Raw genomic sequence first — 131,472 nt, 5'->3', positions numbered from 1 at the left:
TCTTCTTCTTCTTCTTCTTCTTCTTCTTCTTCTTCTTCTTCTTCTTCGTCTTCTATGTTTTATAGCAAAACATACCTCATTTTTTTATCACATCCTCTTAAAAGCCCAATTAATGTGTAACAGTATCCATATTAAAAGGGAAATTTTGTCTAATTTCTGTTATAATGGTCTCTCAAATTTTCACAATATAAAAGAATTTAGAAATACAATAATAACACAAGCAACATCATGTGTTTAAAACATGAAACATAATTTCAGATGACATTAATTCAGTTAATTGCATTTCCAAATTATCTCATATAAAAAAACCATTAATCATATTACTTTTGGCATTGTAAATCCACTTTAGAATTATCAGGTATGGAACAATTACATTCAATTAAAGGAATAATAATAATAATAATAATAATAATAATGATATGGCATTTAACATATGCCCATCACTGTTTTAAGCACTTTACAATCATTATATCATTTTGATTCTCACAACAACCCTGGGAGGTAAGTACTTTTATTATTTTTCTCTTTACAGATCAGAAAGCTGGGGAAAACAGAGATAAGACAACTTGCTTGAGATTACACAGCTAATGAATTTCTGCAACCAGAATGTAATTCAAATTTTCCTATGTTTTTTTTCTGGCATTTTTTTTAATACCTGTGTTTGGAAACCTGATCTGAGATGAGAGAGGTTAATAGGATAAGAAGGAGAGAGTCTTGGAATTGGGGGAGGGGGAAGGTCACAGGAATCTTTGTTTTAAACTATCTTTTCTCTTTTCATGGTCAAGGAGGGATTAACAAGAGGTGGCTATAAGGTACAAACTGTGTATCTATTTTTTTCTTCACTCTGGAATCACTCCTAAAGTAGCTGCCTTCCTTCATTGCCCTAAAACAATGAAGCTATCAATCTTCAGAATGTCATTTCACTTTTAACTTTTATAGAATTTAATTCTTATTTTTCTTTAAAACAAATTATACAGAGTGGTACCCCAAAATTTACTAAGATATTTCGTAAGAGAGTGAGTTCCTGGAATTACCCCAAATTCCAGTTCTCCCCTGCAATCTTAAAAATGATAAATCTTCAAACTTCTTGATGATTAATCTCCTTAGCCTTAAAAATCTACCAAGACAGTTTTAGCAGTTCTACAAACTTTGGTTATCTGACTTTATTTCTGTAATGCCAACATGTCCAAAGCTGACATGACAGAAAAATAAAGTGTTTTGCAGGTTTTTTTTTCTTATAACCTATTCTTCCTCAGAAAGCCTGATAGGGTATTCAGTCCTGCTTACTGGAACAATTGCTTCAAGTATGAAAGTTCATTATTCTTTCCCAGTGTTCTAAACATTTTGACTACAGCCCTTAGCAGTTCTTCTGGCTGGTTGTATTTTCTTTCTTTCTTTTTTCTTTCTTTCTTTCCTTCTTTCTTTCTTTCCTTTTTCTTTTTTATTTCTTTTTTTTAATGTTTCAAGGTAACAACAATACAAACAACACAAACACAACACAGACATTTCACACTTTGCAAAGACACAAACACAGACAAAATGATAAGATAGACACATGAACAGGATAATTCTATCTAAGCTTTTCTTAAGGGAATCTAAGTTACAAAAGGCTTCTCACTTGGTGGGTTTGAGTAGCCATTTATTAAAAATATCCCATTCAAGGTAGTTAATTTTCTTGCCAATTTCATCAATACATTTCTTAAGGTAATTTATTTTATTCCAATTAAAAAAAACCCCAAGTTGGCTAACAGTGATGGGGGTTATCTTGGGTCAATTTCTGCCAATTAATTATATACCTGCAGGTTTGGGGCCCAGGATATGGAATTTAAGCTGCTGTTTTCTTAGGTGGATCATCATCCACAGCTTGTTTACAGGCCTGAGAGAAAGAGGCATCCATTATCTTAAGGTGTGTGTTAAAACAAAGTTCCAAGAAGGCACTAAGAACCCAGAACCTCTCCCAAGAGGGAACAAAAAGACCTATCTTTAGTCACAACAACCAAAATTTCAATCTTCCTCAGAGCTTGACAAAAGATGGGAGCTTAGGAATCAGAGAAGGAAAATCACCCACTGCCACTCTCCAAGTGCAAATCAAGTGGAGCACAAAGAGCTTTTGTAGGTACCATACTTTGTGTTGCACTGGGGGCAAGGCAGAAGGTAATTATTCATTTTCGGATCCCACTGCTGCCACTGTACTGTCAACTCTGGTAACAAATGACCAAAGAGTCACATAGGTTTTGCAACCAATGTTAAATCCAAAAAGAACAAAGAGGTCACACATGTTAAAAGTAAAAAGCTTTCTTTCTTCTGTTGGGGGAGAGAAATTAGACATGTGTGTCAGGGCCTCCTCTAGTAGGATACCCGAGGCAGTGAGGCTAAAGCTTGAGTTATATATTTGTGGCTAGATGAAGACTCAAATAGTGTAGCACCAGTGGTGAGGCACAACATCAACAGTGAGGCAAGGTTGTCTAGTGACAAAAAGTCCATTCATATCAGGGCTTTATGTTAGGGCCTCTTGGTGCTTGCCAGAATTCAGGGATCATTAGTTCTGTGATTTAGTTGTAGCAGTGTTCATCCAGAGGGTGAGTACAAAGGATTGTTGTTATGCCAAGCTCAGGGCATAGCTTGCTTGCTGGGCCTTAGCTCTGGAAAATAGGGTGTCTCCTAATAGTAAAAAAAAGAGGAGTAAAAAGAGAGGGGTAGTCTTGAATCCTGACAGCCACAATATATCAAAAAGATTTTTTTTAAATTATAAAGATAAATGAGAAACTGCATTTTTGTTTTTTTTTTTTTGAGGCAATCAGGGTTAAGTGACTTGCCCAGGGTCACACAGCTAATAAGTGGAGAACCTACACTTTTTTATTAAGCTTTTTTTAATCAATTTATTTTGATTTATCAACAATCACTTCCATAATCTTTTGAGTTTTAAATTTTTCTCCCCCTTCCTCCCCACCTCCCTCCCCAAGACGGTGTGTAATCTGATATAGGCTATACATATATATTCCTATTCAACATATTTTCACATTAGTGATGTAGTAAATAAGAATTAGAACCAATAGGAGGAACCACCAGAAAGAGGAAACAAAACACAACAGAAGAAAAAAAATTAGCAAATAGTATACTTCGATCTGCATTCAAACTCCATAGTTCTTTCTTTGGATGTGAATATCATTTTCCATCATGAGGCCTTTGGAGATGTCTTAAATCTTTGTATTGCTGAGAAGGGTTAAGTCTATCAATACTAATCATGGCACAACGTGGCTGTTACTGTGTTCAACGTTCTCCTGAGAACCTACATTTTTAACAATATGGGGGAGCTCCAATAATATCCACGGAGAGTGACTTGACTTTATGGGGAAACTTTACCACCATGGGTTTCATTTGACTAGAAGCTACATTGAACTAGGTCAGAGCAGTACTTTTTATATGAAATTGAGTTCTTCATCTGAGAATTATCTCAGCAATTGGATCTTATGCAACAGGTATCTCTAGTGTTTAGCACTTGGGTATTATACAACACAGGACAAATAAGGAGATTCTGATGTTTAGGATTACACAGAGGTCACTACATGTATAAATCTAAGAGACCTTTTACTTAATCTGTCTCTATGTAAATAAATTCATCAACAAAATTCCCTGTCAGATACAGCAGGGTCACATAGGTTATAAGTACCAGAGTTAGGATTTGAACCCAGATCCATTGGTTCCAATTGATGCACTTGTTCCACTACATCTTTTAATTGATTATGTACAAAATATATACACTTCTTTATAATATAACAATAGGGCAATTAATTTTATACTGAAGAAAGTTTTTCACATTTTAAAACTGAGTTTTATTAACATATGAAGATGTCTATTGTTTTCTACATTTATATAGATTTTAAGACAAATATATTTATTGTGGATCTCTCTCTCTCTCTCTCTCTCTCTCTCTCTCTCTCTCTCTCTGGCTGTCTCTCACCTTGCACTCACATGTGGGATCCCCCAGGTGTTGGTTGACCCAGGTTTAAGGTATTCTGAGAGTTTTTACTCTTAGAATTATTTACCTTTAATAGCACATTTACCTTTAATGGTCATCCAGAGACACTAGTAGCTCAAAGCAAAGGCATCCAATGATAGAACACTAGAAGAGCAATAGCCACAAAACATTCTTCCCATAAAACTGGGACATGCTCTCCTAAAAAATGTACACAGCATGAATGGGAAAAGTGGGCATACATATAGAGTCTATAGGGCCTGACTTGCCTGGGATCTTCTATTCCACTCCAGGTGGGCACCCTTTCTGGCTACTTACTGCTCCATGGGGCTTACTCCCCACCCTGCTTCCAGTCACAAATGACTGCCTGGCATCCTGGGGCAATTCCACTTGAGGTTGAACTCCTGTGGACAATGAGAACAAAGATAACCTGAAGATATTCTTCAATGATTAACGTACTTTTACCCTTTCATGCCCCTCCTATTCCAGTGATTGTGAACCCACAGTTGCTATTGTTCAAATTCCACTCTCCATACTCCCCCCTTTCCTATTCCCATCCCCTCAGTTCTCCCTCCCAACCTCCTACTTGAAGCTACTCAATCCTTCCACTATGCTCTCTGGAATGCAAACAGGATTTCATCTTAAATCTTTTTCTTTCTTCTATCCTCCATTTTGTTGTACTCACTGAGACACAGCTCCCTCCCAGTGATACAAATTTTCTGGCTAATCTTTCTAGCACTGGTTGAACTTTCACTCTCTTCCTTCTACCTTCTCCCCATCCTTCACTCATAAACACTCCTTACTTCTCATTGTCACTTCCAAGGCTATCCATCTAACACCAGCACTCAGTAATCTCTTTCTTTGAAGCTCATTCAATTCATATTTGTCACCCAATCAAGCTTCTGGTAGCTGTTACCTATAGACTCTCTCTTTCTTCCTCAATGAATGTGTGGGCTCATGGTCTTTCTCTCCTCCCCAACTTCTTCCCTGATACTACAGGTCTTCAATATCTATATCAATTCTCCCTCAAATGCTCTTTGAAGAACTTCCAGTTCCTCAGCTTATTCATTACAGTTGCTACTCACAGAGATGGTCATACCCTTGATCTTGCCATCATCCACAAGAGTTCCACTTTCCATTTTATGAACTTTTTAAAACAACATTTCCACATTAGTCATGTTGTGAAAGAAGAATCAGAACAAAAGGGGGAAACCATGAGAAAGAAAAAAAATGAGAGAAAATAGTATGTTTCAATCTTCATTCAGACTCCATAATTCTTTCTCTGGATGTGGATAGCATTTTCCATCTTGAGTCTTTTGGAATTATCTTAGATCATTGTATTGCTGAGAAGAGCTAAGTCTATCAAAGTTGGTCTTCATACAATGTTGCTGTTCTTCTGGTTCTGCTTACTTCATTCAGCATCAGTTCATATAAATCTTTCTAGGTTTTTCTGAAGTCTGCCTGCTCATTATTTCTTATGGAACAATAATAGTATTCCATTACATTCATATACCATGAACTTTTTGATTTTTTTATCTGATCACAATCTAATGTCATTCTACCTGTACCTCTGCACAGCCACCAAACCATTCTTTGTGCTCACTAGGATCTCCAATCCCTTCACCTCTCAGTTCTTTCCCAAGCCATCACCTCTACACTGGCTACACTCTTTTCCCTTCTTCATCCTCACCCACCGGTGAACCAGCTCAACTCTCCCCTGTTCATTTCTCTTGAGTCCCTTGCCCTGTTATCCTATCAGGTAAAATCTTTCCTGCTGATAAGTAATGGAAGTGAGCCAATGAGTAGTTGCAGCCCTCTTCCTAGGTGAGATAGGGAGACTCAGTCTTAAAAAAGAGCATAATGTATATTTAGGACAAATTAGAGTACTTAACTAATTGGTACATTTCACAGAAATATATATTTAAAAATGTAATTTGGATAATTTTGTTTTATCCTAGAACTTTCTGGCAATGAAGAGTGCTCCTAATAATATTATATGCTTTATTTGGAAAAATCTATTCACTTATTTAATTATATGAAGACCTTTATGCTAGTCTGTGTTGATTTGGCAAAGCTTTTGGACCAGACTTAAATGTATTTTCATTATCTATGTTTCCCACTTGTTGTTTGTCCTTCACTCTTGAAGAGGACCATGACATCAGGAAGGTGATGCTATGGCTTGCAAGTGAATTGGATTTAGGTGAGGGAGGGTTGTGCAAAGTCACCAGCCTCACTTTCTCCTCCAGAGTCATCTGGGTCCAGTGGCAAGACATAGATCAGGACTATTAGAGATGGCCCCCATGTTCCCTACTATCAATTGGAGAAAAGAGTCATGCAAACTATCAGAAAATGACAGTATTCAGTTTAAAGTTTGTCACGATATTTGCCATATTGGGAAGAATTATGTTATACTGGAAAAAGTGCCAGATTTGGAGCCTGAGTACCTGAGTTCAAATCTCAGCTATTTGTTACCGGTGTGACCTTGGATAAGTCACTCACCCTCTTTTTACCTCAGTTTCTCCATATGTTAAATGAGTGCGTTGGACCAGAGGTCCTTCTCAGCTCTAATATATTGTCCAATGAGTACAGCAGTTCTTTCAATGGATCTGTGGTCTCATTGATGTGAATATTCTCTTGAACGGTAGAGATCACAACCCACCCATGTCTTCTCCTCCTGTGTGATTCTTAGCCAAATCTTCCCAAGAATCATTCTTTAAGGAGCTATCCAACATGTTGGATATTTTCCTTTATTTCATTTTTTTTCCTTAACATTTTGTGGGTTAATAGAGGAGGACTCAGGTTGTCATCTTGTTGCTTTTCATGCCAACCACATTATTGGCTCACTTTCTTTTCTGATCATATATTTCCTGGATGATATCGCTTGCACAACTCATTATAGGAAATATGCCAGAGATGATTTATGCTCATCCTATGTTTCTTTATTACATTTTAGGTCATCTGAAATTTTGATTTTTTAAAAAAATTATGATTTTCTAGGATTTGTAGACTGATTGCATCACCAAGAATATATTGGCATCAAAAAGATGGCATCTTGTGTCAAGGAGAAGCGTAGGATCATTGACTGAACAGTACAATTTCTCTAATGTGATCTGGTCTACCTTTTTCCTCTTATTCAGTTCTGGGTCCAGTTCACTGTTCATCTCTAGTGCAAATCCAACACATATGTCCTTATGGACTAAATCAGTGGATTGCATTCAACTGCATGCTATTATCTGAACAATAAGTATTTTTAACCATTTGATTTCTCCTGTGATGACTGTTTAGCCAATCCCTTTTCTGTGATTGTGAATCTGATTGAGGAGGCCCTTGTTCTGGGGACTGATCAATAAGCACAATGTCATCTCATTCACAAACATGAACCCCCAGAGGACCTCATTATCTATAGAGAACACCTCTTCCATTTGTATTCTCTGCAGGACATCCTCCTTGACAGTGATAGATACCTTTGGTGAACATATGTCTGTCTGTTTCAGGCCTTTCTTAGTATTGGTGATAAGATATTTGTTGAACAGAAATTGTTCCTATGATTGTTGCTATCATGAAAATGTCATGATTTTAACATATGCCTGGTAGATATCTTGTGGAAGGAGCCCCTTTAAGGCTGCATCTTGCTTTATCAAATAAAATATTATTTGAAAAAATAAACAAACTATTACTGTAAGATTTTACTTCTAGACTTTTTGGTAAATTGTTTAATATTGAAGACGTGGTCACTGAAGATAATTGCAAAATTCTCCTGTTTCACCTCTGAGGTACCTCTTCACACCTCTCATGTTGGATAATATGACAGAAAAGGAAAATAATAAATGTTGGAGGGGATATGAGAAAATTGGGATACTGTTGGTGGAGTTGTGAACTAATCCAACCATTCTGGAAAGTAATTTGGAATTATGCCCAAAGGACTATAAAACTGTGCATGCCCTTTGATCCAGCAATACCACTACTAGGCCTATGTTGCAAAAAGATTTTTAAAAATGGGGAAAGGACCTATTTGAACAACAATATTTATAGCAGCCCTTTTTGTAGTGGCAAAGAATTGGAAATTGAGGAGATGGCCATCAATTGGGGAATGGCTTGACAAGTTGTGGTATATAATTGTAATGAGATTTTAGTGTGCTATAAGAAATGATAAGCAGGTGAATTTCAGAAAAATCTGGAAAGACTTACATGAACTGATGCAAAGTGAAGTGAGTAGAACCAGAACGTTGTATACAGGAACAGCAATACTGTAAAGTGATCAACTGTGAATGACTTACCTATTTTCAGCAATACAGTGATCTAAGACCATTCCAAAGGACTCATGATGAAAAATGCTTTCCACCTCCAGAGAAAGAACTGATGGAGTCCGAATGAAGATCAAAGCAGACAATTTTTCACTTTCTGTATTTTTCTCATGTTTTTCCCCTTTGGGTCTGTGTCTTCTTTCTCAATATGACTAATATGATAATATGTTTTGTATAATTGAACATGTATAACCCATATCAAACTTCTTAGGGAGGGAAGAGGTAAGGGAGGGAGAGAGAAAACGTGAAACTCAAAAATTATAAAAAAAAAGAATGTAATAATTGTCTTTACATGTAACTGGAGAAAAACATTATTTTTAAAAAATCTGTTTTTTCCTCATATTTTCATACACATATATAGATTGTTGTCATAAGGGTTTTGCAGAGATAAACATATGAGCTCACAGTTACTGATTTAACTACTTTCTGGCAATAATACAATCTGTTATCTTTTTCTAGTGGTTTGGCAAATTCTCTTTGCTATATCTTGAAAATCAGCACCTTAGTGCTTTAAAAACTGATCTTTAGTGCAAGTCATGTCAAGTAAAGTCAAGGAGCATTTATTAAGCACCTACTGCATGCCAACCACTGGGCTAAGACCATGAGGATGCAAAGAAAGGTGAAAGACCACAGGATGAGGTAGAGGGAAGGCTACTAACATTAAGAGAGATCAGAAAAGTTTCTTGCAGAAGGTAGGATTTTAGCCAAGAGTTGAAGGAAACCAGGAGTTGGAGATGAGGAGGGAGAAAACTCCAGGCATGAGGAAGATTCATTGAAAATGCAGATTTGGGAGATAGTGTGTCATTTATGAAGCACAGCAGGGAATACAGATTTTTTTTTTGTTTGTGTGTACTTGGTCTATTTTAATTCCTACAAGTAATGCTATATGAAAGTGGAATAAGGAACACATGTCTCCAAAGAAATAAACTTGAATAACACCCTGAGGGCTGCACTCTGGGGACTTTCAGGACTTTCCACCTGCCCTGTGGCTGAACTTTCAATTATGCTGTGTCCTCCAATTAGAGTGTGAACTCTTAGAGAACAGAGGCTGTCCTGCTTTGGTCTTTGGATCCCCAACATTTAACACAGTGATTGGTATGTAGTAAGCACCTAATAAATGCTTTTTCATTCATTCATTCATGATGAGTGTAAACAGGAGGCAACGAGGAACTCTGAAGACAGGAATAAAAGCTGTTATTAAAGAATTGAATAATAAGAAAAAAACGATTGGCTGGTCATGTGGGAAGCTCAAGAAATGACAAGTGAGATCCACCAGTGCCCTCTCAATGTCAGCAGAAAGTAAGAAAGATCTACAACATGTGTGGACCCTCTATGGTGAACTTACAGAGGAACTTACAAGAATGGCACAGGATGGGATGGTGTGGATGGCCCATGAGCTGCATTGGTGGATGAAGGATGAGGGCTAAACCAATATCCTTCTCTTTGAAAATTGATCTGTTAATATTTAGTTACATAAGTTTTTTTTTAGTATGTTTCATGTTTTCATTGTTTGCTTTCTCATTGTCATTTTTAGAAAGGATGCTATAATATAACTCCCTTAGAGTCACCCTGTACAGTTTCTTGGCTAGCGTTCTAAGTGTAGTTCTGTTTTGTTGCTATTTGAGATTGCCATTTGCCTTCAGCAATTTCTTCCTTTAAAATGGATCATTTTATTGCAAAGAAAAGTATTAGAGTATAAAGGCTTCTTTGAATGGGAACTACCATGTACATTAACCTGTCTGCCTTCCTGCATATTCTGATGCAAAATGTCTTTGAAATAGATCCCTGTGATCATACAAATGGGAAAAGGACCCACATGTACAAAAATATTTATAGCAGTTCTTTTTGTGGTGGCAAAGAATTGGAAATTGAGAGGATGCCCATCAATTGGGGAAATGGCTGAACAAGTTGTGGTATAAGAATGTAGTGGAATACTATTGTGCTATAAGAAATGATGAGCAAGCGGACTTCAGAAAAACCTGGAAAGATGGTCTGATGCTGAGTGAAGTGAGCAGAACCAGGAGAATGATGTACAGATTAACAGCCACAGTGTGAGATGACTAAATGATAGACTTAACCCTTCTCAGCAATACCTGGATCTAAGACATCTCCAAAAGCCTCATGATAGAAAATGCTATCCACATCCAAAGAAAGAACTATGGAATTTGAATGCAGATCAAAGCATACTGTTTGCTATTTTTTTTCTTCTGTTCAGTTTTGTTTCCTCTTTCTGGTGGTCCCTCCTATTGGTTCTAATTCTTACTTACAACATCACTAATGTGAAAATATGTTTAATAGGAATGTAAATGTATAGCCTATATCAGATTGTGCACCGTCTTGGAGAAAGTGGGGGGAAGGAGGGGGAGAAAAATTTTAAACTCAAAAGTATATGGAAGTGATTATTGATAAATCAAAATAAATTAATTAAAAAAAAGAAATAGATCTCTGTGTAAATGTGCCCTTCCCAGTATCTACAGTATTGATGAGTGAAAATAATAATAATAAATAACATTTATATAGGCTTACTATATGCCAGGCACTGTGCTAAGTGCTTTACAGTTATCTCATTTCATCATCACAACAAACCTGGGAAATAGGTGCTATTATTATCCCCATTTTACAAATGAGGAAACTGAGGCAAACAGAGGTTAAGTGACTTTCCCGGGGTCACATAGCTAGTTAAGTGTCAGGCTGGATTTGAGTTCAAATCTATGATTAATGATTGTGATGGTGACATTGAAGTGCTGAAAGATTCTCAATCAACTCATCAATCAATAAGCATTTAATAAGCACCTACTATGTGCTAAGTACTGTGCTAGTTCTGGGGACATAATGACAAAGAATAAAGCAGTCTTTACTGTCAAGAAGTTTACATTTGAATGGGACAGAAAATTAGTACATATGAATATTCAGTACAAATATTAGGAGAATACCTATACATACATACAAATTAGCTTGAGAAGGAGAGAACTAGAATTTGAGGGGCTTAGGAAAGGCTTCATGGGAAGGGGATGCTTGAGCTGCAGTTTGAAGGAGAGGGCTTCTCTGAGGTAGAGGTGAGGAGGGAGGGTATTCTAGGTGTCAGGGATGACAAATGCAAGGGCATGGAGGGAGGAGACAGATTGTTGTATGTGAGGAACAGAGAAAAGGTCACGTTCATTTGCTGTATTACAGTCCAGGAAAGACAGTAATGTTCAGCAGTGGCCAGAAAGATAGGTTGGGGCAAGGCGGCAAAGGAATTTAATAAGCTAAGCAGAGGAATTTGTGTCTTATCTTAGAAGCAACTGGAACCACTGGAATTTATTGAGAAAAGCAGTGACATGATGAGACTTGTGCTTCAGGAACATCACTTTAGCAACTGTGTGGAGGATGGACTGGTGTGGAGACCTGACCCACAAGGAGCCAACCAGGAGACTGTCGCAATAACCCTTTGCTGTTCAGTTGTTTCAGTTGTGTCAGACTCTCCCTAACTCCATTTTGGGGTTTTATTGGCGGAAATACTGGAGTAGCTTGCCATTTCCTTCTCTAGCTCATTTTATGATGAAAAAATGGAGGCAAACAGGGTTAAGTGACTTACCCAGGGTCACACAGGTAGTGTCCGAGGCCATATTTGAACTCAGGTCTTACTGACTCCAGACCCAATATTCTACCCACTGCACCACCTAGGTGCCCCTCTGAAATAATTTAAATGGGAGATAAAGAGGATCTGATTATTCAAGAAGAGAGAATGAGTCAGAATGGGAGAGATGTTATAGGGGTAGAAAAAAAATAATATTTGCCAACTGAATGGATATATAGGGTGAGAGTGAGGAACTGAGAGTAACACCAAGGTCATGAACCTGGACAGCTGGAAGAGTGATGGTGCCTTTCACAGACGGAGAGAAGCTTTGGAGAGGGGTGGGTTTAGAATAGGTTCAGTTTGAGATGTCTTCGTGACATCTAGTTTGAAATCAAACTAGTCAACATGTCCTGGTAAGGTGGGACTGAAGTTCAGAGAGGGAGGAACCTGGGGCTGAATGTACAGATCTGTGAGTTATCTGCAGAGAGACCCCCAGGGAATTTGGGGAGGTCACCAAGTGCCTTTTGAATCATTAAAAAAAGATCAACATGTGTTTTGAATGTTTTCAGCATAAGTTGATTTTATTGTTTCTATATTTTGTAAATTTGGCTTTAAGGATATAAATACATATATGTGATTAACCTAAACAACACATTCTCTTAACATGTCACATAACAGGGAATTTACTGCATATGTCTTAGAGTAATTCTGCTATAAGCAAGGTAAGCCGCACAGTGGATAGAGTACCAGGCCCAAAGTCAGGAAGACTCATTTTCCTGAGTACAAATGTGACCTCAGACACATATTAACTGTGTGATCCTGGGAAAGTCACTTCACCCTGTTAGCCTCAGCTTTCTCATCTGTAAAATGAGTTGGAGAAGGAAATGGTGAACGATTCTGGTATCTTTGCCAAGTAAACCCCAAATGGGATCTGAAGAGCTGGACATAACTGAACAAGAAACAATTTTTTTCTCTTAGAACATATGTACAGATAGCATCATGTCAACCTAATAATCTTAATGTGGATTGTAATTTGTCTTGCTGAAAGCTCAGCTGTAAATATCTCATTTTATCAAAATATTGTATTCAGTATACATATGCATAAAGAAAAGAGGCCTTGAGTGTGCAAGGGAAGGATCAGAACAGTATTATTTAGGAGAGAAAAATAAGTTGCTGAATAAGAGTGATTGTTGCACAGGGGTGGAGGTAAAAAGGGATGACTGAATAGTTATTATAGAAACAACCATAAGCTTGTGTCAAATACTAAGTGTATCTAAAATAACTGAATGGATAGACAGCTAGGTGGTACCACTATGCATAGAACATCGGACCTGGAGTCAAGAAGACCTGAGTCTTGGCCTCAGACTTATACTATATGTGACACGAGGCAAGTCACTTAACCTATTTGCTTCAGTTTTCTCATCTGTAAAATGGGGATAATAAAAGCACCTACTTCACAGGGTTGTTTTGAGGATTAAATGAAGTAATATGTGTAAAGTGTTTAGCACAGTGCCTAATAATAATAGTAAGCACCATATTATTATTAGGTTATAATATGTATTAGTACATCAATAGATTAAAATCAGATAGAAACTACATTTTAATTTGGTTTGGCTGCACTCAGGAGTGTGGTGGGAACCACATTTCTGCTCTGGGAGATATAAAGAATAAGACAGAAGCTCATCCTTCTTTCAAGATGCTTGTAATATCAAGTGGATAAGACATAGACATATGATGTAATAGAAAAAGCTGGACTGTGATCTAGACAAGCTAGTTCAATTCTAATTATGATAATTACTAGCTGTGTGATCTTATATCTCTGGGTCTCAATTTCCCTATGTGTAAAATGATAAGCATTCTGAAGGAGACTCAAATATAAATGATACATGGGCCCTGCCCTCTAGGAAGACATTATTATATAATGGGGGTAGAATGACTTGCCCATAGGGTGACCTCTGAGGTCACTGGTAGCTGTAGATCTATTATCCTATGTAAGGTGACTTACTCAAATTTGAATGGAAGGAAAATGAGTCAGCTAAAGAAAATTGTAGAGGTACAAGGAGGAACATCTTCAACCCTATGACTCTGAACTAAGGTGACTCTTTCCAAGAACTGTGGTCAAGATAGAGCTGGGGACCTTAGAAATCATCTAGTATCCCCCCTGCCCTCATTTTATGTTGAGGAAACTGAGCCCCAGAGAGAAGTGACTAAATCAAGATCATGAGGATTGTGTGTAGAAAGCTCTGATCACAAGGAGATTTCCTCTTAGGCTACCACGTGGGGGAGCCAGTTCTAACTAGCCGGCAAGCACCCATTGTTGAATTTTCAACATGAATATTTATTTACACCCCAGAAATCAGCAATCTCTACAAATCAGGGCTTTATTTACTGTTGGTTGATTTTCTAGACGTAAGAAAGTGTTAATAGTTAAGATTAAACTTTCTAAAAGTGTTTGCATACATTTCCCTCCATCCTCCCACCACCCCCAACCTAGTTGTTAAACATTTGCCAACCCACCCCAGCATTGTTGTATAAACTTTGCTTAAGTTCAGCACGTCACCGGAAGGAAAAGAAGTCATCACCTCGTGACTGTAGGATGATAATAATGATAATAATAATAATAACTGGAACATATTTAGTGCTTCGAGGTTTGCAAAGTGCTTTACCTCCATTTTCTCATTTGAACCTCAAAACATCCCTGGTTTCATGTACGTTGTAACCTGGACGAACATGTTTATTTAATAATCTTAATGTGGCTAGTAAATATCTTGCTGATGATCCAAGTGTAAAATTCTCTTTTAATCAAACTTCTATATTCAACCTGCATACACTCAGTGAATGAATTAAGTTGAGTGGATCGTGCAGGAACTGGTCCACAAATAGGTAAGACCCATCGTAAAGCAGAGAAATGTTTGCTTTAGGGTTTAGTAGTTAGATATTTTAAAACAAACACTTTCATCAGCTAGTTCGGAAAAAAGCTATGGCACACTTTCAGTTTTAAGTTTAACGCAAGTGTTTCTCTGGTTGATTTTATTGTTATTAAGGTGCAGCTCTCGCCGGTGTTTATATCAGAGATTAAAGGTCACTTGACGCTCCGCCCCCAGGGCCGTGTCTCTAAGCTCTGCCCTGGGAACTTTCCGACCTGACGGTCAGCTTCGCGGGACCCAGTTTCAGCAGCCAAGGGTGCTGAGGCCCCAGATCTAGCTTCAGAATCAAATACAAAATGTTTCCCAAAATCTTCCCTGCTCTCGCCATCCTAGGGCGTTTCCTCGCCTCTCTAACTAGCCGGATTCCAGGTAGGGGTTCCACCTCTTCCTCCTGCCCTTTGGAGGGTACCCCTTGGCAGCATCCCTCTAACTTCAGAGCGCAGATTCCGCCCTTTTCGTGCTGTGCCAGGCCCAGATTCCAGTGGGCTGAAGATTTAGGAGTCAGTGGGCGGGGCTGGAGGAGAGACTTCGGCGGCTGAACCAGGGTGGGGGTGGGGAGGCTGGGAGGTCGGGCCATGAGAAGGTGAGGGGAAGTAGAGGGTTAGGGTGCCTGCTTATACAGCGAAATATTCTATTTTTTCCCTTCTGGGATAGGCATCCTCAGCTAAGTGCGTTCTTAATGTCATTCTTAACAGCCTACAAGTGGTTTTCTCTGGCTTCCAATGGGGATAAAACTTACTTGATAATCAGATCACACCAGTGTTTTATAATTAAAAAAAAATAAACAGCACCTTGTTTTTTAGGGCTAATGCAAACTTTGATTCCGCTATGTAAATGCCAAGCCCAGAACCTGATTTGTTACTATATCATGTTGCCTTGTTACTGTATCTTGTTTTTGTTACAGCTATTTATTCTGTGTTGCCACTGAGGAAGCTTGACAAATATTTATTAATCACCGGTTATGCGTTATTACTAATCAATCAATAAACATTTATTAAGCGCTCACTATGTGCCAGGCATTGTACTAAACTCTGGGGATACAAAAAGAGGCCTTAAGTAGTTGCTGCTTGTTTATTAGGCACCTGCCAGATAACATTAAGCACAGTGCCAAAGGTGAAATAAAACTGCCACCACGGAGCTTGTAATTAAATGGGGGTGGAGTGCAGGTGGAAAATGAGTTGGGAGGTGAGAGTGGAGAATAAGAACCTTACTACACAGGATAAGTGTAAGGTTGCATTCAAAGGTAAAGGAGAAGTCCAGAGTGAAATTGCTGGAGAGATCACAGCAGGGGGGTTTGAGGAAGGATGACTGGAAGATGGAGCCCCTGAACTGGGCCTTGAGAGAAAGAGAGAAATAAGGAAGAGAAGAGTGTGAGCAGAGTCCAGGGGACTAGAAGAGACATGGACTGGGTACTTAAGAGCAGTGTGAGCTTAGGAGAGAAACAGAGATTGGGAGGGGGATCTTGAATGCCAAGATTAAGAAATGTTTATTTTATTCTGGATGCACTGGGAAACCACTGAAGGTTTTTTAGTAGAGGAGTTATAAGATTGGAAATGTGCATGGGGAAGCTAACTTTGACAGCCCTTAAAAGGAGCTATTATTGAGGTAATGTGATCACTTGAAACTTTGATGCTAGTCCAGAGGAGAGGGGATGAAGGCTTGAGCAAAGGTGGTGGCTATATAAATTGGGGAGGGGGGTAGGTGGGTCCTAAACACATTTCAGAGGTAGAATTGATAGGATTTGGCAACTTATTGGGAGGGAGCTAGGTAAAGGAAAAGGAATAATAAAAGATGACTGATTTTGAGCCTGGATGGACCTGGCAGATGGTGAATCAATTGACAGAAATAGCTACATTGAGGAAGGGAGCAGGATTGAAGGGAAATGGTGAGATCAACTTTTCTACAAATTGAGTAGGAGGTGTCAGTGGGATAGTCAAGTGGAAATGGCAGCAGGCAGTTAATTAGAGCTGACAGGTATAGGAACCCTAGGGAGATATGGGGGTAGGTAGAGAACACGTGAAGATTATAAGGAATTGTATAGGCTGAATTGAAGCCATGAAAGTAGATGTGACTGGAGAGAATATAGAGAGAAAAGAAAAGAGAAGAGGGTCAAGGAAAGAGCCTTAGAGACTACACACAAGGGGAAGGAGGATCCCTTCCTCTTAATATATACATAAATTATATATATATACATATATATATAAATATTAATATTGTACTAATACATTATGTATATAATATATTATGATAAATAAATAAACATATATTAAGTGCCTATTGTGTTCCAGCATGGGATCAGCTAAAATATTTTCAGGACTGTGAAAATGTACTGTTGCAGAAGCCAAGGGCAGACCTAGAACATTTAGAAATTATACAGATAAATGCTGCACAATGTTTTCAAAAACAATACAATTAATATTTTTGAGAGGTTGTTGTGTGCAGGGCATTGTACTAGGCACTGTGGGGCTACAAAGTTGGGGAGGACATGCTCCCTACTCTTGTGGGATCAGAGAGTGCTCCAAAGAAGAGATGATATTTGATCTGGGTTTTTAAGGACAAATAGGGTTTCTAGACAGGGAGATTGGGGGAGGATATTCTGGGAAGAGGGAATGTCATGAGTAAAGGCATTTTCCTGAAATGATAAATGTGCCAGTTTGACTGGATTATAATTTATGTATCAGGGAATTGTGGGGAAAAAAGACCAGGAGCTTCATGGAAGCTGCTGAGACCACTGAGATGGGGTGTGGAGAGAGAAGAGGAGAGGGCCAGGACATAGTATTGGGGTACACCAATGCATAGGAGGGTAGGTAGGTTGCAGGTTCCCTCATTAGTCTAGCATTTAGCTTTGTCAAAGACAATGTGGAGCCTCTGAAGGTTTTTTAGCAGGGTTACTCAGTCTCAGAATTGAAAGGAACCTCAGGAACCCTCTAGACCAATCTTTACCTAGACAGGAATCTCTTCTTCTACTGGCCAGCTGGTCAGCAAGCCTTTGTTGGAATACTTCTAGTGAGATGTCACCTCCCAACTTCCAAGGCAGCCTGTTTCCCTTTTGAACAGCTGTAACTATTGGGCAGTTTCTTCCTTACTTTAACCCTAAATTCTCCATAATTTCTGTCCACTGCTCCTAGTTCTGCCTTTTGGGGCCAGTCCGAACATATTGAATCCCTCTTCCACAGAATACTGGAAGGTAGCCATCTTGTCTCCTCCACGTTTTTCCTTTTCCTTACTAAATATTACCACTTCCTTCAAGTGAGCCCGGAAAGACATGACTTCAGGATCTTTCACCATCATGGTCATTCTTACTCTTCACCTTATCCAGCTCTTTCTTAAAACATAGTACCAAGAACTTACTTACTATAATGGCCCTAGACTATCACACAGATACTCTTTTAAAGAAGAACTGAGACTACACTAACTTTTTAAAATTGTATTATTTTTCCAATTATATGTAAAGACAATTTTTAGCCTTCATTTTTATAAGATTTTGAATTCCAAATTTTCCCCCTCCCCCTTTCCGAAAACAGTAAGCAATCTGACGTAGTTATGAATGTACAATCATATAAAACTTTTCCATATTAGTCACAGAGATTACACTAACTTTTTGGGAGCACTATATCACACTGTTGGTTCTGGTTGAGATTGTACACCACTAAAACTCTCCAGTCCATACTCTTCACAATTTCCAAACAAAACAAAACAAAACAAAAAAAACAAAACCCTCAAAGCATCCTCATGAAACATAGGTACAAATACGTCACTTCCTTGCTCAAGAATCTTTAGTGTTCCTATTACCTTTGGCATAACATACAATGTCTGTAGCCTGGCATTTAAAAGGATTTTATCTGTCTTCAGCCCACCCTTCCAGATATTTGACCTTACTCTCTGTCACAGTCATTTATTAAGCACCTATCAGTGCAAGGCACTGGGTTTAACAATATAAAAGTGAGATACTCCTTGGCCTTGAGCAATTTGCCTTCTCCTAATAATACACATATTTTATTCAGTATAGCATATATATAAAACAAATACAAATGGATGTGGGTGGGCGTTCCCAGTTAGAGAGGAATCAGGAAAGGCTACCTGAAGGAGGTGGCACTCCCTGATAGTAGGGATTTCAAGAGGCAGAGGTGAAGAGGGAGAGTATTCTAGGTATGAGTAACAGTCTATGCATAGGAATAGAGGAGGGAAATGTATTTTTGTATATACAAAAAGCAAGTAGTCCAGGTGACCTGGAGCAAAGAATGTGAAGGGAAGGAATAAGTAAGAAGCCTGCAAACACTGTTAGATTGTGAAGGGCATTAAATGCCAAACAGACATTTATGTTTGATTTGAGAGGCACTAGGCAATTGTATCATCCTGAGCAGGGGAGTGCCATAGTCTGACTTATGCTTTAGAAATAGCTCTTTGACAGGTTTGAAGGATAGTTTGGATGAGGGAGAGAGAGGCTAAAGGGAGACTAATTAGGAGGCTATTGCAATAGTCATGTGAAAGGTGATGAAGGCCTGAAGTAGGAAGATTGTGGTATGAGCAGAGAGAAGTGATGCATGTGAGAAATATTGAGAGGTAGAAGCAGTAAGACTGGACAGCTGATTAGATATGGGGGTGGGGTAGGGTGAAGTGAGTGAAAAATTAAGGATAACTCCTAGTTCGTAAATCTTAGTGATTGGAAAATGGTGGTACCTTTGATAAAAATAGGGGACTAAAAAAGAGGGGTGGGTTTGAAGAGCAAGAGAGTGAGTTCTGCTTTGGAAATGTTGAATATTTATGGGAAGATTTATGGGAAGATTATGACAAGATTTGAACGTGTATGTGGGAAGCAGGGAAGGAACTATTGGATAATGACAGGTTTAAAATTGGGAAAGAAAAGGAATGATCAAAGGGGTGAGTTCCCATAGGAGATAGAAGGGGATGGGATTAAAAGTCCATGTAGAGAAGATGGTGTTGGCAAGAAGGCCCCCTAATTCTTTAAGAGTGGAGCAAAGGAAAAGAGAAAGGGGGATACCTTGAGTTGATTTTTTCAATGTGGAATTTGGGAGGAGAACTCCTGACAAATTTTTTCAGTGAGGTATGAGGCAGGGAGACCAATTAGGCTATTGCAATACTCCTAGTAAGAGCTCTGAACTAGGATGGTGACTGTGTGGGTAAAGAGAAGGGAATGGAGGCAAGAGATGTGAAAAGAGGACAAAATTTGGCAACTGATGGAAGAATTGAGAACAACACTCATGAACCTGGGAAACAAGAATGATGGTGTTCTTGACAGCAAGAGGGCTGGCTATGTAGATTTGGAAGCCCTCTGCATGGAGATAATATGATAGGCTAGATAATAAGATGAGAAGCTAGGTGGTGAAGTGGATAGAACACTGGGCTTGGAATCAGGAAGATTCATCTTCCTGAGTTCAAATCTGGCCTCAGACATTTAGTAGCTGTGTGTTACAAGGCAAGTCACTTCGCCCTGTTTGCCTCAGTTTCCTCATCTGTAAAATGAGCTGGAGGAAGAAATGGCAAACTACTCCAGTATCTTTGCTAAGAAAACCCCAAATGGGGTCACCAAAAATTGTACGGAAAAACGACTAAAGAACAACAGAAGATAATAGGATTGCTAATAGAATAATCGTTGGAGCTGATGAGACTACCAAGAGAGGATGTAAAAGTAAAAGAACTTTTTACTTCCTCCATCACAGAAAATGTGTGCTTGCAGGAGTAGTAAGTGGGTTTCTTCCAGAAAGATAATAAGTTCTGTTTTGGACACGTTGAATTTGACATACCTATGGGACTTAATAAATGCTTGTTGAATTAAATTGAATGTGGGGAGAAGAGATAGAAGACCATTGTAATAATCTAGGAAGTCCTATTATATGGAGGATAATGAGGATGGGAAAGAAGGAACAAATGCACCAGCTATTAAGTTGGGATTACATGAGACTAAGGCCTTTTGGATGCCACACATATAACCATCTTAGTCTAATTGAGGATAACATCTTCTCAGATAAGCTCATATAGATGAATTCATATGCCATTAAAATACAGGGTTTCCAAAAGTCTTAGTACAACTTTAAGCTGTTAAAGCTTAAATCTATTAATGTTTTTTAAAAATGAAAATTATTAAAACTTAAAACTGCACTAAGATTTTTGAGATACCGTATATAACTTTATAAACATAGTATTTTTATATATCATAACTTGGAGGAGGTTTCAGTTGAGAGGAGTCCATTTGTACTGTGAGCTGAGCCACAGATAGATTTGTGGATTATTAAATATTGAATGAGTATGATTATTCTTATTAGGGCAAAATTCAAGTCAGTCAGTCAATCAATATTTATTAAGTGCCTGCTGTGTGCTGGGAACTAGGCTAAGCATTGAGGATACAAAAAGAGGCAAAAGACAATCCCTGCTCTCAAGGAGCTCACAATCTAATGGGGGAGACTAGTTATTTATTATTAAGTACATATTATTGATTATCTTTATGATATTGTTATAAACACAGATGATACTTCATAGCATGTAAATTATCTATTTAGATCAAGGGTCTTTAGCCTTTTTTGTGTTACAGAGTCTGGTGAAGCCTGTGGACCTTTGCACATAATCACGCTTGAAAATGCATAAAATGAAATTCATGAGATGGCAAAGAACACCAATTATGTTGAAATTGAATTGTGTGTGTGTGTGTGTGTTCACAGACTCCAGATTAAGAAGCTCTGATTCAGATAGACATAACTATTGCTTATCCAATGGCAAAATTAGTCATCCTTGGTAAAGCCTTGAATTGATTACTAGGCAATTAGTTCTCCAAAGTCAAAAGCTGGATTAGAACCTTGCCATTAAGGAGAAAAGGAAAAAGAATTGTGTGGTCATTTGAAGCCTTTCAAAATCTGGTTCTAGCCTGCCTTAATATACCATATATACCTCCTCTTCAGTCACTCCCTGTTCTAACCAAACAGGCCTTTTTGCTACTGTTCTCCAAATTTGACTTTCCATTTCCTGTACAGCAGCATAACTCTCACCCTCCCCAAATGCCTTTGTATGATCTGTTCCCCAAGACTGGAACACTCCCTTCTCCCCTCTGCCCCTTAGAACTCCCAGCTTCCCAAGGGGTTTCCATCTGACGGGAGCCACACCTCTTGTGGGAAGCCTTTTCTGTTACCCTTAGTTGCTAGTATTCTCTCTGTTCTTAATTTGTATTTACTCATTTTTGTACTGTTACTCTCACCTAACCCAAGGAGAATGTAAGTGCCATGTGGGTGGAGAATGTGGGCGGAGAATGTCTAGATTTAAGAAAGTGTTGGAGAAAATGAGAATAGGGTAAATTCAACTTAAAAGTGTGCCCTTTTTACCCTTCTTCACCCCAAGGGCTGGTTGTTAAACATTTACCAGCACACCCCTGCCTGGAGCGATGCTCTTAGACAATTCAGTCTTTGTGTGCTCAGGAACTGATCCAATGCTGGGTACATAGTAAAGATTTGATAAATGCTTATTGTATTGAATTGTTCATGATATTAGAGTGGACAGGAGGGGAGAGAGAAACAGAATTTAAAGGGAATATTTGGCTGGGTTGAAGTTTGGACATTTTTATTTTTCTTGTGCTACAGCTAGGTCTGTTTTCCATGGAGAGGCTAATCTATAGCTGGTTCATGAAGACTTTCTGTGCTTTTATTTTTTCCCCACAGTTCTGAAGAACTATCTGCCAGATATTCAACAGAAGCATGTAACCTTCAGTGACCGAAAGGGTTTGCAATGTATCGCTTCATTAATAGCCACTGTAGAGGAGACCCCTCAACCCATCCTTGCCAGGACTCAAGGCCATTTTCCCAAGTGGCTCAATGGTTGTCTGATTCGGATAGGACCTGGGAAATTTGAATTTGGAAAGGAAAAGTATGCCCTGATTGAAAAATGGAAAACCTTTTGTATTGTTATTACAATAGGCCCTTTCCTATTTTAAATCTCCAACCCTTATTTTTCCAGTTTGAAACTCTATACAACCCCTCCCCCCACTTTCCCCTGTCCTTTTAGGCTACAGCCAGTTCACTGATGTTATTGCTAACTGTGATCTCTTCTTGGTTGAAGGTACAACCATTGGTTCGATGGCATGGCTCTGCTCCATCAGTTCAGGATGGAGAAGGGCACGGTTACATACAAGAGCAAGTTTCTGCAGAGTGACACCTATAAGACCAACAGCATTAACAACCGGATTATGGTCTCAGAATTTGGGACCCTGGCCCTGCCTGATCCATGCAAGAGTGTTTTGGGGCGCTTCATGTCAAAGTTTGAGTCCTCTAGTAAGGAAAATTCTACATTTAGAATTTTCAGGTGTTTGGTGTTAGTATTTTAATCTTTATTCTTTATAATGATCAGTGCAGTTATAAATTCCAAAGATGATTTTTATAGGTCCCTGAAACTGTGTTGGTGGTTTTTTTAAACCCTGTAACTCTATATTTAGGACCCACTGCAAAGAGACAGGGCAGTTATCTGTATTAAGTGGATCTTGGGTTTATTTTCAGCCATGACAGACAACACCAATGTCAACTGTGTGAGGTACAAGGGTGATTACTACATCAGCACTGAGACCAACTACATGAATAAAGTGGACCCTGAGACCCTGGAAAAAACAGAAAAGGTGAGGTGTCAGTTGTGAGTGAGAAAAGAGAGGCTGGTGTCTCCTTCCTTCCAAAAGAACTTTGGAGGTAGCTCTCAACTGAATGAGAGGTTGGAACCTTAAACTTGGCTGAGCTTTGGTCCACCATGCCAGGCCTTCTTGAGCTGGTGAGTGTGATTATGCTCTGGAATGATAAGCACTTTATTAAGTCTGGAGGATACAAGAGTAACCTACTTCTCAGTGATGGGGGAGGAGTGGAAGAAAAAAGGTTATTCTGCTGCTCCCCCAAGCCCTGCTGCCTCCCTCCCCCAACCAGATTCTCCTTTGGTCTTTGGGGCTGTGATTCCAGGGAGGCCTAGAAGCAAGGAGGTGTGAATGGGAGTGGGGTGGGTTTGCTGGAGCCAGCGTGTACAGGCTCACGATTGTGAAATTTTCAGTGTGCACACTTACACTTCAGAACTCTGCAAATGCTACACATGAGGGCTTGATTTATTGTTATGTTGATTGTCTAGATTTAAGAAAGTGATGGAGAAAGTGAGAATAGTGTAAATTCAACTTAAAAGTGTGCCCTTTTTATCCTTCTCCCCAAGGGCTGGTTGTTAAACATTCACCAGCACACCCCTGCCTGGAGTGATGCTCTTAGACAATCCAGTCTATATCACATTCAGAGGCAGTGCAGGACCTTTACATATGACTCCACATAAATGGTATCTTGGTTCAATAGAAGTTTAGGTCAATCCAAACTATGTTGGTCAGTGCTTAAGCTCTAATTATGGCTTTGAACTTTGAATTCTGCATTGTTGGAGAAGTCTTAAGCAAATACAGTTTTTTTTTTGGTACTTAGGTTTCACCTTTTCAGTGGCAAAAATAATTTTGACCTGTCTCTTAGAAAGTGGGATATAAGTTTGTGTGTGAGAGTGAGAGATTTAAATTTATATATCCATTTGCCTAGTTGGTCTGGGTCTGTGATTTTACTGGTGTGAAGAACGTGACACTCTCTCTTTAGCAGTACAGAAAGCCAAGACTCTTTCAGCTTGTAATCTTGAGGAATTGAGTGAGACATTGAGAGGTTAAAGGATTTACTCAGGATCACACAGCCAAGGATGTATGTGTCAGAGGCAAGGCATAAACTGAAGTCTTCCTAGTGCTAAATCCGTCTTTCTATTCACTTCCTCTTCCTGATGTGTGGGCGTGTGCACGTGTGTGTCCCAATAGCTTGAAACTGTACTAAGACTTTTGGGATACCCTATTTGTGGGAGCCCTTGAGAGCACATACACACGCACCCACATACACCCACACCCATCTACCCCCCCACATTCCCCCTACCCCCATCTACCCACCCACATACTCCCACACACCCCTGCTGTTTTTGAGATTCTACATAAAGACTTTTCTAAAGACCTTTTTGCCAGTTTTTAGCAAATGTTTTGCCAAAACATTAAAAACAAATCTCTGATAGACTTTAATTTGCAGGTGGATTGGAGCAAATTTATTGCAGTGAATGGAGCAACTGCACATCCTCATTATGACCCTGATGGGACTACTTACAACATGGGGAACTCTTATGGACCACATGGTAAGTAGGGATAGGAGTCTTTTCGGAAATTACTTGGGCTAACTGGCTCCCCAGGCTTCCTTCCCTCTTCTGGTTTGCATGTGTTAATGAATCACTGCATGTTTGGGAAAGGAGACTATGGAAGAGATTCTGAAAGGACTCTCCAAAGTCCCAGCCCTTTACTTAAAGGATGTCACTTCTCAGTAGAGTGGTATTCCTCTGAAACCCATCTGTTGTCCCTTTGCACCTTCCTTACCATCAACATATACATTCTCTTCCTCCCTTTCCTCCTCACCCCCTCCCTCCTTGAGAAGTGTCATCTGCTTGTAGCTTAGTTTTTTGGCCATTTTCCTTCACCCCTGATGACTACATGCATGGAGAAGAGCTTTTCAGGACTTGTGTCCTAGGCATGGATGTTTGGGTGGAAATAAAATTTGAGATGGCTTGTAACTATAAATTATAAAGAAAGCTATGATAAAAGTGACATCCTGTGGTTATTTGGCTGACCGCTTTCTTACTCATGTATACATTTTTCTCTTACAAGCACATATTTACCCACTACCTCAGGAAATTACTCAATATTTACTAAGCAACAGCTATTTGCTGAACCTTCTATTGGGATCTTTACTGTCTGCCTTCTGCCAATTATCTATCTACTTGCTCATTCTCTTTTTCACCCAATGAGCTAAGTACTCTAAGGCATTCAGGACTTGGTTCCAGAAGAATGTGGTTTGAATTTTGTCTCAGACTGAACATTTACCAGCCTTGTGTCCCTGGTCTTGTTATCTAATTTTACTGAGCCTTAGCTTTTTCACCTGTAAAATGGAAAAATAATAACATCTACTTCACAGGGTTGTTGTGAGGATCAAATGAGATAGTATGATGTGTGCCAAAAGGCTTAGTGTAGTTTTAAGCTATTAAAATTTCAAGCTGCACTAAAACTTTGGGCATACTGTATACATTTGTGACTGTGTCCTTCACTGGTGGCAGCTAGGTAATGCAGTGGATGGGGTACTGGGCCTGCAGTCAGGAAGACTCATCTTTGTGATTTGAAATCTGGCCTCAGACACTTAGTAGCTGTGTGACCCTGGGCAAGTCACTTCACCTCATTTGTCTCAGTTCCTCATCTATCAAATGAACTGGAGAAGGAATGGTAAACCGCTCCAGTATCTTTGCCAAAAAGACCCCTAATAAGGTCATGAAGAGTCAGACATGACTGAAAGATGACTGAACAACAACCCTCACCAATGGATGCATTTATATCTTTCTGTGCATCGATACTCAGTTCAATAATCATTTATTAAGTTCTTACAATTAAGTTCTTAAGTGCTAGGGATACAAAAATAAAATTAGAATCCTATTACTCAGAGAGAGAGATATATAGCTTTGAGGTCTATATTTTGTGTTTCTGTAAGTCAGGAGTATGTGTGTGTGTGTGTGTGTGTGTGTGTGTGTGTGTGTAATATGGAGTGTTGTATATGTATCATGTATCTATGATGGATGTTTTCTGCCTGCTAGTCAGTGCAAATCTGCATGTTGGTTTAAGCTAGTGGTGTGGGCTGTGAGTGTGGGTGTGTGGGTGTATACATATACTTATTAGAGGAGAGTAAAAGGGAGGCTCAATGTTTGCAGTATTATTTTGTGTAGTATCCCTTAGTGGGTTTCAAAATGAGATCTGAGTGGCATCTTAAACCCTCTTCCTGTCTCTAAACCCCAGCTGTATTTAAATTCTCTGGTATTATCCTCATATAAGCCCCAAAATGAGAGGATCTTTTTTGTCATTTATAGTTTCTGGAAGTGGTGTTTTACTTAGATATTACCCCATATTTTCCTTTGGGTAAGTAATGTAGCCTCTCAGTTTCCTTATCTGTAAAATGGGGATAACAAATCCTATACTTCATAGGTTTGTTGTGGGCATCAAATGAAATAATGTATGTAATGATTTTCTAACCTTAAGGTGCTGTGTAAGTGTTAGCTATCATCATTATTCTCAGCTTTGAGCCATGTTCAAATTTAATAAGTATTCCATTTATGCCTGGCACATAATAAATAAATGCTTGTCGATGGACTATACTTTCATTTAAATCACTAATAAAAATATTAAAAGAATAGGACCAGAGGTATAGTTCATCTATTAGCAATGGCCTGCTAAGCTGTTTATGTTTACTTTAACCAAATTCTTTGTCTCCTGTAATTTAATCCATTCCAAATACATCTAACTGCATTGTTATTCAGCCCATATCTATAACTTGTGCCAGAGGATATTGTGAGAGACTGTCAAATGCCCTCCTGAAACCCAGAGCATTTTTCAGATCTACTAGTTTGTAACCCTGTCAAAAAAGGAAATCAGGTTAGTTTGGCATAGCTAGCCCTTAATAAAGCTATGCTGGCTTTTGGTGACTCTATCTTCCTTTCTAAGAGCTTAGGAAGCATTTCTTTAATAATCATTTCTAGAATTTTACCAGGCTCATTGACTTACAGTTTAAAAATACCCATCTAATTTTCTTTTCAGAAAATCCGTTATTTTGCCCATTTCTAGGTTGAAATTGACCATTTACCATGATTCTTCAAAGATGACCAACTCAGTAATGCCATTTGTAAATTCTTTCAGTAGCCTGAGATGTAGCTTGTCTGGGCTCTGTGACAGCAGAAATGCCTTTTGTCTCATCTCCTTATTTTAGATTTTGATTTCCTATTTACCATTTTGTTCTTTTCTTTCCTTACCAGTTTGAAAATCATCCTTCTTAGTACAGAAAATAGAAATTGAATTTTCCTTTTTCAAGTCAACAAATTATTTTTATAGTGCTTACTATGTGTTATTAAACATCTACATGGTGCCAGGAACCATGCTAAATACTGAGGACATAAATAGTGGCAAAAAACAGTCCCTGTCCTCAAGGAGCCCCAATCTAATCTGATGGAGGAGACAACTATTGTCTGCTTTCATCTTTCTATTAGTGACAGGCACTGGCAATCTTTGTGTCCACAGTGCCTAGTACAATGGCTTACAAACAGTAGGCATTTAATAAGAGTTTGTGCTTTGCTTATTGATTTGAACTGAATGGAGCTGACATCCCAAGCTAAATTTCCACCTCCACCCCTCACCTTGAGTCTTGTTACATACATTCAAACTTACTAATAGTGCTTGCATTAAGACTGGCCTACTTATATGGCTTTTGTTACTATATGTTTTGACATTGAAGAAGCAGTGTGCCTCCACTTTGGTCACCCTCCTTTGACTTTGTTCTTGGCACGTAGGTGGTACAGTGGACAGAGTCCTAGACTTAGACCTGAGTTTGAATTCTAACTCAGATACTAGTTGTATGACTCTGGGCAAGTCACTTAACCTCTGTCTGCCTCAGTTTCCTCATCTGTAAAATAAGATTAATGATAATACCTACTTCCCACGGTAGTTGTGAGGATCAAATGAGGTAACATGAAGAAAGTCTTTGCAAGCCTTAAAATTCTGTATAAATGCTAGCAATTATTCTCTGCTGTGAACTCTACAAAGGGCTTACTGAATCCCTGGCCAGGTGGAAGGATGCTGCTATGCCTGGTTTTTCTGTCAGCTTTCAGCTATTCTGTCCTACTGTTTGCTGGCCAAGCTCTGCCAAGCTTGGTAACTACCATAGGCTTGCATCAGGGTCCTTTGAATCCATGCCTGCCCCCTTCCCATCATGTATTTCATGTTGCTCTGAATATGGCTGACCTGCCTCTTCCTAATATCTCCTCTCTCACATCTGGTTATGTAAATCTCATACATACTTATGAATATTTTTTCTTTTTAAAGAGATTATTTTAGGGGTGTGACCAGTGTTCAGATCAAGAGGCAGGAAGAGTGACAGAAGGCTGGACTCTGAGTTAGGAAGACCTGGGTTTGAATCCCACTTCTGTCATTTGCTAGCTGAGCTATCATGGACAAGTCGCTTTATCTCCCTGAGCTTCAGTTTCCTCATTAGTTGAGGTTAATGCCTCTAATGCCTACCTCAAGTAAATGTTCTGAGGTTCAAATGACATAACATATTTATAGCACTTTGCAAACCCTAAAATGTTTTGTTTTTGTTTATTTGTCTTTCTTTGCATCCTCAGCACTTAGCACAAGTCCCTGGCATACACTAAGCACTTAATAAATGCTGGTTGACTGACTGACTAAAGTTCCATGTAAATATCAATTATTATTCAAAGGCCTTTCACTCTTCATTCCTTTTAATCTCTCCCCAACATTTGATACTGTTGATCACCTTCTTCTTTTGGATACTGGCTCCTCTGGGTTTTGTGACACTGTTCTCACTTGGTTCTCCCTTTGCTTATTTGAATTCTCCTCAATGAATATTTAATAATCAACTCTCAAATGTTTAATGATCAACTCTCTGTAGATGAGGACTCCCAGATCTATGTATCCATCCTGATTCTCTCTCCCCAAACTCCAATCCTGTTTCACCAACTGGCCATGAACATTTTGAATTGGATAGGTATCTCAAACTCAGTGTACCCCAAATGGAGCTCATAGTCTTTCCTCTCAGACCAACCCTTCTTTCTCACTTCCCTCTGTCTGACAAGGGCACTTTCATTCTTCCAGTCCCATGGTTCACAACCCAGGAGTCATGTTTGACTCCTTTTTTTTTTGGTTGTTTTTCTTTTGGGGGGGGGGTGGTGGTGAATCAATTGGGGTTAAGTGACTTGCCCAGAGTCACACAGCTAGTAAGTGTTATGTGTCTGAGGCTGGATTTGAACTCAGATACTCCTGACTCCAGGACTGATGCCCTATCCACTGCACCATCTTGCTGCCTCCATCTTCGACTGAACTTTCATCCCCTTCCCTCCATACCCAACCAATTGTCAAACTTTTTCCTTACTTCCACATCTCCTGCATCCATCCTTTTCTCTCCACCCGACCACCACTCTGTCTCAGGCACTCATTGCTTCTTTTGTGGACTATTGCAATAGAATCCTAATTGATTTCCCAGCCTCTAGACTCTCCTTTCTCTAATTCATCCTGTACACAGTCCTCAAAGTGATATTCCCAAAGTGCGAGTCTTACGATGTCAATCTTCTGCTTAAGTAGTTTTTGTGGCTCCCTGTTGCTTCCAGGATAAATTACAAATTTCTCTCTCTGGCGCTTAAAGCCTTTTTACAATCTGGTTTCGATCCATCTTTCTCAGGCACATTTATATTCTCCTTCTTGAATTCTTCATTTCAGCCATACTGGCCCATTTATTGTTTGCTACACATGCTATTCCATATCCTCCTCCAGGGATTGTTTCATTTTTGTCCTTGTACCCTCACTGCTTAGCATACACGGTGCGCGTCACTTGTGTTCTTCTTAAACTTCGCCTATTGGACATGTCAGACTGAAGTCTCATAAACATCTTAAGCTCAAGCTTGTCCCAAACTGAACTACTGAACTCGTTATCTTTCCTTCCAAATCCTCCCTTCTTCCTAACTTATCTATGACTGTTGAGGGTGCTACAACCCTCCCAGTCACCTAGGTTTGCAACCTCGGTATAAAATTTGACTTCTCAGTCTCTCTCTTAACCTCCTTCTTCCTTCATATCTAGCTTGTTACTAAGTCTTGTGAATTTTAGCTTTGTAACATCTGCTGGATATACCCTTCTCTCCTCTGATGCTGCCACGGCCCTGCTAAAGAACATCATCATCTCACTCCTGAACTATTCAAATAGCCTGCTATATTGTCTCCCTATTTCAAGGCTTTTCTCATTTCCATCTATCCTCCACTCAGCTGTCAATTTGTGATTTTCCTAAAGGGCAGGTCTGATCATGTCACTCCCTTATTCAATAAACCTCTAAGATCAAAGATAAAATCCTGTCATTCCAAACCCTTCAAACATGGCTCCCTCCTGCCTTTCTAGTTGGTATTCTTATGCTCTGTTCCCTTCCCTTGCCTTTCTTTCTCTGCCCCCCTCCCAGATCTGAGATTCAGTGACACTGGCCTCCTTACTGTTTCTCAAATAAGCCACTCTATTAGAACAATTTACACAATAACAGCAATATTGTAAAACTAATATATACATATATATACATTAGATAAAGTTATATAATAATACTTAGTAACTCTGATCAACACGATGAGCAACTATAATTCCAAAGGACTCATGATGAAAACTACTATCCACTTTCTAATAGAAAATCGATGGATTCAGAGAGTAGACTGAAGGACGTTTTTTCTCTTTATTTCTTTTATTTGCTTTTTTCCCTCCAGAACATGGCTAATGTGGAAATTTGATTTGTATGACTTCATATTTGTAATAGGTTTTGTATTTCTTGTTTTCTCAATGGGTGGGAGAGGGATAGGGGAAGGGAGATAATTTGGAACTCAAAATAAGATAAAATTGAATAAAAAAAAAATAAGGTACTCCATGAAGTGATTCCATGCATTTTCACTGGCTTGTCTCTCATGTTTGGTATTCTGTCACTTCTCATCTCTGTCTCTCAGCCTCCCTGGCTTCCTTCAAGTCTCAGTTAAAATTCCATATTCTATAAGAAGGCTTTCCTGATCTTTTTTTTTTTTGCTTAATTTAAAAATTTTTTCATATATATATATATGTATGCATATATACATGCATACATATATATACACTTATATCAAAATTTCCCCCCAATTACATGTTAAAACATCCTGATCCTTAATGCTAGTGTTTTCCCTCTATTGATTACTTCCAATTTATCCTGTGTACAGCTTGTTTGTACGTAGTCATTTGCATACTGTCTCTCCCATCAGACTGTGAGTTCCTTGAGAGCAGGGACTGTTTTTATTTTGGCCTTTCTTTGTAAGCCCAGCATTTAGCACAGTGTCTGGCACCTATGAAGCGCTTAAGAAAAGCATGTTGACTGACTGAATGACATAGTGTGTGCTCAGTAAATGCCTGTTGAATTGGAATGTATTGAATTGAATATCCAACTCTTATTTTCATGTTCAGACAGCTGCTGCTATCAAAGAAGAGAGATGAAAAATGTTCAACAGGTTAACACAGTTCTTTCTCAACCTGCTTTCTCTGCTCTAATGCCAAGGAAACAATTTTAGAATATAAATTTATTGCTTGTATTTATTATAGAGCATTATAAAAGAATTCTGAGTTACAGTTATCAGGCTGGTTGGTTTTCTTGTGAGTATGTGTTATTTTCCATTTCCAAACCTACTATACGTAATTTTCTCTTCATGAAACATAAATGTTTCAATTATTGCGTGTAACTACTTGCCCAGGATCCAAGGGAGTGCTGAAGCTTTTAGTCTGGTGTGAGCATTGCTCTTTAGATGACCCTTCTCATTTTCTAGGTTCCTGCTATAATGTTATCCAGGTTCCTCCTCAGAAAGTGGACCTCGAGGAGACAATCCATGGAGCTCGAGTGATATGTTCCATTCCTTTTGACCAAAAGATGAAACCTTCTTATTACCACAGCTTTGGTGAGTCCAAGGAAAAATAAATCAATAACAAGCAAATAGACCTTACTCGTCCTCATTGGTCATTGTAGTATCGGTCGCTTGGTTAGCATAGTTGATTGGAGCAGAGGGTTAACAAGGTAAAGTTCCTAAGTTCTCCTCCACCATTAGTATTTCAGACAGTCCTCACTGTGGCCCATTACCCTCTATGTTCTATTCATAAAGAAGATTGGATGGATGTGTGAGACTCAGTTCAAGTTATCACTATTGTGGGGAAAAAACCCACACCTTCAAAACATAACTGCTTAGTAATGGACTAGTCAGTCAACAAGCATTTCATAGGCACTTAATATGTGTCAGGAACAGTGCTAAGTGATGAGAATACAAATACAAGCATCAAGATATCCTTGTTCTCAAGAAGATTATATTCTAATGGGAGAAGATAGCAGACAAGAAAGTAGAAAAAAAGAGGGAAAGAAGAAGACAGAATGGGGTGAGGGGAGGAAGGGGGAGCATGATAAAGAAAATCTAAAATGCAGCCTGGAGAGGAAGAAGGAAGAAGCATGGCTGGCCTGGGTGCCCTCCTTAACCAGACGATCTGGAAGGATCCATTCACTTGGAAGGAGAAAGGCTACAGCGACTGAAGATACTTCCAGTGTATGAATTCCAGGGCTAGAATAAGTGTCCAGTATGAAAATGTTTCTGGGACATGTGAGAGAGAGTCTAGAGGGCAGCCTGGAGAGGACTGTGACATTATCTTAGCATATGATTAAGGTGCCCTTAATTCTACCTTACTAATTTGAAAGCATGATAGGAAGGAGTTATTTAAATCTTTAGGAAACACCCTCTGTAGATTTCTTCAGGATTGCTACAAAAATATGTCTTCTTTCGCATCTTAAACCATGTTGTCCAAAATGCTCCTGCATGTGAATTCCTGTGTGTAGAATACCACAAGTGAAGCTAGTTCTTTTGTTCTGGCTAAGCATAAGATTTCCAAACCACGTGTGACACCTTATGTGGCACCTGCTTTTTTACATATAGTGTATCTGGATCAAGAGATGAGCCAGCAGAAGATTCATGTCAGTATTTCCTGGCATTTCCCTTCATTTTGTAGGGATGGGAAATGCTATGCACAGCAAAGCTGACAGAGAGCAAGTGAAGAATTACTGCTAAGTAATCTTTGTTGAGGCCAATGATCTGCTCAGACATGGTTTTGTATCACCCAAACTGTCTCCATAACTCAGAGTTTATTTTCCTCTGCTTTGCCAAATTCTAAGGTCCTCCAACAGAATGTAAGCTCCCTGAGGCAAGGGACTGTTTTATTTTGCCTTTGAATCTCCTGGTGCCTAGTACAGTACCTGGCATGCAGTGGGTATTTATTAAAGGTTCATTGAATGAAAAACCAATAAGCAAAGATTGTTCTTCTGGATCTTTCAGGAATGACAAAAAACTATGTCATCTTCATTGAGCAGCCCCTAAAGATGAATCTGTGGAAAATCATCACTTCCAAAATTCGGGGGAAGGCCTTTTTGGATGGGATCAGCTGGGAACCCCAGTATAATACACGGTTTCATGTGGTGGATAAGCATACAGGACAAGTAGGTATTTTGACTATATATGTCAGCAGTGGTTTCACACTATAGGAGCTTAATAAATATTTGTTGCATTAAAAAAGTTGCTCAGAGATACATTTCCACAAAGTCCAGTTTCCATATTGTTAGTTTTTCACCATTGATGAAGATTCCTCCATTGGTATCAAGAAAACTCAAGGTTTGCTCCCATCACATTGGTTGGAACTCTTGGGGTGGATTTATGGGAGGACATAGGATCATAGGTGTACAGTTGGAAAGCACCATAGAGGTCATAGAGTCCAACCTCCTCATTTAAAAGATGAGGAAACTGAAGCCCAAAGAGGTTAGATGACCCAAGGTCACATAGATCATAAATGTTTGAGGCAGCATTTGAGCCCAGGTCTTCCTGGGTTCTCTAGAGTCACACAGGATACAATGAATAAGTTGTAATGTTTTGGGAAGGAATTCCCACACTGATATTATGTGGTATTGGAGAAAGCTAAGTGGCACAGTCGATAGAGTTCTGAACCGAGTCAAGAAGACCTGAGTTCAAACCCAGTCCCAACCCCTTCCTGGCTATGTGACTCTAGACAAGTCACTTAACCGCCAGCTGCCTCAGTTTCATCAAATGTAAAATGGGAATAATGGCATTTACCTGGTAGGGAGGTTATGAGGATCAAATGACATAATATTTGCAAAGCACTTAGCACAGTGCCTGGCACATAGTAGGTCCTTAATAAATGCTTATTAGAGGGGCAGCTAGATGGTGCAGTAGATAGAGCTCTGGTCTTGGAGTCAGAAGGACCTGAGTTCAAATGCGACCTCAGATACTACAAACTTATTGGCTGTGTGACCCCTGGCAAGTCACTTAACCCCAATTGCCTCACCAAGAAAAAAAAAATTGAGTTCCAGATAAATGCTTATTAGACATCCATTGGACCACTAGGACCATTTCTTACTCTCTCCTAGGAATTGCTAATCTTATCTCCTTTGAAACCATGGATTTTATCTATCTCCATGGCCTGGATTAAGTATTTGCACTTAATACAGTAGGTTGTGCATATTAGAATCACTTTAGGAAATGATTATATTAATCAGCTGAATCAATTAAAAGGACATCTGTGAACATTATCCTAGCAGTGCCTCTTCCCCATGGCAATTATTGCTGATGTAGGTATTGCATGTGTAGCAGTCTCATAACTTCCTCAGTTATCCACTGTTTAATTATAAGCTCTCCTAACTCCCTGGTATGATTACAACAATGCTTACAAAGTCTGGAGTTTCATCCTCCTGTTTCACAGTACTGGCTGATGATCAGGTCCACATTCTAGGTTTCTGTCCCAGAGGGCCATTAAAAATGTTAGGTTTCTTGGAACCCCTCGAATAATAGGAATTGTTTTTTTTTTTTAACATTTTTTTTTTTTTTGGCTAGGCAATGGGGTTAAGTGACTTGCCCAGGGTCACACAGCTAGTAAGTGTTACGTGTCTGAGGCCAGATTTAAACTCAGGTCCTCCTGAATCCAGGGCCGGTGCTCTATCCACTGCACCACCTAGCTGCCCCTGTTTTTTTTTTTTGTTTTGTTTTGTTTTTTGTAAGCATAGACCTACATTGTATATAGACCCAGAGATTTCTAGAGCAGAGAACCTGTGTGAGAGGGTGGTGGTTATGAGGATAGAGGTAATTTGGGCTCAAATACCTCTAGGAGACTGACAAATCAGAAAGTTACAGTAGCTGTTGTAGCTTCTGTGGGATGGTTCCGCTTGTACTTATTCTAGCATCAAAAAGGCAACCTATAACTGTTCTACTGTCTTTTAATGTGTAATCTTCTACCTGTCCAATGGACAGGTCTCATTCTAATTTTGTCCGTAGAACTTCACACTTCGAAAAGGCATAAATGGATGCTAATACATCTTTGTGCCTATAAATACTTTATTACCTATTATTTGTTCCTTGCTTTCTCCAGTTTTATCAACTAGGGGGTGGTGGAATGATGAAGAACAAAATCTACTGGTTCCTTTTATTTCATGTCTTCCTGACGGCACTGTTGACATTTCTGCAGCTTACCAAGGATGCCTGTTTGTCTGACCCTGCCTCTCGTGGGTTTATAACTTGTCCTAATTTGCTATTTTCTACATATATGTTAAAGATGTTCTCTATCAGATCATCTGGGTCATTGATGAGAATGTTGAACACACAGTCCTGAGCTATTTCTTGCAGGACCTGGCTATGTTTCTGTGGGCTACACTGACCCGACAATGTCACTTTTCTAAATAGAAACTTCAAACTCTTTGTGGTGGTTTTCTAACCCTATTTCTTCCATGTGAGGATGTGATACACAGCAGAGATATGGTACAGTCCAAGGATCCAGGACCAATGTCAGGATATGCTACCCCTAAGTTTGCCAGATCCGCCACACAATCACATCAACAGAACCCTAATTTTGATTTTCCTGTGTTTAAGCTATATGAAGCCTAGTGTCACAGAGAAGAAAAGCCCCTCACTTTTTGTTTTCTTTCTTTGCAGCTCCTTCCAGGAGTATTTTACAGTAAACCTTTTCTTAGTTTTCATCAAATCAATGCCTTTGAGGACCAGGACTGTGTTGTAGTGGATCTGTGTTGCCATGATGATGGTAGAATCCTGAATGCTTACCAGTTACAGAATCTATGGAAAGCAGGAGAAGCACTGGACCAGGTAAACTTTTGTTGTCATACGTGTAAGGAAAGAGAAAGCCCCACATGTAAGGAAGGAGAACAAGTGTGGTGGGGACAATAGCCTTGTGTGTAGCTTGAAGGGAGACAGAATAGACATCTAGACTCTTCCTCCTCCACCTTTCTCCAAGGAAGACTTTCATTCCCACCAGGAGGGAAGGCAGGAGGTTGGGACTGGAGGCTACCACTCCGCTCTCCTCAGAGAGCGGGTTTACCAGGCTAGAAGTACATATCTGCTCCCTTAAAGGTTGTTCATCTAGGAGATGTGATCAGTTAATTTTTGATCACTTTGTCCTTTTTTGGAGAGGAATGCTTTGCCTTTCATGAGGGGAGGAGCATTCATCTCTGCCAATAAGGAGAGTGTCCTTTACCAATGGGCTTTGGGAAAGATGTTACATTTCAGTGGCATTAAACCTGCCAGTACCAGGCTTAAGGTATAAAACTGCTTATTTCTTTCTTGGGAATTGCAGACCTACAAGGATTTGAAGTAATTTTGTAGCACTAAAGTCAGAACTACTTTTGTTTATTTAAGAGTTATATTCCAACTGCTCCCCCAAATGAATTTGAGGGACCTTATAAAATCAAGAAATAATATGGAATGGTGGATAGAATGCTGGCCTTGGGGTCAGGAAGGCCTGCATTCACATTCCACTTCTGACAGTTACTCTATGACTCTGGGCAGGTCACTTAACATGTCTAAGTTTTAAGCTCCTCCATAGGACTTACCTAATAATTTGCAGGTAGATTTTGCTCTGCAGTAGTGGAGGGACTTCCCCTACTGGATTGAAATTACAGATCCTTCTTATGTCTGTCCATCGATAAAATCAATCACAACACAAAATAGGATGACTAAAAATAAAAACAGAGCAAAATTAATTAAAAGGATCAGAGAATTAAATATTACTAGACACATGAGATGAATTGATTACTACAGCTGAGCACTGAATATAGCCATGCATTTCCCGGCAGCCAAAGGATAAAAGAAGAAACAGATTAGGTTGGGTAATTCTCATTGTACAACAAATGAAAACATACATGTTTATGCTTCGTGACTTCAAGGACTTGTTGGTAATTCATCCACTAATGCAGATCATAATCCCCTCTTGATTTTGTAAGTAGGGTTTATTTTTGGTTCAGGGATTTTACTGTGACTTCCAAAATTCATGATCTAGTGATTAACCTTCTGGAGATGAGCCTCTCTAAACTTAACTAGACTAGTCCTTGTATGACAGATAAGTAGAACATTGACCACCCCGCTCTTAAATTCTTTCCAGCTTGGTAGGGTATGTAGACCATATAGTCTGGTGGTACATAACCTTTGGCAACTCAGGGTCATCTCGATGTTACAGGCATCAGTGTTTGCCTTTTTCCTGGTACTTAAAGAGCAATTTGTACTCCTTAATTCAGCAGTCTCAAAAGAGCTTTCAAAAGTTATAGAACTGCAGAAAATTAGTGTTGTTAGGGACCTCCAGGTAAAGAGCAATAAACTGAGACCCAAAGATAAGTGACTTGCCTAAGGTTGCACAGGAAATTCAAGGGAGAACTGGAACTAGCACCTGGATCTCCTGGCTCCAAGTCCAGGCCTCCCTACTGTAGCACAGTGACTTTTCACTGTACACCCTGACCCTCCAGTGTACTTTGCTGCCTAAATTGTTGGTTTATGCTTGTAAGATATATGTGTGTGAGTTGTCTAAATTTATAGATGTAGCTCATGTGTGGCATGGACAGATATGATCTGAGGTTGGCCAACCTTTGCACTCAGGAGAAAGGCCACACCTGCATCCCCAGCTTATTAGCTGGGCAGTATCTCCTCTAGTCTGTAAGAGGGATGTTAGACTAGAAACATATCTATGTGCCACTCCTCAAATGTCTCTGTTCTAGGGGTACAGTAGGTTCAGAGGGAAAGCAGCTTCCTTGACTGCTCTTATGAGGGAGTATAGCCCTTAGCCTAACCTTACCAGCTCCACACCAAATGCTATTTACACAATACACACAAAATCACAAATGATGAATAGCAATTAAGTCCATCTATTCAAACAAAATAGCAAATTGAAATCTGAGTTCTACAGTTTTGAATATACCAGAGAATATTCAAGAGTAAGTGAGTCCTTCACCTGGGATTAAAATAAGAGTTCAGCTTAAACCAGGAGAGAAAATATTATCTCACCCAGGGGAAGTTCTTTCTCAGCAGTGTCTAGAATTGCAAGTCCCAGATGTTAAGGAACATGATGGGACCAGCTCCCATACATGTCTGCAGTTTGGGGCAAGGTTGCAGGGTTGCAAGGAGAAGGTGGGATTCCAGTCTATCATTCAAATTATGTTTCTTAACTACCATCCAGGAGGTCTCCTGACCTTGTGTGTTTTTGAAATGTCTGAAACCAACCAAAGTAAGTCCCTTATGGCAGGCACAGAAGTAAGTGCTCTAAATTGTCCCAGCCAATCAGGAGTCATACCTCCCACTGCTTACTATGATGGTATTTTCTCTCAAAACTGCTCCAGGCTTGATTGGAAGCCTGATTACACAATAAATCCAAGGTGGATTTTTCTGATAAGTTTTGACATGTTAATGTTGTGAGTGATACATATGCTTTAAAACAGGGATTCTTAACTTTTTTGTTGTTGTTATTGGTCCATGGACCCTTTTGGCAGTCTGATGTTGCCTATGGACCCCTTCTCAGAATGTTTGTTGCCTACATTCAGAGTTGAAAGAAATGCTAAATTTCAGTGAGAATTTAGTGAAAATAAAGATGTAATATTTTCCCCGTTTCATGGGCCTCCTGAAATCTACCCGTGGATCCCTTGAGGATCTGCAGATCCCAGGTTAAGAACCTACTGCTTTAGAAAGAAGCACAGAGAATGCAAAGGTGACATTCCATGGCAAAATTTGTGGAGCCTTGTATTCTTAACCGGACAGTGTGCTAACCCACTTCTCTATGGAGGGGATCTCGGAAGGTAAGGCCTATATTTTCCTTAAAAGGGGAACTCTGTCCCAGTACTCAGACAAATTCTTGGTTGAACGCCTATAGTTCTGCACCATGTAACATGAAGTACATTTTGAAGGACAGGTGTGAGTTGTCTGAACTATAGAAAGACCTTCTACGGACCCGAATAGGCTATCTTAGTAGAACTGTATCCTGACTGGTCTGCCAGGTTGAGTTAGCTGTCAATGCCTTCTCATGTAGTTGAATGAACTGACTTGTCAGATGGGATTATCAAGTATTGTCCTTTTAAATGTTGGAGGATGTCTGTCAAATAGAATGATTTTCATTTTGTTATAGTTGATGTGAAGATACTCCTTCTAACAACAATTAGCCAACAGGCTCAGCTGCTTCTTAAAAGTCTGCTCCTAATTAGAGATAATAAAGCTATGTAATCAGCATAGAGGCAGATGCTTGTTTTCCCATTTGCTGTGGCTAAAGGACATGTATCCAATTTATCAAATGACTGTCCCAGTTATTTAAATATAGATTGTAATAAGGTGTGGACTGGGTCAGAACCTTGTTATATGACATTTTGGATTAGCAGTTCATTTATCTTTAAATTGTTCCACCCTATCCTGATTTTATCAGTAGTATTATGATGTAAATTTTAAAGAAACATTACTAGACTAGGATTAATAATAATAGCTGGCAATTATATAGCTCTTTGAAGTTTACAAAATGATTTTCAGATATTATCTCATTTTATCCTCATAATAACCCAGGAAGCTAACAACACAGCTATTATTATCATTGTTTTACAGATAAGGAAACTGTAGCTGAGAGATGTTAAATGACTTGCCCAGGGTCCCACATCCATTATGTTTCTGGAGTCAGACTTGAACTCAGGCTTTCCTGATTTCAAAATGTGTGCTCTATCCTGTGTACCACCTAGCTGCCTCATTTTATTTATATCAAGATTAAATCATTTGCTTCATAGACAGTATTGCTGTCTGTCATGTGTAGGGCTGTTGTTGAACCTGATTGCCACAGGGAAAGCACCACTAGTTTAGGTGGGGAAAATGTTATGGACATGCAGAACTCATTGTAGTTAGTGTGGTGTAGTTGAAAGAGTACTGAATTTGGGGTCAGAGGATGTAGATTCAAGCCCAGGCTCTGCTACTTAGTACCTATATGACCTTGGATAAATCACTTAGCTTCTTTTGGTTTCAATTTGTTTATCTGTAAAAACAAAGGGATCAGACTAGATTATTTCTAAAAATCCTTCTCACTCTGAATCTATGATCCCTTCCAGTTCTAAATCCTTTGATTATCTCTATTTGTCCGGCTCAGAGACAATGAAATTCAGGGTCAGAAAAAGCTTCAGGGGAAAATGATCCCTTTAAACCAAGATTAGAGAATTATAGAATTTCAGGGTTAGATGGGCCCTTATAGAGGCTGTCAGCATAGGGGAGGGACAGAAGAAATGCAGTGAGGTAGAGATGGGAGGAGGGTATAGGGAGGACCACATGATGCACAGGCTAGAGTCTACCCCCAAGAGACTTCTGTGCTACTGAATGAGAACCCCTGGGATGAGACTGGATGAGTGCACTCTCACATTTACCCAGAGCTACTGCAGCCAGAGCATTTAAGGGAAGTAGTTAGAATAAACAGTGCTCATGTATGTCTGATAAATCTTGTGGGTGTGGCAAGTCAACATGGTTTTGGTGACTGAGAGGCTGTGGGTATGGTGTGTGTGTGTGTGTGTGTGTGTGTGTGTGTGTGTCTGTATGCTAGGCTGAGTGCCCTCCCTTTGGGAATAGCAGCCAAGGTAGCTGTACTTGTATCCCTATAGTATTGTGTATATGCATTGTGCCCAGAGATTTGTGTGTGTATGGATGTATGTATATATGTGTGTACATATACATATATATAAATAGAGGAAGAAAGAGAAAAGGAGAAAAAGAGAGAGAGAGAGAGGAAAGAGAGAGAGAGAGAGAGAGAGAGAGAGAGAGAGAGAGAGAAAGAATGATTTACCTAGAGTCAGTGGACATTATGTCCCTGAGAACACGCTCTCTTAACCATTACCTTGCCCTAAGGGAGAATTTGTGCCAGTAGTTGGGGAACCCAACAGACATAACCATCTCAAGCAATTAAATTATCAATAATATTGTCTCCTTGGTTACAGCTGTAAGTGAAATTTCCCCTAGAATTACTCTATGGATTAGTACACAGTATTATGAGATTATGAGGATAACTGGATTTGATGAGGCATTTTCCTCTTTGGTTCAGGCATGAGAAATACCCCATAGGGAAACAGTCTTCCCAATCCTGACTTTCTGTGGATAAAGCTTTGGCAGAACTAATTCCATTGTTGGTGTTCAACTTTGCTAAAATCATTGTCTGCTTTATTTGGAAAAAAAATGCTCTCTGCTGTGTTCCAGAAACCTGAAGCCTCCATCTACACATGATCAGGAGGGCTGTAGAGGCTCAGGCCTTTTAGGGTGGTCTTGTCAGGAAGCTGGATTGGGGTTGGAAGGAATCCATTCTTGCTATTTATATGAGGTAGTTTACAAGCTAAGCCATTAACGAGAACTGAATTCAGTATGGCTAGTCTGCCCTTGCTTTACCAAATTTAAGAAAAAAAAAATTGTTTATAAGAGAATTTCTGTAAAAATAATTCTAGATTATTAATATCCAAGTCTCTTGATTAGATGCTATTAAAGCATGAGAGGACAGTTAGAAAATCAGGATCTTTGCTTTTGCCTTCTCCATCTTGCCATATTCTAGGTTAAGATTTTAGTTATTGAAAAGTGTTAAAAATCAACGTCAGGGTAAAAAAAAAAGATTTCTCACTCTCTTTTGGGGATGGGATCTATGTGCTTCCACAAGACTGAAGTATTGACACCCCCTGGGGGTAGAAAGACTTCATTCATCTGGGAAGTGGAAACAGTTTAGCGTTTGGGCACCATAACAACCCTGTTCTCTCTACTGGTAGCATGTTCAAGTCTAGTCCAAGTGAGGATGAAGAGTTGGTAAGGAGTTAATCAGATGTACAACATTACGATAGCCTGTGCCTGAGGAGAGTGGGATCAGGGAAGGGTGAGGAGTTACCCCAAGAGGCTGAAAAATCAACTGAGAATAAATTTGGAAGAAAATTATAGGGAGAGAGGGACAGGTTGATTAAAACTGCCATAAACTAGATTCCACTTGGGATCAGGATTTTGATCAGTTATAGTACTCAAGAAAGAATGAGGCTGAAGATCTGAATTATGGACCCTCTAAGTAGGAAGGGACTTCAGAGGCCATCACGTACTTTCCATACTTGAACAAGGATCTCCTTGGTAATCTGCCTGACAAGTTGTCATCCAGCAGTTGCTTGAAGATCTGTCTTGAAAGGGAATTTTTTACCTCCTGGGGCAGCCCATTACATATTGAAGAGTTCTAAATGTTAGAAAGTTTTTTTTCCCTTAAATGGAGCCTAAATCTACCTCTTGCCAGCTTCCACTTATTGCTTCTAGTTCTGCTGCCTGGGGCTGGACAGTTTGAGAACTGGACAGGAATTAAAAATTGAGAAATTGGACAGAAATGGAGGCACCCAACAGGGGTATTGTTACCTACATCCTGAAACTCTTTATTTAGAAGAATTCCTACTTTAGGAGTTGAAAAGAATAAGAGAATTCTTTTGTCATATTGAGAGGTAGATCAATTTACTTTTATTTATTCTAATAAGCATTCTAATGCCTTAGTTAAGGATCCTCTATTCTGCCCACCTCCAAAAACCCTTAAAGAAAGATTCAGAACCACCTGAATTATTTTCTAAAATTAAACATGTAGAGAGATTGCCTTGGGGGACTTTGCCTGGATATCATTTCCCACCCAGATCCTTCTTAGTCCATGCTATGGGTTGATTAGGAGTCCTGGTTGTTGTCAGAAAGTTAGGTAGGTTGGAGAACATGGTTTCAGTTTGTGAATGTTTCACTATAGAGACTGATTGGGGATATAAGTAAACATCTCTGTTCTAATCTCTGCTCTAGTAGCTCTCCTGAGATATTCATGAAGCTGGGCTTATTGTTTTCTTTGGGCATGGGTTGGGATGGGGAAAGTGTAGCCTGTAATTTTTCAGAGTTCCCAAGAGCTTTGTGATGTTAGGTGTGGGAATGGATACTTCCTTCACAGGGCAGCCTAGTAGTCTGGGATGGGAGGTGGGGTGGGCAGCATTTAGGAGTGAGAGTGGAGAAGGAGATTTGTTCCTGGCTGCTAAATGAACCATTCATGAACAAAATCACTGCATCTGGAATCAGAGAACCCAGATCTGAATCCCGACTCTACTACTTACCATATGTTGGATTTTGGGTAACCTCTTTAGGCAACAATTTACTCATCAGCACAGTAAGAGTGAACTGGATGATCTCTAAAGGACCCTTCCAGTTCTAAATCCTTTGATTTACTTTGTTACTTCAAGTTGCCTGTATAAAACTTAAAAAATAACTTTAAAATGCAAAGAAATAAAATGAAATAAGATACAATGAAAACATAACAACGATAACAAAGTACAAATTCTAAAAAGATTAACAGGACCACTAATGGCCCAGCAAGATCCTCTGTCTAAAGTGGCTAAAGTCAGTGTCCTAAGATAGTGGTTCTCAAAGTGTGATTCAGGAGCCCTGGAGTGTGTGTGTGTGTGCCTATTATTTTCAAAACAATACTTACATGTTTTAATTTCCAATATGGTAAATACTGATAGATATACTTCACATAAATATTTTTTGGAGAGTTAATTTTTAAGAGTGCAAAAGGGTCCTGGAATTAAGACAGTTGAGGAGATGAAGTTCGATTTCTTTACAGAGAGAAACTTTGAAAGTCTCTAGGGATCAAACACCAAGCACCTTGGATATACAACGGTGGTGAAATGCCTTGTCTCTCCCTTTTTGACATTACATGCCCTAGAAGGGCGAGATAATTATCAGTTAAGGCAAAGTTCAGTTGTTCCACGAGTCATCCCCATGCAGTTCCAGAGCAAATAGTAAACAATACTAGCTCCAGTACTTGGTGTCACAACAACCCCTAAAGTTAAAGAATGTATCCATTATTTACTTGCCTGTTTTTTATCCAGTCTAGTTGTTTAAAACATGGTGATTCAATTTTAAATTATTGGCAACTTGAATACAATTAGAACTTTCTAGTATTTAAAACGTGGGTGGAGGAAGGAGAAGAGTTCTTGTCAGGCTGTAGGCCACCTTTTCGCAGGTGAGTGTCCAGGAAGTCAAAAGAGAGGGTATGTCTAGCACTGTGCTATGCGCATAGTAGGCATGCATTTAGTAACTGATGAATGGATAGGCATTAGACCATAACATATTTCCATGAGGTAGCAAAGTGCTATTCCGTTTCATTAACGATAACTCCCCTTTTTCTTAACAGGTCTACAACTCAGTGACAAAAGCTTTCCCCCGAAGATTTGTTTTGCCTTTGGGTATCAGCACAAAGGCCTCAGTGGGACAGAACCTCAGTCCATTGACCTATTCATCAGCTACTGCTGTGAAACAGGCAGATGGGAAGGTATTTTGTGAAGGCATATTGATTAAAATTTTGGTCTTTGGGAGCAATACATACATACATACATACATATGAGGGCATTATATATTATATATTTATTAGTATTTAGTGTAGATAAATCTTATATATATCTATACTGTACACTAATATATACATATATGTATATAGGTGTGTATATGTACATATATACATATATACATACTAACATTACACACACATATACACACGATAATTGCTGGATGGCTTGGTGCCTAGTAGGTTTCATAAAATGAAACCTGGAAGAGTAGGGTCATTCTCTTAATAAGAATGTTACTCCCATTCTCTTGTGGCTGGGCTGGGGTGAACACTAGATACTTGTTGATCCACGTAATGTTACAGTGTCATGCTGTGTTGCTTATCTTCAGATCACCACATATAATTGATGTCAGGGGTGGGGTAGAAACAATGCAGAAATCACATAAAAGTCTTATGCCTGTGGTGTGTCTAAGACCTGAGGCTGACACTGATTAGCACCACTATGGTAGGACTGCTCCAATTTCTTTAAATTTATATGTCCAGAGCCTTTGTTCTGATGAGAATCACCATCACCACCACAACCAGTTAACAGATTGACTGATGAAAGGTATATAATTTTCAGTTCTCTAACATTTTTCGTGGCTTTTATATAAATTCCAGAAGTAAGAATAGTTTAGAAAGTGTTGATGTGGTATAGGGGAAAGAGTATTCAATTTGGAGTCAGAAGACCAATCAGTCAACCAAACAAGCAATAAACATTTATTAAGCCCCTACTATGTGCCAGGCACTGTGCTCAGCTCAGGGAATGAAAAAAGAGGCAAAAGACAGTCCCTGCCCTCAAGGAGCTTACAACGGAATGGACTAGGGTTCAATACCCACCTGTGTCAACTACATGCATGACTTTTTGATTAAGGGTTTTTCATAGAATCATTTTGGACCTCTGTTTCCCCATCTGTAAAATGAAAGTGTTGGCCTAGATCATTGGGTTTTAATTAAAATAGAGAGAGATCTCTGCCAACCACTGATTGACTTAGAAAACCACATGAACATTATCTATGTTGTAATGTATTTTTAATTTGTTTTGTTAAACATTTCCCAACTACATTTTAATCTGGTTTACCATCCTGGAGAGTTTTGCTGCTTTGACACCTCTAGCCTAGATGACTTCTAAGATTCCTTTCAGGTCTAAAACTATGACCTTCTGATAAAATATGACCAGAAAGTTCAGTTTCCAATTCATTTTCTAAACCCTGGAGTATTTCAGTCAACTCTCTAAAAATCTCTGTGCCAGAAGACAGAAACCTGATTCATACAATCATTTTTAAAAACAGATTTTTATTGATATCTTCTTTACATCATGCATTCCCTCACCCCTTCTTCCTAGTCATCCCTTAAAACAAAGAATTTTTTTAAAAGAGGAAGAAGAGAAAAATAATTCAGCAAACCTGATCAACATATTAAAAGATCTGCTGTTACATGCAGTATTCCACATTCATGGGCCCCCACATCCTCCACCTCTGCAAAGGAGTGGGAAAGAAAAAGAAATGTTTTCATATTTCTTCTTTGGAACCAAGCTTGTTCTTTGTAATTCTGCAACATTAAGTTTCAATTATTGTGTAGTTGCTCTTTTCATTTACATTGTTATAGTCACTTTGTATATTGCTTTCCTTATTCTGCTTACTTCTCTTTTCCAACAGTTTATGTAAACCTTCCACAATTGTCTATTCATCATGTTTGTTGTTTATTACAGCATAGGAATATTCCATTGAATTCATGTACAACAATGTGTTTAGCCATTCCTCAATCAGTGGGCATCTACATTGTTTCAGTTCTTTGTTAATGACCTCCTTGTGATAGATACTTAGTGGAATCTCTGGGTGGAAGGTTGTAGGCATCTTAGTTATTTTATTTGCATAATTCCAGATTGTTTTCCAGGATGGTTGTACCAATTCATAGCTCCACCAGTAATACATTAATGTGCCAGTCTTCTTACAATCTTTACAACACAGACTATTTTGACTTTTTGTCAGTCTTTGCCAATTTGGTAGAAATGAGGTAAAGCCTCAGGGTTGTTTTGATTTGTATTTCTCTTATTGGTGATTTGAAGTATTCTTTCATATGGTAGTTAACAGTTTGCAATTTTTCTTTGGAGAACTATTTGTTCATAATAACATAACAATTCATGTTACCCAACCTCACCTGGGCCCTCATTGCAGCATGGTAGACCTTTTATTCTCCCATAATTGATTCTTTATCTCACTCCTCATAGTAGCTATTCCAAACCTTCTCTTTCCTCCTTAGGCCTTCTGAAAGTCCAAAAGTTCTGAAAGAGGTGTAAAGGTTAAGTGGCTTGCCGAACTTCACATAGCTAGTAAGCACAGACTAAAAGCAGGATTCAAACTCAGGTCTTCCAGACTCCAAGTCCAGCAGTCTATCAACTATGCCACTTAGCTGGATTTCAAACTCTCAGTTTATCTACTGTTTTCTTCCTCCTGCTTTCAAACATGCCCAAGTCTTTCTAGTCCTTAAAAAAAAAAATATTTGCTAAACGATTACGCTATCACATATTATCCAATATCTCTTTTCCCTTCCTCTCCTCTCCCTTTCTTCTAGAAAAAGCTGCATATACTCATTGTCTCTACTTCCTTTTCTCTCATTCACATTTCAACTCTTTATAAATCTGTCTTCCCACCTCATCACTCAACTGAAACTCCTAAGTTATCATCAGTGATTTCTCAACTGCCCAGTCTGGTGGTCTTTTCTTAGTCTACATCCTTCTTGACTCATCTGCTGCACTTTACACATTCTCCTTCTGGACAGTCTTTCCTCTCTGGGTTTTAGTGATGCCACTCTCTCCTGGTTCTCTTCCTACCTGTGTCACCATTCCTTTTTAGGCTCTTGCCAGCTCATCACGTAAGCCCTTTTTTCTTTTCCTTATACACTCTATCATTAGATACTGGAGATTTAATGATCATCTCTAAGTAGATGACTCCCACATCTATTTGTCTAGCTCTGGTCTCTCCCCTGAGTTTTAATCCATCTTTACCAATTGGCTATTGGATATTTCATATTGGATGTCCCAGGGGCCTCTTAAATTCAACATGTCCAAAATTGAACTCATTAGCTCCACCCTCCCCTCTTAAAAACTTCCCTATTTCTAGCAAAGGCACTATCATTCCAGTCTCCTAGGTTTGTAACCTGGGCTTTATTCTGGCTTCCTCACTCTCTCTCACCTCACATACCTAATCAGTTGCCAAATGTTGCCATTTCTATCTTCTCATCTCTTGTATCTGACCCCTTCTTTCCATTCACACTAGTTCAGGCCCTCATCATCTCTAGCCATCACCTCTATTGCAACAGCATCCTAATTGGTTTTCCTACTTCAGGTCATTCCTGTCCATCTTACACATTGCTGCTAAAGTAATTTCCTCCTTCCTTCTTTCCTTTCCTCTTTCATTCCCTTCCCATCCTTTTCTTCTCTTCCTATATCGCCTAGGCTGAAAGTACAGTGGTCACTCATGGGCCAAATCCAATGCTGATAAGCACAGAAATTTAAACTTCCTTTCATTATTTTTTACCTGAGCAGGTTTACTCCCACCCCCACATTAGGCCACCTGTCTTGTCTCCCAGAGACTTACAATGTTGATGCCAGACTTACCACAGGTATGTGATAAGGCTGCAGCCCTACTGCAGTTCAGAACTCCTGAACTCAAGGAATCTACCAGCCTCAGCCTCCTTTAATAGCAAGGATTTTAAGTGTAAGATATCACACAAAATCAAAGCAATTTTTCTTAAGCTTAGATCTGACCATGTGACTCCTCTTTTCCCAGTCAACCAAATCCAGTTGTTTCTTGGATAAACTATGAACTTCTCTGTTTAACTTTTAAAGCCCTAATAAGTTGACCCCAATCTATCTTTCCAGCCTCATTAGACATTGCCCCCAAATGGCCTACTCTCCCTTCTTCACACATGACACTCCCATCTCCATGACTTTGCAGCAGCTATCCTTTATTCTTGGAATGTACCCCCTCCTTACCTACACCTCATGGAGGCCTCTTTTCCTTTAAGATACAAGACAAGCATGACCTTCTACACAAAGGCTTTCCTGATTTCTACTAACTGCTAGTGTTTCCCCTCCCAAAGTACCTTGTATTTAACCACTTTGCATAATTTTATTCATTATTTTTATTCATTAGATACTTAAACTACCTATATACATACACACACTTGTCTCCCCCATTAAATATAAGTTTCTTGTGAATAGGGATTATTTTTTTTTGTACTTAGGTCCCCAATGCTTGGCACATAGTAGATGCTTTATAAATACTTATTAGAGTAATTGATATTCTTTGAACACTTTTCTTTTGAGGAACAGTTTTTTGATCTCATTTATTTCTGTTACTTATCTCTATCTCTTAGATATCAAATCCTTATAAAAGACTTTTTTTGATATAAAGATTTTTCCCCAAGTTAATTACTTCTTTTCTTATCCTAGATACTTTACTTTTATTTGTGCCAACTTTATGTAATCAACATTATCTACTTTATCTTTTGTAATGGCCTTTGTCCCTTGTCTGGTTAAGAATTCATCCCTATTTGTAACTATGAAAAGTATGAGATCTGCTTCTCTTGCAGTTTTTTTCATGGTATGATCTTTAACATTCAATCATCTTATCTTATTTTCCTATCTTATTCTACTCATTTTGAATTTATTGTGGAATATGGTGTAAGATGTTGGTCTAAGTTTAATTTCTTCCAGACTGTTTTTCAGTTTTCTCAGATGTTCTGATCAAATGGAGAATTCTTTCCTAGGTAATTTATATCTTTGGACTTGGCAAACATTGGATTAATATAAATTAAGTTATTTTTTATTCTTCCTTATTTTGTCTGTCCCATTGATCTACTTTTCTATTTTTAACCAGTACCAGGTTGTTTTGGTTATTATTGCTTGATATAGTTTGAGGTCTGGAAGTGCTATTCCCTCTTCATTTTCTTTTAAGTACTTCGCTTGATTTTCTAGATGTTCCTCAGTGAATTTTGTTATTCTTTATCTAGCTCTGTAAAGTATCCCTTTGGTAGTTTGGCTTGGCATTAAATCTGTAAGCAAACTTTGGTAGTATTGTTAGACTAGTCCTATATGTGTCCTTTGGGGTCTCTTCTAGATCTGGTGCTCTCATGAAAATCTCTATCACGAGGATCTGGAAGAGGAAGGGGGCATAGAATTTCCCCAGATCAACTATGGCCAACGCAACGGCATGAAGTACCGATTCTTTTACGGCTGTGGCTTTCGGCACCTAGTAGGAGATTCCCTGATCAAGGTTGATGTTGTGACCAAAAAACTGAAGGTGAAAACATGTGGAAATCTCCTTCATTTCCTTAAAGCCCTCAAGACCTATTCTGTTATTTAGCGTTAAAAAAATAAGATAGCTGCTAAGATGTTTTAATTTTTAAACAGTCCTATCACCTACTATATTTGAGAGACATGAAATCCCCACTGGAATAAAGATTAAGAATTTATTTTTTTTCAAAGAATGTAAACAGAACACCAGAGTACCAAAAAGTTATTTCATGGTTGGTATTTGGAGACAATAGTAGGATTAAACTATTAGGACAATTCCATTTCAGGTTGGCAAGACAAAAATTATGTTGACTGATGATATTTGGGTCTAGGAAAGCATATTTCTTCTCCCCCACCCTACTTTTTTTCCCTTCTCCTCACTTCCCCACCAATGCTAGGATCTAATTTAGTAAATCTAATTTTTTGTGTGTATTAGAATGCCATTGTGGGAACCAGTTAGGCTGGGAGTGAGAACAGCCACATATAAGTTCCAACTGGCCACTAACTTCTTTATCATATATCCCAGGTGTGGAGAAAGGATGGATTTTATCCCTCAGAACCTGTTTTTGTTCCAATACCAGGATCCAGTGAAGAAGATGGCGGGGTTATTCTTTCTGTAGTGATCACTCCCAACCAGGTAACTATGTTTCCTTATTGTTGGTCAAGATAAAAAAAAGTTTAAACAGTTCAAAGCTTGGAATTAGTGATTTCACTCACCTTCAGTAGAGGGTAGGGACTAATTTCATTTTTAAAATTTGTATCCCCTATGCCCAGTGCAGTGCCTTGCAAGTATAGGTGCTTAATAGTTGTTTACTAAATTGAGTTGAGTTAATGTTTAGTTGATATAACTCCCCCAGACCTTCCTGCCTTTCATCTTCTCTTTCTTTCAGTCCCAACCCAGTAGCCACACTGCCCTTTTCTTATCTTTTTTTCATGGAATTGACATAGCTATGTTACGTACAGTTCTGCCAATTTATATAAATCAATCAAGATTCATTAATTAAGCACTTATCATATATGAGACACTGCTAGGTAGTTTCATCAAAACAGCAAAGAATCTTACACCCTAAAACATGGCATGGCAGCTCTAAAATGCTTGATATTGATTATAGTCTGCTCAGTGCCTTTCAAGTGCCTTGAATGCCCTCTTTCCTCTTTTTTTTTTCTCATTGAATTTCTACCTGTCTTTAAGGCTTAATTCAAATACTAACTTCTTCATGAAACCTTCCTGGAATGCAATGTTGGTAACAACCTTTCACCTTAGACCACAGGTAGCACTGTTTTGAATCTCTCTAATGCGCTTATCATGCAATTTTGTGTACTCTTGACCTATAAGATTATACGTTTTATGAGGACAGAAGCTGGTTTATCTAAACTTTATACCTTCTGCCAGTGCTGTGCGTGGTATCCACTGCCCAGTCCAAACATTTGGGGATTTCTTATCTCTTGACATGAGCTGACTATACATTCCTTTTTCTTAGTTCCTCTTACTTTTAAGGAGAGCAAGAGTACTATTTTCTTTTCCAGAATGAAAGTACCTTTCTGCTGGTACTGGATGCCAAGACCTTTGAAGAGCTGGGCCGAGCAGAAGTGTCTGTGGCAATACCCTATGGCTTTCATGGAACCTTTTTTCCCAAGCAGTAGGAACACTGTCACAAGGCCATGATGACCAAGAGGGAAATGGAAACACCCTGATACATCGGCACCCAGAGACACATCCTATTTCTTCCTCATTCAGTCAGTCATCAATCAATCAATGTATACATACAGTTCCTGCCCTCAAGGAGCTTATAATCCATTCCAAGCACCATGTACCACAGCTATGAAAGTAGTCTGTTGTCTTGGCCTTCTAAACAATGGACACTGGAGAGTAACTTTGAAATTAAAAGTACCACTCATAGTGGTATAATTTCGCATGCTCAGAGTGCTTTTACTTTAACACTAGGTGGCTTGAAAATATTAAGCTGAATATCAATATCTCACATTTATATAGCATTTTAGTCTTTAAAATTAATTTTCATTTTTTCTGAACTTAACAAACACTAAATAGAATGAATATTTCATATAGAAAAAGAGGATTGTATATAAAACTGCAGGTTTCATAAACAATATGTTTATATATTATACAATATATGTATATACATACACAACATATGTATACACACACACATAAAGCTCTCTCTCTTTTGTATAACTTGCTTTTCTTTTTAAGTATTTAATAAGACCAACCTACAGCTTTCAAAGGGCAACAAGGTGGTACAGTGGACAGAATGCTGAGCCTGGAGTCAGGAAGACCTGAGTTCAAATCTGACCTCACATATTTCTGGGCAAGTATCTTAATTCTCTTTGCCTCAGTTTCCTCATCTGTAAACTGAGCTGGAGAAGGAAATGGCAAAACACTTTAGTATCTTTGACAAGAAAACTCCAAAAAGGGTCATGAAGAGTTGGACCCTACTGAAAATGACTAACAGCTTTCAAAGCTGTTCTACTTATTTGCTTTTTCTCTATTTATTGGAATTTTTAAAAAGGGCTCCTCAATGATCCTATTTTCTTTTATTTCTTTTTTCCTCCTACCTTATCCTTATCTCTCCTTTTTCACCTCTCCTCCCCATATTGGGGGGGGGGAATAGAAATAAAGTCCTTGTAACAAACACATAGTTAAGAAAAACAAATTCCCACATAGACTATGTCTGAAAATAGGCCATTTTACTGTTTATGTAGTACTTTAACATGCTGTAATAAAAATAATAATAATAATTCAAATTTATAGAGAGCTTTAAAGTTTGTAAATTGTTTTTCTCACAAAGGCCCTATGAGGTAGGTAGTATAAGTATTATAAGTATTATTATCTCCATTTTACAAAAGAAGAAATGAATTCTGAGATGTTAAATGCTTCATCAGTCATTAATCACAAAATTAAGTTTGCTAGTCAGGATGTGAACTCATATGTTTCTGACTTTACATTCACTCTACCCACCATAGCATAGCACACTGTCTCATTTTATCTTCTCTAGTTATATACATTCTCATATACATATCTTCACAACAGTCATATAAGGTAGATAGGGATAATTTGCTATCTTTATTTTACAGTTCTTAGAATTGGAACTAGAAGGGATCTTGGAAATTATTTAGTTCAAGTCCCTCAGTTTATAGGTAAGGAAACTGAGGACCAGAGAAGAAAAGCGATTTGCCCAAGCTCATAGATAATAAGTAGCAGAACCTGGATCTAAGTCTGGATCCTCCTGTGCTCACTCAATTTCATGTCTTTTCCAGAAGCCTCCAATATATTGGATAGAACACTTGTGGTGAACTTCTGGAAGGACATAGGATTATAAAAGCATTTTAGTGCCAGAAAAGACTTTATAGGCCTTGGAGTTCAACCCCCTCATGTTAGAGATGAGGAAAAAGAGGCACAGAAAGAGTGATTTGTCCAGGATCACAGAGCTAATTATTATTTAAAGGAGGATTTGAACTTAGGTCTTCCTAACCCCAAGCCCAGTGCTCTATACCGTGTTGGCTCAAAGAGTTCCACAGGACAGGGAGGCATGGATAGGTTCCAATTTGTGTTGTTTGGGGGAGGGGAGGGAGATAGGATGGGCTCCTAAACTGATGAGATTATAGTTTCTTTTGAAAGCTACAAATTATCAGCTAGCAAGTTGTAAACCTAGGATTCAAAGTATATGTCTTCTAATAAGACCAGAAGCCTACTTTTTCTGTTTCCAAATGCTTCTATTTGTCTTTCTATCATACCAGGCTACCACTCACCTCACCTTTTCATTGGTTATGTACAGCACCCCTAGGCAATACAAATAATGCAAGCAAAATTAAACCATATTGTTATCATCATGGATAAAGAAAGGATGATGTCTCTGGGGGTTGGAATTGGGAAGGAAGAGAAAAAATACAAATTATTACTATTTTGACTATTACGCATCTGAAAATTAATTTCTACTTTCCCATCTTTGCCTTCTCCTCTCCTTAACAACTGCCTGAATTCATACCATCTACTATGTGTCTGTAAAATCATTCAGAGAACATCGTTATTGTCCCCTAAGACCCTGTGTTCTATAGGGACCAAAAGCAGATAAAGATAAAACAGTAGAGGGGATTCCAAAAGAGACCTTAATTTATAAGGGATGTAAGGACAAGGCAAACAAATCCAAAACAGGTGAGCTGTCTGTGAATCTTGTCAATTCTACCTCTTCCCATCAAACACATCTCCTGCACACTCCCCAAACTCACTTTTGGCATGGTGTAATGCGGTACTGCAGAACTGAGGTAAGCCACAAGCACCTTTAAAATTAACCCACTTCTGAGACTCACTTTTAATCTCTAAAGAGACTGGAAACTACCCTTCAGTAATAGCTTTCTCAATTATAATTCTGTCTTGACAGAGTTGGGCAGCAGGGGGCACCACAGGCCACATAATTCCTGAATTTCCATTTACACTATTAACTTGGCTACTGTATTTCTCCTTGGCTAAAGAGCAGTCAAAACACTTGGCTGATGACGCCAACTGCCTCCAGGAACCCCTCCCCTGCTCATTTGCAAAATATTTCATATGTAAATGGAATGTATAAAAAAACCCTTTCAATTAGCTGCTTTGCTGAACATGTGTACAAACTCAAAGAAACTTGGATCCATAAGATTTAGAACTGGAAGGAAATTTGGAAATCATTTGATCCTAGCGATCATCTAGTCTAACTCTCTTATATTACAAATGAGGAAACGGAGACCCAAGAAAGTTAAGTGATTTGTCCAAGGTCACGCAGGAAATTAGAAGCAGAGCCAAGATTCAAAGGAGCTAGGTCTTTTAGCTCCAGATTCAGATATCTTTCCATTGCATTACATCACCATCTCTGGGGTATAACTAACTCCTGTTTGGGATTAAAAGAAAGTAGAGACGCAACTATAAGACAGTGGGACGGAGTGGGGAAGGAAATAATTTTAATTGTTGTTGTTCAGTTGTGTCTGATTCTTTATGACCCCTTTAGGGTTTTCTTGGTAAAGATCCTGGAGTGGTTTGCCATTTCCTTCTCCAGCTCATTTTACAGATGAGGAAACTGAGGCAAACAGAGTGAAGTGACTTGCCCAGGGTCATACAGCTAGTAAGTGTCTGAAGCCAGATTTGAACTCAGGAAGAGGAGTCTTCCTGACTCCAGGCCTGGCACTCTATCCACTGTGCCACCTGGCTGCCTTAATTTTAATACATCTATTAATATTATACATCATTAATATAATGGGGCAGCTAGGTGGCACAGTGGATAGAGTGCCAAGTCGAGTCAGGAATCCAAAATTAAAATTCTTCCTCAGATACTTACTAGCTATGTGAGCTTGGGCAAATTACTTAGCCCCTGTTTACCTCAGTTTTCTCATTTGTAAAATGCAGATAATAATAACACCTGCATACCAGGTTTGTTGTGAGTATTGAATGAGATCACTGTAAAGCATTTAGCACAATGCCTGGCACATAAAATGGGCTATATAAATGCTAGCTATATTGTTAATGTTGTTATTATTATTATATCTGGTGGTCTCAGATATTATTGTGTCTGAGACATCAGTCTCAGAAAAATAGAGTAGCCTTGTTGCACCTTGTTGATATTCAGAATAGTAGCCACCCTTTCCTACCAAGCCAGTTTTCAGCCTTTTCTCTTCCCCACCCAAAGTTTCTCCTCCCTAGCCCTATAATAACCAACAAAATTATGGGGCTAGGGCGTTTCCTAAGAAATAGCAGCCTTGGGGCAGCTCGGTGGCGCAGTGGATAGAGTACTGGCCCTGGATTCAGGAGGACCCGAGTTGAAATGTGGCCTCAGACACATAACACTTACTAGCTGTGTGACCCTGGGCAAGTTACTTAACCCCATTGCCTAGTGAAAAAAAAATAAATAAAAGAAATAAAAAAAGAAATAGCAGCCTGGTCAAATTGTACTGTTGGCTCCCCATTACCCTGATACATTTTTACAGAAGGGAAATAAGATTTAAGTGAACATCGAGGACTGACTTGAAGGGGAAATGAAGTCACAAAAAGGTAGCTTGACAAGTGCATTGGCAAAGAAGGGCTGAATTAGCTTCTTATTTCTTTTTCATTTCCAAACCCACAGGAAAAATGTCCCTGTTCTTTTATTAATCAGTGATATGTCTTCTATTTCATTTTTCAATTATATCTAGTTTAATCATTTTCTGACACTGGAGGTATGAACTTATTAGGTTTAGAAGAATGATACTGAAAGAGATAACAATGGAGCTGAGGTCAGTTCCAGATGCCACTGTGAGAGTCTTATTAGTCTTTAAAAGCTGGTATTACCGTATGCAAGGTTAATTTAAAATGTGTTAAGGGTAATGGAGGCCTGGTCAATAGGAGCCTCATCTCCAGTCCTCTTAAATAATGATGAATTCAAAGAGAGTACCATATCATGATATTTCCACATGTCCTACAAGAAAAATTTCCTTAATAATAGGTTGTTGTAAGGTTATATGTAAAACTTTGCCTAGATATTTAATATTAGGACAAAAATGAATTTTTAAAGAAAATTTTCTACCTCATACTTTTTGGGCTGATGAGGAGAGTTGTATGATCTGAGAGCTGCGTATGGGGCACCATTTCTTAAGTTCCCAAGTCACCTTCATTGATTTAAGTGTGGCTCAATGATACCTGTCTGACTATTGGTTTGGAGGCTGAAGGTAAACAACTTGCTCCTCTGGCTCCCACTTTTGGAATGAAAACATACATGTTCCCAGTCAAAACTGGCAGTGTCCTTTCTCCTCTGACCAGGTAGTTCCTACTTTATTATACAGTGAGTTCCTTGAGAAGAGGGACTGACTTTTGCCTTTCTTTGTATCTCCAGCACTTACCACAATGTCTAGTAGACAGTAGATCCTTAATAAATGCTAGTTGACTGACTAGTCACCACCCTTGACTCCACCCTTGAAAAATGCCACTGTACCTCAGATGCTCAGCTCCCTAGTCTGTAGGATCCTGCTCTACCTGCCAGTTTATTGCTTTGCTCCCTTGAATTATGCTGCTGTTGCAACCACCATCATTCTTATAGTCAACCACTCCTGCTCTGATAATGCCAAAATAAACTGTTCCTGTCCACTGCCACAGTGCTCTCAGTTAAAAACTCCCTGCATGCCGGTGCAACCCTACATCGCATCTCTGCAGCTCTCATAACCTCACCCAACTCAGTTCTAGACAGCCTCAGTCTTTCCAAAGACAAGAAGAAAAATATTCATCACCATTTTCTAGAAACCTCCATAGCTAGACTCCAAACACTTTTCCTTACTCACAGAAAAAGTTACATAAGCCAACAGTGAACATCAGAGTCTCAAAGCTTGGGTTCTGAAATCCCTATGAGGTAGATGGAGTTCCAAATTTCTATGTATCCCAAAGGAATTTCTATTTTGTGTAATAACTATCATCCTAGCTAGGTGGCTACACTCAAACACATCTTTGGAGGGACACTAAATTATTTGTTGATAGCATAATGATTTAGGGTTATTACTTATAGCTCTGGATAGACTTAGCAGCAAGCTATCTCGCGAACCATTTTACCCAAAATGTCAGTCCTTTTTCAGAGGAGAAAGTAAATTGTATCCCTAGGCCCCTCACAGTGTGGACAACCTAGAGAGAGCAGAAGTTTGTTAGACACTCCAAGGGTCCTAGAGTATGACCTTGCCTGGGGCAGCACTGGAAGGGAAGGCCCAAGTTCAGAAGCTGCTTTGGACCTTAAGTCTACCCTAGACCATATCTGGTGTTGCTGCCTCTGGGTTGCCTAGTTCAATGTTTTCCAAAGTGGTGGCTGGGTCCTGATCCCCAAGGGGTATGTGATTAATCAAATGGGCAATAGAAAGATGGATTACATTCCATCCTTGTCATAATCAGTCTTGGGACTTGTTTCTAACATAATCAGACATATCCTTATGCCCCAACACTTCCCCATTCTCCCTGCCTCGGTTTCCCAGTTCTTACCTACCTCCACCCCCTCAAGTGGGCTTTGGCTCCTTGGTAATTACTAACTGCTACCCACTTATCTCACCCATAACAGCTGAACAGATACCATGAGGAAAATTCCACTCCGGCCCAATAGACCTACCCCCCTCCCCTGTCTTTTGAACCTGAAGGCTGTGGCAGATGCCCCTCAGAGGGCACTGACCTGAGAACATGAGCCCCACTTCCTCTCTTTTCCTTTTGGGTGCAACCGAATTTTACTGGAAGTAGGAGTGGCCTGTGACAGATTGCAGCTCTCTGTTATTTCTCTCCCCAATGCCACTCCTCTTCCAGACTTCCTCATTACTGATGACAGCACCACCACCCTTGCAGTCACTCCATTTTCTAACTTTTGTCATCCTTGAATCTTCACTCTCTTTCATCCCAGATTTCCAAAGGAATTGCCAAATATCACCATAACTTATTATCTTTCCCAGCAGTCCCCTTCTCTCTAATTACATAGCCACCACACTAGTTCAGGGTCTCCTCACTTCTTCACCTAGACCACTGCATTACCCTAATTGGCCTGCCTGCCTCAAATCTCTCCTCCTTCCACACATCCTCCACATTAACTGCCAAAGTGACCAAACTTGCTTTTGATCATTTTTCCCAAAATTGTTTTTATTTTTCCTAAATCTCAGGTCCGACCTTGTCACTTCCCTACTCAAGAAATTCCAGTGGCTCCGTACTGATTCTCGGACCAAATATTATTTCATCTTTTTAATTTCCATTTTTGCTTTGTGTTATAATGTACATAGCATGTAATACCACGGCAAAGATGCTTACAATTGATCAATAAGGAAACATACAACTATTTAAGGCACATGTTCTTTTAAAAAATTATTATTACTTTCACTGATAGGGAAGGGCAATCAAAAAAGTTTGGAGGGCCTCGTTAACGTTCGGTCATTAATCGAAGAGGGGGATGGTCTTAGGTTCTTCTTGGCTACAGAAAACAAAATTAGGAGCTCGGGTGGAAGTGGCACACAGGCGGCTTCAATAGGGGTGCAAGAAAAACCGCCCTAAATTAGAATTACCCCAGAGGGGAGCGGGCTGCCTCGGGAGGCAGGAGCTTCCCAACCCTGGAGGTCTTTCCTCCAAGGCCTGGCGACCCCTCCTCGGGTACACCACAGTAGAATGTATTTTATTCCAGCCGGAAGCGGCCTGGGTGACCTTTGGCTTCCTGGGATTGCTAGGATGGGTTTAGAGGAGCGCCCAGGGCGCCTGGAGGGAGCTCCGCCGGGCCGGCAGAGGGCAACCTTTCCCGCAGCCGCAATTCGCGGGCGGGGCCTTCCGGAAAGAGAGACCCCGGACTGAAGCTGGACAGGCGCCGCTGCGCCGTCTTTCCTCTGCCCACCTCCGGGAGAAGGTAACGGGAAAGGCCTGCGGCGCGAGGGCTCGCGACATGATGAACGCGTCAGGCTCGCGCCCGGGACGTCGCTATGCGCGGGTCTCGCGGTGCGTCACCTTCAGCGCGAGCCATCGGCTCCACAGGTGGGGGGGGGCGCGAGGGGGGCGGGGCCGGGGGGGGGGGGGGTTGCGTGGGGTTCAGGGGAAAGTGGAGGGGCTAGGATGCTAGTTGTGGAGGGCGGGGCCACGGGTCTTGCACTCGCCCTCTAGGAACCGGCAATTGGTCGCTCGGCCGAATGGGTGGGCATAGGCAAAATAGGGGCGGGGCCATCGGCCACAGGGACTAAGGGCGGGGCATAGGCATGGGCTGGGGTGGAGGCCCGTGGGCTAGAGTGACCGACCACCTAGGACTAGGGAGGAATTGAAGGACAGACACGTCTGCACCGACGATTACAAAGGAAAAAGCCTATTAAATTGAAATAGTTATAAAAATATTTTTGAAAGGTCACTGGCTCCAGGTTAAGAACCCAGTTACTAGTATTATTGTTAATAATACAATAAAACATCTATTAAGTACCTATTATGTGCCTGGCACTGTGCCAAGTGCTGGGGATACTGAAAAGCAAAAGACACTTCTTGCCCTCAAGGAGCTTACAATCTAGTGGGGGGAGGGGACAACCACAAGTAAACATACACAAAGCAAGCTTTTTACAGAATAGGAGGTAATAGCGGAATGCACTGGGATTTAGAGGGGTTGGGGAAGGCTTCCCATAGAAGGTGAGATTTTTGTTGGGACATAAAGGAAACTCGGAGGTGAAGCTGAGGAGGGACAGTGTTTCAGGCTTAGGGGACAGTCAGAGAAAATGCCCCTAGCTGAGAAATGGAGTGTCTAGTTTGTGGAACAGCCAGGAGGCCAGGGTCACTGGCTCAAAGAGTACCTGGTGGGGAGTAAGGTATAAGAAGACCGGAAAGGTAGGAGGGGGCTAGGTTATGAAGGGCTTTAAATGCCAACCAGAGCATTTTGTATTTGCTCCTGGAGGCAATAGAAAGCCACTGGAGTTTATTGAGTAAGGAGGTGACATCATCATCATCATCATCACCCTGGAGTAAGGAAAAAGAGGCAGGTCATTTGGATACTTCTTAGCAGGACGGGGTGGGACCTTTGGAGGTGGGGCCCACAGGTGAGGCAGGGGCTAGATTCACCAACAAAAGAAGAAAAGATGGGTATATAAGGTAAGGGTGTAGGTGTGTAATAACTAGTATTTGTGAGCTATCACAGGTTAAATTGGGGGGGAAATGGGAATAGGGATAAGAGGTGAAGCTACGGAAAGAAGTGATGCTAATGTACTGGAGACATTTATTGAATACCTTCTGTTTGAGGTGGAGAAGGCATAATAATAAGAAGTTTAGAAGTCCAATCAATAAACAGTCAATAAACATTTATGAAGTGCCAATTATGTGCCAGGCACTGTGTTATGGACTGGGAATACTAAAAGTTCATTGAGTTCAGTGGTCTCATGGGAATGTCACAGCATCTCAGCCTTTCCTTCTTTATTTATTCTATCTTTTTTCCCCCAAAAAACTGGGACAATTAACTCTTTTTTTTCATGTAGTTTTCATTTATGATTTCTTGAAATATAGCGCTGAAAAAATAGACTTTGAAAAAGCCCATTGTGATATAAGTAGTGCTACTTGACTATGTCCTTAAATCCAAATCCTCTGGCTTTCTCTGATTGGCCTTTGATAGATCCTCATCCCAAGTCTTGCTCATTTCATTGTTTGGCTTTTGATGGCTCACAGTGAGTGTAAATAACAATTGTTTCTTTTCTGGCCAGAAACTTTGAGTGTCTTCCCCTCCTAGATTGATCCTTTTTGTGAAGACAAACTAGGCTATCTTTTGTCTCAGTTCTTACCTAGCTTTTAATCACTGAATGGGCATTGCCTCAGACAAACTGAGATTGGTAAAGACCTTAGCTTTAAAAGGTCAAGATCTCCTACTGTACCTTGGATCACTGCCAGTCATCTTGACTTATGTCTTGCCATTGGACTCCAAAGACTCTGGAGGAGAGAGTAAGGCTGATGACTTCGTTTGCACAGCCCTGCCTCACTTAAATCCAATTCACTTGCAAGTCAAGACATCACCCTCCTGATGTCACAGGTCCTTCTTTGAGAATGAAGGATGAAGGACAGCAGTTTGTAACTAATTTGAAAGTCTCTAAATGATTGCTTCCAGAATCAGGTATCAAATATAAAATCCACTGTTTGGCTTTTAAAGCCCTCCATAACTGGTCACCTTCCTACTTTTCCCATTTTCTTGATCCAGTGATACTGACCTCCTTGCTGTTTCTCACACTAGAAAACCCATATCCAGAGGTTGAGTGTTTTCATTGGCTCAAACCCTCCCCACCTCCCCATTCCTCTCACCCTTCCTGCCCACTTCCTGGCTTCCTTGGCCTCCTTCAAAGCTGGCCTCCTCCAGCTAAAATCCCACCTTGTATAGGAAGTCCTTCCCCAATCCCTCTTAATACTAGTAGTGCCTTCCCTCTGTTGATTATCTTCAGTGTGTCCTGTCTATATCTTGTATGTACATAGCTGCCTGTTGTCTCCCCCACTAGGCTGTGAACTTCCTTGAGAATAGAGATTGTTTTACCTTGCTTTGTATGCCCATGGTCTTAGTGTAGTAGCCCCCAAATAGTACATGCTTAATAAATGTTTGTTGACTGTCTGACTTGTTGAGGGAGGAAATTATTATATTTAGATAGAACGGGGATATAGTAAAAAGAGAAACTTTGAAGGATACATGGCTAGGTTGTGTGATTGTCTGTCAAAGAGAATGCTGAAGTTCACAGCTTTGGAATGAATCACAGGCCAGTCACTTTTAGGGGCCTATCTGATCTTAATGTGGGTAAATTTAAGGACCTGTGAATCACTAGCCTCAATGGTACATTGTTCTGATCTGGGATGATAGTAAACACTGGAAGTCTTGTAATTAAAAAAAAAAAGAAAGAAAGAAATCCAACATACGAGAGCCCATGTTGGGGTATATGAGCAAATACTGACTGATTTTCAAAGGATGTATATATTTAAAGCATGTAAGGAGTTTGCGGGTATTATTTGTATACTATTGTTTATTTTTTTTTCCCTTTGGCAGCAAATCTCTCAGTGATGAAAAGAATCTGAAGCTGTTTGGGAAATGTAATAATCCCAATGGTCATGGACATAACTATAAAGGTAAGAAACGGAGCATAAGAATTTTAGCTCTTTCACAGGGATGAGGGGTAGAGCACATGATCTTTCAGAAGGAACAGTGGTTTGGGAGTCAGGAGATTTCTGTCTTAGTCTAGACCCAGCTCTGACAATTGCCTTGGGCAGGTTACTCTCTCTCAGTTTCTATTTCCATATTTGTAAAATAGACGAGTTGCACTGCATTGATCTTTAAGATCTCTTCCAGGACTAACATTCCTTGAGTCTGAGTGTTAAGTGTATGTCTGTCCTTGTGGACTTAATAAATGGAAAACATTGCAAACTTAAATTCTCATGATTTTAGGCAGAAAAGGAGAAGTAAATAATTTCAAATGTAAAATCTCTCCCTTAGTTAAATAAATTTTAGTAGTTTTGAAGTATTCATATGAGCAGGAGAAGAGAAATACTCTCAATTATCTGCTCTAATGGAGTGGAGCAATGTTACAGCTAGTCCAAAATAATTGGTAGTTTAAAATCATTTTTATTTGGCTTAGGAATCCATAATAAGATATTTTGTGGTGGTATATATCCATCTAACCAGGTCTGGCCAAGGCTAACGTTAAAATGAATTTGTATTCCCTTAAGTACATACTCACTGAGGGAAGGAGGTAGTTAAGGAGCATCCTGCCTAGTGGGGATACTACTGGGTTTAAACATTGCCTGTGGTAATCCATAAAGAGTAATTTATGCCTGGATAATTGAAAGTTTCTTCTTGGAAGAGTCAGCCAGGCATGGTCTGTAGTGGATAAAATGCAGGCATTAGAGTTAAAAAAAAAAACCCGTTTTCAAACCCCGCCTCTGGAGTACTTATTAGCTTTGTGACCATGGGCATGTCACTTGATGTCCAAGTTCTGGCCAACTTCCTAGCACTTATTTATAAAGTCGTTGTCCAGGTGGTTGATCCCTGCACCGTGGGTGGAGGGAGTTTTCTACTCTGATAGAATCAAATCACAGATTCTTTTGAGTTCTGTACTTGAGAGTTTATTCTATTAAGACATAACAGATGCTTCCAAGTGCTGATCTATAAACAATTCGCCTACCTTCAGATAAACACCCATTTGTGAAGCAGTTTTCTCCTAAATTACCCCTTACTTTATAAAAGCACCTGTTTTTCCTCAAATTATTGCTGTCAGCTTATGTGTGTATTCATATGAATGAGGTAGAGAGATTCATATTTCTCTTTTGCCTCTACTAAGAATTTAAGTCATTGAATGTGCTTAATTTGCTGTGTGACCTTACTCAGACAGGTGTTACTCAGAATTGGACACCAGTTCTGGTAGTTTTCCTGCCAAACTACAACACACTTTCCCTGGCCTTGGCTTTACTGTCTCAGTTTAGTTGGGATTTGATGATAAAGGAACTGGCTTCAAAATCGGGTAGTTGTTTTGTTTGAAAATATTAGCAGGTTCTCTGTCTACGGCAGCTTGTGTTGCCAATCTGTGCTCATACGTTAGCTTGTTGAAAGTCATGTCTGTTTTTGTTATTTTGTTTTTCCTCCCCTGCCCCCATAGTTGTGGTGACAGTACATGGAGAGGTATGTACAGAAAATATTTCTGTGTCTCTGTGGTTTGTTCAGCTTACTTAGGCCTTTTCCAGCTTATGTGGTGGACTCTTGGTATTATGCATCCTATGCTTAAAATGTTTCCTTTGCTGTTGTTTACTTCATAGTCTTTTTGTATCTGGTGAATTGCTGCTTTTCCTGTTTACTCCACTTCCAAAGAACTCTTCTTCGGACTGAGGACTTGACGCAAATGTTGTGGCACTTGTAGTACTGTGTGAGGGTGGGTCTCAGAATTAGATGATTGTCTTGGATATGAGTCTATGGGGAAGCAGATGTGGAAATATTTTGGCCTGCTCTCTGTGCCCCATGCTGGCTTTCTTCATTTCCTAAGGGTTAATTATAATGAGGTGTCCAAATCTAATTTTAACTTTGTTTATCCCTTAGATTGATGCTGTTACAGGAATGGTTGTGAATCTGACAGACCTGAAAGACTATATGGAGGTAATACTATTACTCAGTACTGTACAGCTCAGTGGTGTACCTTTAAAATTCAGGTCCTCAAATACAAATTTTCAAAGGCCTCCTCCTCTAAACTCCTGCCTTTAGAATTGTTTTTGCTGTGAGCCCTGGGGAGCTCCCTTTTTACTGATGGCGTCACTGCTGCCTGTTTTATGGCTGCTTGAATGATTCATGGAATGGAAACCAATCAGAAATATTGTATAGTGATCAAGAGAGCTATTTGTGTCGTTTACCTTACTTGAACGACACCTTATTTCTCTGCTTTACCTGTTTAAATTCTTCTCATTCTAAAAAAACCATTTGCATTCATGAAAGGTCCTATTCTACTCCTGCCCTCATAGATCTTTCCATTCTCTGGGCTCCTTTAGTCTACAATCACTACCACAAAATTTAGCACTGAATTACCTCATATTGTCCCCTGGGTGGGGACTACTTATAGTTTGTATTTTCTTCAATTACTAGTATATCCCTAAGTATTTTAGGTGTATCCAATGATTACTTACTCAGTACTTTTTCTGAAACTTAAATTCTAATAGCATCACATTACATTTAATTCTCTGTATGTTACCTTTTTTCCCCCATGACATAAATAACAGATACTTATTGAGCACTTTTAAGTGTACATTTGTGCTGTGGGGAATAAGAGAAGTGTATCTCAGAGCCCCTGCCTTCAGACTGCTTACTGACCTGGGAAATAAGACGTGTAAAAAACCAAACAATACAAAAGATAGAAATCATCGTGTTAAAAGTGTTAACTTAAGGTCTAGCTGCTGCAGATTCATAGAAGGAAGAGATCACCATGGGGTGCAGTACTTAAGAGAAGGCTTCATGGAGGAGGTAGACATTGTCCTGGCCTGAAAGTCATGGAATCTCTGAATCACAGGAACCCTTCTAGGCCAGATGTTACTGGAACAAAACCCCCGCTACAACATTCCTGAAAAGTGCTCATCCAGCTTTGCTTAAAGATGTCTAGCAAAGGGAGCTCACTACCTTTTGAGGTGGCCCATTCAACTTTTGAACAGCTCTCTTTGGTACAGAGGGATTTGTTTTCCCCTTAAGTTCAAATTTGTCTCTTTTCAACTTCCTTCCATTGCCCCTGCAGAAGTGGTATGATCCCTCCTGCCCAGGACAGCCCTGTCTTTTCTTCTCTAGATTTAATATCCATAGTTCTTTCAGCTCATCTGCATATGACCAAATCTTGAGGCCTGTCACCATCCTCTTGTGAGCAGTGCACTTTATAAATGAAGCACTCAGAGCTGAACGTGATATTCCACATATTGTGTGACTAGGGCAGAATGCACCCCCACTATCACTTGCTTACTTCTATACACTAGAGCTCCCTTCATGTAGCCCAAGGGCAGACTGACTTTTTTGGCTGCTGTATCACTCTTTTGACTTGTATTGAACTTTCCGTCCATTAAAACTTTCACTTTTTTTTTTTAGGTGAGCTATTATCTAGCCATGCCTCTTCCATTTTGCACTTATGAAGCTGATTTTTTTTTGAAATCAAACTGAAAAATTTACATTTATTCTTATTAAGTTTTATCTTATTAGCTGTAACACAGAATTCTAACTTAAGAATTTTCTGGATGCTTACTGTCATCCAACATGTGTACTAGCTTTCCTAGCTAAGTGTCATCTACAAATTTGATACTAATGTCACTTATGCTTTTATTGAAGTCATTGATAAAAATAGGAAATAGCACAATACCAAGTACTGATCCCTGGGCTGTATTGACATTGAACCATTAATGATTACCTTTTGCGTCCATTCTATAAGCTTGAAATCCACCTAATTGTGCTATTAACTAGCAAACACTCCTCCTTGTCCACAAGAATAGTGTGAGAAATTTTGTCAAATGCTTTGCTAAAAGCTAGGCTCACTGTCTGTATAGCATTCCCTTGATCTGTCAGGATAGTAACTTTGTTAAAAAATGAGATGAGGTTAGTTTAGTGGGGCCTTTCTTCTTTTTTTTTAATGAATTTTTATTTTGTTTTTACATCACCTATATTTCCTATTATGTCTTCCCTGCTGCCAGCCAGCCCTTAATATAAAGAGTACAAAAAAAACCAAACCAACCCTAGCTTAGTCAAACTAATCAGCTCATTGAAAAGATCTGATCTATGCAATATTTCACCTCCATAATGCCCAACTCAGCAAAAAAGTAGGAGATGCTTCCTCTGATAGCTCTTCTTTTGTAGCAAGCTTGGTCATTGTAATTTCATGGCATTGCTTCAATTTTTTGTTGTTGTTGTTTCTGTTACACAGTTGTAGTTATTGTGTATATTGCTTTCCTACTTGTGCTTATTTAACTTTTCACCGGTTTATGTTAGCCTTCCCGTACTTCTTTTCAGCCATCATATTCATTGTTTCCTTTAGCATAGTAGTCATCTATTACATTTCTGTGTTAGAACTTGTTGATCCATTCTCCAGCTGATAGGCATCTGCTTTGTTCCATATTCTTCCCTACTATACAAAGTACTGCTGTGTATATGGGGCCTTTCTTTTTTAATCATTGACCTCCGTGGGGTATATGCCTAACAGTGTGGGACCTCCAGGCCAAAGGTTAGCATGACTTTCTTTGCTTAATTACAAATTGCTTTCCAAAAGAGTTGGAGTAATCCACAGCTGCACCAACATTACATTAGTTTGCTCATCTTTTCATAATCTCCCTTCAACATGATCTATTTCTATCTTTTGTCATCTTTTCCAAGCTGAGCCTGAGGCAAAACCTGAGTTGATTTGATTTGCATATTTCTCTTGTTTGTAGTGATTGGGAGCAATATTTCAAATAGTTATTAGTAGTTTGTAATTCTTTTGGTTACTGTTTGTTCATATCCTTTGACCATGTATTTGGGAATGGCTTTTGGTGGCATATCTTGTTCTTGATGAAGCCATGTTATCTTTTCGTGATCACTGCTTTATATTCTAAGTGTTTGCATACCAATCCCTTAAATGATGCATTCTCGACTGTTACCAGAAATTAGAAGTCAAGCTCACTGGTCTTTAGTTTGCAGATTCTTTCTTCCATTTTGGGGAAATTGAGACAATATTTGGCCTTCCCCAGTTCTATATCATCTGTCCTGTCCTATGCCATTCTGACAGTGATTCTGCATTCACATCTGTCTTTCCTTTTAGCACCCAGAGATGTAGTTATCAGAATCTGGAAACTTGAACTTATCAGGGATATCGAGGTACGGTCTTATTTTTAGTGTTAGCTGTCTGTTAGCCATTATCTGTGTTTTTTTCCTCTTGTAGTACCCATATCATTCTTCTTGGCAAAGAAAACAGAAGCAAATCTCACATACTTATTTTCTTACTACCCATATAGGACAATCCTTTCAATTTATTGAAACCATAATTCATATTAATAGTAGCTGGCTTCTATATAGTGCTTTAAGGTTTACAAGGTACTTTGCAAACATTGCCTCATTTAACTCCACCACAATGTGGTGAGCTCAGTATGACAAATATTATTATCCCCTTATAGCGGATGAGGAAACAGGCCTAGTGGTGTTAGCAGACTTGCCCATAATTACCCAGCTTGTAAGTGTCAGAGGCAGATCGGAACCTTCATCTGCCCAACTCTAAGGTCAATGTTCTTTTCACTGCATGCACCATGGTGCCTCTTGAGATTCTAAAAATGATTGCTTCCTTGATGCCAAGGTTTTTTAGGGTAGCTGAAAGTGGGTACTAATGTCAGAAAAAAAGGGCAATTAACAGCTTTTGATAATGAAAAAGGAAGCAAAATGATATGAATGTGTTTGAACACTTGGAAATAATCTACTTTGCATTTATAAAATATTTTTCCTTCTAGGAGCTCAAGATAATTAAGTTGATTCTTAACAAATTTTGAACTAACTTTGTAATTAAGCAGCTCTTAAAAAATAACTCTTAAAAAACTTCAGTTCTCACTTACATGTCCTTTTGCTAGCCTCAGATGCCTTGTTGTGGCACTGATAGATGAGAGTCATGATGAGGTGTTGTTTGAAATAGAAACTCTCTTGGAGATCATGGAAGAATTGTTATCTGATGTTCTCAATTGCCTTGGGTCAGGTTACCGGAAAGTTCTAATATATGTATTTCCACTCTGATATGAAAACTGGTATATGTTCATTATTGGACAGTAATTGTGGGTTTCTCATTGTGGTTTTGCCAGCTGGTCTTTACACATGGACAACTCATCAGTTTGGAGAAGGAGATCCTATTTTCCACTAACAGCATTAAGCTGCCTGGAGTTTTGGTTGGATAGAGTCGTAGCACACAGGAGCCTAAGCTCCAAGTAACAGGGCCAAAGTCTAAGAATCACAAGCAGTGCCCATCCAAATCTGAATCACAAATACAGCCAATCTTTTTTTTTTTCTATTCTATTTTGGCTCCAGGAGGCAATTATGAAACCCCTTGATCATAAGAACCTGGACCAGGATGTACCTTACTTTGCAGATGTCGTGAGGTAGGTGCTGACTCCCACTTTTGTCTCATAACAGATAATAAAATTAGAATGAATTTTTGTATTTGTTCAAATAGATTGCAGTCTTCCTCCCACTTCTACCCCTCCTAATGTGGCATGTATAAGACCTGAGTGTAGCTTATAATAGTAGTGTTAGCATCATAGTTATAGCCTAAAATTTGTTTCTCTAACACTGGAGGCAGAAATAGTAGCCATAGCTTTCTCTGGCCCTCTACTCACTCAAGTGGGAAGAGATTGGGTTGGTGGTTGGCTCTGCTGCTGTTGTTGCTATAAGAGAAAATCCAGAAAGATCCTTAGAAAAGGATTTAATGTTCAAGCATTCATTTAATGACCCTACCTTGTGTCTTTAATTCTAGAAAAAAAATCAGGGGTGAGTAGTAGGAAGGGATTTTTGGCTGTAGTCTACCTCTTCCCAGAGCTTATGCTTTGGTTTTTATGTTCAGATAAATGAACCCTACTGCTCATGGCTTTGTAGATGGTAAAAAACCTCTCCAAGTTATGGAGTCTGGTCGTCTCCAGCTCTAAAATGGCCAGTTGGTGGGATGCTCTTAATTGGTCCATATATAGTAGAAAAGTGGCGCCCTTAGCCAAGAGTCCCCAGAGAGGTTAGATCTGAGCTGAAGCTGAGGGCAAGAGAGGGAAGATGAAAGGAGAGAAGTGTACATGTTCGAAGTGCTGAAACTTCTTGTTAAGGCTCTGTTGGAGGTGTTAAATGAAAGTGGTAAAGAAGGGTGGGAGGATGCTGGGAGACAGGGGAAGGGAAGGGAGGAGAAGTTACATTTGTCTCAATGTTGCCATGCTCAGAGACCATCAGTGGCAGATGAGACCTCTAATGGAATTTATTTCCCAAAGCATATTGCCTTAATTCTGTGTCCCTGTCGCTTGATGTGGCAACATTACATCCAAAAAATATGACCTGCAGGAAAGTGGCTAATAAGGGTCTCTATAAAAATGGCATCAGACCAAACTTAGTTCTCCAGAGTTTCTGGGTTTGTAAGAGTTGGCTTAATTTCATGGATTATATTTATTTGTCTTTCTCAGTTTTTCTTTTACTGTTGCTTGAATGCCACACTAATATATATACAAATATACATACTACTGTACAAAATACATTAAAAGGATTTTGAGAAACTGAAAACATTGCCATTTGTTTGCTAGTGTAGGCCAAGGTCCCAGTCTGTAGTACAGAGGCTGGCAGCTGTTGCATAGTCCACGAAGCTATATCAGATATGTTTGTGGAATTTTAAAATTCTTTACTTTACAATAGTATGTTATTTTTGATATGATAGTATGATTTGATATGATAGATATAAGAATGTGATACATGATAGTATACATCTTAGTACATGACTGAATATTTTGAATTAAAAAATATCTTTTGGTATTTTTAAGCCCAATGTTTGGTATTTTAAGGGTTCTCTTTTACCTTGTTGTCCCAAAAGCCTTAATTAAAAGCTTTTAAGGGGCAGCTAGGTGGCACAGTGGATAAAGCACTGGCCCTGAAGTCAGGAGGACCTGAGTTCAAATCTGGCCTCAGACCAAACACTTGACACTTATTAGCTGTGTGACCCTGGGCGAGTCACTTAACCCCAATTGCCTGAAAAAAAAAAAAAGGAAAAAAAAGCTTTCAAACTTAAAGCTGAACTAAGGCTTTTGGGACAACATCTATCTATCTATCTATCTATCTATCCATCTATCTGTATGTATGTATATATAATATTCAGTAAGGAAGAAGCTTGATTTATTTACTTTGAAAAATGATTTCTCCTAAATAGGTCATTTTTGTAGGATAATTTCACATAATTAAATACACATACACATATATTTCCTTTCCAAAAGATTTTATTTTAGAGAGGCATCCTCTGTTTGGGGTAGCCTGCTCAATAAATAATTCACTCTATCTGGTTGTTAATGTAAATGCTAAAGTTTGCCTGAGAATATAACATTTAAACAACAAGAAGGTTTAGTCCTGAGAATGATGGGTATGAAACTTTGCTAATCATTTTCATATTGAACTTGTAAAATCTTTATCTCTATCCACAGCACAACAGAAAATGTAGCTGTATACATCTGGGAAAATCTTCAGAAAGTTCTTCCTGTGGGAGTCCTTTATAAAGTCAAAGTGCACGAAACTGACAAAAACATTGTTGTCTACAAGGGAGAGTTATCAGCCCTTGGGGATTAGTATTACTATCTTAACATTAAATTCATGGCTAATCTTTTTGAAAAGGAACTTTATCTATTGAAGTATTAATAAGTTGCCACATAAATGCTATAGTTGTATCCTGGAATATGAGTATAAAAACATTTCAAATGAGCAGAATTTTTTATTTAAATCTGGAGAGTTGTATTTTACAAATTAAAAAAAAAGTTGTCAAAGTGCTTGGTATATCATTTAAAAAAAATCTTCATATTATTTTGTCATGATCATCTAATTTTCCTAATTGGGATAGTCTCTAGGCATGAGTAATAAATGAATGAATTAAAAGGCATCCCATAAGTGCCTACTATGTGTCCGTCACTATGCTAAGCATTGAAGATACAATAAAAAGTAAAGTTAGTCCTTCCTATCAGTGTGCTTATATTCTATTAGTGGGATACAACACACAAATCAGAGTGGTGGCCAGTGAAGACTGTTTGGTTTAGAAAGTTACAGATATGCTAAATGGAGTCATAGAGGAATGTAGATTGACACACCCTTTCCAGGAACAATGGCAGAATTGATTTCATTATGGTTCCAGAACTGGAAAGGGAGGGGAGGGATTGGGGTGGTTGGTGTGGAGAAGTCCCGGGTGTAAAGTGAAGCATAGCTAGAGGCAGAGCCTAGATTTAGTGGGCCATTGAGGCAACCAGAATCAGCCCCTTAGAGCCCAAGGGTAGGAGTTCTGGGCATGAACATACTAAGTCCTCCAGGGCATAACTCTGGAGGTAAAGGGTGTTTTTGTAGAGCATTTGAAATATTAAAATGTGTGCAGAACTTTATAGTAAGTCAAGCTTGGGTGACAATATAGCTGATTTTGAAGACCACAAATAATTATTACTTGTTACACACTCTGTTAAAATAATACAACAGAAAAAGGAGTCCCTACTCTGGTGTGACCACCCTCCCCCTGGAATCACTTTCTCATTGGTCCCGACCATTTTTCCCACTATGTTAATTTGTATTAAATTAAATGTATGTAAATCAGCAAGACTATGTCATGTGCACAGAGCTATTTCTTTCTTGGCTTCTCATTTAAATTGTGGGGGTGGGGGGTGCGGCAGGGGGAGTATGGTAGGGAGGAGCTTCTCCTTTTTCCCATAGCACCCCATACAAAACTGTATCCAATGGAGAGTCAAATGGCCCCATAGATAAAAGGCCAAAATATGTCTTAAAGTTACATTAAATTTAATGCAGTTTCATGTGCAGTAATCTTTTTAATTGTACTGTGTTATGGAAATGCTTGTTTTGTTCTGTGAATTGAAAATAAAATAAATTTTAAAAAATTGAAGACTGACTTGGGGTCAGAAAATCTAGATAGGCCTATTGCTTTATTAGCCATGGGACCTCGGGCAAATTACTAGCCTTTTTCCATTTCAATTTTTTGTCTTTAAAAGAGAGGCAATGATTCTTTCTTGATTCATCCCACAGGGATGTCATGAAGATCAAATAGATTCTGTAAATCATATAGAGAGGCAGTGTGGTATAGCAGAGAATGGGCTGGCATTGGAGCCAGGAAGACCTGAGTCCAAATCCCACCTCAGATACATAGGACTGTGACCTTGGGTGTTCTAGGCAACTCTTAAGTTGTAACTGACAGTTCCTTATACCGATGAAAGCACCAGTCTGTGTAGTTTGTACAGTGCTTGGAAAATGGAAAACACGGTTATAAATATCAGTTATTCTTTAAATTTTGAAATTTGTAATGGTGTTGAATTAGATACTTTAAATTTGAGGATAAATCCTTATGTATCACATATAGTTTTTGGCTGAGTCATTTATTTGATAAATGATGCCATAATCAATGGTGGCTGAAAAGAGCTGTATGCTAGCTCCTGATGGAAGACTAATGCATAGATTCCAAATCATTACTTCTAGCAAGAATTAGCATTAGTAAAACTCTAGTTGCTTTGAGTTGCTTGAAGAGAACAGTATCTTTTATTTTTGCCTCTTGGTGTCCTTAAGTGAAACGTGTGTGTGTGTGTGTGTGTGAGAGAGAGAGAGAGAGAGAGAGCAGACCAGACAGACAGAGAAACAGAGACAGAGGAAGGGAGGAAGACAGACACAGAGACAGACAGACAGGTGGGGGAGGGAGCCAGACAGAGATGGAGGGAGACAGACACAGAGAGAGAGAGAGCAAGAGAGATATATAGTTAAGGGACAGAGAAAGAGAAAAGATAGAAGGACTTAGTGGAAAGGTTATAACTTTCACATCTCATAGAATTGAGAAATTTTCGGAATTCTGGTGTGCGATGGAGCTGTTAGGAGGCTTTTAGGATGTTACAAGTGACCGCAACATTTCTTCAATTTGAGAGTTTCTCCCCATCTTGATTGGTTTCTCCTTAAAACCAAACCAAACCAATGTTTTGCTAGGGACCTATAATAAGAAAGATCATTCCATCCCAAACTAATTTTATCTGACCAGTGGGGTTGAGGTAGGAGAGAGAAGTGATGTGGTCTAGTTGACAAGAGTACTGGCCAAGGAGTTAGAAGAACTGGGTTTTAGTTTGAGCCTTGTCACTTACTAGTTATGCAACCTTGCCCAAATAATTTAATATTTCTGGACTTCAGTTACCTTATCTATATATTATCAGGAGGTTAGACTACATCTCAAATCATTTTTGGCTTTAAAATGGTATAATTTCATGATTTTGCATCCATAAGTCTATCATAGAAAGACTAGGTTTTTTGTTTGTTTTTGTTTTTTGAGGGAGAGATTGCTTAAGTCTAAAGAAAACACACAGAAATAACAGCTTTGGAGGTGGATTATAGAGCAATTTAATTCAGCTTGAATAAATATGGAAGGACTCGATTATTTGTGTAGGTTGGAGTTAGCAGTTTTGAATCAAATCTCATGAAAAAAGTTACTTTTGTGAATATTAAATCAACTTTTTTGATTAGTGAACTTTCTATAGTGTTAACATGAGGCAGTATGGCATAGTGTAAAGAGCACTGTCTTTGGTACTCTAAGTCTTGAGTTATATCTCTTCTTTGCTGCTTATTATCTGATATGTGCCTTTGGATAAGTTATGTACTTATTCTGAAACTGAGTTTCCTCATCTGTAAGAAAAAAGATTATTGGATTAGATGATTTTTAAGGTTCCTTCCAGCTCTAAATCCCACGATTTTATGTAAGGATCATTTTAGAGACTACCAGCATGTTAGAAGCTGGTAAGCATATTAGAAATAACTGGATTTTACTATATCAAATGTGCTGTTAGGTGGCAAAGAGGATAGAGTGCAGGGCTTGGAGTCAGGAAGACCCGAGTTCAAATTAAGAGTCAAACACTTACTAGCTGTGTGACCCTGCACAAATCACTTAACCCTGTTTGCCTCAGTTTCCTTCCTTGTAAAGGGAGCCGGAGAAGGAGATGGTAAACCACTCCAGTATCTTTGCTAAGAAAGCCCCAAATGGGGTCACAATGAGTTGTACACAACTGGAACGACTCAACAACAACAAAAATAGAAATGATAGGTTACCCTATGAGAATGGATGAACTGGAAAGTGAGCTTTTATTTTGGAAGAAGGTGAGAGAATCAAAGTTTTGGTCATCATTGTCACCAGTCAATTAAGAAAGCCTGAAAAGGTGAATTTTTTTTTTTTACTCTTTTTCAAGGGACTAGAAAATCTCTGTGTTTTCTTTAAATGGCTGAAAACAGAATAAAAATCTTATGTTGGGGGTTTGTAGACTGGTAGCATGGCAGCTTTGCATACATTTTCAAATTTTATGCTACTTTTGGTCCCAATAGGACCCAACCACATCTAATTGTGCTGGCGGAATACAAATATCAGAGTAGTAATGACTATGGCTAGCTCCTATGAAAATATATGCAAATCATTAAATCCCAATTTTAATAATTAAAGCCTCATTCTTAGGTAATGAGGGGAGAAGGTGACTATAACCATGTCTTTAAAACTTGTACACCTTAGGGGTACAGCATAGTTCATTTGGTCATTTTGGTTCTTACTGACTTTTCATTGTAGATCACCATATGCCATATAGAAAGATGGCTGAAGTAACCTGCTCATATTCCACAGTGTCATGAGCATTTCAATGATTTTAAAGGTGGGACAGAGACAAGTTGTTCATCTCTTTGCTATGCTGTCTAGAATATTTCTATCCTCCTTTGCATGTAGCAAAGTCATTAGTTTCACATAATTTAATTTTATAGAAAGATCTTGTTGGAAAGCACTTTTGGAAGATATCCCAGATAAACACTATTAAAGTCTCTATGGAGAAGCAGAGAGATCAGATGCCATCACATGTAGATATGAAAGGAGTGTACTTTTCCAGGGAAGGTTAACCTTTGGAAAGTATTGGAGAACTGGATGGTATGATCTGAAGGTTTGCAATTTCTTTTTAGAGAGATAAACTCTATGAAAAGAACAAATACGGCACCTTCCCTTGTTCTGCCACTTTGACCACTGGCAAAAGTAGTGGAACACTCCTAAATACTCTATCTAAGTAGCCAGAGGTGAGCTTAGATCTTGTTTGCAAGATCTAGAGACTGCCAAATGTGTGGTGTGGCCGAAGCCCGGATAGATGAGACCTATTCTCAATCTAGGGTAGCTAAGTGCACAGTGGATAGAATGTCAAGCCTGAACTCAGAATGACTCATTTTCCTAAGTTCAACTCTAGCCTCAGATGCTTACTAGATGTGTGACCTTAGGCAAGTCGCTTAAACCTGTTTGCCTTAATTTCCTTATCTGTAAAATGAGCTGGAAAAGGAAATGGCAAACCACTCCAATATTTTTGCCAAGAAAACCCCAAATGAGGTCATGAAGAGCTAGATACAACTGAAAATGACTGAAAAGAAACAAGTTCTCAATCTATCAGCCTAGTAACCATATCAAAGAAGAAAATGAAGTTAGTCTGGCATGACTTCTTAGGGAATCTCTTCTGGTTCCTAGTGATCACCACTTTCTTTTCTAAAGTTCTTATAAACCATTTACTTAATAATCCGTTTGAAAAATCAGGTACATCCACTTCTTTTGAGAACTGAGACAACATTTTGCTCATCTCTAGACTTTTTTTCCACAGAGATCACCAACAGTGAGCAGCAGTCTTGCAATAATAATACATTTACAAAATGATCAACATATATTTTTTCATTAGGATCTTATACAACCCTGTGAGGCATACATTATAAATATTATTATGCCCATTTTTGGTGGGTATAGCTCTCTTTAGGAATGCTGAGGATCATCAGCACCTTTACAGAGTCCTGAAGCTGCCTTACTTCTAACCTGTCCTTGGTTCCTGAGGAAGATGCTGCTATTACCCCATTCTCTTCTGGGGACAATGTAACTAACATTGATGGTAAGTCTAAATCTTTAGGTCTTTCAAAATTCACGAGGTTACCCTCTACTCAGGGTGGGTGGGAGACAGAGACTCTCCCCTCATATCTCTACCTCACCCCCCAGGAGTCCCTTTCTGGCGTTTGGCTGGAGCTGCTCTACTACTGTTGTGGTCTGCTACTTGAATACTGGATTTAAAAGGGCTTACTGGAGTAGCTAGGTGATAGATAGAGTGCTGGCCCTGGAGTTAGGAGGACCTGAGTTCAAATCTAGCTTCAGATATCTGTTAGCTGTATGGCCATGGAAAAATCATTCAACATTGTTTGCCTCCAAAAAAAAAATGGCTTACTGTTTTATCCAAGCCTCTCAGGGCACAATACCAGATTCTCATCTACCAAACACAAGGTAGTTTCTATGTAGGCTCATCTGATTTCATTCACTCTGTACCTGGTTTATACATTTGATTGATTGATTCAGTAGAGGTGTCTAGGAATTGTTCACACCTAAGTTGTACCTTTGATGATTACATAACTCAATTAAAAACATGTTCTCACTTGATAAAGGTATGTAGAGCATCTTGTTAGTGCCATTAATTGGGGATGAGAAAACTCCTCTTACCAATGCAAATACCTTCTCTGCAATTTATTGTCTTAAATAATTGGCTAGAGCATTGAATGGTTAATTGAATTGCCCAGAGTCACATACATAGCCAGTATGTGTAAGAGGTGTGGCTTGAACCTGTGCCTTCCTGGCTTTGAGGCTAATTCTCTATTCACTATGCCGTGTGTGTGTGTGTGTGTGTGTGTGTGTGTGTGTGTGTGTGTGTATAAACCCATATAATATAAACCCATACGTATACACACATATATGTACATGTATATACACTTACACATATATACATATTTATCAGTTATTATTTGCTATTATTTTCCTGGGGTATAGTTCATCTGGTATCAGAAATGTGAGCTCAAGAGAAACTAACCATTGTTTCTTGTTTCTATCTCTTCTATCTTGGCCTTTGTTTCTCACTTGATAGGCCTGCCACTCAAGGGTAGGTTTCTTCTCCTACTTTTTCCAGTCTGGAGTGTATTCTTATATAGAGGGTAGATGTAGTAAAGAACGAATTAAATTCTTTCTCTCCTATCTGTTGAATCAAGCTGAATTATAGTATCTGCCCTAAGCACTGGGGTTATCCCTTTCTTGTGTTTCTTTCCTGGAATATAATATAAAAAGACACAGTTTTTGTGGGTCCCTGTCACCTTTTCATATTTGCCTTTGTTTATATGACCCTATTTCCATTATTCCGTATTTTTTGTTTAAATCTGAGTTCATGGAGCACTCCTTTTGAAATCACATTGGTCCCTTTAAGTGCCCCCCCCAATTTCTTTCTTATTCCATCAATCAATTAACAAGCATCTCTTGTGTACCTGCTTCTGTGCTCAGCATTGGGGATACAAAGTCAGAATTCATTAATATATAAGCAGAAATGTTTTTCTTGAGCTGTGATCATAACTTGTATTTTCTTTGAGTTAAGTTATCTCATCTCTGAAATATCAGCTGAAGTTTTAGCCTCATCCCACCATTTCTTTACATTAGGCCTGCAACAACTTACCGCCATCCAAAGGATTTCCGGAGGCCTGAGAAAAATGTCGAGGATATAAAAGGAAGTAAAGATGTAAGGAGTCCTTTGTCTGTGTCCCACTTAACCTGCCTTCCACTAGTCACTATTGTGCCCGTCATGTAACATGGTGGGTGGGTTGCTACCGTGTGCTCTCTTCTTTTTGTCATGTAGTCTGTGGCAGCCAACCATTTTCAATCTGTCTCTTTACTTGGAAAATGAGGCACTAAAAACCTATCTGTGGCCTGAAGGAGTTCCGCCTATTTTAATTTTGACCCCTGCCTACTGCCAAGTTGTGCAGGTCTGCTTTACATAGAATCTCTAGAATCTTACCTTGAACTCCATCGGTAGTCTGTGAGTTGTTTTCTTGTACTTTTCACTTTTACCTCTGTCTGGGGGCCTACTTATTGGTGGAGAACAAGTTGACAGAGGACTGACTTAGTGTTAGGGCTTGGTTAGTGTCACCACCGAAGGAACCGTTGACTGAGATCCGTGGGCTACTGAACCTAGTTTGAACCTAGCTTGAACCTAGCTCTGTAAATTTGATTAGATTCAAAATGAAAAGCTTCCATTCAAATGTTGATCGGTTGTTCTTTGGTGTCACAACAATTCCTTCAAAAGAATGAACTCTTAATTCTTTTAATGTAATGGACCCATTCTGCAGTCTGGTGAAGCTATGGACCCTTTTCCAGAATAATTTTTTTTTTTTTTTTGCTTTTTTAGTGAGGCAGCTGGGGTTAAGGGACTTGCCTCAGGTCACACAGCTAGTTAAGTATCAAGTGTCTGAGGTCAGATTTGAACTTAAGTCCTCCTGACTCCAAGACTGGAGCTCTATCCACTGCGCCACCCAGCTGCCCCCAATAATTTTTTTTTAAATGTGCAAAATAAAATGTATAAGATCACACAGGAAACCAATCATGTTGAAATATTAGAAAATACAAAAATGTTTTATTATTGTATTATTTGTTTATGTATTTTTTAAAGTCCACAGATACCAGGTTAAGAATCCTTACTTTTCTGGGCCTTTTATCACCTATGTTGGTGAATAATTCTTCTGTCTTATAGAGTTGCCTGGGGGAGTTGAGAGTTTAAATGATTTGCCCAGGATGTGTCAGAGAAAGGACTTGAATCCATGTCTCCTCTGACTAGAAAACTGGATCTCTGTCTGTTAGATGCTGCCTCTCCATGTTATTTAGCAAAATGAAACTGCTAAACCCTCACATTATTCAAAAGCAGCACACCATATTACTTTCCACCAACGCTAACATGAAAGGACAGATTGGTAGGTAGATTGATAGATAGATAAATGGGTCCTTTATTTAGCATGTATTACCTGTCAGGCCCTATGCTAAGTACTGGGAACTAAATAAAAGTATGCTGTAGTCCAGGGTTGGGGAACCTATGGCCTGGAGGCCACATGTGGCCTTCTAGGTCCTCGAGTGCCACCCTTTGATGGAATTTGTTTGGATTCAGTCAAAGCGCCACACTTGAGGACCTAAAGGGCCACATATGGCCTCCAGGCTGCAGGTTTCTCACCCTGCTATAGTCCCTGCGCTCAAAGATCTAATATTCCAAAGGGAGAAGACAATAGATAAAAGGTAGTTGGAGACAAGGGGTAATGACTAGAGATGATCCAAGAAGTTCAGTGGAGCCCTGAAATGGTACAAGATTAGGCCCAAGGTGAACTATCAAAGCCCAGGGTGGCTCTATAGGGGTGGAGTTCCATTCTTAGGTTGTCCTTGTCCTTTGTCCTTTGTTTTTGAAGAGGACCATGACATCATGGAGGTGATGCCATGACATGCAAGTAAATTGGGTTTAAGTGAGGGAGGGCTGTGCAAAGTCACCAGCCTTACTTTCTCCTCCAGTGGCCAGATCCACATCAGGACAGTTGGAGATGGCCCCAGACACAGTGGGAGACCTTGGCCTTTTAAAGCTAAGGTTAAGGTCTTTAATAGGTCTCCATTCTTAGGTGGAGAGATTAAAGATGATGGCCTAGAGAGAGCCTCAAAGTGAGTATTTGTAACATAATCTAGCTGGAAAGAACTGTTGACCTGGGAGTCAGAAGACCCGGGTTCTAATCCTGGTTTTGTGAATTTGTGCAAATCACTTAACCATTCTGGGCCTCAGTTTCCTTATCTGTAAAATGAGAAGGCTTTTGTTGTTTAGTCGTTTTCAGTCATGTCCAACTTTTTCCTGACTCCATTTAGGGTTTTCTTGGCAAAGATACTGGAGTGGTTTGTCATTTTTTTCTCCAGCTCATTTTACAGATGAGGAAACTGAGACAAACAGGGTTAAGTGACTTGCCCAGGATCACACTGCCAGTAAGTGTCTGAGGCCAGATTCAAACTCACGTCTTCCAGACTCTCGGCCTGGCGCTTTATCCACTGTGCCACCTTGCTGCCCCCTAAAATGAGGCTACCCTTAAGATGACTTCTGTAGGAGTTCTTAACTTTTTTGTGTGTGTTGTGAACCCTTTCCAAAAGTGTTTGTAAATGCATAAAAATATATAGGATTACAAAGGAATTGTTTTAAAAACCAAGTTCATAGAGTCTAGTTTAAGAACCTCTTAGAATCTAAGCCTCTTCCAGTTCTGAGAGCTTGTTTTCCATTTCCATAGCTAAATGAGTTTGCTTTCTGTATAGTCCCTGAGGGCTAATCTAATTAAGGATTAGAAGCCAGAACTCGTTTCCCTTATCTTCTGAGTAGACAAATGCCCATTATAAAAGTACCAGGTGGCTGCTTCTTATTTGCTTGACCTGCCTAACAAATAGCCTGTTTTCAGACTGTCTTACTGACCAGGTATCCATCCGCAACCATAAACACTGCTCTGCTTTTGAAATTCACCTCCCTCTTCCATCTACTGACTTGCTGTAGAGGGGCTTGCCCAGGTAGAGCTTCAGTGGGAGTTACAGAGAATGTGTTTTTTTTTTTAAACCCACTCCCATTTGTTTGGCTCCCCTGAATAGTATCCCTTGTGGACAGTATAACAGAGTTGATCACACCAACTCTGAATCAATACATGTTATTCAGCAAACATGAATTTGGACTGATTTGTTGCCAAAATAATACTTAGTAGTATTTGAGATGAGTGGGAGATGGTGGGAAGACTCCTTTTCCTGAAGGAGAAAATAGCCCCAAGAAAGGGGAAATGGAGGGTCGGAGGGGGAGAGAGAAAGAGAGAGAGACAGAGAGACAGAGAGACAGAGACAGAGACAGAGACAGACAGAGATACAGATAGAAAGAGAGAGAGAGAGACAGAGACAAAGAGAGACAGAGACACACAGAGACAAAGAAACAAAGAAAGAGAGAGAGGGAGATACACGCGGGGGGGAAGAGAGATGGAGAGAGATGAAGGAGAAGGAATGAAGTAAGGGAGAGAAGGAAGGAAGAAAAAAGGGAAAGAAGGAAGGAGCTTTTGTTCTCTTTTCTTTCTTGGCACTGTTTTCTCCAGGAAAAGGAGTCTTCCCCTCATCTCAGAAATGAGAAAGGAAGGACTTAGACAATTGAAAACCAAAGAATAAGATCTGTTGTAAGTGGAAAAAAAAGGTACCCCCAACACAGTATGTAATTTCACATTATTGGTTGTTGTGGAAAGAAAGGGGGTTGGACTTGATGGGCTTTAAAGTGTTAATCTATCATCCTATGAAAACAAAATTTGGGGGCAGAAGACCTGAGTCTGAGTGTTGGCTCTGTCCCCTTCCAGCTATTATTAACCTTTCTGTACCTCTGTGTTCACATGGGTAAAATGAGGGCTAACGGTATTTGAACAATTTCCTTGGAAGTTGGTGTAAGAATCAAGCTGGCTAATCTATGTAAAGTTGCCTTGTAAATTATAAAAAATGTTCTAGAAGGGAGAGAGCTGGCCTTGGAGCTAGGAAGGTCAGAGTTCAAGTCCACTCTCTGATAGACTTGTGAAACGTCTCATCATTCCAGGCAGCTGTGATAATTGTCGTTTTTGAAATATATTGTTTGATGTTGTAATTACAAGTGATAAGACTCCAATATGAAGTCATTTAGGCTAAGTGATGCTAATGCCCATAAATATATAAGCAATGGCAAACAGCCTGTACTTTTCCACTGTCCTGACTCCTTCTGACCCTAAGTCAAATGTACAAACAATTGTGGCTCCTGATTGGAAGAGGCTCACTGATGTCTGCAACAGCGGGTGCGCTGACTGACACTCAGTTCTGCTCTCTCCAATTACAGATTTAGACCCTCACCCAATTTTTGGTCCTGAATAGGAACTTCCCTTACCTGAGTATGGTGTTGATAAGTGACCTGGGGAATTTCCCCATCACACCTAGGTTTGATTAGGAATCCTCCCCTTCATATCTATCATCCACAACCTGTTCTCAACTGAGTTCATCTTTAAGGTATAAAACTTCCTGGCTCAGAAATCCAGCCTCAGATACTTAATTAACTGCATGACCCTAGGCAAGTCATTTAACCTCTGTCTACCTCAGTTCCCTCATCTTTAAAATGAAGGTAATAATAGCACCTACCTCCCAGGATTATTGTGAGGAGCAAATGAGATAATTATAAAGTCCTCAGCACAGTGCCTGGCAGGTAGTAAGCACTTTATAAATGTTAGCTAGTATTATTATGAGTGATCGTGGCTCTGTGTGACTGAATCTCTGTCTGTGTTGCCACGTAGCATTTGTGTGTTCTTTTGTTTTTGCCTGCTTGCTGCATCTGTGCTCTCTTCCCGAGTTCTAGTTTTCTGTAAATTCTCAAACCCAGTTCTTTGTTCTAACCTGAGTTGTGAGGCCAAATACAACAGTAACTCTTTAAGACTGTAAGTTGCAGAGAGATGCTGCCCTACTTTGGTAGAGGGAGTTTCCTTATCTGGTAGTTTTTTTTTTAATTTAATTTTTAATTTATGGAATAAAACAAACATTTCTATAGCAGTATAATAAAAAAATGATTGCACATGAAATTGCAAATCTATTATATACAACTTGCTATTCCTTTTAAATATATAACAAATTATCATGTAAATTTCTTTTTTTTTCTTATTTTCTTCTCCCCCATGGCTATTAGACACAAATATATATATACATATATATGTATATATATACACACACACATATATGTAAAATTATTCAATACATCTATTTATCAATTCTTTCTCTGGATGCAGATAGCATCTTTCTTCATATGTTCTTTATTGTTAATTTGGATTTTTATAATAGTCAAAATGACTTATTCTCTCAAAGTTGTTTTTTAAAACTGTTGCTCTTACTGGATATAGCATTCTCTTGGTTCTGCTCATTTTGCTCTTCATTATTTCATGCAAGTCTTTCCATGTTTTTCTAAGGTCATTGAGCTCCTCATTTCTTATAGCACAGTAGTATTCCATCACAATCATACACCACAACTTGTTCAGCCATTGCTCAGGTGATAGGTATCCCTAGAGGTCTTTATTTCAATGAAATCACCAGTCCTAGTCCTTATCTCTACATATAAATGTTACATTCCTACCTCTCCTACTATATGAGAAGGAATAGAGGTCAAATGACTTCCAACAAATCCTCAGGGACTGTCCAAGTTCTTTGGTTATATTGAACTTTTGGATATGTTGCATATTGTTCTGAAACAGCTAAGTCATTGATTAGAATTTTAAAATCTTTGTATTACATAGAGATCTTTTTGGTAAAAAGATTTAACCCCTTAAAAGTCAGTTTCCTTTTCCACTTTCCAGGTGTAAATATCCCTCACCTTCAGTGAAGAAACAAAAAGTTGTTTTCAGTGTGCCATACACTGGATGAATATATTAGTTGAAAGTTGCAAATGAAGCATTGGAAAAGAAAGACTGGGTATGTGGGAAATGGAAACTTCTCTTCTATTGTTTATCAGGTGCAGACCAGTTTATGAAAAGGCTTCTATTTATTTATTTTAAGGCAATCAGAGTCAAATGACTTACCCAGGGTCATACAGCTAATAAGTATCTGAGGCTGGATTTGAACTTAGGTCCTCTGACTTCAGAGCTGGTGCTCTATCCACTTTGACACCTAGCTGCTCTGAAAAGGCTTCTATTTAATAATATTTGACATTTATCTCAGAGCCTCACAAGCTTGTAAGGAAGGGACTGCAAACATTATCCTCATTTTACAGCTGAAGAGACTAAGGCACATATTGGTAAGGTAATTTGCCCATAGCTAGTAAATATCAGTCAGAATTTGAACTCAGGTCTCCCTGACTTTAAGTCCAACTCTGTATTTGTTTTACCATTTTACCTCTCAGAGTGTTTCTTTTGAGCATTTTGGATTCATAGAACTAGTTGTAAGGGACTGGGGCGTCATCTCATCCAACTTCTTCATTTTATAGATGAAGAAACTGAGACTCATGGGATTAAATTACACAATTACACAGATCCCCTTCAAGTTCAGCTTTCTTCACTGCATCATGTTGTCTGTCCACCCTTCTCATTTTGCATCAGAAAAACTGTAGAAAGGTAAAACTGTAAGAAAAAACCTAGAAAAGTAAAAGTAACTTGTTCAAGGCCACAGAGCTGGCTAGTGATGCTGTTGGGTTTAGCACCCATTTTTCCAAATTCCTAGTCCAGTTATTTTTATACTGAACATTCTGCCTCTTTACTTTTAGTCCAAATCGAGCCACCCAGTTCCCTTAATCCTCCTAAAAATGTCTAACTTTAAAAAGGAGCAAGTAACACCTCAAAGGACCTTGCTTTGTGGCCAATTCCTCCCAAGGTGATGGTTGGGTGATTTCTTTGAAAAGGATGATTCTGGGTCTGGCAGGACCGAATTAGTTGTGATCTATTGCAGGATGACATCAGAAAGGAGCCTCACTGTCCTCCCCAATTGTTTGTTGTGTAAGCCCAGGACAACCAGACTCTGTCCTTGTAACATGACCCATATGAGTGATCAGTTCACATGGGTGTCCCTGGGAAATGAAGGTACTACATAGTTAGCACGTATGTAGCATAAGAGATGGGCATGGGTTATTAAGAAGAAGAAGTGCCATGGCAGTGTCCAATCACTGACACCTTGTTAATAGATCATAGACTCAGAAGGGAGGCCTAGGGAGTTTAAGGGACTTGTGGTTGGTCACACAACAGAGGCAAGATTTGAATCCAAGGTCTCTGACTCCAGAACCAGGGCTCTTTCCACTCTACCATGCTGCCTATGTTTTCGTTTGTTTGTTAGATTGAATTTCTATCAGGTATGATATCTCTCCCACCCAGGAAGCTCTTTCTCCTTCCCTTAATACTTTGTTGAGTGAGTGTAAATATCAATTGTTTCTGTTTTGGCCAGAAACCCTGAGGGTCTTCTCCTCCCATATTGATTTTTTTCTTTGACTAGGTCAAAGAGGCCATTCTTTGCCTCATTTCTTATCTAGCCTTAATCGTTGAATGGGCATTACCCCACTCAAACTGAGACCTGGTAAAGAGCATTGGATTTAGAATGAGATGCCCTAAGTGTGACTCCTAACTCCACCACTTTATTGCCTCTACGGCCCTAGGCAAATCATTTCATCTTTCTTGGACTCAGTTTCCTTATGTGTACAATAAGGGAGTTGGATAAAATTATTTCTAAGGTTGCTTCTAGCTCTAAATCTTATGAAACATGAAAGGATGTGACCTCCTTCCAAGAAAAAGATTCACTTAAATTATCATCACCATTATTAATTGTGGCAGTCTCTCTGCTGGTCTATGCTGTGCCCTGCGGCTATGCTTCAGCTCCTGTATGGTGAAGTCCTCTCAGATTCTGTTTAGATGCTTCAATGTTTGTTTCCCTGAGGCAAAAGACAATAAACTTGGATTTCACAGAGACCATCATGGGGCCAAAGCAATTTGTAGCTCTATGGGGTATCAATTATATTTGAAGTTATCAACCTCCATGCTGCTCTAAGTGGTGTGTTATTTCAGGTCAGCTAGCATTTTAAAAGTTTTCATGTTGAATCCGATGATAAGAACTCAAGCCTTTAGCCATCTAAGCTCTTTAAGTAGACATGCATGATCCATTTATGTATTTATTAAATTTTTATTATTGCCTTTTGCTTTTATATCACTGTTAATTCTTCTTCCCCTGCTCCAGTCCTCCCTCCTCACATTGAACTGTCTCATGGAATTAAGAAACACATTTAGAAACATAAAACTGACAGATCCTATCGTGCGGACCACATCCATCATGCTCCACTACTGCTGAGAGGAGAGGGCATGGGTTTCATTCTCTATTCACCAGGCTTGAAATAAGTCATTAGCCATTATAACTATCAACCAAGCAATTAACCATCAGCAAGCATTTATTAAACTCCTACTAGGTTCCAGGTTCTAGGTAGGGCCTCAGGATATTAGTAAAAAGAATAAAATGATCTCTCTTATCAGGGAGCTTACATTCTAACATAGAGCGGTGGGAGGTGGAGATAAAAAGTACATATGTAAATGTATGCAATATAAATATAAAAGGAATAAATACAAATACATACACAGTAGTGAAATATAAGATAGTTTGGGAGGAAGGGTACAAACAGTTGCGGGGAATCAGGAAAGGATCCATGTAGTATATGGTGCTTGAAATGTGTGTTAAAAGGAGAGTTGAGGAAGGGATCCATTCCATGCATAGGGAACAGTCAGGGCAAAGACATGGGTAAGGACATGTCATATATGAGGAACAGAGAGAAGGCCAATTTAGCTGAATTTCAGAATTCTAGAGAGGAAATGATGTCTCATGAAGCTGGAAAGAGAGGTTGGGGCAAGGTTGTGAAGGGGTTTAAAGGAGGGGGTTCATGTGTGCCTAGAGACAATAGGAGGCCATTGAAGTTGACTGAGTAGGGCAAGTGACATGGTCAGACTGTTTAAAGAACTTCATTTGGGCAACTGTTTGTAGGATGGACTGGAGTGGAGAGAAATTTGCGTCTAGGAGGTCAATTAAAAGGCTGTTGCCATAGTCTAGTTGAGGTTATGAGAGCCTAAACTATCATCTGGGGGCTGTGGGAGTAGAGAAAAGTTAGACCCAAGAGAGCTTGTAGAGGTAAAAATGGATTTGGTGACTGATTAGATGTGTGGAGTGGGGTGGGGATGAAAAGTTGGGGATAACGATGAAGTTAACCAAAGTGTGACTGTCTTTTGGTATTGTTTTCATTTATAATATTTTAGTTGTGTATACAGCTGGTTCTGGTTCTGCTTACTATATTCTGTGTCAATCAGTCAGTCAATCCACAAGCATTTATTAAATGTTTGCTATGTACTAGACACTGTGCTAAGCTCATCAGTTCCTTCAGGTCTTCCCAGACATCTCTGAATTCCTCCTTTAATTGTTTTTTGTAGTACAATAATATTCTGTTATAGTCATGCCATGATTTTCAGTCATTCCCCAATTGGTAAACTCAAAATTATTTATTTTTTTGTTACCACCAAAAAATTCTGCTATGAATAATTTTGATATACATGTTGCCTTTCTTTCTGTCTTTTTCCTGGTCATATATGCCCAGTAGTGAGATTTCTTTAGTGATTATTCTTGTATAATTTCAAATTGTTTTGTAGAATGTTTAGACCAATGCACAGTTCTTCCATCAGTATATTGGTATGTCTTCCACTGCCCCTCTGACATTATTGCCATATTTCATTTTCTTTGCCGTTTTGAGGGGCATGACTTATTTAACAGGCTCACATGAGCCACAATCACATATTGCACTTGTAGAGAAGGACTTTAATACCCTCTCCTATCCTGGTTACCATGATGTGGACCTTAACGTTTTTCCTTATTTTTTCTACCCAGGCTATTCCATCTTTATACCTGGATTGTTACTCCTTTAAGTTCATATAATCTGTGGCATTTAAAAAGTTTGAGACACAATTTCTGGGTAATTAGTCATTTTATTAATAACACTAGCATTTTAATAAAAGAGGTCAGTGGCACTCTTGAATGCCAAAGACATTCTTGGCGGTTGTGGGGGCTTACTGCTCATATGACCTTGGAAAGCAAATGTTCCAGAGGATGGCAATCAACCCTGATTGGTTAATAAGTAATGAAAGAGAATGAATATTATAATGAGGGGCTGGACCTATTCTAATGAACTTTGATTATGTCATTTATTTGTAAATTATCCCCAGCCTTGGGCAATCTAATCAAAGAATTTATCTCCCCCTAAATTTGAGTAGAACACAATGGGCAAGAAAACACCTTAGATTAGACTCCTAGTAAGGTTGGGTGGGGTCTGATTGAGGAGAAAATTAATTCAACCTTCAGAGACTGAGCTTTTAAAATGAGGATTTTAGGGGCAGCTAGGTGGCGCAGTGGATAGAGCACCAGCCCTGAAGTCAGGAGGACCTGAGTTTAAATGCGACCTTAGACCAAACACTTGCTGCATACTAGCTGTGTGACCTTGGGCAAGTCACTTAACCCCAATTGCCTCACTTAAAAAAAAATGAGGACTTTAGAAAAAGGGGGAGCTCTCCAAATCATTTCTCTCAAATTACAGGATTTCAAAGTTGGAGAGGACCTCAGAAACCAACTAATTCCATTTATGCCTAAACCATCTTTGCCTCTCTGCAATGGCCCCAAGAGTGATCTAGTAGTTTCTTGAACACTTCTAAGGATGCAGAACATGCTACTATCTCCTGAGGCCATCCATTGCATGTTTTTTTGTGCAAGTAAAAAACAAAGAAGCCACAAACAAATTTGTGTCCACCAACTGGAGAATGACTGAAAAATTGTGGCATGACTATAAAAGAACATTATTGAGCTTAACATAGTGCCTGTATATAATAAGCACTTAATAAATGCTTATTGACTGACTTACTGGTGCTGACACAACATCAGACCTACGCATAATTCTTTGTGACTTCTACATGTTGCTTCTATTTCTCTCCTTTGGGGCCTAACAAAACAAAATCCCCCTTCCACATGTCAGCCCTTTAAACGTTTGAGTAACAATAAAGTAAGAGATAGCATTTCTATAGTGCTTTAAGATTACCAAAGCATTTTACATATGTCATCTCATTTGATCCTCGTGACAAACTGGAGATGCCTTACCCGTGGTCAGATAGGTAGTAAATGTATATGGAAGGATTTAAACTCTATTTGAAGATACTCTTGGCTAAACATCTTTAACTGATCCTCATATGGCATGGCCTCTAGGCCTTTTATCTCCTGGTTATGTTCTGGACCTGCCACAGTTTGTCAATGACTTCCCTAAAATATACCCAGAATTGAACATAGTATTTCAGTTTTGGTCTGACCAGGGCAGAGTACAAGGTGGCCATTGCCTTTCTTATTCTGAATACCTCATGATAATTTCCCACCAATTGCTGTTGATAAACAAGGATTGACTCAGTCGATGCCCAGCCAAAAATGAATGGGCTATAAGGAGGAACCAATGCACACCGAATGATTGCTTTTAAAAATTTTCAAATGATATGCTATAATGAAATGCTGTGTGGTATATGTGTGTATGTCTCTCTCTCTCTCTGTGAATTTTTTTTTCTTTTTTTACATGAGGCAATTGGGGTTAAGTGACTTGCCCAGGGTCACATGGCTAGTAAGTATCAAGTGTCTAGTCTAAGATCAGATTTGAACTCAGGTCCTCCTGACTCCAGGGCCAGTGCTCTATCCACTGCGTCACCTAGCTGCCCTGTGAATTTTCTTATAAGACCTTATAGGTCCTTCATAGAATTTGTATCTGGAAAGGAGCTTAGATGGCATTTAATTCAATGCCCTAATTTTATAGATATGGAAACTGATGCCCCAGAGTTTAAGTAACTTGTTCAATCAAGGTCACACAAGAAGAAAATTGTGTTAAGTGAATGTTGGAAATTGGGGGTGGTTAGAAAGTAACAGATTTGGGGAAAGATAAGCTGCTTAGCCAAGTAGAAAATACTATTCAATGCCTCTCCCCTTTACCCATATAAAACATTTCAATCATTTCCTTCATTTAGCAAAAACTTACATATACTCCCAAATACCTAAAATAATCCCATATCCCACATTCCAAATCCCATAAAATAAAATACAAAAAGATGTAAAAGTTAGGACAAAGAAAAAGAAGGCTAAAATATATATATATGTATACATACACATACATACATCTGTATACATATATATATGTATGTATGTATGTATTCTACGAAATCCAGAAATGAAATAGCTCAACATGGCTCATCCTTTCTCTATTTCTAAATTTCTAAGTCTCTAAATTCTCTGAACCATATAGGAGAATCACAAAACCTTGGAGTTGGAAAGGCAGTCAGAGGTCATTATAAGCTCTCCATGTGTGAGCATTCCCTCTGCCTTATCACTGTTTGGAAGATAATAAGTTTGGCTAAGATATAATAGATGCCCTGATGGGGCTTACGGTCTAGGGGGTGGGGGGAGGTGACACATGCATAGAGAGCTATGGTTTACAATATTACATGATAAATATGTTAAGGGATGCAAAACAAAGTGGTATGCGACATCCTTTTGGGAAGCTCTAAAGAACTGGGGACAGGAGTGGATCAGGGAAAGCTTCGTGAAGACATATCATTTTGGTTGGCCTTTAAAAGGCAGCTAGATGGCACAGTCATTAGGGTACTAGAACTAGAAGCAGTCAGATCCGAGTTGAAATCTACTTACTACCTGTATTTCTCTGGGAAAGTCAACTTACCCTCTGTCTGCCTCAGTTTCCTCATCTGTAAAATGGGGATCATATAGCACCTACCCATCAGAGTTGGTGTGAGGATCAAGTGGGATAATACTTGTAAAGCACTTAACACAATGCCTGGTATATAGTAAGTGCTTAATAAATACTTATATTTTTCCCCCTCCCCCAATTAGCTAATCATGTAAAGGACAGGAAAAAAGAGAGGGAAAGCATTCCAAGTCTGGAGAACAGCATGCACTAAAAAAAGCACAAAAGTGTGGGTCATGTTCAGTGGCTAAAGAATAGTCTGCTTTGGTCAGAGTGTAATAAGAAATAGGACTTGAGATATAGGATGATACTTTGAGGGCTTTGCATGTCCTTAATGTGAATGAGCTTTAACCTTCTTAGGCTGGCAATTTTTTGTTGTTCAATTGTTTCATCCATATTAGACTCCCTGTGACCCCATGTTGGGGTTTTCTTGGGAAGGATACTAGAGTGGTTTGCCATTTCCTTCTCCAGCTAATTTTACAGATGAGGAACTAGGGCAAATAGGGTTAAGTGACTTGCCCAGGGTCACACAGATAGTATCTGAGGCTAGATCTGAACTCATGAAGATGAGTCTTTCTGACTCCAGGCCCATGCTTTATCCACTGCACCACCTAGCTGCACCTAAGTTGGCAATAGGAAGCCACTGAAGAATTTTGAACCAAACAATGACATCGTCAAATCCTTGGATAAAGACACCTAATCTGGCATTGGTATGAAAGGTGAATTAAAAGAAGGGAGAAAATAGAGGAAAGAAGATTTGTCTGGAGATCATTGCAGTTGTCCCAGAGGGTAGTAACCGGGGCCTTACTAGGGTAGTGGTAGTGATATTAGAGAAGAAGATGTGTTTGTGAGAGATGCTATGGGGGTAGACTCGGTACCTGGTGGAGTGTGAGAGGTAAGAGGGTGGAAGCGTCAAAGCAACACCAAGGTTTTGAACATATGAAATACCTTAGTTTGAGACATGTTGATTTCCTGGAGATAGAGATGTGAGTCTGGAACTCAGGGTGGATGTGAGGGCTGGAGGCAGAGATTCTAAGCCATAGCAGTAATGATATCACCAATGGGAAAGAGTGTAGAGAGAGAAGAGGGGCTGAGAATAGAATCTCAGTGCGGGAATAGCCACAGTAAGTGATTGGGGAAAGGATATGGATACTGCGAGAAGGCAGGACTACAGAGGTAGGTACCAGAAGAACGTGTCTTAGGATCATAGACTTATTTATGGAAGCAATCTTAGAAGTCATCTAATCCAACTTCTCATTTTATAGATGAGGAAACTGAGGCCCAGAGGGGTTAAGAGAAAGAATTAGTCACACAGGTAGTAAATTGCAGAGCCAGGTTTGAACCTCTATCCAAACATGTTATATGTTTTTGGAACACAACACATTCTAAATCTAATACCATTTCCACTGTCGCGTGGCTGAAGCCAAGGGAGGAAAGAGAAGCTAGAAGAAGGAGGTTTTAGAAGTGTCAAATGCTTTAGAGAAATAACAGAGAGGGAGGTAGTGTGGTACAGTGGAAAGGGAATTGTTTTGGAGTCAGAGGAGCTGGGTTAAAAGATCCATGAGACTAGATGACCTTTAAAACCATTTTCAACTTTGTGTGTGTGTGTGTGTGTGTGTGTGTGTGTGTGTGAGAGAGAAAGAGAGAGAGAGAGAGATGGGGCAGGGTGTTCACATTACATGTGAAAAAAGGTTTAGGGCATGAGGTCAGGATACCACACATTTCACAATTTTTCAGATTATTGGTGCTGGTTGACAAGGGTCAGAACTTTTTGTAAAATGGACAGAGCTGCTATAATGGGATTTCAGGCTTGTAACAAAGGAAGAGAATATTTGTGGGGTGGGGCATGGGACCTGCTGGGATCTGTGAAAAGATACCCAGTTGGGAATATCAGTCCTGGACAAAGAATCAGCAGATTTACTAGTTTATTTCTTCGTTTTGAAGGCAAAGCTTTCTAGATTATTAAGAATCACTGCTAGGCTCCCTCAGTTTCCATGGTAGCCAGTTAGTCCAATCTCACATGAATAAGGATATCACCTATTTGCACAAGGAAAACCTTAACATGGAGAGATGAGGAGTAACATTAGGGTGTACAGCAGAGAAAAGAGGTGTATAGAAAATGAGAAAAATAGGAAAACTGGGGAAACTGCGTAGTTCTTAGGAGACACAAAATATCTTTTTAATTTATGTTTTAGAGGTAGAATTATCTACTCCCCCACCCCCCACAAAGGCTCTGAGGCAGCTGGAAAAGAATGTTGGCTTATTGGCTTATAAAAGAAATTTGACTATTTGTAGCATGTGTTAAATGAGAACAAAAGCCTTTATTTAATACATGGCACAGAAGTTTTTCGTTTGTGACAAATTTGATTCTAGGAATCTCATATCTTCTCTCTTTATATAAATTATATCAATTTACCTAAAAATAAATTATTTAGGAGGGGAAATGGCCAGTCTGGTCTATAGGAAAATGGATGTTGAGATATTATCATCCACTGTGTCTGGTGAACTTAAAAATAATCCCCAAAACAAACACCCAAACCAAAAACACATAATGCCACTTTCCTAATGTCCTGATTTATAAATAAGAAGTGGGTGTCATAGTCTCTGTTTTAAGTGAAAATGAATAGGGATTATACTAGGATTTTTATTGTGTCAATTTATCTAGCTTATCCTTAGAATTCATTGGGTGCAATATTGAAAAAAATTCATTGGAAATGAAAGGAAATAAGTTTTTTAAAATCATCACTTGCAGCCTCTCTTCCCTATCCCCCAAACTCGTTCACCAAACATTGTCTTTTCTTATGTTGTCCTTCACAAACCTACCAGTTTGAATGGAATGGGAGTTTCCCAGTAGCAGAAGTACTGATTTCAGCTCATTTCCTTTCTTCCTCAGTAAGTTAAAAATGCTATCAAATGTACGCATTTTAAAAAATCTGGATATATTTGCACCAGAAATCTGATCCCTCCTGGCCATTCCTTCCATGACTTTCAGGGGTGCAGGGAAATCATTTGGCACCAAGTGAGGTTTGGATGAGTGTGGGATTGGCCATCAAAGTGATAACTGAAGATCAACTCCAATTTACATTCTGGCCAAATGGTTACTGTTATCATCCATTTTTATTTTTACCTAGCTTGGCTGGATAGGAGAAGAAAAAGCCTAATTTCCAGTTCCAGAAATCTATTTGGCTGTCTTACCTAGCTTAATTTCACCAGCTAGTTGATTGTCAAACCTCTAGCACTGCATGCAGAGTGAATCCTCTGTCTCTGCTACAGTCAGTCTTACACTGTTGTAACAGTCATACATTGTGGGAATATGGAACCTTCATTCACACAGTCTTCACGCCTTGGCTCAAGAAGGAAAGAAGGACAGTGGTACCAGAACACATGCTTCCTTAGGAGATCAATTTGCTGGTGAAATAGACGAATAGGAGCTGAATGATGTCAATGATTGTACTGGTGTAGGCTTTTTGGGCAGAACTTTTGGGGGTGGTTAGCAATGGGGTTGATGCTGGAAAAGAAAGACCAAACATTAGAATAACTCTTGGCAGGTGGATGGAAGCTCTGTGGAAATCTACTTACATGTGAGTCCTATCACACTGGCTTGTTGTGAGAACATTCTGTGTACCATAAAGCACTATAGTATTATAAACTAATGTAATATTATAATGACATATATAACTATATATAAAACTATATTTCGTGTTATTATAATGTAACACTATCATAATGTAAACTATCTTATAATAATTAACTATTTTAATATTAACAATAATAATAACTAAGCAGGATTGCCAGCATTTTAGAGGGGAGAAATTATTATTTTTTCTTATTTTTTTCCCAATTACATGTAAAAACAATTTTAACTTTTTTAAAAAATGTTTTTTTCCAAATTCTCTCCTCCCCTCCTCTCCCCCACATTGAGAAGGCAAGCAATTTGACATAGGTTATGCATGTGTAGTCATGCAAAATACATTTCCATGTAAGTCGTTCTCTGAAAGAAAACATAGACAAAAAAACCCCTAAGAAACATAAAGAAAGTAAAGAAAGAGTATCTTTGATCTGCATTCAGGCTTGCCCAGTTCTTTCTCTGGAGATGGACAGCACTTTTCATCACAAGACCTACAGAACTGTCTTGTATCATTGTATTGTTGAGAATAGCTAAGTTATTCATAGTAGATCATCAATATTGCTGTTACTGTATACAGTGTTCTCCTGGTTCTGCTCATTTCACTTTACATCAATTCTTGTAAGTCTTTTCATGTTTTTCTAAGAGCACCTGATCATCATTTCTTAAAGTACAATAGTATTCCATCACAATCATATACAACAACTTGTTTAGCCATTCCCCAATTGATGGACATCAAGGGGAAAAATTACTGTAGTGAACTCTGGCTTCAAAATGTTCATTCTGTTGTTAATTCTGCTTGGTTGTTATTATTAATGTTAATAATGATAGTTGACATTTCCATGGTGCTTTATGATACACAGAGTGCTATTACAAAAAGCTTGTGAAGTAGGTAGTGCATTGATATCCCCACTCTGCAGATGAGGAAACAGTCACAGAGAAAGTAGATGACTTGTTCATCATTACACAGCTGTCTCTGACTGCAAGGCCAAGGCTATTTCTACTATATACTTCATGTATCTTTTTTATTATTGGAGGTGACTTGATGGCACCATGTATCTGTACCTGGACCTGGAGTCAAGAAGCCCCGAGTTCAAGTCAGGCCTTAGACATTTGTTAGCTTATGTGACCCTGGACAAGTTATTTAACCTCTGTCTGCCTTAGTTTCTTCATCTATAAAATGGGGATGTAGTAGAATGTACCTCCCAGAATTGTGAGGATAAAATGAGATAATAGTTAGAAGTGTTTTGCAAACTTTAAATGCTAGCTGTTGATTATTATTTTAATATTATAAATCTTTCAAAGGACATAACATTATTTTTAATCACAGCATCAATATTATTTGTAATGGTATTTTCCTCCCTTCCAACTTGTTTCAAAGGACTCAAGAGCAATGAATGTAGGCTTAGGCTAAAGGTTGATCATACATATGATCAAGAGGGTGAGACTCTCTGGTAATGTTAAAGATACCACACTTCTAGATTTCCTTAGGATCGAGGATCCATACACAAGGATTAGGCACTCCCAAGGATAGTGAACTGAATTATAATTTGATTCTCTATGCCTGGAACTTTGGCGCAATCAAGTCACATATGGCTAAGCCTATGGGATAGCTTGACCTTTTGGTTATATTCAGAATCTTTATTTAAGAGGAACAAGGCAATGACTGCTCCACAATGTGTGTGTATATAAGAGAGTCTGAGGGCAGCTAGCTGGCACAGTGGATATAGTGCTGGGCCTGGAGTCAGGAAGACTCAACTTCCTGAGTTCAAATCTGGCCTCAGACACTTACTAGCTATGTGACCCTGGGCAAGTCACTTAACCTTGTTTACCTCAGTTTCCTCATCTATAAAATGAGCTGAAGAAGGAAATGTCAAGCCACTGCAGTATCTTTGCCAAGAAAATTTTACAAAGAGTCTTTCATGACTGAACAACAACAAAGGAAGTTTGAGTTTACAGAATAAGGGCAAGGGGGACTTCTAGTGGTTCACTTAGGAATATACCTTCTTTTGAGAAGAAGCATGGTATACTGGATAGAGAGCTGGCCTTGGACTCAGAAAGGCTAGAGTTCAAGTCCTGGTTTTGACATATACTGACTGTGTGACCCTGAGTCACTTAACATCTCAGTGCTTTAGGCCAGAGTGGCCTATCGAAAGTGACCTATAGACTCTGAGTGCAGCCTGAAGCAGATTAAAACTTAATTGGGAAATATTTAATAAAATGCATAAAAATACAACAAAACATAGGTAATGTTAACATGTAGTTTTCTAAGACAGTATGTACCAACAAGGATCCTCGTGACAGTTCAGTGGCTTCTCCCACACTACCCCTCCCCCTTCCACTTAAGCGTTTGATAGCACTGCTCTAGGGAGCTGTCCAAGACTCTTAAGTTCTGACCTGCATTGTAGGGGACTTCACCTGGGAATGGAATCACAGGCCAGTCCCTATTCCTTAGCCTTCTTTTGCTCTAGACATACTTTGCAGGGCTGTCACATTCTGGCATTTTGTGGCTTTCCCTCTTGTCATGCTACATACAATACCTTATTCAGCATTTCCTTATGACAAATGTTTTCTGACTATCTCCCCGAGCAGGTGGGTTTGAGCATAGCACCAGAGATTCCAATCCTCTTTTTGCTGAAGGATTTTGTTGACTTGGAAGCTGAGAGGTAGTGATTAGGAACAAAACTATTTTCTTTCTTAGCCCTTTATGCCCATGGAATTTATAGGAAAATAAGCTACAGTTAAGAGGAAAGAGAACAGCAAATGCCAAACCTTGCCAACTGGAGAAAACACTAAGGGAAGGAGCTTATGAAATGTAATTGCATGCGGTTAAAGCCCCCCGGGAGTGTTCCGGGTTGCATGATCTCTAACCACTTCTGAATTTGTTGTTGAAAATGGATTTTTCCTTTAACGTGTTTTATGACAAGCGGTTGGCAGGACGACCAAGTATCCACTGCATTTTTCATTGCTAACTTTCAATCCTGTGCTGCTGGTTACCGGTGAGGAGGGCATGTTATTGGCTCAGATCCAATCAGTTTCCCGTTTCTAGGTGAACCTTTTAATTAAAAATTTAATTGAAAAAAAATGACCCGGGTGTTGAATTTGTGATACCCATATAAGCAGATGCTCTGGAAGAGGAAGGGCCAGCTTCCTGAGACACAAGAAGCCAGGAAGGCTGCTTCAGAATCCAGCTGTTTAGATGTGACTTAGAAGGAAAAACTCATTTCCCAAGCTAGAAGGGGGGCAGGGTTGCAAAGTAGGAATAATTGATACTTCTTCCTGGGGCCCTACAGGGATTCCAATTAGCCATCCCTGCTAGAGATGAGCAGATGAGGTGCGGTATAATGGAAAGAGCTGAGAGCTGGGAGTCCTGGGTTCTATCTTGGCTCTGCCACTGCTTCTCTGCATAACCTGGTGGGTAGTTTGCTTATCTTCTGGGAGCCTTAATTTTCTCATCTGTAAAATGAGGGTGCTGAACTAGATGATTTTTAAAGGTTCCTTCCAGCTCTTGCATTCTGAAAAACAAAACAAAACAAAAATGCCCCTTCCCCCACTCCAAGCCTTCCAAACCCTAAACTAACCTCTGAAAGCAAAGGTAGGTTGTGATTTCGTTGGCATAGGGAGCTTCTCCCACCGTAGGTTATCGCCTTCATTGCAATTTATCTTCTAAGGGATTTAGCTAGAACTCTGACAGATTAAGTTATTTGCCATTGGGGCCATTTCAACCAGTGTGTGTCAGAAGTGGCACTGGAAGCTGGGTCTTCCTGGCTTTGAGGCCTTTTCTCAATCCATCACACCAAGACGCTCCAAAACAACTTACCTTTCCTGTCCAGTTTGAATGAAGAGAAGGTGGCCCCATAGTTGAAATAGAAGGTAAAGGCCCTTTGGGAAGGTAAACAACAGGAGACAGGGGTGAGAGACTAAATCTATGGAAGAAAGAGTTCAGCTAAGACCTATGTACATCAGGTAGAAGAGTCCATGAAGAGCTGGGTTAACTAGAGAGCTCTCACTTTGATCAGACCCACAGAAAATGTGAATCTGGGACTGCCTTCCACTGCTACGTTAGCTGTGAAACAATTCCCAGAATGGCCTCTTCAGGGAAGCCTTCCCTGCTGGCCCAGACCCACTGTGAAATCTTCCTTCTTTAACTATTTTTGCCTTCCCTCTTTCTTTAGTGGAGCACATTTGGCTCCTTACTACATACCACATTGCTTTCTATTCTATTTTTTTTGTTTGTGAGATACAGTGAAGAAGGCAGGTAGGGTGGGGAACCTTTGGCCTCCAGGCCACATGTGGCCCTCTAGCTCCTCAAGTGTGGCCCTTTCTTTGACTGAATCCAAATCTTCACGGTACAAATCCCCTTAATAAAAGGATTTGTTTTGTAATACGTGGTCTCAGTCAAAAGGCCTCACTTGAGGACCTAGAAGGCCACATGTAGCCTCGAGGCCACAGGTTCTCCACCCCTACATAGCCCTTTATTATGGCAGTATAAAATAATTAGTGATATATCACAAATGGTTTCCTAGTTATGTTTTATCTCTTCCAACTAGACCATAAAATCCTTGTGGTGAGGTAACTATGTCTTAAAATTCTTTTGTGGCCCATAGTGCCTAGGAAAGTGCTAAAAAATATGCCAGGTTCTCAATAACCACTTATTCGTTCTCTGTGACTGGTCAGTTCCATGCTGCCTCCCCCTCATCTCCCACTACCCTGGCACTATTGACCTTCAATTAGTGTGAAAAATCAAACAAGCCTCCTAAAATATTTGAATTTACATTTCAGCACAAAAATATTTGTCTTCTACTAGTCTCAGTCCATAGGAAACATTCAATAACCTTTGTTTATAACCACTTGTGAAATAAGGATGTTGTATTAGATGGCGAGGTGTAGCTAGAGAGTAGTTAATCTGAAAAGAAAAAGTAGGAGTCTTAGTAGATTACACTTAATGAATGAACAGTATGATTGTTGTTGTTCAGTTGTGTCCAACTGTTGTGACCCCATCTGGGGTTTTCTTGGCAGAGATTATGGAGTGGTTTGCCATTTCCTTCTTCAGCTCATTTTACAGATAAGGAAACTGAGGCAAACAGGGTTAAGTGACTTACCTAAGGTCACACAGCTAGTACGTGTCTGAGGCCAGATTTGAACTCAGGAAGATGAGTCTTTCTCACTCTAGGCCCTGCACTCTATCCACTGTGCCACATAGATGCCCAAACAGTAGGATATGGCAACCTAAAATAGTTAATGGAATTGGAGGAATAGTGTCTAGGTCTAGGATGTGAGAGCTCTGGAGTATTCTGCCCTGGTCAGACTGTATAGTGGGAATATTTGTTCAGTTCTGGGTAGCACATTTTGGGAAGGAGACTGAGAAGGTTGAAGATATCCAGAGGGGGACAACCATGATGACGAACAGCCTCAAGTTCATGCTGTATGAGAAAGCTGACCAAAAAACTGGGGATACTTAACAAGGAGAAAAGACTTGTGGGTAGTGGTAGGGGAACAGGACAGACTTTAAATATTTAAAAGGCTGCTGTGTGGGAGAAGGATTAGACTTCTTCTTAGCCTCAGGAGGCAGAAGAATCAAGGAAAGGATAGAAATTTCAAAGAAGCAGGTTTATGTTTGATGTAAGGAAAAAACTTCCTAACACTTTGAGTGTTCTAGAAGCATAATGGGCAGGATGGGGGATGGGGGATGGGAGGAGGTAGAAGGTTCTCTGACTAGAGGTTTTAAAGCAAAGTCGACTACTTGGAGGTTAAAAAAATAAAGATATTTTATAGAAGAGATTCTTGTTCAGGTGTGGATTGGACTAGATGTCCTTTGAGCTCCCTGCTAGCTTGGAGCTACTATAATCTTTAAAATGGCAGCTGGGCAGTTAGGTGGCACAGTGGATAGAGTGATGGGCCTAAAGTCAGGAAGATTCATCTTCCTGCATTCAAATTTGGCCTCAGACACTTACTAGCTGTGTGACTCTGGGCAAGCACTTAACCCTGTTTGCCTCAGTTTCCTTAACTGTAAAATGAGCCAGAGAAGAAAATTGCAAACCATTCTAGTATCTCTGCTAAGAAAACCCCAAATGGGGTCGTGAGGAGTCAGACACAACTGAAAAACAACTGAACAACTACAATCTCTACACTCTAAATCCAAACCAAACCGAAGAATAATTCTAAACATTCAATATTCTACAGCGCCAGGGAAGGAACAGTGTCTGTGGAAGGATATTTGAGTTACCAAGAATTTCTGAGAATTTGAGCTGCTTATTTGGAAGAAAAGGGCCTATGGGAAGTGACTGCCTTGCTTCCAGTCAGTTTACAGCCTGAGCTTTTTTCCATTTCTGTCTGGGGGAATGGAGGTTTTAATGATCTGAAATGAAAGGGGATATGTTATCTTACTCTATCTTGTCTGGCTACTGAACCGCCACTGCCATCCTCAGACTGGCAGGTCAGTTTCACTTGAGATTCTGCTCCCCTGAATCACTGTGTAGACAACTCACTACCCTCTGGAAATATCCAGCCCTCCCTCAAACTATCTAATTCAACTGAGTAGCAGAGATAGTGCTTGGGTGTCTTCATTGTCCCGTTGACACCAGCACATGTTTATCAGGTGTCCATAGTGTCCCTGTAGTCAAATACTCACTTTCATGGGGAAAAGATAGACTCAAAGTATGTGTGGGAAAGCTCCCCTGCCAAGGAGTGGTTCTCAGTAAGAAACTCAATAGCCTCCAGGAGGCAGCTGGGAAGGAGACAGAGTTAAGGTGCAATGGGAGGTCCCTGTTAGCCTCCAGGCAGGGCTTGGCTCAAGCATTTTTGGAAGAGGACAAAATATTAGCTTTATCATGATGACATTACTTATCCACTTCCCAAGCAGGTAAGAAATGAATCAGTTTCTTCCATCCTTTGTTGTACCTATTGATCTTTTAATGAGATATTATACTGCAAAAGAAGACACCATGGTACAGAGGAGAGAGCACTGGCTTTGGAGTCAAAGACCCTTGGTTCAAATCCTGCACCTTATTAACTGTGTGACTTTTGGGCATGTCACTTCAGGTCTCCAGGCCTCAGTTTCCCTATCTGTAAGATGAAGGGGATAGACTAGATAGGGCCTCTTCTGGTTTTAGATCTATTGTATATAATAGATTATATATGTATATATAAAACATATATGTGAAAAATACATAAAATATATATGAAAAAATATATTTACTACATAGAAAGATTGAGTGCACAGTATCTCTAAACCTTACTGTATATTGCTCAGATTGCAGTTTGATTCCTGGAGTGTAAACTGATAAATTCACATTTCAGATCTATTCTGAGGGGCAGCTAGGTGGTGCAGCGGATAGAGCACTGGCCCTGGAGTCAGGAAGATCTGAGTTCAAATCCTTAGATACTTACTAGCTGTGTGACCCTAGGCAAGTCACTTAACCCTGATTGCCTCACCAAAAAAAAAAAATAGAAAGATAAAGAAAGATCTATTATGAATTGCCATTGGCTCTTATTGAAGAAATAACCACTTATTAGTTCTCTGTGACTGATCAGTTCCATGCTGCCTTCTACTCACCTCCCACGACCACGGTACTATTGACCTTCAGTTAGTGTGAAAAATCAAACAAGCCTCCTAAAATATTTGAATTTACATTTCAGCACAAAAATATTTGTCTTCTACTAATCTCAGTTCATAGGAAACATTCGATAACCCTTGTTTATAACTACTTGTGAAATAAGGATGTTGTATTAGATGGGGAGGTATAGCTGGAGAATAGTCTGGAAAAAAAGTAGGAGTCTTAGTGGATTCTGCTTAATGAGACTTAATGAAACTCTTCCCCCTCTACTATACTTGGCCGCCCCAAAAAACTAAATTAAACTAAAAATCTTTAAGCAAATAAGAACTTCTTACCGTATCTCAACTTCCATGATGTCTGAGCAATTAGGGGATGTCCAGTTTGCCTGGAAGATGGTGCCATTGAAATTTTTCACTTGGTACAGCACAGAGTCATTGCACAGGTGATCAGGATTTTGCCAATGGCCGATGGACTTGTTGTCCTTGTCCACGGCTTGCAGGATCACAGAGTAGAGGTCCTCATTCCCAGAAAAAGTCACTAGGAGGAAATGATTGAAAAAAAAAATGTAAGCTGTCTGTCTCCGAAGAAAGTCACAGGAATGAACATGACTGTGTCCTGCATTTGGAAAGGCCAACTGTGACCATCCCAGGCTTTGTGATTAGCAGCCGGCTGTGCATGTGGAAGGTCGGAGAGCAGTCTTTGAGCAGCCACCACACCCAGTGACCCTCAGACTCCGCTGGTGCCATGCCCTTCCACCTCCGCACAGGTTCAGAATCATTCTGCTCATAAACCAGGGTGGGGTCTTGTCCAGTTCCGCAGGTCCTGATGTACACAAGGCAGGCCCTTGGGAAATACTTGTGGATTTGATTTGGGGTGGAGGAAAGAGAGGAAACTTTGCAATCTTATCCTGAGTGTTTGGGGGTGGAGGTGGTGTGGAAGGTGTACTTGATTTGGAGTCGAACACCTTGAGGCTCAGATATACTTAATAAAGCACAATAATAATAAACTGACATTTTCTATAATGCATTGAAGTCTGCAAGGTTCTTTACACCCTGGAGCTGAGTTAAGCCTTCAAACAACCCAGTATGGTAGAAACTACAGTTATTTTGATCCCCATTTTTACGCATAAGCAAACTAGGGCTCAGGCGGGAGGGGATTTCCCCTTGGTTACACAGGTAGCAAGTGTCAGAAGATAGATTTGAACCCAGGTCTTTCTGACTCCAGCTTTAATACTCTATCCACTGTAGATAAGAGGCTGCTTAGTTGTTCAGTAAATTGATAAGAGTACCAGACTTGGGGTTAAAAAGACGGGTTTAAATCCTCAGGCATCCTAGCCATGTGACCTTGGTTAGGGTATTTAACTACTCTCAGACTCAGTTTCTTTATGGGAACAACAATAGCACTTACTTTATAGGGTTGTTGTGAGGATCATCTACATAAATAATATATATATGTCATTTATATAGATGTGATATATATTTATGTAGAAGTGATATATAAATGTTAGCTTTTATTAGTGATTATGTTTGTTGTCCAGTCAGGTCCAACTCTCCCTGACACCATTTGGGGTTTTCTTGGCAAAGATACTGGAGTGGTTTGCCATTTCTTTCTCCAGCTCATTTTACAGATGAGGAAACTGAGACAAACAAGGTTAAGTGACATACCCAGGGTCACACAGCTAGTAAGTGTCATGTGTCTGAGGTCATATTTGAACTCACATCCTCCTGACTCCAAGACCAGAGCGCTATCCACTGCACCACCCAGCTGCCCCCCTACTGTCTACTTCTTTGAGAAGAACTATTCAGCTGGTGCTTAATAAATGTTTGTCCCATAGATAAAAGCACAAAGAGAGTCCCTTAGTACTTCAGGATGAACTGCATAGCCTTGAACTCTCATTGCTCAGGGACTGCTCAGCCTTCTGAGGAACGCCTCACATTTCCTCCACATAAAGAAGAGGAAACATTTATGTTTAAATCCTGCTGGGCACAAACCTTTTCTCCAGTATTTTCTTACAGATAAAGTGATAGCTCCTCTAGTCAAGTCTGGTTCTGATGCCTCCTCCCAGCATCACAGCGGTGACCCTGGGTTTCCAAGGACTGTGAGAACTTTACAAACTGGGGCTGTTGCTGCAGGCTGGAAAGTCTTCCATTACAGGCTTGGTGAGAACACAATCTTGATAAGGTGGAGAGTTTCCTCATCAGAAGAGAATTATTATTATTATTATCATCATCATCATCAACATTATTAAACTAAGTGAGGTGGTACAGTGAATAGGGCATTGGCTGTGGAGTCAGGAGGGCCTGATACTTGCTAGCCTTGTGACCCTGGGCAAATCACTTAACCCTGTTTGCCTCAGTTTCCTTATCTGTACAATGAGCTGGAGAAGGAGATGGCAACTGCCAAGAAAACCCCAAATGGGGTCATGAAGAGTTGGACATTACTGAAACGATTCAACAATAACAACCTTCTAAAACTATTGGGACAATAGTATTTTATGCTGGAGAGAATACTCTCACAGGTGAAGTTACATCTTTGGAAGTAAAAAGTAAGAGGTATGTATCCTTACACAGAAGGGCCCGAGCTGACTCATTGAGGAAAGCCCCCTGATCTGTCCTCTATCTGTACATCACAGCTGCTCTGGTGTTGTGATGAGTGCTGGAGTCATCTCTGACTCACCCCCCTTGCTTAATCAGTCGCCTGGGCCTGCTAATTCTTCTTTTTGAATGCCTTTAGTCATGACTCTCTCCTCACACCTGTGATTCCTGACACACCTTCTCACTCATTCCCATTCTCGGTTTCTTTGCTCATGTGGTCTCCTCCTTGCTTATCCAAATCTGGCCCATCCTTGAAGGCTTGGGTCAGTCTCTTCCACGAAGCCTTCCTTAATGATTTCAGCCCTCACTCATCTACCCTTTCTCTGAATTCTCACAGTATTTTATAGTCTATACAAAAACAACAACAACAATAGCTCACATTAATGTAGTTCTTTAAGGTTTACATGCGTTATCTCATTTGATTCTTCTAACAACCCTATGAGGTAGATACTATTATTACTCTCATTTTATAGTTGAGGAAACAAAGAGGCTCAAAGATTTGCCCAAAGACATCCAGCTGGTGTCTGAGGCAGGATTTGATCCCAGTTCTTCCTGAGTCTGGCATTCTATTCATTCTATTTTGATGCTTTGTGCATTGTGATTTGGTTTTGAATTACACACAGTCTTGTAACATTCATCCTTGTTTCAGTCATATTCATTTTGCAACCTCCCTGAAGGTCAGGACCATGCCTTTTACTTCTAAAGTTTTCAGTATAGAGTACTAATTGGTTGATGATGGGACAATATTCCCTGTCTATCCAATGTTGTGTAGAAGCTTAGGAGTCCATAGGGAATCTAGACAAGTCACATTCCCCCTGCCTGTACATTAGAGAAACCGAAGCCGACATCCAGATAAATGTAACTCTACCAACACTGGTCTGGCAACTTGTTCCAAGAGCATCCACACTGGTGGTGGGATTCCTCCTTGTATCTGTTACAGCACAGGTATCATGACTATGTGCAGACACAACCACAGTAAAAACTGAAAAACAAAAGATTTCACCACACTGTCATCCCCAAACTTTATCTTTGTCTTTCTTTTGTTCTAGTTATTCTAGTTATTCCCAAATTTCTTGCTGCCTGCTTGTCTCTTAGTCCAGTCAATAAGCATTTATTAAATGCCCACCATGTGCCAGCTCTGGGGCCAGAGTTCCTCTGGCTCAGCCATTCACTGACTGTAGCAAAGATTCAACTACAAGGGAAAAAAAGTAGACTTCTGTGTAAGCCCAGAACTATTATATAGTGCTGGGCCAATCTCCCTAGGAGAGAGATGAAATGTATACCATGTGTTCTCTACTTACAGAGGGGCAGCAGTAGCCTTTGTCTAGCCTTGGAGTCAGGAGAGACCTGAGTTCAAAGCCCCAGACCTAGCACTTAGTAGCTTTGTGACCCCTGGGCAGGTCATCTCTCTCCTCTGAGACTCAGGTCCCTTATGTATAAAATGGAAACAATAATACTTGTACTGTCTACCTCACAGGTTTGTCGTGAGTAAAGCATTGTGCCAACTGTAAAATGACATAAATGTGAGTTGCTCTTATTGTAGAAATATAGCTGTATATAGTGCTGTGATTTAAAATGATGTTTACTCTATTTTCCTTTTCCTCTAGAGGGAGAAAGTGGATATAGAATACTGAACCTTGAGTTGGGAGTTCAGACTCCACCTCAAACACTGATGAGTGGTATGACCTTGGGCAAACCACTTAACTTCTGTCTGCCTTAGTTTCCTCACCTGTAAAATGGGGATAATAATAGCATTTACTTCCCAGGGTGTTGTGAAAAAGAAACTAGATCTTTGTAAAGTGCTTTGCAAACCCTAAAGCTCTATATCTGAGGTGGGGAACCTGCAGTCTAAAGGCCACATATGGACCTCAAGTGCATCCCTTTGACTGAATCCAAACTGGTCTGTGAAGTTTAGATTCAGTCAAAGGGCTGTACTTGAGGACCTAGAGGGCCACATGTGGCCTTGAGGCTGCAGGTTCCCCACCCCTGCTCTATATAAATGCTAGCTATATACAGGTTGTTCTTAGGGCAGATTTAAGCTATTAAAATTTAAAATTGTGTGTGTGTGTGTGTGTGTGTATGTGTGTGTGTGTATTCAGACATGAGTGTGTAGCTACCTGTAAATCCTTCAGAAATCTCTATAGCTGCTGTCACATTCTCACATGAGGAATCTTGGAGTTTTCTCTTACTCTCCTTTCCCATTCCCTCACTTCCCCCAAATTTCATTTCTTCCCCCTTCTCACTCCCTCCACAAGTTATGTTCCTTCTCAGTTCCTGCAGACAAAACTCTCTTCCATCGACCGGCCATCTAATACTTGGAATGTCCTTGCTGGCTTCTTTGATTATGGCTTCTTTCCTATTTGATGAGTTCACGATGCTGCTTCTAAAGTCAACTTCTTGATTCTTAGCTCAAACTGTATTAGTCTTCTAGGTCCCTACTGGGCTAATAGTGTGTGTGGGAGTGTGGTGGGGGAGCCAGTGGTGTGTTCAGCATGGTCTAAGATGGAAGTCCCGGTGGAGCAATTTCTCTGAAACCCCAAGGAAAATGCACATAAGGCCCATGACAATACTGCTTGCATTTTCACCAATTAAAAGGTGATTCTTGAAGGTTGAATGGTTCATAGGATTACAGATTTAGAGGTCTTTTAGTATAGTCTCTTCATCTTACACATGAGGAAGCTGAGGCTCAGCAAAATAAAGTGATTTGCCCAATGTCACAAAGGCAGTAGGTGGTACAGCTAGGATTTGAACCCAGGTCCTCTGACTCCAAAGAATGTTTTATCCACTGCACCCTGTGGATCAGTAATGCATAAGCCTTGATTCCCCTCAATCTGGTATAGTGGGAAGAGGACCAGACTCAGAAGATTTGTGTTTGAGGCCTGGGGTATATAATGCTGGTACCACCTCCTGACAGGGCTATCATGAGAAAATACTTGGTAAACTGTCAAGTTACCATATTGATGTGAGTTATTGTTGTTATTTCCTAGAACACAGGCATAGTTACCCCCTGGACACAACCTACAAGGTGGTATAGTGGATCGAGTCTGGAAGATCTGAGTTCAAATCCTTCCTCAGACACTTACTAGCTATATGACTCTGGGCAAGTCACTTAACCCCTATTTGTCTCAGTTCCTCATCTGTAAAATGCGGACACACTGGAGAAGGAAATGGCAAACCCTTACAGTATCTTTGCCAAGAAAATCACACGGACAAAGTCCACCTGGTCACGTAGGATTGGACACAACTGAACAACCCTCACCACCCAGACAGATACTATCTGTGGGGCTTAGAAGCTGAAGCCCCCCAAGAGAATAACCAGAAAGTGCCCATCCCTACTTGTTGTCTCTACTAGTTTAAGAAGTGACTTGTAGACTACAACAAGAGAACCCCTAAAACTTCATCTGTACTGACGATAGCAAGGCTGTGTCTGTTACGCATTTTCTTGAGGTTTATTAACTGTCTGTGGTTGTGGTCTGCCTGGGGAAAGTATGGAAGGCAATGGGCAAAAAGTTATACTGTTATTATTGCATTTTAGAGATAAAAGATATCTCAGAGATCACCCTCTTCATTTTAGAGATGAGAAAACCTAGTCCCAGAGAAATAGAGTGACCTGTGCTAAGTCCCACTGCTACTGTGTCAGAGGCAGGATTAGAACTCACAGCTGCCGACATCCTATCCTGGGCTTTTATACCATGGCTGCCTTGCAGAGCAAGGGAGACAGTCCCTGTCATTTCCCCCTTCTCTCCCTTAAACATAATTTCAGCTACTGTCCTGGTTGCTCCCCCACGGCCGGGGTGAGATGTAGAGCTCTGCACATTTTGTCCCCACAAAAGCTACCTCTGTAACAGAGTCCAGGACTGAAGAGCCAGCTGATCTCACTTACCTGTGTAAGTTTTGTTGGTCTTGTAAATGTTCGAATCTGCCTTGATGGAGAAGTTGCTGCTGGTGTTGGTTGTTTCAGGGAAGGTGCAGTCTTCAGGGGAGCTTACAGCCGAGCCTGAAAAAAGCAGCACCTGGAGGCCCAGCAGCTGCAGAAGCAGCAGCAGCAGCTTCAGGGCAGAGCTGAGGGCTGCCATTGTCTCTGCTTGGTCTGAGAAACACCTGCACCTGCAAGGAGAGACTGTCCTGTCTGCAGCTCCTCCTGCTTATATACTCCCGGACAGGATGACGTCAGGCAATCACAATTTTTTCTTCCCACCCCTTTCCAAAAGGAGATTGTTTCATGGAACAAGATTTCACCAGAAGTAGTTGCCTTGTAAATACTAGTGTCTTTTTTTTTTAAATGAATGCCAACTCAGATCAAGAAGAAGACACTACAGAGTGGAATTCCTTTGATATTTCATTTCTAAGCCCCATTTCAGTGGATATTATTTGAGATAAAGTCAGAGCAAGTTCCCACCCTTCAGCTCTAGTTGACTCCTTAGCCCATTCTCCATAGCAGCTCTTCAAACCATTTTCAATCCTCTTCAGCCCCAATCCCATACACCACTGCCCATCTCCCTCTCGACAGATAACTTCTTTAGTGAGAAGTAGGAGGCTCTCATGCATACATGCTTTCAATTCTTCTCCTGTCCTCTTTAGTATTTCTCTATATTTTCAGTCATTCTTTCCCCTTTTTCCAAAAGGCAAAGTAAAGTTTAGAGTTGAGAAGATCCAGAAAACCGTATCAATGTGGCAGGATTGCAGAGACTGCTTGGTGCAGTGGGAAGCACACTGAACTTGGAGCCAGGAGTTCTGAGTTCAAGTTAGTTATATTACTTTGAACAAGTGATGTAATCTCTTTGAGTCTCAGTTCCTTCACCTATAAGGTTGGGATAATGTTTGGTCTGCCTATATACATATATGTATAACGTGTGTATATATATGTACAATATATGAGCTGTTGTGAGAGTTAAATGGAATATATGTGAAAGGACTTTGTAAACATAACTGTAAGGTAATGATTCCCATTCTGGAAATATCAGGGAAGCCCAACTGAATTATTTTCTATTAACAGGTATTTGTTTTATTTACCAGGCCTTTATTTCAACTTTTTACTTTGTTTATGGTGGGAAGAGAGGGAGGGGGGAGAAAGAGAGAGACAGAAAGAGACAGAGAGAAACAAAGAGACAGAGAGACAAAGAGAGAGGGAGGAAGGAAAAGAGAGACAGAGACAGAGAGAGGCAGAGAGAGAGAGGGAGGGAGGAAGAGAGAGAGAGAAAGAGAGACAGAGAGACAGAGACAGACAGAGAGGGAGGCAGAGAGAGAGGGAGGGAGGAAAAGAGAGAGAGACAGAGACAGAGAGACAGAGACAGAGAGACAGAAACAGAGAGGCAGAGAGAGGGAGAGAGAAAAATTTCATTTGTCCACTTGGTTTATGATGTTTTCCATGGTAGCTTCATGGCATAAGGATGGTACTAAAAATCAGAAGAGGGTGTTTACATTTTCACTCTAACTCTTATGATATATTCTTAGCAGGATAGTTGGGAGAAGGAAGTAAATTTTCACCAAAATAGTAAGGTGGTATTCTACTTAGGGGCAGTTCAGGATAGTGGAATGGGTTCTAGATTTGTAGTCAGAAAACTTGGGTTCAAATCCTGGTGCTGATGTGGATTAGTATATGACCGTTAGTGAATCACATTACCTCTCAATTCACTCATCAGTAATATAAGAATGATAATGCTTGTACTCCCTATCTACCTCATAGGGTTGAAGTAAAGAAAGTGCTTTGTAAACCTTTAAACTGTGATATAATGGTAAGTTATTATTTGTGAATAGTTTGTAGAATCAGTTTCTTCCTCGTTTTGAAATTCAGGACATTTGTTCATTTCCTTCCTTCTTTACCCTCCCCCCCTTCCTTCTTTCCTGACTTCTTCTTTCTTCTCATTCTTCCTCCCTCCTTTCTGTCTCTCTTTCTCCTTTCATTCCTTTCTTTGTTTCTTCCTTTCTCTCTCTTTCTCCCTTCTTTATTTGTTCCTTTTTTCTCTCTCTCCCTTCCTTCCTTTGATCCTTCCTTCCTTCCTTTGTTTCTTTTTTTCTCTTCTTTCTTTCATATCCATTATGTATACACACTATGCTAGGTGCTGGGCACAACATATGAAGACTTAAATAAGACTTAGTTACATTTTTCTTTATAGAGTTTGCCATCTAGGAGTGGGATATATTCTGTACATAACCAAATAGCTATGGTGCAAAATAAAATAATAAATCAATAGGAAAGGTATAAGCAAAATGCTTTGTGAGGTGTGTGTGGGGGAAGATCTTTACTTATTATGGAGTGACAAGGAAGACTTCTTGGAGAAGGCAGTATCTGAGCTGATTTTTAAAGTATATTTCAACAAATAAGACATGGAAATGGGGTAGGGTGGAGCATTCTAGGCAGAAGAAGCAGTGTGAGCAAAGATATAGAGGAGGGACAATGTGGAGGTATGTATGAAGAGCAATGTATAGTTTGGTGTTCTGGAGTTTAGAATGTGCAGAAGGGAAGAGTAAATAAAGTCACAAAGGGAATGCTGCAGGCTGTGAAGGGTCTTGAATGCTTGGGTAAGGATTTTGAACTTTTTATGGTAGATAAACAGGAGTCATTGAATGAATGGTTTTGAGCAGGTAAGTTACATGATCAGATCTATGCATAAAGAAGATTAGTTGGTTTCAGTGTGAAGGATGTAATTGGAGATGGGGAGAGATTAGGAGGTAGAATGGTCTATGATGAGGATATTGCAATGGTCCCTGTATGTCACAATCAGACCCTGAGCTAGGATGGTGACAGAGGTCACCAAGAAGAATGCCTAGAGAAGATAACTGGTTCTGTTGGTTGGTTGTTGTCTTTTGATCTCAAAGAGTACCAAAATGACATCACTCTGTTAGAGTCAAGTTACGATGCATCTGACTGTGGCTGATCAGAGCAATATGAGCTCAGAATGTTCTACTACAGGTTGGACACAAATAGTCCATGTGAACATGTGGTGTGGATTCTCTAAATTTGCGCATCTCGCATTTCTTTTGAGCTACTTCAATTCTGCTCTGCTCGTAGAGCACAGCACCTTCTCTGATGAGGGCTCGCCATGCTGGGTGGTCCTGTGCCAGTGTCTCCCATGTCACACAATCAATTTCAAAGTTCTTTTTTTTCAATTCCAAAGTTCTTAAGGGAGATCTTGAGAGTGTCATTGTGTCACTCTTTCTGACCACCATGTGAGCACTTGCCCTGTATGAGTTCTCCGTAAAATAGTCTTTTTGGTAAGCATATGTTTGGCATTCAACCTGGTTCTGTGGTTATCTTTCTGGTTATCCACAGACACAAAAGATATTGTAGAGGTAGAGTTAATAGGGTCTGATAAGCTGATAGTCTATAGAAGGTGAAAGAGGAAGAGTCAAAGATAATATTAAAGTTTCTAACATGGGAAAGTCATTGAATGCTTATCCTTTTGAATGCTGACAGATAGAATGAAGTCAGAGTAAGAAGTAGGTTCAAGTGGAAAGACAATAAGCTTGGCTCTGGATAAGTTAAGTCTGAGTTGCTGATGAATCATCCAAATAGAGATGGATCATAGGCAGTTGGAGATGTTTGTCTGGAGCTTGCTTGGAAGAGAGATTAGGCCTAGATATATGGTTCTGGGAATCATCTGCATAGAGGTGGTCTTTGAAACCATGAGTGTGAATGGAGAGTCTAGAGACAAAAAAATGTCTTTGGAAGAGAAAGTATCCAGAAGTAGTGTTTAGTCAATCATATGAAATGCTATAATACTACTAGAAATAGTCCTCATTTATGTAGTGCTTTAGGGAAAGAAAAAGGGAAAGAAACAAGCATTTATTAAGTGCTTACTTTGTGCCAGGCACCGTGCTAAGTAAGCACTTTACATATACTGTAATCCATTTGATCCTCATAACAACCCTGGGTGGTAGATGCTATTATTATCTCTATTTTATAGTGGAGGAAGCTGAGGCAAGTAGAGGGTAAGTGATCTGTGTAAGGTCGTACAGCTAGCTAGCAGGTATCTGAGGCTGGATTGTAAACTCAGGTATTCTTAACTCTAGGCGCAATACTCTATCCAGTGTACCAGTTGGTTACCAAAGTCAAAGAGAATGGGGACTGAAGAAAGGCTCCTAAAATTTGTGGTTAGAAGGTCACTGATGACTGCTGAGAGGGCAGTTTCATTAGAGTGATGGAGGTAAAAGCCAGATTTCAAGTATTTAAGAAGAAAGAATGGTAAGGAAGTAGAGATACCAGTGTAGACTTATGCAATGAATGTTAGGAAAGAGATTTAACAGTATCTGGATGAGGTAGAAATAGCAATAGAAGGTGTTTCCTCTCTCTCTCTCTCTCTTTTTTAAAGGATTGGGAAGAATTAAGTTTGTAGACAAGATGGGAAGATGCCAATGGATGGGAAGAGATTGAAATCACTTACGAAATAGGAGACAATTGTTGGAGGAAGATCATAAGTGAGTTGGGAAGAGAGGAAGAAAATTTGGAGCACAGAATTTTATAAAAAATGAATGTTAAAAATTGTCTTTACATGTAATTGGAAAAAATAAACTACTATTAAAAAAAAACAACCAAAAAACCTCTCCTTTAAGTCCCTGAGTGGAGGTAGTGGATGCGACCACTGGGGAACAAGGTAACTCTGGGGCTGTGTCTGATGGTTTTGCCACTCTCCTATATGTATAGACATCAGGTCTTTGTTCTTACACTGAGAGAGGCTAGGTTGGGATAGGCAAGGTCACAGTGAATCTTTTCTGTCTTACACTTAGTACATGCCTAACAAATCTTTACTTATTGTCTGATTCATTAGAATTTGATCAAACAAAACAGGAGGAGGGTATGCTGGCCCTAGAGGCAGGACACTTAGGTCCTGAGGCCCAGCTCTGTCTGTCTGGGTAACCCTGGGCAAGGCATTGTCCCTTTCTGAGTCTTAGTTTCCTAACCTGTAAAATGGGGATCATAATACTGAATACAGATCTCACAGGATTGTTGTGCTGAAAGCACTTGGTAAACTTTAAAGAAAGTGAGCAAATAAGTCTTTGCTATTGTTCTTCATCTTCTTTGGAGAATCCAGCAATTCCATAGAAAAATTATTGCTTCCTTACTGTTCAGCTGGAGAATTCAGTAATGAACATATCCTGGGCCAAGATAGTCAGTGGGGCAGGAAATACCAAGAACAGGCTTTGGTTATAATTTCATTACTCAGAAAACTCCAGTTTGGCAATACATAAGGGCGGTGACAGAGATTCTTGGCCAGAGAAGGAAGTATCTCCTAGGTGTGACTAGGAAGCAAAATAAAAAAATAAATAAACAAACAAACAAATAACTAAAATAAAATAAAATAAAAAACCAAAAACAACTCAACAACAACAACCCCACCCCAATTTATCTTGAGCATACACGCATGAGAAACTGTGCAGTCATGGCTAGAGAGCTGGTCTTGGATTGAGGAAGACCTGAGTCAGGTCCTGACGGACAAGTCTGATGGGCAAGTCACTTTGCCTCTCAGGGTCCCCGGTAGCTATTCCAAGTTATAAGCTGCAGAGATCTGCTTCCCTGCAGGGTTAGAGGACGTTTCTTACCAGGAATTCCTTAAATCAATGAAAATACAGGTCTGGTCTTGTCTCATGTCTCTTGAGAACATTCTTCATTATGACGTGGCTCTTGGAAACTAGACCAGAACCTGTCATTCCCTGTTGACATCCTTAGCTCACATGGGTAATAGGCACTCACCATTAATTTAATCTCTCAAGTGCTATTGCTTTCTGTCATTCAGTTTGACTGAAAGGGCTTAGAAGCACTATTATAGGCAGGGAGTCCTGGAAGCTTTTCCTCTTTCCTGGTTGAGTGATTGGGAAGGCATGATAATGAATAGGACTGATGACAGGAAGGCTGGAGGAGAAAGAAGAAAAGTCTGGAGGTTTTTGCCTTTATCTTGCAGGGAGCCTTGCAAAGAATGTTCAGAACTTGTATTCACCTTTTCTGAGAACCTGGTGGGTGGTTATGCAATGAAGGGAGGAGAATAACTAGGAAAATAGAGAGGTAGGAAATACTGTCACACAGGGAAGAAAAAGTGGAAGATCTGGGTTTGGAGTGTGGGTTCAATTCATTCATCAGTAGGCATTTACTAAGCACCTACTATATGCCAGGCCCTGGGCCAGATTCTGTTGCTTATTAACAAGGTAATCTTAGATAAGTCACTTAGCCACATTAGACACTAAATAGTTAAACTGAGTTGAAATTGAGCCTGAGTTTTTCTGATCTGAGGATAAAAATACTCTACTTCTTATAGTTGTTTGAGAGAATCAAATGAGATAATGTATATAAAATGCTATGGAAAAACAAAGTTTTATCTTTATATGACTATGTAAACGTAAGTATATCTCTCTACATATATATGTGTATGTATATATATACACATACATATATATTCTATATGTATGTATGTATACACATATATACATATCTATATACTATATATATTTACTCTGGAAAGGAAAGATATGCATGTGAAAATTTACTGATCATCAACAAATGAAAATATGAACAACAAATGAACCTTCCTTAATGAAAAAAATAATGGTGTTTGGTTTTTTTGGTCTAGACCTGTGATTTCTTCAGTGAATAGAGCTCCTAGATAAGGAAATTCCTTTAGTCAATGCAAGTTGGAAATCAGTCTTCCATTTTTAATCTTAGAAGATTGCCTGGGGCACTGAGGATAAATAGTGTCTCACAGCCAGTATATATCAGAGCTGGGACTTGAATCCAAAGGCATCCTGACTTTAAGACCAGCTAACCATCTACTGGGACATGCTGCTTCTCTATTCTTTTCTTTTCTTTATTTTCACATTAGTCATGTTGTAAGGAAGAATTAGAACCAATAGAAGGAACCACAAGAAAAAGGAAACAAAACACAACAGAAGAAAAAAAAGAGCAAATAGTATATTTTGAGTTGAATTCTAATTCCATAGTTCTTTCTCTGGATGTGCATAGCATTTTCCATCATGAGACTTTTGGAGATGTCTTATATCCTTGCATTGCTGAGAAGGGCTAAGTCTATCAAAGTTATTCATCGCACAGCGTGGCTGTTACTGTGTACAATGTTCTCTTGGATCTGTTCACTTCACTCAGCATCAGACCATACAAGTCTTTCCAGGTTTTTCTGAAGTCCACCTGCTCATCCTTTCTTACAGCACAATAGAATTCCATTACATTCATATACCACAACTTGTTCAGCCATTCCCCAGTTGATGGGCATCCCCTCAATTTCCAATTCTTTGCCACCACAGAAAGAGCTGCTATAAATATTCTTGTACATGTGGGTCCTTTTCATAGTTTTATGATCTCTTTAGGATATAGATCTAGAAGTGATATTGCTGGGTCAAAGGGTATGCACATTTTTAATAGCCCTTTGGGCATAGCCCCAAATTTCTCTCCAAAATGGTTTCATTTCACAACTCCACCAAGTTCCAATTTTCCCACATCTTTTCCAACATTTATCATTTTCCTGTTTTGTCATGGTGGCCAATCTGATAGGTGTGATGTAGTACCTCAGAGTTGTTTTAATTTGTATTTCTCTTATCAATAGTGATTTAGAGCATTTTTTCATATCACTATAGATGGCTTTTATTTCTTCATCTGAAAACTGCCTGTTCATATCCTTTGACCATTTATCAATTGAGGAATGACTTGCATTCTTACAAATTTGACTTAGTTCTCTATATATTTTAGAAATGAGGCCCTTATCAGAGATACTGGTTATAAAAACTCTTTCCCAGTTTTCTGCTTCCCTCCTAATCTTGGTTGCATTGACTTTGTGCAAAAACTTTTCAATTTGATATAATCAAAATTATCCATTTTGCATTTCATAATGTTGTCTCTCTCCTGTTTGGTCATAAATTCGATTCTCTATTCTTTGCTTATGATATCCTAAATAAGTTAAGCTGGTGGAGAGGCTTCTGTGTGTATATGTATGTATATCTATGTGTATGTATTTTGTGTTATACCTGTATGTATATATGTGTATGTGTATGTGTGTGTGTGTGGGAGGGGAATAATGGCTGTCCAGGTTGGAGGGAAGGTTCTTAGGTCTTATGCTCCCCTTATGGCTTTGAGGACCTCAGTAGGGAAATTTTGTTTTAACTCCCTGGAGTAAGCTATGGGACTTCTCTGTATGGGTAGAAGGGAAATGGGGGTTCAGACATAGTAGAGTCAAGATTATGAGTTATGACTTCTAGAATTTACAACTGGAAGGAACCTTGGAAAACACTTTCATTTTGAAGATAAAGAAACAGGCTCAGAGAATCAAGAAGACTGGTCACATGGATTATAAGTAGCTATTCCTAAGTTTGTGTTCACCCCAAATGTAGTCTAGGCCTCTCACTCTCTGCCCCTTAAATATTGGCTATTATTTATTACTACTAAAGGTCCTCTGCAGTCTTGCCTCTATGGTTCTATTTACTTTTCCCTAAACATCTAATGTTTTTAAATGGAACAAGAGAATTAAATTAGTCTTGGGAGTAGATAATTTTATGAGCAAATGCTCTGAAAACTTTTTAACTTACTTCTCAAATTCTTTGAATGTGGCCCCAGACCCTTCAGTGTCTTATCTTTCATATTTCCAGAACGAAGCCACGTCTTTCTTCTAATCAGATGAGAAGCCGAACAGAACTGCCAAATGGTGACGTGATGTGGTTGCCATTCTATCTGTTGGCCGTAGATTTAGAGCTGGAAGTAAACTTTGAGATTATCTAGTCCGATTCCTCCATTTTTCAGATGAGGAGACTGAGACCCACACATGGTCACACAGATAGTAAGTGGAGGACCCAGATTTGAACCCAGACTCTTTGTTTCCACACACAGCAGGTACCAGGAGAGATACAAATGTAATCTGGGCCTCCCTCAGTTGCAGGATCTCTGAAAGTGACACCATGTTTCCTGCATCCATTCAAAACTATAGGTCACTAGCCCTTGCTGAGGTTCCTTTCATCAGCCCAACTAGAGGACTGATAGTTCAAAGCAGATGTTTAATTATATAAGGTACCAAAATAGATAACAAAGAGCATTACCCCCCTCCCCACTCCCGTCACTCACAAGGATGAATTCTCTCACAAATTTCCACAACAGAACACTTCCCCCCTTACCAATGAAGAGGATGCTCCCTGCTCTTCTTGTTTCTTCTTTCATAGTGCAGGAGAGGGAGCCAGGTAGCTCACAGGCCGTTGCACTGGCTCCCAAACAGCCCTTTTGTCTCCCCAAAACAGTGAGGGGATAGTTGCTCAGGAGGAGAAGTTGCTTTAGCATTTGGTGTATGCTAGAAATCTCAGCAAACATTGATTGGCTGATTCTACCACAGATGCACTACATTTGCATGGTCTAGTCCAAGAGGTTGTTAGCCTTGTTTGTGTCATGGATCCCTTGGGCAGCCTAGTGAAGCCTATGGACTGTTTCTCAGAATAATTCTTCTAAATGTAGAAAATAAAATAGATAGGGTTACATAAAGAAACCAATTATATTGAAATACAGTTATCACACTATTAAAACCCCCAGCAAATTCACAGATTCCTGGTCCACACATAGCTCAGTTAGTCAGTCAAACCATGATGTTTGGTTTTTTGGTCCAGATCTGGGATTTTATCATTGTAGGGCACTCCTGGGTAAGGAAACTCCCTTAGCCAATGCACATTTGCAACCTATGTGCAATTTATAATAGTAGAGGATTTCTTGGGGGGGGGTAGTGAGAAGATAACTGCCTTGCTCAGGGTCACACAGCCAGTATGTGTTATGTGTATGTGTTTTTAAGTACCTACTATGTGCCAGGCACTGTGCTAAGCACTGGGGACACAAAGAAAGGTAAAAAACTTGGGGGAAAGCCTTTTGGAGGAGGACACACCCTATATCTTGTTTCCATGTAACTACTGCTGCTTCTGTCACCTGTACCAGTCCTAGAAGGTATTGGACATAGAGGCCGTAATCTCTTCCTGATTCTCTTTTATACAGAACCTCCCATGTTCAGAGAGATGTCCCTCTGCTGTGTGCCCCATGTACAATCCTCTGGGAGGTGATGGCTCTGGCTTCTCTCCCAATGAGTGTAGCTCTTGGCCCCAAAGCCTTGTAGAGGACGTAGTTCAGAGTTTGGACCTATTCATACATAAAGGAAATGAATATTTATTAAGTTCCTACTATGTTTTAGGCAATGTGTGAAGTGTCTTACAAACATTATTTCATTTGATCTTTACAACAGCAACCGTGTGAGGTAGGTATCATTATTATCCCCATTTTACAGTTGAGGAAACTGAGGCAAATAGCAGTTAGGTGGCTTACTTAGGGTCACACAGCTAGTAAGTGACTGAGGCTAGATTTGAACTCAGGTCTTCCTGACTCCTAGCCCGGTATTCTATCCACTGGGTCACCTAACCATCTATGATAAATATAGATAAATAATATATAAATATAATATTTAAGTAAAACATACTTACTACAATAAATACAGATAAACAGGACATTTTCCCTTCCCTCCAGCAACATACAATCTAGGAGAGCATGATAAGCTAGGTAAACAGATTCAAAGAATTCTGAAATCTCAGAGTTGGGTAGGACCTCAGAAGGCATCAAATCCAGCCCATACCTGCTTAGCAATCTACTCTCCTATCTCCAATAGTCTTACTTCCTGGAAAAAGAACCTTATTCCTTCCAAAGGTAACACATTCTATTTTTGCACAGCACTAATTTCAGGATGTTTTTCCTTATATTGAGCTGAAATTTTTCCCTTTATAACTTTTACCTATTGCCCCTAGTTCTGTTCTCTGGAGCCAGGAAGAAGAAGAGGAATCCCTCTTCCACATGATAACCACCAGAGTTTTCTCTTCTCCAGAAAGGAATGTTTCAAGTTTCACGGGTAGGTGTGCACAGCTCTTTTCATTAGGAGGGTACCTGGGGAATTTAATTTAATTTTGTTCTCAAGGTGAACATTTATTGAATAGCTAAAAATAGCTAATGCTGTCAATCCTCTACTTTCGCAGGAGTAACTTCCTTAGAAAACAGTGTGAAAGTAAAAAACTTGAATGTTGATACATTGAACCTCTGGGAAATAGGAGATTAGGTTCATAGCCACCAAAAACTGTAATCTTTTGCTAGGGATTGCTAAAAATACACTTTTCTGCATGCAATTCTTTTTAACAAAACATTAATTCTGATAATGTGCACTTTCCCTAACACAGAAACCATGAAATAACCCATAAAATGTAGGGGAGAGGAGAAGCAATGCAGCAGGGGATGGGGATGGGCAGGGTCAGCTCTGTTTGCTTCAGTTTCCTCGTCTGTAAAAAATAGGGATAATAATAGCACCTACCTCCCACAGGTGTTGTGAGGATCAAATGAGAAAATAATTGTAAAGCACTTAACACATTGCTTGGCACTTAGTAGGTCCTATATAAATGTTAGATGTTATTACTGTTGTTGTTTTTCACTTGGGTTACTGTCTGGCCATGCCTCCATCTTTTTGTACGTGTGCAGCTTTACTGTGTGCATGAGTAAAGAATCTTGCATTTGTACCCATCATATTTTGTGTTATTATATTCAGCACCTTGTTCTAGTCTATTGAGATGAGTCTGAATTTTCATCCTATCCTTAAATGCAGTCGCTCCCACACAAAATATAATTACAATGCCAAATTGGACTACCTGGTGACAAATGATGGAGCTAGGCCTTGGTTTCATTTTCCCATCTCTAAAATGGATGCAACTTATTTATCTCAGTTTCAGAGTGCCATTTTGATCATAAAAGAGAAAGCTGACTGGAGATGGGTGAGGAAACTCAAGGGAAATGCTTTAGTTTACAGGTCCCTTTCCCTTCTTTTACAAAAGTAGCAAGTCAGAGGCAAATGGACTAGAGGCATAGCATCTAGAGAAGTGCTAGTCTGGCCATACCCTGGCTTGGTCAGACCACATATGGAGTACTCTGTTCAGTTCTAGGCGACCACATTTTAAGAAGGATATTGGTAACCAGGAGAGCACCCAGATGAGAGGTGATGGAAGACCATGAGGACCAGCTGCAGGAAGTGAGGATGTTTTATCTGGAAAGAGAAAACAGAATGGGGGAAAATGTAGTGGTCTCCAAGTAGTTGAATGGGTATTAGAAGGTACAACTATGAGTAGTACTTAGACATTGCAGAGACAAGTTTTGACTGGATAAAGGGAAAGTCTTACTAACAATGACAGCTGGTAAAAATGGAATGAATTTCTTCTGGAGGGTGTGAGTTCATTATCTCTGGAGCCCTTCCAGCAGACCCTGAATGACCCATGTAGGGGGTTTGTTGAATTCTGAGGTCCCTCAGAATTTGTTTTCAGCTACATATTCTATCAATCAATCAATCAATCAACAAGTATTTTAAAAGTGCTTACTGTCACTGTGTGGGCTCACAATTTTAAGTGATGGATTTGTGACTGGAAGCAATATCATTTGACTCCAAATCTCCCACTCTTCTTACTGTACTGTTACCCTCCCTCTCCCCCTCCTCCTTTTGGAGCAGTGATTTTTGTCTGAATCTGTGATTTCAACTGTGTTAGTGAGATGTCCCTTTGTTGAAAAACCATTTGGGGTTTTCTTGGCAAAAATACTGGAGTGGTTTGCTGTTTCCTTTTCTAGTTCAGATGAGAAAACTGAGGTAAACAGGGTAAAGTGACTTGCCCAGAGTCACACAGCTATTAAGAGTCTGAGGCTAGTTTTAAACTCAGGACGATGAGTCTTCCTGACTCTAGGCCTACCACTCTATCCACTGAGCCACCTAGCTGCCCTGTCCCTACCTTCAAAATGTTTAAGTTCATGTAAGACTGTCCTATCAGTCTGTGGGCAGCCTCAGGGCATGAAGTACATACAATACCAACTCCTGTCCCTGTGTCCAATTGAAAAATAGCCTATCTTGGGCCATTCCAATTTTAGCCAGTTCGGCCTCCTCCACAGACCTCCAGAAATCATTTGATCCAGCTCCTTGACCCCAGGTAGAACTTTCTCTTGTCTATCATAGGAATTTCACATAAGGAGGAATGAAGATAAGGGAGGGAGGGAGAAGGTTAAATCATTGACTTAGCCCTGCCCTGGGCAGCACTTGCCCTTGGCTCCTAACTGATCATCAGAAGATGATTGGGTGCTATACATTTAGAGGCCTTGTGTCAGGGCCTCACAGACTTACTAGGCTTTTCCTTTGCTTGGCCTTGGGATTAGTGGAGAAGATGGAGGAAATTGGCCTCTTCCCTTTTTGAGTTGTACGCTTCCTTTCTTTCCCCTCTGTTTTGTAAACATGGGGCATTATTTTTAGATGCCTTTTGCCTGTACAGGCCAAAACTTTTTGTCCTTGTGGGATCATTCGTGAGAAAAAAAATGTTCTTCCTTCTTCAGAACTCCAGTTTAAGGTGTACAGCACACAGTGGATTGGGGATTTTTGGTGATTCCTACCTATGTGGGAACAGCACCTGAAATTTTCTTGTCTTGTATACTTTCTGCAAGCCTCTGAGCTGGGCAACACTGGAAGGCACCCTAGTGGTCATCTAGTCTACCTCCCTCCCCCTGCTCCACTCCCTGTCTTCTACAGAGAAGAGTAATGAAGCCCAGAGAATTGAAAGGACTTATTCAAGGTCACACGACTCATAACAATAATTGCTATTGTTCAGTCTTTTTCAATCATGTTCAACTCTTCCTGACCCTATTTGGGGTTTTCTTGGCAAAGATACTGGAGCAATTTACCATTTCCTCCTCTAGCTCATTTTACAGATGAGGAAACTGAGGCAAACAGGGTTAAGGGACTTGCCCAGGGTCACATAGCTAGTAAGTGTCTGAGGCTGGATTTGAACTCAGTAAGAGAGTCTTCCTGATTTCAAGCCCAGTGCTTTATCCACTGGGTCACCTAGCTACCTAATAGCAATAATAGCTAGCACTTAAATAGTGTGCTTTAAGGTCTGCAAAGTACTTTAAATATGTTACTTCATTTGAGCCTTATGGTGATATTATTACTTCTATTTTATGGATGAGGAAACCAAGGTTGAGATAGGTCAATTGACTTGTCCAGGGTCAGTCACAGATTAAATATCTGAGGTAAGATTTGAACTCAGGTGTTTCTGCCTGCAAATCCATTGTTCTAACCATGCTATCACTCAGCTGTCCCAACTAAAAAATGGCAGGACTGGGACTTGAAATAACATCTACTGGTTCTAAATCCAACATTTTCCCTACTGTACTATACTGCCTTGCCCCCCCTCCCATTTCATTGGTTAATTTAGGGAACTGCTGGTAAGAAAACTCCTGTTACCAGTACAGATTAGCAATTTTCTTCAAGTTTTTAGTCTTTGAGGGTTACCTTGGGGCCCTTAGTAGATTCCTTTTTTTTTTTTTTTTTTAGGCAGTCGAGGTTAAGTGACTTGCCCAGTGTCACACAGCTAGTAAGTGTCAAGTGTTTGGTTTGAAGTCAAATTTGAACTCAGATTCTCCTGCCTTTTGGGCTGGTGCTGTATCCACTGCACTACCTAGCTGCCCCCTTTGGTAGATTCTTGTTCATCCTTTGCCGTTGAAAGGGACTGACAACATCCTGAGTGAATGTCTTAACTTGCATGTGAATTGGATTTAAGTGAGGCAGAGCTGCACAAAGTCATCAGCCTCTCTCTCTCATCCACAGTCATCAAAGTCCAATGGCAGGACAAAAGTCAAGATGACTGGCGATGGCCTGGGATGCAGTGGATGACCTTGGTGTCTTCAGTTTCTGACCCAGTTCTAAGCTCTAAGTGCTCCATAGTGTCTGTTGCAGCCTCCTTCATGGCCGCTGGAACAAATTCTTCTTATCTGCTCATTCTGCTGAGGAAAGTCTTCACATGGTTGGGTGAGACATCCCCCTGACTCACTGACAGGTTTGAGACCTGTCAGTTAGCCTCAGTTAGCCCATCTGCAGAGACAGTTTTAACAGGCAGTGACCACTGCACATGCTAGTTTTTTTGAGCCATAGGTGAGCGTTGGGTGAATCAGATGGACGCCCAAAATGGACGAGCAGCCCTCATATTAGAGGTGCTAGTCCTCCCAGCATACCCCATACACCCTAAGGATTACAAAGCCAGTATATGTCCAAAAAAAGGACTTGAACCTGAGTCTTTCTGATTCGTTATCCATTATGCCATGGTGCCTCTCTTTTTTTTAAGACCTTCAGTATTACTGGTGGTGTTTTGGTTATGAGTTTCACAGGATCAAAGATTTGGAGCCAGAAGGAACCTTAGAGGTTATTTTTCAGATGAGGAACGAAGGCTAAGAGATTAAATTACACGCCTGAGGTCACGGATAGCAAGGTTAGGATTCAGGGCCTTTCCTCCAAATCAAGTGTTCTTTCTACAATACTATGTTCTCTCCCTTTTCAACCAACCTCTTCAATGTTGATTGTGGTGTTTAAATCATAGGAAAAAGTTTTTAAGATATTGAACCATTGGGAAGGGAGAAGGCAGGATAGTTATCTCCAAAGACAGACATTATTGTCTTTCATAGAAGTCAAAATTTATTTTTCCTTTGATCGTTTAAAAAGAAATTTTTTTTTAGCGCTCATGTCTTAAATCTCTACCAGGAACTTCCCCCAAGGCTTGTACTGGGACAGGGTGATATCTGCTTATTCAGGGAGAACAAACTGTGTAAATGCAAAATCCTGAACATAGTCCTGGGCCGAATGGGAGGCTATGGGTGTTCATTGCATTGGGATTCTGACCACAGACACAAATCTTTCTTATGCAAGAGTATTCTCTTTTCTCCTCCCCCCCCACTTAAAGTCGTGAGGACCCAATTCATACTCCTTTGCCTGACTTTTAAGGCCCTCCAGAATCTGCCCATCCCCTATCTAGCCTACCTTACCTCCTGGAATGTACATTTTGGTGGGGTCTAAGTGTGCCATAACATTGTATTCACCTCTTTGCCATAGTTCATATACCATTCTCCTCCTGCCTGAACTGTACTTCCTCTTCCTCTCAGTTTATCTAGATCGGAGGTGGGGAACTGGTAGCCTTGAGGCCACGTGTGGTCCTCTAGGTCCTCAAGTGCAGCCCTTATGTGACTCTCGAGGCCACAGGTTCTCCACCTCTGATCTAGATCCTATGCGTTCCTCAAGGTCTAGCTCAATTCAATTAAATTCAATAAACATTTATTAAGATCCTACTGTGTGTCAGGCACTGTGCTAAGCACTAGGAATACAAAAAAGAAAAAGAAAGACAGTCCCTACAGATTTTATTCCCTTGTATGATTTTTTTTTGAGCAAATACTTATCTTTCCTTTTTCACAAAAATCATAGGCCCTAGACCTGAGATTAGTTAGTCCAGCTCCTGCCCAGTAGCTGAATCCCTTCCTTCTATAACGTCCTTGAAAATAGCCATCTAACTTCTCTAGGAGCGGGGAACCTGCAGCCCCAAGGCCACGTGTAGCCTTTTAAGTCCTTGGGTGTAGCCTTTTGACTGATACAAGTTTTATTAATGGGATTTGTTCTGTGAAGTTTGGATTTAGTCAAAGGGCCACGCTCGAGGACCTAGAGGGCCACATGTGGCCTCGAGGCTAGAAGTGAAAACACTTCTAGTGACAAGAAACTTGCAAGCCACATAGAAGATGACCTCCATTTTTTTGGCTTTTTTTTCTCCCAATTAATAACTTAGTGCCCTTTTAGAAATATCAGAAAAAAAATCAGAATAATTTTTCAATTTGTTCCCACTCCTTTAAACCTTCCCTCTTAACAGAAGAAAAATTAATCAATATTGGAACCACAAAGTAATCTTGACTGATAGTATATTCATCATTCCACCTCCCTGGATCAAAGGATTGTAAAGCTAGACCCAGAACGAATTTTGAAGGCCATCTAGTGCTACCCTTTCATTTTACAGATGAGGAAACTGAGGCCCAGTGAGGACCAATGCCACACAGATTGTGAGCATCAGAGGCAGGATTTGAATCCAACCCCTCTCACTTTTCTTTGGTACCAAGATTAGTCATTGCAATTAGTCTGAGTTTGATATCATTTTAACTGTATATGTCATTCTTTTGGTTTTACTGTCTTTCCTCTGCATCATTTCACATGTCTTCCCATGTTTCTCTGAATTCCTGATTATGATCATTTGTTGTGGTATGATAGATAGTGTTGCTTCACATTTATACATCACAATTTGTTCAGTCGTTCCCCAATTGATAGACACTCACTTTGTTTCTAGCTTTTTGCTACCACAAAGAATGTTGTTCTGTATATTGCTATACGTGAGACTTTACTTTCTGTCACTAACCTCTTGCAGGTGTATTCTGTTTTCATACAGCCTTTTCAGAGCTGCTCATTCACCTTTGGTGCCCACCTGTCACCCAATTCTCACTTGTGGTTCCAAGAAGCTGTAGCATGCCCAGCGGCCACGCCCTGGTAAAACCTTCCTGGCACACAAGCCAGCCCTCGAAGCTGTAGGTGAGTTGGGGGGGTGTCTGCCTCAAGCGTGTGAAGATTTCCTCTGGCGGAGTGGGTAGATGAGAACAATTTGTTCCAATAGCCATAGAGGCAGCTGAAACAGGCACTATGGAGCACTTAGAGCTTGGGAGACATTGAAGAAAACAAGGTCATCCACTGCATCCCGGGCCATTCCCGGTCATCTTGACTTTTGTCCTGCAACTGGACTTTGATGACTGTAGAAGAGAGAGTGAGGCTAATGACTTTGTGTAGCTCTGCCTCACTTTATTCACTTGAAAATTAGGACATCACTCCGTGATGTCATTGGGCCTCTTTGAAAATGATGAACGACATTTTCAGATGGCACTAATTGCTAAGTTTTCCCTTACACTGAGTCATCTTCCTCCCAGCGTTGTTGTAAGAATGTGATGAAATAATATTTGTAAAGTGTTATAGAAATGCTAACAATTATTATTAAAATCTGACTTTCTATAATTCCCACTAATTGCTCTTCAGCTTTCCCCTTCAAAATCAAGCAGAATAAATCTAAGTCTTCTAAATCAGCAGTTCTCAAAATATGGCTTCTGGGGTTCCTGAGATCCTTTCCAGGGGTCAGTGAGGTCAAAAATATTTTCATAATAATACTAAAATGCTTTAATTTCTGATATTGTAAATATTGGTAGATTTAAGCCACATAAATAAAAACTCTTTGGGGGGAGGCCTGTGATAATTTTTAAGAGTGTGTGGGGACCTGAGACAGTTTGAGAACCACTGTTCTGAATGATAGCCCTCCAAATATTTGATGACTAGTGTTGTTACTGTGAGATGATGGAAAAAGCACACTGGCTGATGACCCAGGTTTGAATCCTTCCTCAGACATTTGCTATGTGTTTGGCACTGGGCAAATCACTTAACTTTTGGACTTCAGTTGCCTTATCTGTAAAATGTGAAGGTTGGACTGAATGACCCGCCCCCCCCCCAAGGTCCCTATGCTCCTATAATCATTTCTTCTTCAGAATGAGTATCCTGGGTCCCTTCAACTATCCCTCATGTGACGTGGTTTCGTGGTTTCACCAAACTGGTCTCCCTCCTACAGATGCATTCCAGCTTGTTTATGTCACTCTTGAAATGTGATGTTCAGAACTGAACCTACTACTCTAGATGCTATCTGACCAGCACAGAGTACAGAGGGACCATCCTTTTTATACTTATTTTATGGCTGTTGAAGTTTGAATTAGCTGTTGGTTTTTTATTTTTTTCTTTGTTTCTCATTTACATTACACTTTTGACTTCTGGCGAGCTCTTAATTACGACCTTGAGGCCTTATTCATAGGAATTGCTCTCTAGCCACATCTCCAACTCATACTTCCACACCTGATTTTTTGAAGTACAAAATATAGGTTGGATTTAGAGCTAGAAAGAATCTTAAAGATTATCTAGTCCAATCCTATCACGTTACAGACCAGAGCATCAGAGGAATGATCTGGTCCAGCCTGTACCTGAATGAGAGTCCCTTAAATGATATACCTGATAAGAGGTTTTCTTTTTGTTCAGTCATTTTAGTCATGTCCAACTCTTTGTGACCCCATCTGAGGTTTTTTTTGGCAAAGATACTGGAGTGGTTTGCCATTTCCTTCTCCAACTCATTTTACAGATGAAGAAACTGAGGCAAACAGGGTTAAGTGACTTGCCCAAGGTCACACAGCTAGTAAGAGTCTGAGGTCAGATTTGAACTTAGAAAGATGAGTCTCCCTGACTCCAGGCCCAGCTCTCTATCCACTGTACCACCTAGCTGCCTGACAAGAGGTTATCAGGCCTTTTTTTTCCTAGAAGACTTTTAGTGAAGAGAAAGTCATTCCTCATTTGGATAGCTCCAATCATTTGAAAGTATTCATTCACATCAAGCCTGAATCTGCCTCTTAACAATTTCCACCCAGTTTCCCAAGTTCTCCCCTCTAGGGCCAACTGGGATGAGTCTAATCCCTCTTAGGTGTGGTAGCTCTTCAAACACAGCTATATAGCAGCTGTATGTATGGCTGTCAGAATGTGAGATCCTTGAGAGCTTTTCTATTTTCTTGCTTTTCTATTTTTATCCCCAGCACTTAGCACAGTGTATTGTATACAGTAAGCACTTAATACATGCTTTTTAATTAATTAATTGTCTTCCCTAAGCCTTTTATTCTCTAAAGCAGTGGTATCAAGCTTAAATAGAAACAGGGTGCTAAGCTGTACATAAGGATTCTCTGTGGGCTGCATATTGACTTAGAAAATCACAAATTAACATTATCTATCTTTCGTTGCATTTTTAAAATTTTGTTAAATATTTTCTAATTATGTTTTAATCTGGTGACCCTCACCCCGTATTTGACACTTCAGTTCTAGAATAAATATCCCTAGTTCTTTTAGCTTATCCTCACAGGACATGATCTCATGGTAGCTTATCACCTTGGCCACCTCAGATGAAGGATTTGAGACCCTGAGATGTTAAATGACTTGTCTAAGGCCCAATAAATAGTAAGCAGCAAGGCCAGGATTGAAATTCAAACCTAGATGAGTGCTCTCTTCACACACTAACTATACAGTTTGTTTTTTGGACTAATCCTGTGTAGGGAGTTCCTAGGGAGAACTTCGTCTGCCAAGCTCACATATTTATCCATGTGAAATTTCATCTTGTTGGATTTTCCAAATTTATATTAAAACCAAATATTAAAACCTGTGATTCTGACTGAGATATTTTCACTGCTTTTATTTGAACATAGAGATATGACCCCCATACACTCTTGCTTTTGGGTTTTCAGTATGTGGAGGAGTAGATCAAGGAAATGGAAACCCCTCATATCCAGCCAAGTCTCACCTTTGCTGCTAACTTTTGTGAAATGTCTATTACACACCTGGTAGGCTGTGAACCTGTGGGTCCTGGGTGACATTCTCTCAGCTCTGACTCACCATCTTTGCACAAGAAAGGAGAAAGACCTATGAATGTGGGTATTTCCCTTAGAGAAGGGCCAGTACCATGGGTCCTCTCACCCACTTCACATTACTTTTTAGTCACACAAACCATATAGTTTAGCATTTAATGACTTTCTGTGTGCATACCTTAGTTCTTTGACACAAGTGACCACATCACACATTTTTTCTTGTGTCCTCCATCCTTATGATGGTGTTGGGTACATCGTAGGTGCAAGGTAATTGCTTCTGCTTTAGGGAAGTTATGGACATGTCTTTACAGAATATAAACTCCATGAGGGCAAGGGCTGTTTCATTTCTGTCTTTGTATCCCTGGTGCCTAGCCCAATATTGATGTGAGCAATCAGCCAAAAATCATTTATTAAGTTCCTACCATGTGCTAGGAATTCTGCTAGACATTGAAGGCACATCGACAAAATGAAACAATAATTTAGATTGTACAGAGCTTTAAATACCAGAGAAGTTTGTGTTTTGTATTTGAGACCAATGGAGGCCATTAGAGCTTCCTGAGCAGGAGAGTGACATGGTCAGAACTTTAGAAATATCACTTTGTCAGCTGTGTAGAAGATGAAGTAGAGAAGGGAGAGCCTGGATGGAGTGAGAACAATTAGGAGACCATCGCTATAGTCAAGGTGGGAGGTAATGAGAGCCTGAAGTAGGGTGGTGGCTTTGTAAGTGGAGAGAAGGCGATGGATATGAGATATCTTGTGGAGGCAAAATTGATTTTGATTGTCAGCTGTTTGAATGTAGAGCATTGAAGAAGAGAGGATTCAGGATCACTGTGAGGGTGTCATCTTAGGGTGACTGGATCATGGAACCAGCAATAGAAATAGAGCAGTTAGGAAGAGGGTAGATGAAGAGCTCTATTTTGGATGTGTTGAGTTTGAGAGGGCTATGGGGCATCCAGTTGTAAATGTCCAATAGACAGTTGGTGCTATAGGACTGGGGTTGAGGAAACAGTCTAGGATAGGATATAGGATATTTAGATTTGTGGAGGAGGGGGAAATCACTTGCATAGAGATGACAGTTTAATCCACGATAGGTGTCAGAGATCATTAAGAGAGAGGGGCAGAGACAGGAGGGAGGGAAAGAGGGAGGGGGAAAGAGAAAGAAAGGAGAGAGAGAGAAAGAGAGAGAGAGAAATGTAATCAATAGTGTCAAATGTTGAAGAGAGGTTAAGTAGCATGAAGATTAAGAAAAGTCTATTTGTTATAAGAGCTCATTTGTAACCTTGGAGAGAGCAGTTTCCATTGAATTATGAGGTCAGCAGCCAGATAGCAAAGGGCTGAGAAATGACTGTGAGGAGAAGAAGAAGAGGCAATGAATGTAGATAGCTTTTTATGGGAGTTGGGCTGTGAAAGTGGGGAGATAGCTTGAAGGTATGGTAGCATCACACAAAAGTTTTTTGTTTTTGTTTTGTTTTTAGGATAGAAGAGACTCGGTCATGTTTTTTAGTCCCTCTGTCCATGCCACATTACCCATCTCAGTCCAGGGAAAACAGTTGTTCTGAACATAGCAAGTGTTCAATAAATACTAATTAGTTCAGTCATTTGGCAAGTATTTACTGGGGACTTACTAACTTACTCTACTAGATCAAACACTCCGGTAGGCAATGGTGGGGATATCAACATATTTGCCATTATCTGTGATCTCAGGGAATTTCAAACCCTCTTTAGGGAAATCAGACACATACATGTGAAGCAGTAGAGTAACAATGTCAAGGTAGGGGAGTCTCTGCAGTTGATTCCCAGAGTTGTATATCCAGCCCTCATCTCTCTCCTGAGCTCCAGTCTTGCACCGACTAATGCTTGTGGCACATTTCTGAGTGCTCAGTCTCAACATGTCACCCCTATCCCCAACCCTCTCATTACCTTCTCCCCTAAACCTGCCTCTCCTCTGGATATTTCTATTTTTGTTAAAGGCACCACTATCCTTCTGGACAGCCAGGTTCACAGCCTTGGAGCCATCCTCAAATTATCTCTGTCATTCTTCTACATCTAATCAATTGTGAAGTCTTGTAAGTCTTACCTCAATATCTCTCCACTTCTCTGTCCCTTCCTCTCCACTCTCAGGCCCTCATCATCTGCAGCTCAGATTATTG

At 39.7% G+C, this 131,472-nt stretch overlaps 3 protein-coding genes across 4 annotated transcripts; 2 read left to right on the top strand and 1 right to left on the bottom strand.

The window, feature by feature from the left end:
* The first annotated feature begins 14,957 nt into the window (after window positions 1–14,957).
* BCO2 (beta-carotene oxygenase 2) lies at window positions 14,958–52,334 on the top strand. The gene is made up of 12 exons (XM_027847332.1): window positions 14,958–15,135; window positions 22,431–22,635; window positions 22,828–23,039; window positions 23,262–23,377; window positions 24,831–24,933; window positions 32,207–32,335; window positions 33,749–33,909; window positions 36,407–36,574; window positions 44,931–45,068; window positions 50,243–50,425; window positions 50,945–51,055; window positions 51,946–52,334. Exons 1-12 carry the CDS (start codon window positions 15,063–15,065, stop codon window positions 52,060–52,062), a joined length of 1,716 nt encoding a protein of 571 aa, XP_027703133.1. The 5' UTR covers window positions 14,958–15,062; the 3' UTR covers window positions 52,063–52,334.
* Window positions 52,335–59,789: 7,455 nt separating this feature from the next.
* On the top strand, window positions 59,790–72,062 carry PTS (6-pyruvoyltetrahydropterin synthase). Of its 2 annotated transcripts, none has more exons than XM_027847333.1 (6): window positions 59,790–59,905; window positions 62,913–62,992; window positions 64,516–64,538; window positions 64,950–65,006; window positions 69,408–69,478; window positions 71,540–72,062. In XM_027847333.1, exons 1-6 carry the CDS (start codon window positions 59,817–59,819, stop codon window positions 71,679–71,681), a joined length of 462 nt encoding a protein of 153 aa, XP_027703134.1. In that variant the 5' UTR covers window positions 59,790–59,816; the 3' UTR covers window positions 71,682–72,062. The 2 variants fall into 2 exon arrangements, with proteins under 2 accessions (XP_027703134.1, XP_027703135.1); XM_027847334.1 differs by having other exon boundaries at window positions 59,791–59,869.
* Window positions 72,063–93,544: 21,482 nt separating this feature from the next.
* Window positions 93,545–109,120, bottom strand: PLET1 (placenta expressed transcript 1). The gene is made up of 4 exons (XM_027847308.1): window positions 108,902–109,120; window positions 102,760–102,961; window positions 98,689–98,750; window positions 93,545–94,751 (listed from the first exon to the last, which is right to left on the bottom strand). The coding sequence occupies exons 1-4, from the start codon at window positions 109,092–109,094 to the stop codon at window positions 94,636–94,638; spliced, it is 573 nt and encodes a 190-aa protein (XP_027703109.1). The 5' UTR covers window positions 109,095–109,120; the 3' UTR covers window positions 93,545–94,635.
* Window positions 109,121–131,472: the final 22,352 nt, after the last annotated feature.

This window comes from Vombatus ursinus, unplaced genomic scaffold (genome assembly GCF_900497805.2).
Source record: "Vombatus ursinus unplaced genomic scaffold, bare-nosed wombat genome assembly UNPS02015398.1, whole genome shotgun sequence".
NCBI lineage: Eukaryota > Metazoa > Chordata > Mammalia > Diprotodontia > Vombatidae > Vombatus > Vombatus ursinus.
Note: the sequence above shows the minus strand (reverse complement) of the source record. Positions and strands in the feature narration are given on the sequence as shown.

What these genes read in the sequence shown, in the direction of transcription:
- BCO2 (XM_027847332.1), top strand. Translation starts at nt 15,063, where the DNA reads ATGTTTCCCAAAATCTTCCCTGCTCTCGCCATCCTAGGGCGTTTCCTC. An exon ending in GAACTCTTATGGACCACATG is followed by an intron (nt 24,934 to 32,206) that starts GTAAGTAGGGAT and finishes CTCATTTTCTAG; the next exon opens with GTTCCTGCTATAATGTTATC. An exon ending in TGGATAAGCATACAGGACAA is followed by an intron (nt 33,910 to 36,406) that starts GTAGGTATTTTG and finishes CTTTCTTTGCAG; the next exon opens with CTCCTTCCAGGAGTATTTTA.
- PTS (XM_027847333.1), top strand. Translation starts at nt 59,817, where the DNA reads ATGATGAACGCGTCAGGCTCGCGCCCGGGACGTCGCTATGCGCGGGTC. An exon ending in GCGAGCCATCGGCTCCACAG is followed by an intron (nt 59,906 to 62,912) that starts GTGGGGGGGGGC and finishes TCCCTTTGGCAG; the next exon opens with CAAATCTCTCAGTGATGAAA. An exon ending in ACCTGAAAGACTATATGGAG is followed by an intron (nt 65,007 to 69,407) that starts GTAATACTATTA and finishes TTTTGGCTCCAG; the next exon opens with GAGGCAATTATGAAACCCCT.
- PLET1 (XM_027847308.1), bottom strand. Translation starts at nt 109,094, where the DNA reads ATGGCAGCCCTCAGCTCTGCCCTGAAGCTGCTGCTGCTGCTTCTGCAG. An exon ending in GACCAACAAAACTTACACAG is followed by an intron (nt 102,962 to 108,901) that starts GTAAGTGAGATC and finishes ATTTCCTCCTAG; the next exon opens with TGACTTTTTCTGGGAATGAG. An exon ending in ATTCAAACTGGACAGGAAAG is followed by an intron (nt 94,752 to 98,688) that starts GTAAGTTGTTTT and finishes TTTCTTTTCCAG; the next exon opens with CATCAACCCCATTGCTAACC.